The sequence below is a fragment of the Amia ocellicauda genome, chromosome 4 (assembly GCF_036373705.1).
Source record: "Amia ocellicauda isolate fAmiCal2 chromosome 4, fAmiCal2.hap1, whole genome shotgun sequence".
Classification (NCBI taxonomy): Eukaryota; Metazoa; Chordata; class Actinopteri; order Amiiformes; family Amiidae; genus Amia; species Amia ocellicauda.
In genome coordinates this window covers 13,851,797-13,973,692 of record NC_089853.1, presented here as the reverse complement: position 1 = coordinate 13,973,692, position 121,896 = coordinate 13,851,797, and the positions used below count along the sequence as shown (strand labels likewise).

Here is a 121,896-nt window from a genome sequence, read left to right as displayed (position 1 = left end):
CTCTTTGGCAAATACAAACCCATTCTTTGTATGCATGCAGACCTGTGAAATATACACTCACCTAAAGGATTATTAGGAACACCATACTAATACTGTGTTTGACCCCCTTTTGCCTTCAGAACTGCCTTAATTCTACGTGGCATTGATTCAACAAGGTGCTGAAAGCATTCTTTAGAAATGTTGGCCCATATTGATAGGATAGCATCTTGCAGTTGATGGAGATTTGTGGGATGCACATCCAGGGCATGAAGCTCCCGTTCCACCACATCCCAAAGATGCTCTATTGGGTTGAGATCTGGTGACTGTGGGGGCCAGTTAAGTACAGTGAATTCATTGTCATGTTCAAGAAACCAATTTGAAATGATTCGACCTTTGTGACATGGTGCATTATCCTGCTGGAAGTAGCCATCAGAGGATGGGTACATGGTGGTCCTAAAGGGATGGACATGGTCAGAAACAATGCTCAGGTAGGCCGTGGCATTTAAACAATGTCCAATTGGCACTAAGGGGCCTAAAGTGTGCCAAGAAAACATCCCCCACACCATTACACCACCACCACCAGCCTGCACAGTGGTAACAAGGCATGATGGATCCATGTTCTCATTCTGTTTACGCCAAATTCTGACTCAACCATCTGAATGTCTCAACAGAAATCGAGACTCATCAGACCAGGCAACATTTTTCCAGTCTTCAACTGTCCAATTTTGGTGAGCTTGTGCAAATTGTAGCCTCTTTTTCCTATTTGTAGTGGAGATGAGTGGTACCCGGTGGGGTCTTCTGCTGTTGTAGCCCATCCGCCTCAAGGTTGTACGTGTTGTGGCTTCACAAATGCTTTGCTGCATACCTCGGTTGTAACGAGTGGTTATTTCAGTCAAAGTTGCTCTTCTATCAGCTTGAATCAGTCGGCCCATTCTCCTCTGACCTCTAGCATCAACAAGGCATTTTCGCCCACAGGACTGCCGCATACTGGATGTTTTTCCCTTTTCACACCATTCTTTGTAAACCCTAGAAATGGTTGTGCGTGAAAATCCCAGTAACTGAGCAGATTGTGAAATACTCAGACCGGCCCGTCTGGCACCAACAACCATGCCATGCTCAAAATTGCTTAAATCACCTTTCTTTCCCATTCAGACATTCAGTTTGGAGTTCAGGAGATTGTCTTGACCAGGACCACACCCCTAAATGCATTGAAGCAACTGCCATGTGATTGGTTGGTTAGATAATTGCATTAATGAGAAATTGAACAGGTGTTCCTAATAATCCTTTAGGTGAGTGTATACTGTGCCATGAAAGAGAATACCACACATTTTACAGCAAAAGCACATAAAGCTACATTTGTAAATAATAAAATAACAATATAAAATCATGATAAATGACTATATTCTTGCTGCAAATATTTGTTTTTATTTAAAAGAATATTCAACAGAATATTTTTATGGCACATTCAATAAAAGATTATTTTGTAAAATAGTCATGCACTGAAAAACTATCAATATTGTCTAGTTCACAAAATGTGAAAATGCACACACTGAAAATATTGCTTCTGTCACGGTAGATTTGGCACAAGATGAAAAGTAGAAAAATCAAAACAAAGTTTAATGATGGACTCGATTTACAATATTAATAATTTCTGCTCCAGGCTGCATAGTTAAGGGCTATGACTATGACCATGGTGAAAAAAACAAATGTATAATAATAATACAGGTATTTATCACATATCTACCAAGATTACTTGCAATAATAATAATAATAATAATAATAATAATAATAATAATAATAATAATAATAATAATAATAATATCATTATCAACTATAGTTTTCTACTTTTCAAATTGAAGTTATTATGAACAAAACATTAATAAACAAATAAAACAGTTAAATGTCCTGAATGAATAGTATTATGTTTATCATAATAAATGAGTGTCAGCTTTCAATGTATAAGTGACTCCAGGCAGTTAATTACCCCTTTAATTGCTTTACTCTTAACTGTTTTCTATTACACTGTACTCAAACTAAAAAAACATTTCAGTTTCAATTTAAACATTTAAACTGCTGCACTTTTGTCTGTAAAGTACTGTCTCCATGACTTTGCTAATAAGGATCTCAGAGGTAATAAACATAATTAAATCAGTAGGCCTCTGCTTGTCTTTAAGGATGTGGTTTAAAAACATAATTTAAAACATATTTTTGCAAACTATTGTACCTCTCGAGTAGGCTATAGGCTAGTATTCCTTTGAAACAGTATTTTTTGAGACCATTTGATTCTAGTAATGCACAGTTTGAAATGCATCACTTTATATCTATATTTAAAGGAAATATAATTGGGTACCACTCGAGATTCATGGACACTTGGAAATCCTCATTCTGTTTAAAAGCAATTTTGTGCAGAGTGCTTACACATCATTAGCGATAACACAAAGTGTATTTTACAGCCTGGATTTGGAAAATAAACCAATACAAATGTTTAGGTTTATTATTACTCCTCAATCTTAAAAGGTTTTTAAGTCTAATACATACAAGGTCCTGTTAAATAAACATCCTGTATAAAACTATTATACCTTCCACATGTTCTGTGTAATTATTATACCATAATATATACAGCTAGTTCCAAAAGATAATAAAAGTGTAGATATTTGAAGTTTTTTGAAAAAATATTTTTGCTTTTCTCAATACCCAAAACAAAGTTTCATTGTTAGACTTTTAGGCACCATGCAAAAATATTTATACGTTTAGTGAAATCGAACAGGAGTTAATTTCTTCGCAGTGGGTGCCACATTGAAACTGGCTTCCTTAAGGTCGCTAGCATTTGATTCCAATGTGTAATTCCCATTCCACTGGCTTCTGGCCCAATTATCACATGTCCAATGTTTTCGCCCCGGCCATCTTCACAGCACTCAGCCACCGTGACTCTGAGAGACAGGTCCTGCAGAAACAGTAAACAAGAAACTGTCTCAAAGAAGTTCTCTGATTCAGACCAATGTCAACACTGTAACTTTAATAACTATGACTGAGTGTATATTATGAGACGACAACATGAGGAAAACACAAACATAAAGACAGCAAAAAAAGTGTTTCTGAAAAAAGTGTCAAATAAGTCTGGAAGTAAGTGCAAAAGCTGTCACAGGTGAAATCATACTTACTGCAATTGTGAATCATTTACTCTTTACTTTGTTTAAAAAGTAATTTGATGTCAATACATACTTGTAAATGTGAAATGCATTAAATACATATTTCTTCACAAAATGTTACTCTTTCGTGATTTTAAAATATATTACACAAAAATATTTTAATCCAGCATTAAAACATGCTATTTAGTATTTTGTACAATGTTTAAAATATCAACTAGCATTTAGTAAAACTGTACTGAATTAGCATTAGTAAGGCTTTAGAAAGAGAGTTTTAATTTGGAGACCTTTATTGAAACTTTGTCAATTTTCGCTCAGAGAAGGTTAAGGCCTAAACCAAATCTACCTGCAAGCTGTAAACTTAAAAACCTCTACCCAGTTGTGTTTTGATTGATAAGCAGTAGAATTATTATTACAAGTTTGTAATTTGTGATTCACAAATCACATTTTATTCTTTGTTTTAATCAATTTAAATGATTTTAGTATGAGCAGGTTATAAGACTATATGGCTTAGACTGTGTAACTGTCAGAAGTATGATAGGTGAATGTTTTTATGCTCACCTGCCATACTATTGACTAGCATTTCTCAGCGTAAAACAGTCTTAGACGTGGTCAGGAGGTATTACACCTGTGACCAATACAACCAAAAAGAAGTTATTGAATGTTCGATAAAGATCAAATGTATAATTTATAACATAGCAGCAAATGTTTTAAATGCATAGTACAGAAGAACAGTTTTTATGAAGGATTGAATGCATTATTAATGCATCTCAGACAAATGTGAAAAATTGCAACAAAGTTTACTACTGTACAAGAGCTAAAAGGGCACAGTCTGTACTTGAAGTAGTCAGGAGTGGTTTTTGTGCACCCCTGAGGGTTTTTTAACAAGAATAATGAGCAAAATGTCTTGTCTTGCTTTCTGTCTAAGGAGCTCAATTGAAACATCAAATTTAGCTAACTTTAGAGCTACTTGAAGTCAGTTTTGTAATTTTCTCTATGATGTGATAAACAGGAACGTTGGTTTTTGTAATTGTTTGTGGTTTCTCACGTTGTGAGGCAAGTGTTTCAAATACATTTTACTGTCTTTCTTATAAGTTTAAACACAATGCATATTAAATTATAATAGGTTACTATATGACAGTACAATACATACTCAAAAACTAAGCAGTTGCTGGAATTTAACATTTTAAATTAACTTTTTGAACTAAGGGCAGGATTAAAATCACAAATGTTCACGCTGTGAGTCGCTGGCAGAAGCATTAGCGCATGTCTGCAAATGTAAATCGCGCTGCTAAACTATCGCGATATTAAATCTGACCCGATTTGCGCCGCAAAACGACCTTCTCGCAGCTCCTTTCTGGCACAATGCGAGAGAGTAAATCACAGTTTTCACAGCCACTACTACACAACAACACCACTGTACTCAGTCTCGCTTTCATGTTTAGTTAGATGCAATTTTCTTAATTATTTAATGTTTACCCCATGATGTACAGTTGTGTAGTTTGCTATTAGCGGCTGGTTAAAGTTGTAGTTAATCCCGCCCAACAATACAGTGGGAGTGGTTACATTTTCTCTGTATGAAATCAATAAAATAACTGCAAGAAACAACCTGAAAATGCTCTCGCAGGTCCTCTAGTTTTAGACAACTCCGAAGTTGTTTAAAGCCTCTCGTGGTTATGCCACAATGTAAAGAAAGCCCATTCAGCATAGGTTTGCATAGGCGCTGCTCCATGGGTTTATTCACACTCTGTGTGTTCAATGGAAATACCTGCTTATTGCTACAGTAACCTCAATACAGGTGTACGGTGCGCATCACAAATTAGATGTTAAGCCCAACATCCACACAAATGAAATATTGCCTATTGTTCTTGCACAGAGAGAAAATATGTTGATATGGAATATCATTTTATATTATGTTTTGTTCAGCAATGTGTCAGTGTTCGTTTCAGTTATATTGTTTTACAAATTTGTTCATTACTTTGTTTAATTCACTCGTTAGTTTATTCTGCTCTTGTTTTCGTTCAATGTTCTCAAAACTCTTTTGTCTTAAAAAATGTTTCTTTCTGATAACAGATCTTTCATGGGAGTAGCAGCCTACTATTGAGTAAATATTAAACCTCACTCACTACAATGTGATGTATATTCATCCATGATACATTTGGCATTAGTTTATAAAGTTATAAAGTTCCTTTCAATTTTAAAATGAGAAAATGCACTCACCAGTTGACAAACATCTTATTCCAGATGGGGTATATCCAACAGAAGGGCAAATGTAATGCCGGCCAGTATCCGTTTATATAGGTTAGCATACATATTCTTGTTAAAATATATCAGGATAACAGCAGTTGAGTTAAGCATTCACTGTTGTTACATCCAGATACCGCCTAGAAATCTGTTTAAGCATACTGTCTTACAGTGTATCTATACCCTAGAACCACATAAAGTAATGCACTAACCATAGATTGAATGTGTATTTGAATGTATGCATTTTGTAATCGAAGTTCGGACATATCAGTACAGATTTTCAATAATTCATGCATCTCTCTATATATATATATGGGATTGAAGGCGACTTTTAAGAGACAAACACTGCATCGAGTGACACTGCTGTCAAAGCAGCTGTACTGTAAACATACAGTATAATTGCTATTATGAATATTTACACGAATAGGTAAAGCATATGGAGACTATATATATATATATATATATATATATATATATATATATATATAATGTTACAGACATGGTTGCCTAACTTGCGAGCCAGTACACATCCAGTGTATGACATTTGTCCACTGCACCATTGGGTGGATAAAACAAACAAACAAATGAGAAAAAACATCTGCTAAAGGCAAAATTGCACAACGTATATTTAGGATTGGAAGAAAGTATAATCTTAGACAAATATGAACTATCTATACAGTTAGTTATCTAGTAGTGGGTGGTCAACGTTTTGCCTTTATCCCAGGCACAGTATACAAAGTGGAAGTGATAACTATACATGTAACATTGACACACACACACAATACACATTTAGACAATGGTACAAGTGTAAATATAGCTGAGTAACACAATCATACATTTAACATGTATGTGTAAACATTGAACACTGGTTTGTGCATTACATATTTTGTCAGTGTGGACATTACAAAGTACACACATTCTTTGGAGAAAATATAGGATAAGTACTGCCATTTGTGACACTGTACAAATAGGTTGAACTTTATTGCCTCTTACAGTAGATGGCATCAAGCGATATTAAAATTGTGTACTTTGTACTGATGTACACATCACTGTTTAGTTTCAAGCGATGATAATAAAAACTGCAATAGGTGTTTATATCACAACACTATGTCCTAGGCTGGGATTAAACACTTCAACACACGCAATAGAAATTTACACAACTGTACACAGTTGCAGTTTAATTTCTGGTCGCTAGTTTCTTCTAATTATAAATGTAAGCACTATATGTGCAGTTGTATGGACACATCAGCATTGATCCACCCACTAATAGATAATGCCTGAATAAGGGCATCTGCCAATAAATAATAATAATAATAATAACTACACAGCTGTCATCAATGGCATCTTCGGTTTTTATATTAAATGTTTTTCTTCTCATATTTGTAACAGCTAAAACGTACAGGCTTATAGTTTTGTATCAGTGGGGAAATTACTGATTTACAACACGGAGCACCAGGTTTCTGTGTTTATATCCCTTTATGCGCCTCACTGTCTCTAGCCGGACAAGTTGCGGCTTCTGCCCTCAGGTTTCTCTTCAATAACAGACACTGTGATTGGCTCGCAGTGACTCTCGTGCTCTCGGAAACATCTTGAAAGCCACGCCGGCAAAACATGTTTCCTTCCCGTTTGCAAGTCCTCATATTTTAGATTTAATTCAGCAAGAAGCTGTGCTGCGAGATTCCCTCCTGCGACTCTTCTGCATAATTTCATGTTCACACCTTGCGAACATTTTTGATTTAATCCTGCCCCTAAGTCACATGCACATATGCACTGTACATTTTCCATTTCCACTTTACAGAGAAATATAGATTAGCCTACATTCCACAAAATCCCCTACCAAAGATTATACACAAACAAAAAGATTGTGTTCTTTTGGGATTTCCAGAGTGCTTTTTTTCTTACCTGCAATACGATGGCGGGTACAGAAAAAATCATGGCCTCGTTGAAGATTGGATTTGTATCGTCTCTCTTCACAGCTGTCTTCTTCTTGCTAATTTTCCTACCATCTTGAAGGAGGTAAACTTTGACAAACGGATCTGTAAATGTTACAAAAAATAAGTGAAAAGGTCATGTCATTTTAATGAAAATAAATAACTATAATTGAAAGCAAACATCTGAGATGTGTATGCATAGGGAATATTGTTTAAAAATATGTATTTTAGAATTGAAACGGGGTGACAATTGTACTGAAGCACTGCCGTATTGTGCTACTGTACTGTGCTATAGTTCAACCTTGATACCCAGATGAACAGGGTCTGATAAGAACCACTTTACCAAAAATGTAAGCCCCCTAATATAAAACATTACACATACCTATTTTGTTAGTGATCAATATTGTTAGGTTATAGAAATTAATATTTGGATGAATGACATTGTTTTGTGGTAAGAGAAAGTTCTAGACTGTTCTTTATTTCTTTTCTCTATGGATTGTATCCTATTACTTTCTATAACAGAAGCTATCAGACTTCAAACATAATCAACAAGTGGGTTTGGCTTTAGCTCAATTGACTTGTATAAGGAAAAAGCAAGAATTCTCTTTATACATATATATATTGGACAGCTTAGTTGAGGAGAGATTCTTCAAGCTTGGTCAAAACCTATAAGAATAAAGTTCAGTCCTGTGTAGAGAACTGATGTTGACTGATGTCCCCCTGCAGCAGCTGTGCCCCCCTGCCTGATGTGCCCGCGGTGCGTGCCGCTACAGCTGCTTGATCATGTGAATGACAGGGAAGAGTGGCAGAGTGACGTCCTCGGGCTCCCTCCCCCTCTTCTGAGTCATCATTAGCCCCCTCCCCGCCACACTGTCGGCGACTGAGGTCCGGCTCCACGGACAGCACGATTAGGCCATTCATGCTTTGTACAGCAGGCAACACATGCAGCGCAACAGGTGCTGCCCCCCCCCACATCATGACGCTCCACCGCTGGCCCACACCCAGGGTGCAGCAGAAGCAGGCCTGGTGGACTTCCTGTGGGTCAACTCCACCATCGCCGCCGCGCTCATCTCCCTACCTCCACTGTCTGCAGAGCCACATGACGTAGCCTACCCCAACAGGCATTGTCACGTCACGGAGACGCTGCTCCAAAGAGCGTCCCCATCCATGCTCAAAGTGTATCTGGCGGTGTATCTCCGCATGTCATGTCCGGATTGATGGCGAGCCCCCTGGGTCTCATTTCCTGGCTGTGCAGTTTTTAAAGGGAGCTCGACGGCTGCGGCCTCCTTGCACCCCTTCACTGCCCGCATGGTGTCTTGATGTAGTGCTGCTAGTAGTAGACTTTCCCAAGCCCCATTTGAGCCACTGAACTCAGCTGAGGTGAAGCTAGTGTTACTTAAGACAATCACCTCTGTAAAACCCGTAAGCGAGTTAGATGCCCTGCCCATACACCCAGCGTGTGTCCGTTTTGCGGGAGATGGCTCCAGGGTCATGCTACGGCTTAACCCTGCGTTCCTCCCAAAAGTGCTGTCTCCTTTCCATGTCAACAGGCCTATTGAGTTGATGGCTTTTTCATCCTCCTCCCTTCGCTTCGGAGGAAGAGAATCGGCTTCACCTGCCCTCGGACCAATTGTTTGTGTTGCATGGAGCGTGGACACACCGCCAGGCACTTTCAAGGCAGCGCCTCTCGCATTGGATTGTGGACACCATTACCATGGCCTACGAGTCCACTGGGACCCCGGTGCCTGATCACCTGGTGGCTCACTCAACTCGAGGCGTTGCCAGCTGCAGCTTGGGCTTCGCCGCTTACACTTGCCCATTTCTACAGGTGGGACATGACAGGACCGGTCCCTTCCATTGGGAACCTGGTGTTGGCTGCAGTTGAGCTCTGGTACCCCATGGGCTCTGGCTCCTGATTTCCTCTCCCAGTCTGCCCCTAAGCGCATCCTGATGGAGCTATTGAACCGTGTCTTCCTTTCCACTGGACTATGCGTTCCAGTCGAGCACCCACATGAGCTGCTCCTGGACTTGCTGACAGCCCTGTCGATGTGTTCCCAGGGTCTGTGATGCGGCCTATACAGTGAGGGAAAAAAGTATTTGATCCCCTGCTGATTTTGTAAGTTTGCCCACTGACAAAGAAATGATCAGTCTATAATTTTAATGGTAGGTGTATTTTAACAGTGAGAGATAGAATAACAACAAAAAAATCCAGAAAAACGCATTTCAAAAGTTATAAATTGATTTGCATGTTAATGAGGGAAATAAGCATTTGATCCCCTATCAATCAGCAAGATTTCTGGCTCCCAGGTGTCTTTTATACAAGTAATGATTTGAGATTAGGAGCACTCTCTTAAAGGGAGTGCTCCTAATCTCAGCTCGTTACCTGTATAAAAGACACCTGTCCACAGAAGCAATCAATCAATCACATTCCAAACTCTCCACCATGGCCAAGACCAAAGAGCTGTCCAAGGATGTCAGGGAAAAGATTGTAGACCTACACAAGGCTGGAATGGGCTACAAGACCATCACCAAGCAGCTTGGTGAAAAGGTGACAACAGTTGGTGCAATTATTCGCAAATGGAAGAAACACAAAATAACTGTCAGTCTCCCTTGGTCTGGGGCTCCATGCAAGATCTCAACTCGTGGAGTTTCAATGATCATGAGAACGGTGAGGAATCAGCCCAGAACTACACAGGAGGATCTTGTTAATGATCTCAAGGCAGCTGGGACCATAGTCACCAAGAAAACAATTGGTAACACACTATGCTGTGAAGGACTGAAATCCTGCAGCGCCCGCAAGGTCCCCCTGATCAAGAAAGCACATGTACAGGCCCGTCTGAAGTTTGCCAATGAACATCTGAATGATTCAGAGGAGAACTGGGTGAAAGTGTTGTGGTCAGATGAGACCAAAATCGAGCTCTTTGGCATCAACTCAACTCGCCGTGTTTGGAGGAGGAGGAATGACCCGAAGAACACCATCCCCACCGTCAAACATGGAGGTGGAAACATTATGCTTTGGGGGTGTTTTTCTGCTAAGGGGACAGGACAACTGCACCGCATCAAAGGGACGATGGACGGGGCCATGTACCGTCAAATCTTGGGTGAGAACCTCCTTCCCTCAGCCAGGGCATTGAAAATGGGTCGTGGATGGGTATTCCAGCATGACAATGTACCAAAACACACAGCCAAGGCAACAAAGGAGTGGCTCAAGAAGAAGCACATTAAGGTCCTGGAGTGGCCTAGCCAGTCTCCAGACCTTAATCCCATAGAAAATCTGTGGAGGGAGCTGAAGGTTCGAGTTGCCAAACGTCAGCCTCGAAACTTTAATGACTTGGAGAGGATCTGCAAAGAGGAGTGGGACAAAATCCCTCCTGAGATGTGTGCAAACCTGGTGGCCAACTACAAGAAACGTCTGACCTCTGTGATTGCCAACAAGGGTTTTGCCACCAAGTACTAAGTCGAAGGGGTCAAATACTTATTTCCCTCATTTACATGCAAATCAATTTATAACTTTTTTGAAAAGGTTTTTCTGGATTTTTTTGTTGTTATTCTGTCTCTCACTGTTAAAATACACCTACCATTAAAATTATAGACTGATCATTTCTTTGTCAGTGGGCAAACGTACAAAATCAGGAGGGGATCAAATACTTTTTTCCCTCACTGTAGGTACATTGCCTTACGAGGCTGCCCTGTATATAGTTCCTTCATTATTGTACTGTGTTGCAGTCCTTCGGTGCTGTGTAAACAGCAGGACTGTGGCTCTGCTCTAGCTTGTGTAGACTGGAGCTCAATGCCACTGTTCCCAGCTGATGGCGCTCAAGTTGTTCTCGCTGCCTTGCTGTTTATATAGTTCCTTGGTCAGCAGGTCTGTGGCCGCTCTGGCTGTGTGCCATAGAGCAAGAGAGCCCTGCTGCTGTCCTCAGTGGTAAGCACTTCAACAGGCTCTCGTGTTCTGCTGTGTATATAGTTAATTTGTCAGCACAGTAGAGGTAATGTTGCCCTGCGTTAGCTGGTCTAATCAGCAGGCATCAACTGCTCCTGTGTTCCACGGGTGGCGCATGAGTTGGTTCCTGCGCCCCGTGGTGTATATAGTTTGTTTGTACGACATTTTAAGTTGTTAGCACAGTGGAGCTCTCTGCTCCATACTGTTTAGTTGAATAGGATGCTCCTGTGCTGTGCGGAGGCAGCATGAATGTTCCTGCTGCCATGCTATACATATTGTTGGTTTTCAGCTCGGCCACTCTGTTGACTAGCCGGCTGTGTATTGTGTTGTGTTTCAGTGGGTCTGTGGCCCCTCTCCTGTTGGATCAGGGGTCCACTGCCATGATAATGCACGGAGGCCACACAAGTTGCTTGATTGCCTGTGCCAGATATTGTGCAAGTAGATTACGGCCTTGATATTGTAAGCGGAAGGTGTAAGAGTTTACCTGTGTAGCCCCACTTGTATATGCTGATTCTAGACAGTTCACGGTAAGAGCGTGACTGCAGTCCTCGCTCCAAAGCGGCCCAGGTGTGGCCCTAAGGGGCCCCTGGGATTACTGTCTGGAGTTGTGTTGCCGAGGACCCCTAGCGGTACACCTCGGGGCAGGCTCCCTTATCAGCTCACTGCCTCCTCCCTTGCGACATTTTTGTTATACAGTAACCTGTCCCCCTTGGGCAGTGCTTCCAACTTGAAAGACAACAATAGGTTGCGGATGAAACCCTGGTTATCTGAAAAAGGAAGCACTGCCCAAGGGTTGCAAGGTCGCGTGGGAGTCCTAGCTCACGGCAAAAGCAGATGAACCTGCGCTGACGTCACATTTTATAGAACAGGAAGTGGGAAGGGACCTGTTCTGAGTGACGAGCGCAAGGCCAATGGCAGCTTTGATAGAGTGACGTTTTCGATCGTGTTCCTACGGAAGTGCACAGAAGACCCTCCCCCTTGAGCAGTGCTTCCCATTTCAGATAACCAGGGTTGCATTCGTAACCTATCGTTTTGAGAAGCCATCTAATGATAACCGCCCCCTCCAAATAAAATACCCAACAACCTACAGCTAGGAATTGTTCACAGTCCTCTCTCCATCACGACCCACGATGGAGTCTGAAACACATCAGCTAACAGCTAGCCATCAAATATCCTAGTGAACATTCAGAAATGAAGTATTATATCGGAAAAGTAGGGTATTTGTATATTTATGTTAAGTGTTTAAAGTTTTAGGTTACACAATAGAAAAAATAAAACACTGTGTGAACAAGGTCACTGTCTCACTGTGCTACGGTACTGTGCTATAGTTCAACCCTGATATGTAGAAGAACAGGGTCTGATAAGAACCAGTTTTCACCATCAATTTGGGCTTCATACAGTGAGGGAAAAAAGTATTTGATCCCCTGCTGATTTTGTATGTTTGTCCACTGACAAAGAAATGATCAGTCTATAATTTTAATGGTAGGTGTATTTTAACAGTGAGAGACAGAGTAACAACAAAAAAATCCAGAAAAACGCATTTCAAAAAAGTTATAAATTGATTTGCATGTTAATGAGGGAAATAAGTATTTGACCCCTTCGACTTAGTACTTGGTGGCAAAACCCTTGTTGGCAATCACAGAGGTCAGACGTTTCTTGTAGTTGGCCACCAGGTTTGCACACATCTCAGGAGGCATTTTGTCCCACTCCTCTTTGCAGATCCTCTCCAAGTCATTTATATATATATATATATATATATATATATATATATATATATATATATATACACTCACCTAAAGGATTATTAGGAACACCTGTTCAATTTCTCATTAATGCAATTATCTAACCAACCAATCACATGGCAGTTGCTTCAATGCATTTAGGGGTGTGGTCCTGGTCAAGACAATCTCCTGAACTCCAAACTGAATGTCTGAATGGGAAAGAAAGGTGATTTAAGCAATTTTGAGCGTGGCATGGTTGTTGGTGCCAGACGGGCCGGTCTGAGTATTTCACAATCTGCTCAGTTACTGGGATTTTCACGCACAACCATTTCTAGGGTTTACAAAGAATGGTGTGAAAAGGGAAAAACATCCAGTATGCGGCAGTCCTGTGGGCGAAAATGCCTTGTTGATGCTAGAGGTCAGAGGAGAATGGGCCGACTGATTCAAGCTGATAGAAGAGCAACTTTGACTGAAATAACCACTCGTTACAACCGAGGTATGCAGCAAAGCATTTGTGAAGCCACAACACGTACAACCTTGAGGCGGATGGGCTACAACAGCAGAAGACCCCACCGGGTACCACTCATCTCCACTACAAATAGGAAAAAGAGGCTACAATTTGCTCAAGCTCACCAAAATTGGACAGTTGAAGACTGGAAAAATGTTGCCTGGTCTGATGAGTCTCGATTTCTGTTGAGACATTTAGATGGTAGAGTCAGAATTTGGCGTAAACAGAATGAGAACATGGATCCATCATGCCTTGTTACCACTGTGCAGGCTGGTGGTGGTGGTGTAATGGTGTGGGGGATGTTTTCTTGGCACACTTTAGGCCCCTTAGTGCCAATTGGGCATCGTTTAAATGCCACGGCCTACCTGAGCATTGTTTCGGACCATGTCCATTCCTTTATGACCAACATGTACCCATCCTCTGATGGCTACTTCCAGCAGGATAATGCACCATGTCACAAAGGTCGAATCATTTCAAATTGGTTTCTTGAACATGACAATGAGTTCACTGTACTAAACTGGCCCCCACAGTCACCAGATCTCAACCCAATAGAGCATCTTTGGGATGTGGTGGAACGGGAGCTTCGTGCCCTGGATGTGCATCCCACAAATCTCCATCAACTGCAAGATGCTATCCTATCAATATGGGCCAACATTTCTAAAGAATGCTTTCAGCACCTTGTTGAATCAATGCCACGTAGAATTAAGGCAGTTCTGAAGGCGAAAGGGGGTCAAACACAGTATTAGTATGGTGTTCCTAATAATCCTTTAGGTGAGTGTATATATATTGTTTATAACACTGATTAGAGGATAGATCAACTTGGGGCTTTATATGGACAGGAAGACATGCTGGAATGATAACAAGTTTTATTTTAAGAACATATAAGCCAGGATAAGCAGTTTTGAAGATGGATGGATGGATAATATTATAACCAAGATGTGTATAATTTGGATGTGGATCTCATAAACAGAAGAGATTCATCCTCTAAATCTCAATAATTCAAGTCCTACTTTACTGCTTCTTCAAGCAAGGCTTTCTTTTAAATTACACTGCAAAGAATCTAGACGGCACCTTTTATGTTTATTCCATCATGCAGACTCGTTTTGTCATTTTGCATTTCAAGATAAGAGAGTCTGCAAAATAAAAATGGCTTTGAAGTTGCAGTAATTCTGTACACACTTTTGAGTTATAACAGATTCAGTCAAGTAAACACTCCGATTGAATTTAAAAGATTTAAGTGCTTCAGAATTTGTAAAACAAAATGTAAAGTATGCTTTCTGTGTCCAAACGAAAATTAATTTTGATGAGGGCACTTCCTGCTAATTAATCTTGTCTGTAAAAAGGGTGACCTACAAAGGCAAAAAGTCCCTGTGGGTCACAGCTGAAAGATTACAATGAGGAATTCATGTGGTGCTATTACTCCTACTATTACTTTAACGCATTCCAATTTAACACACTGTCAAGATGAGAAGTGGTATGGAAAAAAATGAAATATTTTGAATAGTGTGTAGAACAAAGAAGCTATCAAAATGTCCTGATGAACATTTGAGTACTTCATTCAGGCCAGCTGAGTTCACTATATACCTCAATCACAGAATCAAACTGAATCTTTTAAGATCCCAGGATATTGCATTAAAATGTTGTCTTGGCAATGTATTCTATGTTAAAATGATTACAGCTACAGCTAAAATGACTGCCATTGTGTGTTTGTTTTTTTCTTAGCTGTAATATATATATATATATATATATATATATATATATATATATATATATATATATATATATATATATATATATATATATAGATAGATAGATAGATAGATAGATTACATATTGATCTATTAAATTATATATAGATTTTATTGATCTATTGCAATGTTTTTCTTCCCAGACTCTCAACATCACATTCAGGAACCCAAAAAAGGAGTTTAGATTCCAAAATGTTGGTGTTGCTTTAAGAACCTTAGGAACGAGTCCCCCAATAGTTGTGAAACACTTTGGATTTCAAATCTCCCTACTGGTAAATTAACTGCCCTTAAAAGTTGGATTTTTGCCAGTTTTACCATGTTTAGGCCCAAATGTGAGGGAGCTCAGAAAAGCAATCACAGATATGTGGATATATATATCCACTGCAATACCCGTGCTGGGTGAATGACAACAGATGCTATGGATGTTGAGAGTTGCGTGCCTGATGTTGAAAGATAGTCGGGTTTTTCAGGTGACAACAATGCAGGAGCTTCAAACTCGAAAATTGGTCTTTATATTTTTACCTACTGTAAATGGTGAAAAGTGAAAACCAACTGGCCCGGCTACCAAACTGTAATATTGAAGCTGCAAAGACATTTAAAACATTCTCAAATGCAACAAAAACAACATGTGAAAAACCATAACGATTTAATTTAATTTATATTTGTTAGGCTATAGTATCGTTTAGGTAGTCATTGAACCCTGATAATATGGAGTATTCCAGCATGCACTGAAACAGTACATTTATATAATAATTATGTATAAATATATCGATCTATATATAACATTGTTAACATAAATATTAGCTTTTAACGGGAGAGTCTACGCTTAATGTAGAAAATGCTTAACGTGGCTGTACATAAAATGTAACCATTATATTCAATCCACAAATTACAAGACAAGCAAATTACAAGCTGATGTTGTTTACTATATTGGGCTTAACGTGAAGTTTATATTGATTGTTCAGTCAAATTGGTTATTGACAATAATTATTATCTTGTAAGTACTACTCGGTCGTAAACAACTTTTTCTAAGCTTAGTTATTTCAAAAGCTGTGTTGCAACATGCAAACGTTTGGATATATCCTTGGTACTTAATCCATAATTAAAAACCTATCAGAGCTTACTGTTATTAATAAATAAATGTTTACATCGTGAGAGGTGATAGAACGAGTTTAAAAAAAGTAATCGGATGTTGGAGTTTAAATACCTAATTTACAGATGATCAGGGCTATTGCTCAAAACGGTAACAAATGTATGTATTTAAACTCATTTTGTAGATCAATCCTACAATTATTTTACCAGTATATAAATAGCAGTAGTAGATTGATAAGTATTTGTGGTGTATTTATTAATGTATTAAATATTTGTAATGTACCTAGTAATCGGGTAGGCTGACGTTACATGAAGATGTTAAACTCCTCCCCCGGCACAGCTTGGCCCGGGGCCAGCCCTAGGAGCAGGGCCAAAAAATCACGGCCTGGTTCCGGGTCAGCTCGACAAAAGTGCTAGTGGGTAACGAGCCAAGCCGCGCCACCCTGGTTCCAGGCACAGCTCGTATATGCCACTGGAAAAGGGGTAAAAGTGACATAGTATGCTGCCAGTATGGTATGCTTCTACCAACATATATAAAACAATTATATTACAAACTGTGATAATTGTCATTTAATAACTGGTAATAACTAATTAAAAAAAAAAAAAAATGTATTTCACTTAAAGTCTGAAAACCTGAATTAAAATTAAGCTGAAATTGAAACAAAACCAGTGTATTTATTAATGTAAGGTGTAGTGTAGTCACTGTACACTTGCATCATTGCAATACATATTTTCAGTTGAAATACAATTTTTCAAAGCTTCTTTGGTTTTTGTTCAATATAGGCTATGAATCAAACTAAATTCCCACATTAACATTTGCTTTTACTTTCTTGTGATTGTGTAATTTTTCTGACAAAGCTAAAATGAAAATGCTTAATAGAATAAACAAATTGAAAATATGCTAGGATAGCAACTGCACAATAAAACATGGAGTTTTACAGAATGTGCAATTGCTTGCAGTACAGCATACTTTACACATGGATACATATAAAAGTTAATTCATGCATACAAGATGTATACTTCTCTTATTTTGATATTATTCTGGAAAGCTCTAAAATATTAAATTAAATAGCTTTGTTAACATTTATTTATTTATTTATTTATTTATTTATATATAACATAGAGAAAAGTTATAAACAGATATGGTTAATTTAGTTTTAATCAGTGGTTTTTAAGCCTGATGCTGAAGTAACCTTTTATCTTCAGGTTTTTGCTTAAATTCAGCTCTGAATTATGTGAATACTGATATTGTTTAATTGGCTTATTCTTTTAAATTATCAACTGTTCAGCATCTGAAAGTTTAAAGTTTTAATAAGGTCTAGCCATAAGTTTAATTTTCAAAGAGATCTAGCCTCAGCTTGACACAAAAGGAATGTAGAATGCGAGCTTATGTAAATGAGATTTGACCAAACAGATGCAGTACATTCATTTAAGTTACATTTATGTTTTCTTGCTGGTATTTACAACTGTTTGGTTTATGGAATTTCACTTTATAATGCAATTGATACATTAGGGACACTTTTCATTTAACAAAATCGAATTTCTGCGTTAATTAAATTTCACATGGAGTGTGCCATAAGATCAAACAAGAACCACCATTTGCGACAGCATCAGGTATCCCTAGACATAGTCCATTTTCAACAAAAAAGACTGTCAGTTTTCAATCAAACAATTTGTGCCCATCTACACCATAATGATGTCGAAGGTACTGTATTGGCAGACTGCTTCCCACAGCACATCAAGCACTTCATCGAGGAAGGTGGCTACAATACAAGGCAAGCTTTCAGTGTAAATGAGACTGCATATAAGACTACATATCTAAAGAGGAGAGGGTTGCTTTGGGATTTGTGCCACACAACACAATATCCTTGATCACCTATGGATCAGGATGTAATAACGTTCAAGGCATATTATGTGTGGTGTTGCAGGGGTCAGATCATCTCTGAGACTTCCTTCAATGTTAGATTACCTACTGAAGTTAATTTTTGCTTTCCTTTTCAGTAATTGTGTTTGAGTTTTGCCAGCGCATATGAGTCAACATGTTTGTTGCATTCCCAGAGTATTTCATTGTTATTCTGCAGAGCTTGTATAATATTTCAGTTAAGGATTTAATAAAGTAACTGAGAACTTGGCTGGAACAAAAGCCTGAAGACACAGCAAAACTCCAGGGTCAGGGTTGAGCATCACTGCTGTAAAATAGTCATATACTAGTAATCATCTGTAATGAGGAAATACTAACCTCAACTTATACACAGCTTTATAATATGAAACAGATTTTTTGTTCTAACTGATCCATCACACAATGCCATCATACCCTTGCTATGGTCTAGCTGCAATGAACGGCTCATGCCAATTTGAGTCTTTTCAAACAATGAGCAGGGAAATTATAATCAACCTGTCTGAGCGTAAATTAAATACAAATCCTTCTTATATTAAAATCCTCAATGCTTAATAAAGACTTACAAATAGGCCTATTGGTAATATAGAACAATCGAGCAAGTATTTGATTCAGAGAAGCAATTAATTAAGCCAGAAGACTCCAAAGCCCTCCAGCAACAGGAGTGAAAGTAGCCCTTTATACTAATCTATGATAGAAGCTGTTCCTGCCAACAAGAGTGTAATTGACCTGGTATGGAGAATAATGCTTCTAAACTTTGGTACCAGAGTTTTAGTGGACATTGTGGCAGGGTAATACATAAGAACATAAGACAGTTTACAAACGAGAGGAGGCCATTCGACCCATCGTGCTCGTTTGGTGTCCATTAATAACTAATAAATAAATTAATAAAGTGATTCAAGGATCCTATCCAGTCTATTTTTAAATGTTCCCAAATTTTCAGCTTCAACCACATCACTGGGGAGTTTGTTCCAGATTGTGGCAAGACTATGTGTGAAGAAGTGTCTCCTGTTTTCTGTCTTGAACAGAAACAGCTCCACAGAGACAGTATGAAGGCGAACACGATTTAGTTAACGTGCACATTTACAAGTTAAATTAATGAATAGGCTACATACATACAGCAAATCTGAGTTTCCCTGTAAAAAAGGACTGGTTTAATAACTGCTTCCATAAACACCATGACAGAAACGTGCACACTTTAGTTAAATTATAACCCGCTATATTGTAGCTGCTGCTACTGTATGATTAATCGTGAAATGTGTGTATTCTGTTTCAACTGTAAGTTGTAAGTCTGTTAAGTAAATTAAAAATAATACGGCAAAAAGTTACAAATCTGTAGTAAGTGTAATAAGTTAAGGGAGTCAAGTTGTGCAATTTAAAAGGCATATCTACTAGCACATATCTTGATGATGATGATGATGATGATAATAATAATAATACCAAATAGCAAATATTGATTTTTAATGTTGCACATGGGAAAGTTTTCTTACGGTAATGTAATGCTTGTCTGAATAAAATGTCTATACACGTTTAGCTCTTCGTAATACTTAACAGATATGTGTATTTATTACGCTGTTTACAATCATGTAAAGCAGAATGAATAAAATAGCCACAAAAGTCTACATCAGGCTCTATCGCTCGTAGTGTTGTTCTCTGTCTTTGTTTTTAAAACGAAACACTGTCCCACAATCGCTCTGCCTCCTCCCACAACAGGGGATGTGCTTCACAATGGCCTGGTTTTACAAAAAGTTCTGGAACATGTCTTTGGACATGTCCGGACGTGTCCAGCCCCTCATGGACACTTAAGCCAGTGGAAACGAAGCATAAGTGTCATTTGGAATATTTGAGTTAGCAGTCTATAAATAATTTCCCTCATTTTTTTAAGTACTGTTGGAAATATACCATCTGGCCAAGGTGACTTGTTTGTTTTAAATGTCCTACATTTGAATATGAATGTGTATCAGGGCTCATGGTGTACTCGTGTTGTACATCACTCCCAGGTTTGTTACCGGTTTGGTGCTATGTGAATCAGGTGCTTGGAGGTGTGCCTGAGATGGAAATTTATATCCAGCTGGATTCCGACAGCATGTTACACTTACTGTCAGTAAACTTGGTACCGCTTCAAGGATGCAAAAAGCAATAACCTACTGCTTTTGCCAGGTGGTGCAGTTCTTTTCCTACTGCACTAATGAACTGCAGGGTCAGTGATCAGAGTAAAATCCCTGGCCCAGGCAGCAATTCCCACTGCAGCTTTACTATAGGCTACTGTCTTATTTTACACACATTTTTAAACAACTTTATCTCCTTACTCCCCCTAGCAATTAAACATCTAATGTAAAATACTTCTGAAAAACAAGGCCTTGGTGCAGAAAAAACATTAAATGAAACATCTAATTTAGAAAATGGGTCAATTAAGGACTCATTAAGCATCTGTAATTAAAAGCTCAGTTGGAATGGAAACCAGGAGACACCAGGGTTCAAAGTTAGAATCCCTGAAATACATCATTAGTGAAAAAAAGTTTCTTGTATAAAGTCTATCATTGTTACTTGTAAACCACCCACACTTATTTTTTTTCAGATTTTACCTCATTCATCTTTCTTGTAAGATCCATGCATTTCAACATTATTCTTTCCCAGTTTGTTTTTATAATGCTTTTTATCATCAGTTGACAAGGGGACATAGTTATCCAAATGTAATTCTGTAACAACAACAACAATGACAGTGACATAATACAGTGTTTCCCAGTCTTCTGTCCCTGCTTATTTTGAACCTTTCATTTATCTATTTTCCTAATGAGCCGTTTTTATTGAAAGGGATAAATTAGCCAAAGTAATACAAATCTTAGATAGAACCAGAAGACTCATTGGGCCCAGAGGACCATGATTTTGAGACATTAATATAAATGACTGATTTTCATCTGATTCTGTCATGCAAGAAACAAAATTCTGACCTGCTGTTATCTTGCCGTTCGTCCAAACTAGATTCTTGGCTTTGGCAACAACTACAGTGAGCCGCTCAGCAGTGGGCAAGTAGCTGAGAGAGAGGAGAACCTCACCCACTGAGTCTACTGCCTTCAGGAAACCAAGAAAAAGCAAATAAGTTTTTGAGGAGACAATAATAAAGCATATATAAATTAAAGGTTATATGTTGACATAAAAATAAATACATATAGATACATACACATACATATATACATATAAGATGCTGCCAATACTTTACAATGAGCATGCCTACAATTTTCCAACTTTGCAACATAGCAGTAGATTCCTTCTGCACTTATTTTTTAGACCAAGCTACAGATAAAAAAAGATTTGACAAATTTTGTTCTCAGTTTTGTTGACCAAGTCACCTTCCCAAAGTTATCCTTTCACAGTCTACCTGTGTCTCTGAAGAAAGCTTATAGTGAAAACAAACAAAACATTGATAAGAACACAACATGACAAATTTAGTAACTAAGGATAAGCATAAGCATACTGTGTTTGTTCTCATATATAATGCACATTACAGTTCAAGAGCTAAAGGGATTTGCAGCACTGTATACTGGCATGTATAATGTTTACAATTGTGAACTGTTAATGAAGATTAGAATATTTATGATGATTAAAATAGTTGTGTACTGATTTAATGCTTTCAATTAAACTTGAATTAGAGAACAAAAATGATAGTTCTAATAATTGGAATGTCCATTTTTAGATTTATTTCAATTCCAACTTACTAAGAATTTTCAAATTAACATGGCGGACACTGTCCTTATTTCTGACCCAGTGTGTTTATTTTAATTATTCTCATTGTTATGTTAAGAGCATGACACCAATCCAGCACTGTCAAAATATAAATTTTGTTAGATCAATCCTTTTCACAGTAAAAGACAGCTAGGATGTTAACTGTTGGCTAAACAGCAAATTCAGGACTTCTTTCCTTTTAAGTATAAATTGACAATCTTGTAACGGCTCCTTTATCTTCTATCATTAGGAGAAGAGTTTTTCTTTGACAAGCTGCCAAATCCTCAGACATGTTTCTGGATCTAGGGCATCCTTAAGATAAGGTAACATTAAAACACATTCAGCCAAAGTAGCAGAGAGTGGAATTACTTTAAAGCAAAATCAGATTGGAGAGAAAGCTAGCAGAATTTGTTGTTGTTGCTGCACTTTCTGTACGTTCTTCATATTTTAATTTTCTTTGGATTCCTTCTGTTCTGTTTTCCCACATAACTTCCCACATAACGCTTTTGAACAAACCTTTCCCAATAAACTAGACATTGTATATGGCTAATGGATCTGCTGAAACCTAACACACAGTCCTCTTAATTGAGACAAGTTTCATTCCATTAATTGTCTCAATCAGTGGAACCCAGAAAACAACTGGTATTATAACAGAGTTATATGTTATGTTAAAAATAACAGAAATTAACAACAACAGCTTGCCAAGAACAATGGAAGGAAAGTAGGAATGTGTGGAAAACAAATTAACTCTGAAGATCCTCTGGTATTATATTTGTATTTTATGATAATATGTGTATTATGGATCCTCTCTCTTTATTTAGGTCCAGGCAAAGCTAGCTAATGCAGTTGAAATATTAAAAAGGCTGCAGATGCAACATACTAAAAAATGAAAAACTACTGACATTTTTTCAAATAATTGTTGTGAAAGCACTTCCAAATAAATAGCTTCAGTATTTATGCATTATTTACCTTGTTAACATCCTGCAAATACAACCAGGCATTGAAAGGCCTGATGGAAAGGTCCAGGTCTGAGAGTTTCAGCTCCGCGACCCCAGTGCTGATGTTTCTCTCGTCTTCGTCCACGCCAAACACTGAGAACCTCAGGCTATTCTCGTCTAGGGCAGAAGGGTCCAGGGGAATTGAAAACTTCTCATCAAACAAAACCGAAAAGGCGTTTCTTTGTATCTGTGGATGAAAAAATTAAACCATGTCATAGAAACTGCCAAAAGCACCACAGTGAAAGGCTGTATTTTCAACCACGAAATTCAATAACATGACTAACATTTTGAGTGTCTGAAAAGCATTGATTTAAAATTACATTCCAGGTTTGTTTCACTCAAATATACAAATATTTCTACTCTGTTATTGTGAAATAATAGTTAATAAACCCAGCTTACACCTTTGACCCTTGTACTAACATGTAGGAATGGAGACATGGTCATCCTAGCTAACCACCCACCCCCAGTTTTGTGCTTCCACATTCCTCCTTTCCTCCATCTATGACAAATTAGTTGAGGCATTTGGGAGCCTATGAAATATTATAATAACAGTGCAGTGTTGGTATGCATCAAACAGTATTGGAAAGATGCAGAGAATATGAGCTTCCTCTGTGCCTGGACTTTATTGACTACGAGAAAGCATCTGATTCAATATACAAACTCAGTCTTAAGAGCTCTAAGAATTCAAAAGAATATCAACCCATTCTGTTTGCTTTTGCTGTCAAAGTGCTGTCAATTCCAGCTCCCAGTGCCCTTGTAGAACGGGTATTCAGTCATGGGGGCATTATTATGCAACCTCACCAAGCAAGTCTCGTCTTACAACTTATATTTTTGAAGTGTAATAAGAAAGCCATCGGGGGTTAATTGAAGAAAAATTATTATTTATTTATGATTTGGCTGAAGTCTTTATCCAAGGCACTAGAATACAAATTCAAACACTAAAATACAATGTGATATATATTACACAACACTACAGGGCAACTACAAAAAAAATGATTCCCTTTTTAATGTATATAATTAGAAACAAATTACAGTGGAAATGGTCTCTTACAGAGTTATTATTATTTCATGTTGATAATGTTCAGTTAAGAAACATATGAGGAATTAAACAATAAAAATAAATGGGAAAACAGACCAACTAAGCTTTAATCTTTGTAACCTAGGCTTTCTCTGAATCACAGATTGTACATAAGTTAAATTAAACTTTAGATTTGATTCTTGATCAGAATCTGATCATTGTGACTCGTTCTCAGACTATGGTGACTACAAGTCTGATATATACATACAGTACATACATAGTTACTTTATACTGTGTGGTCTTATAGATAAATCAGACTGCTAATTCCTTAACATCCTTGTGATTTATTCCTTTGAATAATATATGAAACCCCAAGTTATATTTTCGTAAATTGGATACTATGAAATATTTAACCTAAATACTTAATAGATTTGTAAATATATTTTACAGTCTACATTTAAAATGTATTATAAATTATATTTTAATTGATATACGATACATAATAATCTAAAATATTGTTTATTATAATTACAAATATAATTTACCATTGATATTTATAATGTATTATGGAATATACATAATCTGCTGCGCAGTTTCTTGTATAATTAAAAAAAAAACTACAATCTTTGTTTCTTTGCTCATTCTATTTAATCCATCTCACATAGTTTTAGGCCTGCTGCTGTTTGGATTGTATAGTCTATCGTTATTTATCTCTCCTGCTCTCTGCTACTTTGAGCTGATGAGTCATACTCAATCTATCTTTCATTAGAGAAGAAATGTAGTATAATTTCTCCTGCTCTCATGTTCAGAAAAACAGCTACACGTAGTAACTAATACAATAGATTATAATAAAACTGAAACTCCACAACAATGCTTGATTAATATAAAATTACCTTGAAATGTATATGACAGAACAAATAAGATAAGCTCTTTAATGTCTGTGACAACATGGTTTGTAAAATAATGTGTACATAAACAGCAATCATCAAGTTCAACACACATTTTTCTAGATTGAAAGCTTTGAATGACTGTGTACATAAACCATGCTGAATGCTAAAATTGAAAAAAGGAAAGAACCAACATTAAACTCACCCTGGAGATACCGACTATCTGTTCATCAGGCAACAGGCTGATGCGGACAAAGCAGGACTCGAAGTTGACTTCCTCTTTCTCCAGCAGGTCTTTCCCCTGCACCAGTGTGACGTACAAAGTGTTGGAGTGGAGGTCATACTCCATGAGCACCTCCACCTGGCCCACTGTGAAATCCTGACCAAAGTTGTTGCCAATGGAGGAGATGGAGCAGAGTGAGTCAGTGGAGACAGACCGGTTCAGTGGTCCATAAGATGTCACCTCTACGTCTCGATTCATCAGCTCCAGGGTTCCCAGCTCGTTGATGCTCTCATATGTGTCCTCTATCTTCAGGCTAGACTTGCGGCTTGATGAGACCTTATCCATGGTTTTCTTGTGGTTTGAAGCTGCTACCCTCTAGAAAATGAAAACAAATGGAAGACCTGATTTTTTTTAAATTGCTAATACATAATCTTCTTTTGTTTCTGTTTATTCATATGGTGGTATATACTGTATCAAAATGTTGAGGGACTCCTAGACAATCTTTATCTGTCACACTGGGATCACATGGAAAATATAATTGAATTTGGAAATATTGATTCGGATGAACATTTCAGAACTTTCTCAGAAGAAAACAACAAAGAAGTGAAAAATTGGTGGCATTATTTAAACAAACCTTTCTTCAAACATTCTCCTGAACACACTATATGAACTTGAAGATTGTATTATGGGTTTAAAATGTCTTCAGTATCATACAAGCAAAATAATCTCAAAGCTTCATATTCACATTCTTCAGTTTTAATATTGCCATGTTACAAGATTTTGACAATTTCCTCTACAAAAATATTTATTCTTTCAGTTGAAAATGTTTGATATTGTTTAATGAGTCCATAATATGCTTATTCAATGCTCTTTTGGCTTCCATAGCTGAGTTCCTATCCCAGGATACTTTGATGTGTTCCTCAACTCAACAGTAGTTTTCAAGCTGCAGCCCTCCCCATCACAAAATCTTCTTAAATATGTCTTTGTACTGTTTTCTTTGATAAAGAATCCTGATGTGGAACTAAAATCTGAAGAAATGTGAATGCTTGTTTGGAAAGGATGAGCATTTTTCTAGATACTGTTTTTGTTAGCCTAGCTGCAAGTTTTTGTGCAATTGTAATTCTGAAACTGATTGTGTTTTGACCTTCAATGTTTCAAAACTTTTTATTCTTTTAATTTCCGTCATATAATATCCTTCTGCGTGACTTGCAAATATGAATGCAAATATCATGGTAATTTATTACCTTGGAGCCATGGCAGCTCATTAATTCCTGTAAAGGATATTACTTTAAAGGGCTGCTGATAACAACATTTACTGTTATACATTCTTTGCAAATCTGTGTAAGATTTCCAGATGACTCCATAATTATAACCAATTCATTTGAAGGTAATCTTTGTTCAAAGTATATAAACAAATCAAATGTGGTCTAAGGGAACAGGGCCACTATTTAATAGAACAGCAATCATCTTAAAACAGCCAGCTGGGGATCTGGATAGATTCTTTAGAAATAAATGCTGCTGAATTTACTTTGTGTTGACTGACTTCTAAAAGTTGTCCTTTTGGCCTCAGGAAAACTAAATATTTCCTATCAAGTACCTTGTTTGATATCAATCTACTTAATGCACACAGAGTGTGCCTTTGTATAAAGTTAACATTATGGCAGCACTTTCCTTATGAAGGCTTTTGATTAAGTACAAAAAACAACAATGTAGTCCCTGTAGAGTGATTTCGAAGAGCAATGTTTTCTTCAATGCAGTGATCATTTTCACTGGTGTTTTGAATTATTAATATAAGGGTTAGTTTCTCAAACAGTTTCATATTTTTATATGCAATACAGATTTTATAGTTTTTTCAACTGAAATCATTAATTTAGCTGCTGGTATATTAAATGAAAAATTACACAGCATCATTTTCTTCCATAACAATAAATGTAGCAGTCATCTCAATAGTTTTCTTACACTCCTTGGAATTGTAAAAATGTTTTATAGTCATAATATATAATACATACAAAATACTAATACAAATATTGTGCAATGTATGTTATACATTTTAGAAATCTAATTTTGCATATTTGTTTTTTAATGTACCTTTTGTCTGACTTCTGAGAATGATGTGCCATACTTCTGCTGGAGGTACCGGTAGTCATAGTTGGGGAAAGGCGAGGGTGTTGGGTAATTTCCAGATTTCCACAGTTTCCAAAGGTTGATCACAACCACTCCAAGCAGCGTGAAGAATCCAGCTACATAAACGCCCACTTCCCACGCAGGTGGGTTTCGAACCACTAAAAGACAAAGTAAGGACATAAAACTAAAACTAAATGTATGATGCATGTTTCAGGAACAACTAAATAATTTCTAAAAAGTGGTACAAATATTATCTCCCCTATTTACATGGTGGAACATGCATGCATAATTCACATCCCTTGTTAGTAACTGAGATGATAGTCTCAAAATATGAAACAAGTAATCCTTAACAGAATAGCATCCAGAGTTAAATAGGGATTGTATTTAGGTCTAGAAACACGTCTGTAATGAAAGTCTTATGAAGCTTTTACTTTTGATTTGCTGGCAAGTGTCTCAGTGTTGAAGGGCATGCCACTTATACTGTGTTACGTTTTGTATGAACCAAAATCAAGATCTATAGTAATATACACTTTTGTTTCCTCTTTTTTTTACCAGTGTGAATGCAAATTCACTAGTGCATTTATGACAAGGAATGCAAATAATATTGGGGAGATTATGGATGTTTGAATGTTGTATTATGAAAAATTGTGTTTCAGACTAGTCACTATTCCCTATTCACTTTTAGAAAACATAATACATATTTAAGACATATTTCCTACCAAAATAGTACTTTGCACATAAAAGGAAACTACTCTTTTCAAAGCACTTACATATTATAAATATTGCATTTACAAAATTACAAACACCAATATAAATAATACAAGCACTATGAAAGTTAGTACTATTATTTATTTTTTTCCTCCCATTTCATAGACTCCCATTTCTATTGAATTCTTATAAATTCAGAAAGGCCAATACAATTTATAACCCCCAGAGCTATAAGCCTGTACCAGGACAGGGAATAATTAGCTAGAAACAAAATGGTTAACAAATATCGATTAAAATAGAAGTGATCTCAGTTTTGCAATGACCTCTTTGTTTTCATTTTATTGCAATGTATGCTTTGGTTTTAAAATCTTTAAGATCTTCCTATGATCCACTCTTGGAGGTATTTTCAAACATAGGTCCTCATTACTAATATTAAAGATGTTCTGATTAAATATACAGTTAGGTTCATAAATATTTGGAAAGTGACACAATTGTCATCATTTTGGCTCTGTACACCACCATAATGGATTTGAAAGGAAACAATCAAGATGTGCTTTAAGTGTAGACGTTCATCTTTAATTTGAGGGTAGTTACATCCAAATTAGGAATTACACCCATTTTTATATTTGGTCCCCCCAATTTTAGGGGCTCAAAAGTAATTGGACAGACTAACATAATCATGAATTACATTGTGAGTTTCAATACTTGGTTGCAAATCCTTTTGTTACGTGTGTGCGTACGTTCTGGCCACTGGCGTGTGCTCTGTGTTCTGTTGTCCTCCTATCCCTATTGTACACAGGTGTCCCACTGTGATTGGTTCTCATCCCCGTCACTCAACTCCGCTGTTCCATGCTGTTCCTGTCCAATCAGATGTCTCCAACTACTGCTTAAATACCCCGTCATTCCTCCATTTTGGGAGACTACCGATTGCAACGCCATTTCGTGTTGCTACCTTGTCTGTTTGTGTAAAATACCTTTGTCAATGACTGCCTGAAGTCTGGAACCCACAGACATAACCAGATGCTGGGTTTCTTCCCTGGTGATGCTCTGCCAGGCCTGTACTACAGCGGTCTTTAGTTCCTGCTTGTTCTTGGGACATTTTGCCTTCAGTTTTGCCTTCAGCAAGTGAAATGCTGCTCAATTGGATTCAGGTCAGGTGATTGACTTGGCCATTGCAGAACATTCCACTTCTTCAACTTAAAAAAAGTCTTGTGTTGCTCTCGCAGTATGCTTTGTGTCACTGTCCATCTGCACTGTGAAGCGCCATCCAATGAGGTTTGAAGGATTTGTCTGAATCTGAGCAGATAATATAGCCCTAAACACCTCAGAATTCATCCTGCTGCTTTTGTCAGCAGTGATATCATCAATAAATACAAGGGAACCAGTTCCCTTGGCAGACATACATGCCCATGCCTTTATAGTTATAATGATAATAGTCACCCAGAAAACCATTTAACACTATCAACATTGTAACAATAAGACTTGGCAAGAAAAGTTTGTAGATTGCAGGGGCAGTTGTCAAAATCTTAAAATAATGTTATTAAATTACCTTTACATACAGACAATAGAAAGTGTTAAATGAAAAATAAAATCGAAAACAAATATACTGCATATATGCTTGTAAAAAAGCAGAATGACTTTTTATATGTATTGAGATTCCATAGATGTACAGTTACTGTGCCACAATCAGAGAACAATGAATTATAACATTCAGGGAACCGATTCAGTGACGGTGTGTTCAGGGTAATGTTTCCACAACATTTTTCTTGCGTCATATGTGTCAAAACCAAATTACAACCTTCCACAACGCTGCCAGAACAAAATGTTTTAGCTCAGCATGTCTTCTGTTCTCACGCAATCCAGTGTAACATACACAGCAGGTGGAAGGTAATGCCCAGTATGGAAACAGAACAGAATACTTTCTAATAAAGGCCAGTAAAATAAACCTGCTCTCTCCATGTCACTGTTATTTAGCCACAAGGCATATCTTTCAGATATTGGTAAAGTGTGGCACATTCTAACAGACCTGAATTATTTCAAAGTTTTGAAAAATATAACAATGCCTATTCATTATCTTTAATGCAACCAAAGATGAGACTGAATAAAAAAAAAAATATATATATATATATATATATATATATATATACACTCACCTAAAGGATTATTAGGAACACCTGTTCAATTTCTCATTAATGCAATTATCTAACCAACCAATCACATGGCAGTTGCTTCAATGCATTTAGGGGTGTGGTCCTGGTCAAGGCAATCTCCTGAACTCCAAACTGAATGTCTGAATGGGAAAGAAAGGTGATTTAAGCAATTTTGAGCGAGGCATTGTTGTTGGTGCCAGACGGGCCGGTCTGAGTATTTCACAATCTGCTCAGTTACTGGGATTTTCACGCACAACCATTTCTAGGGTTTACAAAGAATGGTGTGAAAAGGGAAAAACATCCAGTATGCGGCAGTCCTGTGGGGGCGAAAATGCCTTGTTGATGCTAGAGGTCAGAGGAGAATGGGCCGACTGATTCAAGCTGATAGAAGAGCAACTTTGACTGAAATAACCACTCTTTACAACCGAGGTATGGAGCAAAGCATTTGTGAAGCCACAACACGTACAACCTTGAGGCGGATGGGCTACAACAGCAGAAGACCCCACCGGGTACCACTCATCTCCACTACAAATAGGAAAAAGAGGCTACAATTTGCACAAACTCACTAAAATTGGACAGTTGAAGACTGGAAAAATGTTACCTGGTCTGATGAGTCTCGATTTCTGTTGAGACATTCAGATGGTAGAGTCAGAATTTGGCGTAAACAGAATGAGAACATGGATCCATCATGCCTTGTTACCACTGTGCAGGCTGGTGGTGGTGGTGTAATGGTGTGGGGGATGTTTTCTTGGCACACTTTAGGCCCCTTAGTGCCAATTGGGCATCGTTTAAATGCCACGGCCTACCTGAGCATTGTTTCGGACCATGTCCATCCCTTTATGACCACCATGTACCGATCCTCTGATGGCTACTTCCAGCAGGATAATGCACCATGTCACAAAGGTCGAATCATTTCAAATTGGTTTCTTGAACATGACAATGAGTTCACTGTACTAAACTGGCCCCCACAGTCACCAGATCTCAACCCAATAGAGCATCTTTGGGATGTGGTGGAACGGGAGCTTCGTGCCCTGGATGTGCATCCCACAAATCTCCATCAACTGCAAGATGCTATCCTATCAATATGGGCCAACATTTCTAAAGAATGCTTTCAGCACCTTGTTGAATCAATGCCACGTAGAATTAAGGCAGTTCTGAAGGCGAAAGGGGGTCAAACACAGTATTAGTATGGTGTTCCTAATAATCCTTTAGGTGAGTGTATATAAAACTTTTTGTCCATTTGAATGGACATCGGTACAAACAGTTTTAAAATACCAATAACAACATCATATGATAGCATCAAATATAGCACTATGGTACATTGTGAAATCATTACACTGCAATATAGTTACTCAACAGTGTGAGGTCATTAGACTGCAATATATTTACTTTACAGTGTTGATCTATTGTGAGGTCATTAGACTGCACTATAGTTACGGTAGTGTGAGGTAATTTGACAGCACTCTAGTTATGGTACAGTGTGAGGTCATTACACTGCACTCTAGTTATGGTACAGTGTGAGATCATTTGACAGCACTATCGTTACGGAACAGTGTGAGATCATTACACTGCACTATAGTTACTGTACAGTTTAAGGTCAATAGAGTGCATTATAGTTTCACTATAGTGTGAGTTTTTTTTTTCATATTATTGTACAGTGAGGGAAAAAAGTATTTGATCCCCTGCTGATTTTGTATGTTTGCCCACTGACAAAGAAATGATCAGTGTATAATTTTAATGGTAGGTGTATTTTAACAGTGAGAGACAGAACATTAGAGTGCACTATAGTTACAGTACAGTGTGAGGTAATTAGACTGCTCTATAGATATGGTACAGTGTGAGGTCATTAGACTGCACTATGGTTACTGTACAGTGTGAGGTAATTTGACAGCACTACAGTTACGATACAGTGTGAAGTCATTAGACTGCACTACAGTTATGGTACAGTGTGAGGTCATTTGACAGCACTATAGTTACTATACAGTGTGAGGTCATTTGAATGCATAATAGTTACTGCACAGTGTGAGATCATTAGACTGCACTATAGTTATTATACTGTGTGAGGTCATTTGACAGCACTATAGTTATGGTACAGTGTCAGATCATTAGACTGCACTATAGTTACAGTACAGTTTGAGGTCATTAGACAGCACTATAGTTATGGTACAGTGTGAGGTCATTGGTCTGCACTATAGTTACTATACAGTGTGAGATCATTAGACTGCACTATAGTTACAGTACAGTGTGAGATCATTAAACTGCAGAATAGTTACTCAACAGTGTGAGGTCATTAGACTGCACTATAGTTATGGTACAATGTGAGGTCAATAGAATGCATAATAGTTACTGTACAGTGCGAGCTCATTCGACTGCACTATAGTTACTGTACATTGTGAGGTCATTTGACTGCACTATAGTAACAGTAGTGTGAGGTAATTTGACAACACTCTAGTTATGGTACAGTGTGAGGTCATTAGACTGCACTATAGTTATTATACTGTGTGAGGTCATTTGACAGCACTATAGTTATGGAACAGTGTCAGATCATTAGACTGCACTATAGTTACAGTACAGTTTGAGGTCATTTGACAGCACTATAGTTATGGTACAGTGTGAGATCATTAGACTGTAGAACAGTTACAGTGCAGTGTGAGGTCATTTGACAGCACTGTAGTTACGGTACAGTGTGAGGTCATTAGACTGTAGAACAGTTACAGTGCAGTGTGAGGTCATTTGACAGCACTGTAGTTACGGTACAGTGTGAGGTCATTAGACAGCACTATAGTTATGGTACAATGTGAGGTCAATAGAATGCATAATAGTTACTGTACAGTGTGAGATCATTTGACTGCACTATAGTTACAGTAGTGTGAGGTAATTTGACAACACTCTAGTTATGGTACAGTGTGAGGTCATTAGACTGCACTATAGTTATTATACTGTGTGAGGTCATTTGACAGCACTATCGTTATGGTACAGTGTGAGATCATTACACTGCACTATAGTTACTGTACAGTCTGAGGTCAATAGACTGCACTATAGTTTCACTATAGTGTGAGGTTTTTTTTTCATATTATTGTACAGTGAGGGAAAAAAGTATTTGATCCCCTGCTGATTTTGTATGTTTGCCCACTGACAAAGAAATGATCAGTGTATAATTTTAATGGTAGGTGTATTTTAACAGTGAGAGACAGAATAACAACAAAAAAATCCAGAAAAACGCATTTCAAAAAAGTTATTAATTGATTTGCATGTTAATGAGGGAAATAAGTATTTGACCCCTTCGACTTAGTACTTGGTGGCAAAACCCTTGTTGGCAATCACAGAGGTCAGACGTTTCTTGTAGTTGGCCACCAGGTTTGCACACATCTCAGGAGGGATTTTGTCCCACTGCTCTTTGCAGATCCTCTCCAAGTCAGTAAGGTTTCGAGGCTGACGTTTGGCAACTCGAACCTTCAGCTCCCTCCACAGATTTTCTATGGGATTAAGGTCTGGAGACTGGCTAGGCCACTCCAGGACCTTAATGTGCTTCTTCTTGAGCCACTCCTTTGTTGCCTTGGCTGTGTGTTTTGGGTCATTGTCATGCTGGAATACCCATCCACGACCCATTTTCAATGCCCTGGCTGAGGGAAGGAGGTTCTCAGCCAAGATTTGACAGTACACAGCCCCGTCCATCGTCCCTTTGATGCAGTGCAGTTGTCCTGTCCCCTTAGCAGAAAAACACCCCCAAAGCATAATGTTTCCACCTCCATGTTTGACTGTGGGGATGGTGTTCTTGGGGTCATTCCTCCTCCTCCAACCACGGCGAGTTGAGTTGATGCCAAAGAGATCGATTTTGGTCTCATCTGACCACAACACTTTCACCCTGTTCTCCTCTGAATCATTCAGATGTACAGGCCCGTCTGAAGTTTGCCAATGAACATGTGCTTTCTTGAGCAGGGGGACCTTGTGGGGGCGCTGCAGGATTTCAGTCCTTCACGGCATAGTGTGTTACCAATTGTTTTCTTGGTGACTATGGTCCCAGCTGCCTTGAGATCATTAACAAGATCCTCCCGTGTAGTTCTGGGCTGATTCCTCACCGTTCTCATGATCATTGAAACTCCACGAGGTGAGATCTTGCATGGAGCCCCAGACTGAGGGAGACTGACAGTTATTTTGTGTTTCTTCCATTTGTGAATAATCGCACCAGCTGTTGTCACCTTCTCAACAAGCTGCTTGGCGATGGTCTTGTAGCCCATTCCAGCCTTGTGTAGGTCTACAGTCTTGTCCCTGACATCCTTGGACAGCTCTTTGGTCTTGGCCATGGTGGAGAGTTTGGAATCTGATTGATTGATTGTTTCTGTGGACAGGTGTCTTTTATACAGGTAACGAGCTGAGATATAGCTGTATAAAAGACACCTGGGAGCCAGAAATCTTGCTGATTGATAGGGGATCAATACTTATTTCACTCATTAACATGCAAATCAATTTATAACTTTTTTGAAATGCGTTTTTCTGGATTTTTTTGTTGTTATTCTGTCTCTCACTGTTAAAATACACCTTCCATTAAAATTATAGACTGATCATTTATTTGTCAGTAGGCAAACGCACAAAATCAGCAGGGGATCAAATACTTTTTTCCCTCACTGTAGTATTGTAGTAGGTTTCTGACCTACTGTCCTGATATGAACAAAAGTCAATGTTGTTTGAATGACAGGTGTATCCAAGAAGTAGATAACGTGAGTAAAACTCAGGAGTATATTTATTTATCTATCAGCTGAACAAGGTGCAGCTCATCTTCCAACTTTCCAGCTCCCCTATGAGCGTCTTTCATGAAGATAGACAAAACATATGCTGTCAAAACGTGTTTCAGAGTTTGTTTTATGACTTGTAAGAATAGTAGCTAAGGCAGTCATAATCAATTTGAAAGGATTCCTGAAAAAACTATTTTTCAGGAATCGGTTGTTGTAATACAGATGTTTATTTCCTGATCATGGCTCAAATTCTTGAAAAAAGTCGACTGACGCCTGCAGGAATTATTTTATTGTTTATTTTCTTAAATGTTCCTCTGTATGTAAGCAATAATAATATTACTGCTACTGAATATGTACAAGTTAGTATGTTTATGTGTTTAATTTGAACTACCCCATTTTTCTTGTCTTTTAAGATTAATCTTCAGTGTGTTTTATGGTATATTAATACATTCCTGCAGCAGACCTCCATTTGCAGTTTTAAGCCCTGTACAGCAGAGACACGGCAAGCATTTGTTTCCAATTTATCATGTGATTTCCCTACCTCTGAACCACTTAAACTTGCAACATTTTTTATGAGAGGGTGTGGATATCAGTGAGACTTTTACTTTATGCAGGCAAAACATAACTTATCCAAGCACCTCTGGCAACTTGCTGAATAGAATGAAGAAAAAAGTAAATACATTTTAGTTTAATTGATTTAATGGATATCTGGAACCTTGCCATTCTAACCATTTCCCCTTTACAAATACGAATGCTCATCAAAAACTGTAATGTCTTGTAAAGTGATATCTTTATCTTAAGTACCTAATTGGTTTTAAGTTCTATTACAGTTTATATTCAAACAGATGTTGTTAACATATACACTCACCTAAAGGATTATTAGGAACACCATACTAATACTGTGTTTGACCCCCTTTCGCCTTCAGAACTGCCTTAATTCTACGTGGCATTGATTCAACAAGGTTCTGAAAGCATTCTTTAGAAATGTTGGCCCATATTGATAGGATAGCATCTTGCAGTTGATGGAGATTTGTGGGATGCACATCCAGGGCACGAAGCTCCCGTTCCACCACATCCCAAAGATGCTCTATTGGGTTGAGATCTGGTGACTGTGGGGGCCAGTTTAGTACAGTGAACTCATTGTCATGTTCAAGAAACCAATTTGAAATGATTCGACCTTTGTGACATGGTGCATTATCCTGCTGGAAGTAGCCATCAGAGGATCGGTACATGGTGGTCATAAAGGGATGGACATGGTCAGAAACAATGCTCAGGTAGGCCGTGGCATTTAAACGATGCCCAATTGGCACTAAGGGGCCTAAAGTGTGCCAAGAAAACATCCCCCACACCATTACACCACCACCACCAGCCTGCACAGTGGTAACAAGGCATGATGGATCCATGTTCTCATTCTGTTTACGCCAAATTCTGACTCTACCATCTGAATGTCTCAACAGAAATCGAGACTCATCAGAGCAGGCAACATTTTTCCAGTCTTCAACTGTCCAATTTTGGTGAGCTTGTGCAAATTGTAGCCTCTTTTTCCTATTTGTAGTGGAGATGAGTGGTACCCGGTGGGGTCTTCTGCTGTTGTAGCCCATCCGCCTCAAGGTTGTACGTGTTGTGGCTTCATAAATGCTTTGCTGCATACCTCGGTTGTAACGAGTGGTTATTTCAGTCAAAGTTGCTCTTCTATCAGCTTGAATCAGTCATCCCATTCTCCTCTGACCTCTAGCATCAACAAGGCATTTTCGCCCACAGGACTGCCGCATACTGGATGTTTTTCCCTTTTCACACCATTCTTTGTAAACCCTAGAAATGGTTGTGCGTGAAAATCCCAGTAACTGTGAAATACTCAGACCGGCCCGTCTGGCACCAACAACCATGCCACGCTCAAAATTGCTTAAATCACCTTTCTTTCCCATTCAGACATTCAGTTTGGGGTTCAGGAGATTGTCTTGACCAGGACCACACCCCTAAATGCATTGGAGCAACTGCCATGTGATTGGTTGGTTAGATAATTGCATTAATGAGAAATTGAACAGGTGTTCCTAATAATCCTTTAGGTGAGTGTAGGTCTATTACAGAGGAACTTGTTATAAAACGTCATAAAAACAAAATAATAATAATAAAAACAAAAGTATGTCTTTCCATATTGACAGTTATCATGGTAGTTTTTTATGCAAGCATGGATAGCTGTACTTTGTTATTTATGAACTAGTTTCACAAGGCTGATAAATGTCTGGCAAATAATTACATTCTCAATTATTTGTGGCTGGATTTATATTATATTGTTTATTAAATGCAAGTATATACAAATTCTGTGGTACACACACTTAATGTGCGTTTTCAAACATTACTAAAACTGTAAGAATTGTAAACAAATGTAAAATTATATGAATGCATGCACACTATAGTATGTAGGTTGTTTATTTATGTATTTGCACTCTATGGCACCTATGTACTGTAGTTAAATAATACAGTTTGACAAAGTGTCAAAAGACTTCCATGGAATCCAGTTTATAGTACTGATGTGTTACATATCATTGGCACATCTCACATAATTTTAGTCATGCCTTTTAGATGTACTGTGTTTCTGTACGGCTTTGATTTTGCTAGAGAAACCGATTGTGCTAATGCAAATTACTTCAAATTACTTAATTCATAGTAATATTCCAAAAAGAATATGTAAACACATGTGTTTGCCAACTAATTCAAGAAAGGATGGCTCTTTGGACAGCTTCATGCATTGCTATGAAGATTTTCAACAAGAGAAAATAATGTACTAGTAGTCACACATTTTAGAAATGATCATGCATTAGGCTACTTGTTTGTTTCTTGCTACCCTATCAGTCACATTTTGAAACACACACACGTATATATGAGGTCTATAAATGTATAAGCAAATGATGTGTAAAACTGTTTTTTTTTGTGCTGGAAGAAGAGTTATGCTTAAAAATTAGATTTTTACCAACAGTGATACAATCCAGCTTGCTTTTATACTCTGTTGTGTTTCTGTCTGCCTGTTTTACAGGGTCAGCATTTACTGCTGGTATACAGAACCTGTACAATATCTTATGTTTAAATTGTAATTCACAATAAGAGTTGTTTAGGCAAGCACTTCCTTTCCCAGTTCTATATTGCTATAATGCCAAGAAAATGCAATGCTTGTGGCTTTTAGAAAAAATGCACTGTTTATATATATTTGTATGGGGAAAGGTTAAACTTGCATTTAACAATAAAACAGGGCTTATATGTGTATCTATAGGTTACATCTGGGGGGCAGCATGGTGGCACAGTGGTTAGTGTTGCTGCCTCACAGCTCCGGTGTCCCAGGTTTGAGCCTTGGCTCGGGGGGCCTGTCTGTGTGGAGTTTGCATGTTCTCAACATGTCCATGTGGGTTTTCTCTGGGCACTCCAGTTTCTTCCCTCCATTCAAAGACATGTGGGTTAGGTGGTTTGATCTCACTAAATTGCCATCTGTGTGTGTTGCCCAGCAATGGTATCCAGTCCTGGGTATATTCCTGCCCTGCACCCTATACCTGCCAGGATCAGGATTCCCTGTGACCCTCACCAGGATAAGCAGTTTTGAAGATGGACAGTTGCATCTTGGGTTAGGTTAGGTTCTTACAGGTAAGAAATTAAACCTGCTTTCTATTCTCTTTTTTGTCTTGTCGAGTAATGTGAAATTATGCCAGGTAAACAATATCTTGCGTGACCCAAATATGATTCTTGCGAAGGGTAGCATGGCTTTTTAAGTAATTACATGATACACAACCCTTTGTACAGTACCTATAATGTAAATAGATTTGTAGTGCCTTACAAAAGTATTCAGACCCTCTCACGTGTTTGCATGCTTTAAAGCAACAAAAGCTGAGCCATGACCCTTTGAAATAGGAATTAATATGTATTATATAGACAAGCTACTCCACACATCCAACGCAAAAAGAAAGAAGTAAATAGATAATTCATATGAATTAAAAATGGAAAATGTGTTATTGTATAAGTATTCAAACCTTTTGCACTGGCAAACCTAAATTAAAGTAGGTGCACAAAATGAGCTTAACATGCCATTTAGCCGTCTGTGTGCAGCAAGCAAATACTCAAACACAGACTTGAAAAATCACAGGTCAGGAGAAAACAAATATTGAAGTCTCTGAATATCCTCATGAGCACAGTCTACATCATGCAATGGAAGGTGCATTGAACCACCCAGACACGTGGTACAATGATCAGGCAGTCCTTCAAAACTGAGTAGCTGGGCAAGGAGGAAGCTGGTGAGGGATGCCACAGTGGGGCCAATGACAATTTTGAGGGAGCTTCAGCTGAGATGGGAGAAAATGTGCATCAGTCAACAATATCTAGAACACTTCACAAAACTAGCCTGTATGTCAGGGTGGCAAGAAGGAAGCTAAAATACTAAATACTAAAAATAAGCCATGTCAAGTACTGCACAGAGTTTGCAACAAAACACTTGAGTGATCCTGCAAAAATAACAAGACCAACTTGGAACTTTTTGATCTAAATGCCAGTCATTACATCTCGTGCAGACCCAACAAAGCACATCTCCCAGTCAACATCACCCCTACAGGCAAGCCTGGTGGTGGCAGCATCATACTATAGGAATGCTTCTCCTCAGCAGGGACTGGAAAGCTTGTTAGGATTGAACTAAACAAAATATGGAGCCAAGTACAGGCAAATACTAGAGGAAAACATGTTTCAGTGAGCTAAATTTTGGGGTGGACAATGATCCAAAGCACAAGTCTAGAGCTACACTGGACTGGCTAAAGAATAAGAAAAATAATATCCTTAAGTGGCCCAGGATAAGTGCCGAATTGAATCCTATGGTGAATCTGTGTAAAGACTTGAAAACTGCTGTCCTTAAGTGATCGCCAAGCAATTTGAGAGAGCTTGAGCAAATCTGACAAAAATAATGGGAAGAAATGGCACCAAGCCAGTGTGCAAAGTTGGTAGACTTGCCCCTGAAGACTTACAGCTGTAATTGCTACTAAAGGTGCTTACAACAAATAGTGTTGAGGGGCCTGAATACTTATGCAATCATCATAGTTCTTTTTTTTTCCTCTGTTAATAGTTTTTAATAGTTTTTACTGTAACTTATTTTACCCTTAAAATTCTTCAGTTTGAGCATTCAAATTTTGAAAAGGTGAATGCATCATTTTGTAATTTCACAAAATGGGACACCATAGGAAGGGTTTGAATACTTTTGCAAGGAACGTACTGTACGTTTTAAAATCTTTTATCACTAGTGATTCTTTGTGGAAGAGTTCTTGATGCAAGTAAGCTGTATTTTCAGATGTCTCAACTATAGAAAAAAGCAAAATAGACATCAACTAACACATTTCAGACATATTATCAGACACCTTTTGTTTAAAGCACTTGTGGGGTTATCACAGTACACAAGAACTACTGTAACTGACAGAGAACACAAACAAGGTAAGTGTATTATGGAAAGGTGTTTGAATGGCAGTATATAAATCTGTGAATGCTGTATTGTAGGATTGCCACCTGGCCCCATAATTCCAGGATGCTTGGAAACAAGACAGGTTTTGGTTTTGTTACTTCACCCCTTAACTGAAAGAAATAAACTGTAAAATTAAAGGTTACACTTGTACCAAATTGATTTAGATTCTATATTACCCGACTCTTAATGTGTTTTATGCAATTGTAAAATACAGTTTGATTATATTGGTTTAATAATATTGGTTCCATTTTTTTAATGGAAAAGCTTATTCAACATAATTTATACATTTTCATGATCTTATAGGGAAATAAGACAGACTGTACTCAGTATGGTTTATGTACAAACATAAATTTGTGGCCAAATTAGCGGTAAAAAAGATTCCCTCTAAGTCTGTTTATTACTGTATGGTATGTGCACACTAGATATGTCTATACAAAACAGTAACAGTGGGCATTATTTTACAAGATTAATACATTGTTTGACTAATGCTTTGTTTGTAAAAAATAATTAATAGAAAGAGGTGGAAATAACAATAAGGATAAATATAGCTGCAAGCAGCAATGTAGGGGGGCAAGCGTATGTATAGTGATATGGCACTTTAGGGTTTCAGCCTTGATGAGACTCAAACTCAGGTCTCAACACTGCAACTGCAACACTAAATGGCCCATGCTTTATAGTATGCCTTCAGAACTGTTACGATATGATAATGCTAGGCGAGACTCAAACCCAGGTCTCTAGTGCCATAGTGCAGTGACTTTAGCATCCATGCCATATTCAACTTAGTTAATATGTCACCAAACTATCCTATGTCTGTGAGAAGGGATTAATTAGAGCATAACTTCATTGTTTGTAATATGAGTCACCATTTATAATATGAGTGTAATATGTTATTCATATATATCACAAGATATATTTTTACCCTGCAATATGCTACATTAACTAAAGTATTTTTTATTCTTACAATGACTGCATAGACAATATAAAATTGTAAACTATCTCAATATTTGTAAAGATTACTGTTAGTTAAATGTGTATTGGTAGTATAGCTCCCTCTCTTTTTTCAGGTCCACATGAATGTATAACATGTATCACTTCATAAATGTACTCTATTATAAATACAAGCCTTAATATCAAGCTCCCCAGCAGTGCAGTGGGTAAAGGCATTGTCACGGTCTCCCGTTTCTACCTAAGGTCTCCCTCTCCTGAATACTAGTTTAGTGCTTCTCCTTTCCTTTATCCAGTCAAACCAGTCTTTCCACATTCTTCCCTACCAGGTGTACCTGTTCTGTCCTCCTCTCCTATCATTGGTCAATCCTTCATTCACCTTGTTCAATCCCTCTCTCCTTCACAGTACTAAAACCCCTGTTTCCTAGATTCATTGCGAAGTCTTGCATTCTCTCCTGGATCATTTCTAAGCCTTGTTTCTTGATTGCCTTCCTGTGTATTTTTGACCTCTTGCTTCCTTCTCTCGTTTACCCCTTTTGGATCTCCCTACTAGCCTGTTCGCTTGATCGTTTGACCTGGACTGTCCCTGTTTATGCTCTCTCGTTTTGCCCTTATTGGATTATCTGCTTCAACTCTAAAAGCCTGCACTTAGATCCTTTCCTTTGGTCCTAGAGGACGTCACAGAAGACTTCGCCTTTAACATGGATCCAGCTGCTTTACCTGACATTGCTGCAGCTTTGACGGCTCAGGGGGCATTATTGGGAGAACACGACGCGATGCTACGTCAGATCAACACCACTTTGGAACAGCTAATGAGGCGATTACCTGCTTTATCTCTCGAGCCCACTAGACAGACAACGCATGAAGCAACCCCAGGCTCGTCAGCTTCTCCAGTTCCAGATAGACCTGTACATATGGCCATCCCAGACAAATATGACGGCTCACCAGACCGCTGCGAGGGTTTTGTATTACAGTGCTCCCTTTATTTCACCCATTTACCAACTTCCTTCCCTTCTGATGATGCTAAAATCGCCTTTATTATTACTCTACTTACCGGAAAGGCACTTCAGTGGGCATCAGCTGTATGGGCTCATAAGGGTGAAGTAACAAGATCTCTCTCAGCTTTCCTTGAACATTTCAAGCAGGTTTTCCATCATCCGACCGCTGGAAAGGACGCTGGTGAACAACTGTTCCCTCTCCGTCAGGGTACCTCTTCTGCCGCTGACTATGCTCTAGAGTTCCGGACCTTGGCCGAGATAAGTGGATGGGGTTAGCCTTCTTTAATCACTCTTTTTCGTCGTGGCTTATGTGATGATTTACAAGCAGAATTAGCTTGCAAGGGAGACACACTTGATCTGGAACAGTTAATTCAACTTGCCATTAGACTCGACAACCTTATGAGATCCCGAGGCAAACGGTCATTGTCTGCTACATCCCGGTTATCCACCAGATCTTCTTTCAAGCCTAGCCCTGTTACAGAACCAGAAGCCATGCAGATAGGAAGGACTCGACTACCTGCTGAGGAAAGACAGAGGAGGATATAACAGCGCCTCTGTCTGTATTGTGGTCAATCTGGTCATTTCTGAGACGCCTGTCCTAATCTTCCTGGATCTTCTTCGACCACTCCACAGAAATCGGTGAGTACTCGTCCCCTGATAACACCTGCTCAGTGTATGCTCTCAGTACGCATCCAGCTCCACACCCAACACGTCTTTTTGTCTGCTTTAATAGAATGGGGAACTTCATAGACAGAAGAACCGCTGAGCGTTTGAACCTTCCTCTCTCACCGTTCTTGCCACCACTTAATGTCAGAGCTATCAACAACCAACCCATCGGTTCCAGTCCAGTTTTCATCCAGTCCATCGGAAAATGACATTCTGAAAAACTGCCTTTTTTAGTGATGGATTCCCCTGGAGCTGACATAATACTTGGACATCCCTGGCTCGTACATCATAATCCCATCATTTCTTGGATCAAGGGGACTATTATTTCTTGGGGAGAACATTGCCTTTCTAATTGGTTTTTCTTCACCTTGCAGAGCCACCCACATCGAGAGTCCGTTTCTATCCACACCGTTTCCATCAGAATACAAGGATCTGGCTGCTGTGTTTAGCAAATCCCAAGCCTCCTCTCTGCCTTCACATCGTCCTTGGGATTGCGCAATTGATCTTCTCCCTGCCTCTACTCCACCTCGGGGCAGAATCTTTCCTCTCTCTCTTCCAGAGTTGCAGGCCATGGAAGAATACATCAAGGAGGCTTTAGCACAAGTCATAATTCGGCCATCCACTTCTCCTGCTGCGGCAAGCTTCTTCTTCGTGGCAAAGAAAGACGGTGGTTTAAGACCCTGTATTGACTATAGGGGTCTTAATTCGCTTACGGTCAAGTATAGATATCCTTTACCTTTAGTTCTGGCTGCCCTGGAACAGGTAAGAGGAGCTTGGTACTTTACAAAACTTGATCTACGTAGTGCATACAATCTAATCCGGATACGAAAAGGAGATGAGTGGAAGACGGCATTTATTACTAACTCAGGACACTATGAATATTTAGTCATGCCTTTTGGTCTGGTCAACGCACCTTCAGTCTTTCAAGCTTTCGTAAATGAGGTATTATGACCTTATCTTCATCGCTTTGTGATAGCCTACATTGATGATATTCTGGTCTACTCCTCTACTCTCTCTGAACACATCTCTCAGGTTCGTCAGGTGCTTCAATGTCTACTACAAAATGGACTCTACGTCAAGGCAGAGAAATGTGAATTTCACCAACAGCGCGTGGCTTTTCTTGGATACATCATTGATGCCAGTGGAGTTCATATGGATCCTGAGAAGGTGAAAGCAGTTACTGAGTGGCCTCAACCTCAAACTACTAAAGAGTTGCAACGTTTTCTGGGTTTTGCTAACTTTTACCGTCGCTTCATCCGAAACTTCAGTTCGGTCGCCTCTCCTTTAACCTCTCTATTAAAGGGCTCTGCTTGTCGTTTATTATGGACGGATTCTGCTGAAGTCGCCTTCGACAAACTCAAGTCCCTGTTCACCACTGCTCCAGTCCTCAAGCACCCAGACCCTAATCTCCCTTTTGTTGTGGAAGTAGATGCTTCTGAAAATGGCATTGGGGCAGTGCTTTCTCAACGACACGGTCAACCACCTAAGCTTCATCCCTGTGCATTCTTTTCTAGGAAATTATCACCCACAGAGAGGAATTATGACATCGGTAACCGGGAACTCTTGGCAGTGAAATTGGCCTTTGAGGAGTGGAGGCATTGGCTGGAGGGATCAAAACACCCTTTTCTGGTACTCACAGATCATCGAAATTTGGAATATATTCAAGCAGCAAAACGCCTTAACCCCCGTCAAGTGCGCTGGGCTTTGTTTTTCACTCGGTTTCAATTCACCCTGACTTATCGCCCAGGATCCAAGAACATCAAAGCAGATGCTCTCTCCCGTCAATTTGACTCTGTTCATGAACCTGTGTCTGATGATCCCATTCTACCTTCTACCTGTATTGTTGCTCCTATCAAATGGAATTTCTTGGATCAACTTCAAAGGGAACTTTCCTCTAATCCTGCCCCTTCCACATGTCCTTCTAATAAGATCTATGTACCTTCATCCAAGCGTCACACACTCCTTCAATGGATTCATTCTAACCCTACTTCTGGACATCCAGGGATTCATCGTACCATTACCTTGATAAGACAGAACTTCTGGTGGCCCACTCTGGTACAAGATGCTATCCAGTTTGTCAACGCTTGCTCCATCTGTGCCCAGTCTAAGTCTTCACGACATCCCCTCTCTGGTCTCTTGGAACCTCTTCCAATTCCGCGGCGCCCCTGGTCACACATTTCTATTGATTTCGTTACAGACCTTCCTAGCTCTCGGGGTTATACTACCATTTTAGTGGCAATAGATCGTTTTTCTAAATCATGTCAGCTTGTACCCTTACAGAAGCTTCCCACTGCTCTTGAAACTGCAGAGGTCCTGTTCCGTCATGTGTTTCGCATTTATGGGATTCCCCAAGACATTGTGTCTGACCGAGGTCCCCAATTCACATCCCGCGTCTGGTCTGCATTCTTCAAGGCTCTAAATATTAAGGTCAGTTTCACCTCCGGTTATCATCCACAATCTAATGGACAAACAGAACGTCTAAACCAGGAGATCATACGCTTTCTTCGATCCTACTGCAATACTTCCCAAGATGATTGGAGTCGTTTTTTGCCATGGGCAGAGTACGCCCAGAATTCCCTAACCAGTGCTTCTACAGGCCTCACCCCCTTTCAGTGTGTCTTAGGATACCAACCGCCTCGGTTTCCTTGGAATGAGGAATCCACCGAAATCCCAGCAGTTGATGATTGGTTCCATCGCAGTGCAGATGTCTGGAATGCAACACATGTCCGTCTCCATAGAGCTATCCACCGTCAAAAGACCTTGGCAGACCATCATCGACAACCTTCTCCGCAATATCATCCAGGACAGTTGGTTTGGTTATCAACTAGAGATATTAAACTTAAACTCCCATCCAAGAAATTGAGTCCTCACTTCATCGGTCCCTTTCCTATCCTCCGACAAATTAATCCAGTCACCCATCATCTCCAGTTACCTCCTCACTACAAAATAGCATCATCATTTCATGTTTCTCGGTTAAAACCTGTTCGCCCCGATTCCCTCCTCTCCTTCTGATTCTCCTCAGGTCTCTTCTTCTATTCCGCCTCCTCCTCCCTTGGATCTCGACGACGGTCCGGCATATGCAGTCAGGACCCTGTTACGGTCTCGTCGCCACAGAGGACGCCTGCAGTGCTTGGTCGACTGGGAGGGGTATGGTCCTGAAGAACGCTCTTGGGTTTTTGCCTCAGATATCCTGGATCCGTCTCTCATTGCGGACTTTCACAGGGCTTATCCCACTGCTCCTGCTCCTCGGCCTCGTGGCCGTCCTCGCCACCGTCTTCACCGCCCTGGACCGGCCGAGGCCGATTCTGGGGAGGGGGGTACTGTCACGGTCTCCCCTGTTTCTACCTTAGTTCACCACCAGAGGTCTCCCTCTCCCGAATACTAGTTTAGTGCTTCTCCTTTCCTTTATCCAGTCAAACCAGTCTTTCCACATTCTTCCCTACCAGGTGCACCTGTTCTGTCCTCCTCTCCTATCATTGGTCAATCCTTCATTCACCTTGTTCAATCCCTCTCTCCTTCACAGTACTAAAACCCCTGTTTCCTAGATTCATCGTGAAGTCTTGCATTCTCTCCTGGATCATTTCTAAGCCTTGTTTCTTGATTGCCTTCCTGTGTATTTTTGACCTCTTGCTTCCTTCTCTCGTTTACCCCTTTTGGATCTCCCTACTAGCCTGTTCGCTTGATCGTTTGACCTGGACTGTCCCCGTTTATGCTCTCTCGTTTTGCCCTTATTGGATTATCTGCTTCAACTCTAAAAGTCTGCACTTGGATCCTTTCCTTTGGTCCTAGAGGACGTCACAGGCATGACATACAAGATTAAGAGATGTTCTTGTATCTTGTATATGTCACCACCTGCATGTGTCTGAGTTCCTATGATTGAATCCTCCTGCAAGCTTGGCATGATGGTTGAGTTTCAAAGTATGTGGTCTGTACCTGCAAGTGGTGGCATTGTCTGTGATTAACAGAGCATGTGCTTTGTCTCAAGAGCAGCTGTACATTCAGTGTGGTAGGATAAAATTGGATTAGATAAAGTTTGTAAAAATACATTTAGTTTTATAAATCTTTTTTATGAATTTACATTTACAAATCTGAATATAGGTCATAACATGAAGTGTCATGCACCAAGTTCCATATCTGTCCCATTAGCGGTTTGGAAAGAGAAGAGGTTTGAATATGGTCTTATAATTGCCACTTAATCCAATATTGGCACCACACCATATGATGTATAACCTCCAAATGTCTTGTGGGACAACCTGCTATAGGTATCTAGCAACATACCAATTTTGGCAAGTTTCTGTTATGATGTTTTAATTTCATGGTCGTTTGAAATATATGGACAAAAAATAAAAAATTGATTTGGTCATAGCAAACATGTTTAATTAATCAACGTATTTTTAACAAATCTGATAGAGGACCAAGCCAAGGTCATGTGTGCACAATTTTACTTCAGTCCACCTAATAGTTTCAGAGAAAAAGATGATTGAATATTTTTGACCAATCCAATATGGCTGCCAAACCATGTCACAGATTGACTTGTCAAATCTTAATATAGGTCATAACATAAATATATGCACCAAGTTTCAAATCTTTCTCATTAGCGGTTTTGGAGAAGATGATTGAATATTGTGTAATAATTGTCATTAATCCAATATTGGCACCAAACAATGTGACTGATAACCTCCAAATTTCAACAATTTCATATAGGCATCTACCAACATACCACATTTGGTGAGTTTCTGTCCAGTAGTTTTCATTTTATGCCCATTTGAAATATATGACGGAATAAAAAATAAAATAAATAAATATTATTATTAATAATAATCCAAACAATTACAAAAGGTAGTCCAGGCACTTCATTGCTTGGCCCCCTAATTGATCTTTACCTTGTCTCTATAGAAATAAGCGTCCCATTGTGGTACAGGTACAAATAGCCCCTCCAACGCCTGACTGGCCTGAATGCTACCCATCCACGACAGCTCAAGCAGAACTCAGCTGCACGTCTGATGTTCTCAGCCTCGATTCAAACATACTACACCCCTGCTCTACTCATTTCACTGGCAACTGATCTCAGCTCACATCCAGTTCAAGACTGTTTCTTGTCTATCCCTGTTTCGACCATATTGCACCTAGTTACCTACAGACTCTCATCTCTCCTTACACTCCTTCCAGACCAGTCCTCCTGCCCCAGAAGACTCGCCGTATCCACTCCCATTCACCCACTCTTTTTCCACCCTCACCCATAAGTGGTGGAACAACCTACCCACTGTGTTGTACAGATGTTGGTTTGTATCAATGGCTCGAATTCTTGTAAAACAATTATAGTATAATGTAGTATAGGAATTATAGTAGTGTTCTGCTTATGAGCAAAAGTAATACAACTGCAATCTGAATATGCACCAATTTAAATGTTTTTACTTAATCTGAACATTTTAGTTGCTCTTTAATACCAGTCAACCAATGTCCACTTTGTACTCACCACTCATATGATAATCTGCTATGTCCCGTGCTGAAGACATTGTATTCAAATGTTCCTGAAAAAAACAAACAATTGTAAGCTTACTTTCTTAAAACATAACAAGCTTCAAATGGTAAATGAGAGTCAAGATGAAAATGCCTCTCTGGAATAAAACTGTTATCCATTGCTGAATGGGTTAGCCTTGCTAAAGGCAGTTTACATGTTTGATTTATATCTAAACTGCTCCCATGAACCTCCCACTGTTGGGTCACGGAGGTCTTGCTTCCATCTATAAATCTAACTCAGCACAAGCTTGCTGCTGTGAAATACAGGCAGCAATGGAAAAAAATGGAATTGAGATATTTTATTCAGGCAGTCAGGGAAAGCTATGATGAATATGTTAAGATTCACTGTCACGAGAACAAGGCTCCACCATGCCTGTTTGGATAGTTGCAGTGTATCAATCCATGAATCTCATTCAAACATTTTCTTGAAGGACCACAGGGAATCAGCTTCAACAACATTACTGGGGAGCTTATTCACAAAAGCCCCGATTCTTTGTTTAAAGGGACTCCTTACTTTATTATTACTGCACATCAATCATATTCTATGTCCTTTAGAACTTCAGATTGACTTTTTAATAATGTGTACCCTATTTATAAACTTATAATGCCATGCTATAACTTTAAGAATTTGGTTTTGAACTATATATTTACTAGTTCAAATAGCTGAGGACAATAACTAGTTTCAGCTCCTTTGCAATATTAATTCTTTAATGATTTGTCTGAAACCTTTGTTAAAGGTGATTCATATGCATTTGGTAACAGTAAAATGATACATATTGTAGGGACATTTAATAAAATATGTTAGGGTATGTACAGCATAACTGAAAGACATAATGGAGTACATTACACTTCAACATACAGATATTCAAGCAACCTTCATTTGAAACAAGGTTATCTGGTGATTCATTTTAGTAAATATTGTTTATTAAACTTCATTTATCAATTATACCTTTTCAGAATTTGCTGAATACTGATTCAGTTTAAAGAAAACTATAATGATTTGTGCTGATTTAACACTGGGTTAAGAAAGGAAAACAAGTTAAGAAAAGCATGTAGAACCTGTAGTTATAAGGCTGCATAGCAGAGATATGGAGGTGAAGTGTGAAAGTCAGTCCAGTGGAGAACACCAGATCTTTCTACCACCTGGGGCAAGGGAAGAGAATGATCAGGCTCTGAAGGAGTAAAGTAAGGGGAAGGTACCAGTGAAGATACCAAAACAATGGTGTGGCATGGAATAAATGGTTCAGAGGAAATACCAGGTGAACAGCAGAGTTAATTTATTAATTATTTGCTGATGCCTTTATCCCAGGTGACTCACAAGGTTTTGGATGAGTTGGCTGGTTGCTAATGCAGGGAGATACGTGTATGTAGTGTGTGTAGTGAGAGCCCGCTCTGGTTCGAGCCACCATCTCAGGCACACCTCAAAACGCCTGATCCACAAAGCTTCAAACAAGCAACAAACCCCCTATGCCCAAAGCCTGCTCCATGACATGCAAGGTTTCAACTCTCGACCAAGTAAAGGGGAGTGACATCACCATAACAGAGTCATGTACAAACTGTAGTGTAGGCATTGGTCAAGGGAAACACCCTTTTTGGCAGAGAGAAGGAATATCAGAAAAGGGTACTAAAAATGGAAATAGAGTTTGGGGGGATGCGAGTACATACGTAATTTCTAGATGCATCTGCTTAATATATAATATGCATAATTTAAGACAAGTTGCGTTCTGAAGAAATCTCCTGAGCAGGTTACCAGAATCTTTGCATGATATTGGTCTCATAAAAAAAAAAAATGCAAATTATAAAACAGTTCTCCACCTTGAGTTCTCCACTGATTCTCAAAAATGTTTCCTAATTTTTCTCAGGTCACATAGCCACATACCAATCATGTCTGAAATTTAATTATATTATAACATTTTCCAATTTTCCCCCATCACAGCCATCTACAGCTCCGAAATGGTTCAGAGAATTGGACTATATGACATGAATGGAAATTGGAGAAGTATTGTATTTGCACAAAGAGGCGTATAGAACAAACTGACACTGTAGGTTCTTTCAGAAAAATGGTTTAATGAGTGTCTTGGATCAATAAGCTTGTAGCAACTATGGGGGGCAGCATGATGAGATCTCTTGAGAGTATCTTCAGGATCATTAAACTGTATTTGGATCAGAAAGCCTAACTACAATTACAACTAGGCTTTAAAACTGGGAACAGGGATACTTTAATTCAAAAGATAGCAAAATTATATTACTAAATTCTGATAAAATAACACAACCAGATGCCGCACTGCAGTATTGCTTGGATGTCATTGGCAGAACCCGCAGCCTTGAAAAGCCATCCTGAAAGCTGACATAAAAGTGCGTGGGCGTAATCTGCCCTTTTTATACACTGTGCTGTTATCTTTTCATCAGAATAAGAGCCACTTCTCTGGGGACCACATACTACTGAACCTGAGATCAATTAGACTCTCCACCTACTTTGAAAGAAACCATTTTTTTCCTGAAAAGCTTTTGCAAAAGAACATACGCATCACTGCAGTATGTATCCGATACAGAGATTACATGAAAGTACAAAAGGTCAAATCAAATTAAACTTGAATTAATTCACAGCTTTTAATTATTTTTTTACTCCAGCTGGATCAAAGTTTTCAATTACAAAACTCAAAATAGAATTCTGCTCAAATGATTGCGTTAATTGCACAGTGAGCAAAACAAATTGATTTCAGAACCAAGTTATAACTCTGGTGAGTTTCTATATTACAAAATTGATACAATTGTGAAACTAAGGACCCAATTAAATCAAAACTTTGACCCACCTGCTAATAGAAAAGTATAAAACTGTATTCAGTTGCAGCTTCATTTTAAGTAAGATGCCACTTTCTGCTAATCATGAATGTAATCGCTATGATGTACAGGTTTGTAGTTTTCTATTAGAGGGTGGGTCAAAGTTTTGTTTTAATCCAGCCCTAAGATTACCATTTAAATATTATTAAAATTGATATGTATACAGTGATGGAAAAGAACAGAATACAAGTATCATATTCAGACTACAAAATCTTAATATCTATATTCCATTACAGTTAGACTACTTGGGTCAGACAAGTGTTCAGGTTACTGATACTTTCAAAACATTTAAGAAAATTACAAGAGTTAGGAAACTGGCAAGGTTTAAGGAATGAGTATTTGGGAACCCACTGGTCCAGACAGCACTGGTTTGACTCCTTACTATTTCATAGCAGACTAAGACCAGGGGCCAGATTAAATCAAAACTTTGACCCACCCACTAATAGCAAACTACAAACCTGTATATCATAGCGGTTACATTTCTGATTAGAAGAGTCACAAATGAGTACAGTTCTGTAGTATATTAGCGGGTGGATCAAAGTTTTGATTAAATCCAGCCCCATGTATCCCTATGTGGCAGTACACAGCTGAATATGCCTTGCTATGGTTCGTTGCAACTGCAACTCCTCTGGCTCCCCTGTTGCCTGTGAGTCTGCAGTGTTATGCAGTGAGAGCCACATTAGCCCTCCTTACAATGTTAAAGCTCTGCCGTTTATGCAGTGGACTTGCAGTTTGAAATTAAATGGATGGCTTAGCAGTGCACATTTGAGAGGATGTGTGTTGGCTGCCTACATCTCCCCTGAGTTACTATAGTTGTAGCAGGGATTCAAGTGGATTACAATTGTACAATTCCAAATAGACACAGCGAAGAAGTTCAATTATAATGTGTGATTCCAAATTAAATTAAAATGGTTTATTATAAAACATTATATGCACAGGAAATGTTGTATCAACCAAGTAAATGACACATACACACCACCCAGTACTACCTTCTATCAGTAGGTTAATTCTAGCAGGATTAGAGATTAGTTGAAAAAAAATGTATATCTATGGGAGAACATTTGCAAGACCTGGTAAAATGCACATTAAATCTATACATTTTAAAATGTTCTTATTGGTCCAGTAAAAAAGTTCAATATCTTCGTCTTATTTTTTATAGATCCTATTTTCTGTAACAATTAAGAAATGTCATTTTTTTGTCTACCAAAAACAGCAATCACCACTAAAGAAACTACTGTATGCATTTATTCCTTTACATTTAGGAGTAATCGTTAATTTATTTTTCTCAGATATGGTAGATATGTGGTGTCCTTTTTTCTAATCCACATTCAGTACTGAAATTATAACAAAAACATCGGATTGATCTGGTTATGAGGTCAAGTGTTGTGGATAGGTCGACGTGGCTCAATTACTCCCTCCTCCTACACCACCCCCTCTTAAATTATTCAACCTTTTCATCATAAACTCAGATGATGAATGGCTTCAAAACAGAGTGTCCACAAGGATTCATGGTTTTGTCAATAAATAATCAATACATTGAAATACAGTTGCACTGAATGTTAATTTACTTGCCTTACTGCAATCTATAAAAATTAAACTCAGTGCTTAGATCCCCTTTAATAAAAATATTGGTCGCTCCATAACAACTGGTAGAAGCATATCATACCTGATTAGCACAAAAACACCCATTTGAGACTATATCAGGCCAAGAGGTCAAAAGTCCTAGATCTAGGTCAAAATATAGTTCATTAGCAACATCACCAACCCCCTATTTGGACATACTCAAAATATTACATTATTCCAAAAATAGTAGAAAACATCTGGAAAACAATCAGAACAGTAAAGTCCCAGACTTGTATGAGTAAAGGTAAAAATTTTCTGGAAACCTTAAGCTCTCAGTTAAAATTATATCGAAATGGCAGTGTGCTAACATTGAACATTTTTGCAACAAACATAACATCTTTTAGATTTATCAAAAAGAACGGAATACAGCTTTTAGATACCTTGGACCTGAAAAATGTAGCCTCTTGAGGAAGGTGAATTAAGACTAGGCCACTCAGCACTGTAAGACATTTTGCCATGGTTACCCAGCATGCTATTCTTTAGTTCCCAACTGGGTGCATGAATCGTACGTGTCTGGATTCCTCAGAGACGGTTTCAACTGTTTGAAACACAAAAAATTCCTCTCTTGAATTAAACTATTTTCTCTCAGCTTCTGAACCATCCTGTAAGATGTTTATGATGCACTGATGCAGAGAGAATAGAACTGAAGATGAGTCTGAGAAATCTAGCTGAATACAGTTGTATATTGTTTATTTATTTTTTAAACACCATTACATTTCTATCTCTCTATATCCATTCATATACATACAGTTGATTGTATAAGTATTCACCCCTCAAGGTGAAGGTCATCCACAGAAACTGAGCAACTGGGCAAGAAGGTTGGTGGTCAGAGAAGCCACCAAGAGACCAATGGAAACTCTGAAGGAGCTACAGAGTTCCATGGCCAAGATAGGAGATACTGTCCAAAGCTGGGATATTTGGAAGAGTGGCGTGGAAAAAGCCATTGCTGAAAATCCATCACATCAAATTCAATTTTGCCATAAGACATGTGGAAGACACAGCAAAGATGTGGCAAAAGGTTCTCTGGTCGGATGAGACTAAAATTGAACTTCGTTAGCCTAAATGTCAAACGCTATGTGTGTGCTCCCTGTGAACACAAACCCCACGGTAAAGCATGGTGGTGGCAGTATAACGTGATGGAGATGTTTTTCATTGGCAGGGACTGGGAAACTTGTTAGGATTAAGGGCAAGATGGATGGTGAAAAATACAGGAATATCCTAGAGGAACCCTGCTTCAGTCTGTAAGAGACTTGGGGCTTAGGTTCACCTTTCAACAAGACAATGATCCTAAACACTCAGCAAAGGCTACATTGGAGTGGTAAAAACAAGAAGCTGAATGTCCTAGAATGGCCCAGTCAAATCACAGACCTTTGACCTTTAAGAAAATGCTTTGTTTGGGATTACTTTATCAAGCAGCTAAAAGTATTTTAATTTAAATATTGTCTGTATCCCTTTATTGACAAATTAAATTTGAGATGCACATTGGAAGCCTTGGTTTTAAATTTATTGGGTTTTGGATAGCTAAGGAATTGAAATGAAAAAGCAGTTTTCATTTGGGGTGAAGAATAAAACATTCATGGAGATTATGATTATATTTTTCACAGTGATGACAGTGTGGCAATTTCAATTTTCTAGAATTGTTATTTATAATTTTAATATAACATTCTGAATAAAATTAAAAACAGCCCAATACATTTTCATTCATAGGAATGCTTAATTTAAGATGAAGAATGGCATCCAGTGTGAATGGCTCTTTAATCTGTCCAAGGTGCTGAAGTTAAGAACTCTATTGAAATAACAATATTGATTAAATGTTCAATACTGTTAAACCTTCTTCTTTAAACACTGTAAATATACATGGTTATGATCACTGATGCCCGCTGAATGCATTTCACATGTACCCAGCAGGATTGGTTATAAATAAATTTAGTACTTTCTTTCGACCACAAACACTGCTGTGCAACTCTAGTTCACTCCTGGGAGAGAGACTGTGTGAAAAGGGATTTTGTGAAAACCTGCTAAGGTTATTAAAGAAATTACATTAATAGAGCCAATCTGTTTGGATATTTCACAAATTAATCCCACTAACTGAATTAATTACAACTATGCATTAACAATAAGACTCAAGCACAAATAAAGGTCAATCGTCTGTGACCCAGAATTCTTTGGTTCGGAAACATCCATGGTTCCAAATTGCTCAGAGGTTTTAGGTAATCCAGATAAATGTCCCTGGCCTGGAAATAATTTTCCAAGGTGCTGCTTGGTGTTTGTGGGTTACCGATGTCCCGCGCACCATGTGCCATTGTTTACATTGGTAAGCCATGTCATACACAGTGTTACGTGCATTTCTCTCAAAAATGTACAGATAATTGATCCATAACTATGACTGCAATGAAATGTACATGCAGCCCAAATTGGAGCTGCTAAGTATAAGCACGTTTCGTTTACCATGGAAGAGAAGGTGATAGTGTTAAAAAACTTGGTCTAGGTTCCGTCCATGGGTTGTGTGCGATATATATGACTACATGATGTTTGTACAACTGCCGTGTATGACAAAGAATCAGAAAGGAAAGTTTTATACTGACAGGGAAAGTAAAAATAATTATTATTCTGTGAATTAGACTAAGGATGGCAAAAATAGTGAATGGGACAGTGCGTTAATTTAGTGTTTCTGGTATCATTGGAGTGATGGTGTTCATACATACACAGTATAGTCTACATGTTGTGTGTGTGGGGAAAAAATGCTACTGATTTCTGAAAAATGTAATGTAAATGACTTCTGTAAATGTTTCTGCAAAACAAGTGTATAATATCAATGCACCCTCTACTGATGGAGTATGCCAAGAAAAACAGACACAAAGGATGAAGGGATACCCGTTGTAATTGAAAGAGTCCAAAGAGCAAACTGATAACAATTGGCAAAAGCATGCATCTAAGGAAATTCAAACATAGAGGGACTTGCCCAGTCTAACCCTACTCAATCAAGTGCACATGTAGATCAGCTGACAAATTTCAAAAGGAATACAATCTATGGAATGATATAACGGGCTCTTGTTGGTGCTTGTAAAAATATAACTGCTTGTACTCTGAATAATGGATGGCACAATTTGTAACCTATAATGATGTTTGAGGACAGTCCTGATGTTGATCATGAAATGGAATTGCACGAAAAATAAATTATCTGTGAGATACAGGAATTGTCATAAGAGAGTAGCGTGACCAGTGGTTAATGTGGTTGGAATGAAGAAAGTTTTGGAAGACTGTGGTAGAAATTGCATCTTAGCCATTTATTGTAAACCGTGAAACACTCCTAACAGGTTGGTCACAACAATGTTTTTTAATAATAATATTGTGGAAAAATTTATATTTACAAAAATAAAGTCCATCAAAGTTGTGATATTTAGTAACTCTGTATCAATATACCAAAAAATACCATCATAACATAATACAACTGTCTGTGCATGAATGCTACATGTAATTTATATGGATGTTGGGCGCTGCATCTCATTTGTTACACACAGGTACACCTTTACTGCAGTTACTGTAAGCACTCAATATGTTAACTGTACATACAAGGAACCACAGAGGTGTGTGGATATGCCTATGTTACACTTGTATTTTATACTTGCCAAACACACTTTGTTTACATTTAGGCATAACCACTAGTATTGTCTTGATTTAATACCTCTAGAATGTGACCACTGCCATGACATTGTTGTGCAAAACAAGATCTGCGAGAACGTCGTTTGGCAGCACATTGTCTCATTTAAGATTTGATACCACGAACGTTTAGCGGGGCAAAATCCCTTTGCAGTAATGCTGCTAATGCCTCTGCAAGCAATTCACAGCGCAAACATTTCCGATTGATTTGGGCCCTTAGTCTAGAGACAAATTTGAGTCCCACCAGTAATGAAAACTAACCTGACTACATATGATCTGAGCAAATGATGGTAAAAGTCAATAATGGAACCTTGCAGGATTTGAACCAATTTAAAGCAGTGCCTAATATGTCTACAAAGTTCTCAAGGCTGTTCCAAAGAGTATTGTGAATAATACTATCAAAACCAGGGCTAAGGTCCAAAATACCCAGAGTAGACAAAATCTGAATAAGCAGGCATCGGTAGATTATTTACAACCTTGCACAGAGCTGTTCCAGTGTAACTGAATGCTCTAAAGCCTGAAAAGGTTTATAGGTTTCATTAAGAAGGACCCCTTTGAAATACACTGATAAATGCAAAGAATATTAGGATTCAAGCTGCCCTTGTACCAGGGGAGTGAGACCTGTCTTATTAAAGGGGGGAATATGAATCATTAATAATGTCAGAGGCAAATTAACAAAGACATGAAAAAAGTAGCCACTGGGTCTAAAGACAAACTCAAGATTTCTTCTTAGTAACAAGCTCAGACAGGCTTGAGGAATTAACCTCCATTGCGAGGGGAAGGCCAATTCACCCAGGGGTAGCATGTAACAAGTAGTTGTAGGCGTGGGTAGAAGCTGAAATCTAATAAATATGATTTTCATATGAAAGAAGTCTGAATGTCTAGCTTTAACTTCCTTTTTTATCAAGAGCTTTCTTCTAGGTCAGAAAACAAGCAGTTAGACCAGTATGCAGGATAGCCATGGTCTCAAATGTCCAGTGTAAGGAGATATCCATAAACAAATCAATGCAAGTATTCACAAGACTGACATTATATCATTGATAATGAATAGGAACATACATTTGTAAACCTAAAGCAAATCAAGAAGAGACCTAAACCAAGTTATTATTTATAGATGAAAACTAACAAATCTCTAAATTATTAAGCTGTAACAGGGTTAGGTTTTACAAGGGATCTTTTTAGATTACCTCATAGAAACAAATATATGTATTTTAAGCAAACGGCGATTGTCTACAACATGCAAACAAATGTGAACTTTAATTGAATTTAGAAGATATAGTGGTATAATAAAATGTGCCCTATATGTAGTGCTTAATTTGTTGGAAAAATACACTATTGTAAACCTAGAGTTGCTGCAAAAATATTACAGTAATGACCCGAGCCCTCAAACATTCACTGCTGTTCTTTAATCGAATTATACCCCATTCGCACTGAAACAATTGCCGGCTATCTGGTGGCATTTTGTTGCCGGCAAGGTCTGTGTGAATGCGTTATCTTCCGGCAAGATCCTAGTCTAATTGCTGGCAATGTTCCCGCAACGGACTGAGTGCATGGAGCAGGAAAACCACTGCGGCCAAATCCCGCATCACCTGCTTGCGTGTGGACGCAGTGCGTCAGCTAACTGACGTAACCAATCAGAATAGAGGCGCGTTTTTGCGACCACAGCTCGACAAGGTTCAGCCGCCTTTGAACAAGAACTTGTGACCGCGACGAGAAACACAGCCATTCCGAGTGTCATTGATGAACCAACAGGTTGGTGACGTATGTAATGCTAACTATTGTCACACATATGTCAGAAGTTATATACCAATAAATCATGAAAAATATCTCTATACAGGCAAACGTGTTATACTGCATTACAGTGACACTGACGGTAGTTTGTTTCGAATTATTTAATTTGATTTTTAAGGCAGTAAACACACTTAAAAATGTTGTTTTGAGCAATCAATAATTGCATATCTGCACAGCCAGACTTTTGGTAGATATACACACAATGTAATGTAATGTTTTTTTTCCTAATGTATTCGATTTGTCCAAACCCCACATAATGCCCGTCGTTACACATGAACCGAGAGCCGGTCTCATACTGGGTTCACTGGTTCAAATGCTCTGTGACCGCTGGGTCCAGTGACCACACCGCACAACACCCAACCACAGCCGGGTGAGCAGCTCAGCGCAAATACACCTCAGACTGGCGTATCGTTTGCGTTTCTCTTGACGGTTTCATTTGTTTTGTTCTTGGTGGTGATTCTGGTTAGAACCAGCAGCCCAGTAAACACAATGTGAGGAAATGATCTAACTTTTACAACATCCAGCATATCGGTCCAGGTCTCCTCTCTCGAACTCGCATACAGCGCTCTTGCAGGTAATCTCTGTTTTCTGTGTAAATGTGTCATCCTTACATTTTCCGGCATTCAAAACCGTGTGAATGGGGGTGGAACAGGAAAAAAGCAGGCAAATGTTGCCTTTATACAGCCGCATTTCAGTGAGAATGGGCTTTTAGTATCCACACCAGAGCTGGGCGGCCCAATACGCTCACTACGCAAGTTGCGTAGGGCCCCGCAAATTACGCAAGGGCCCAGGACCGGTGTTGTGACAAACTGAGCTACTTTGTCCGAATGAGCTGCCTAGCGAAAGTACGCGTGCGCAGTGAACACGCACATAAATCTGTTGGTAATAATTATGTACATTTAAAATGATTTTGACCGTGTTATTTCATAGTGACCAATTTGCTATTTACGGATAAATGACAGGATGAGCTACATAGTGTTTGAAAGCATCTATACAGTAATAGTGTTGAAAACCAGAGGGAAGCCCATTCAGACGGGTCCCTTCTGTCCGACAGGATGAGCTGCCTCGGATTTGAAGCATTCAAATACAGTAATAGTGCCGAGAAACAGCTGGTATCCCATTCAGACAGGTCCTTTATGTGTAAAAGGATGAGCTGCTTAATATTTTAAGTCGGGGCAGCCCATCCTGATAGCGAAGCGGAGTTTGTCAGAACACCCGGCCCTACGTACAGGCGAACTAGGCGGTCGTTTAGGGCCCCATTATATCAAAGGGACCCACATATGACACAAATAATGTATCAGCTACGAGCGGCGTGACAGACATGTAGCGTGAGCGCGCCTAGAGACGTGCACTAGTGCGCAGGCGCGGGCACAGCGGGGCTCTGAGGAGAGACAGAGAGTCTAAAAATAGACTGGATAGGACCCTTGGATCACAAACGAGCACGATGGGTGAATGGCCTCCTCTCGTTTGTAAGATGTCTTATGTTCTTATGTCCTACTGCATAAGACACTCCTCTGCCCTCTGCATGGCTGCGGGTAAACAGATCCTCTAGTGCAATAAACTGACCATGTAAACCCGAGAACCAGAGAGAGGGGCTTCATCTGTGACTGAGCACCGTGTCTCCAGTGAGGTCACAACACGCGTGTGCTAAATGTCATGTACATATGATGGATGTGTATGTTGCTGAGGAGTTTATGACGAGAATGTCACCGGAACTTTAAAAAGCGTTTTGTATACTCCAAGTAGTGGGATTATAAAACTTTGTGAGCAATGAACTATTATATATAAAACAATAATCCAGCTCAATCAGATTAAGTACTAATCTAATTTTTGAAAATGTTGGTGATGTGATCACTTTGATAGATAGCTAATGATTAGTAGTTGTTAACTACTACAGTAGTTTGCCAGTTGTCAGCTAATGATTTTTGATAGTATTTTTCTAAATACATTTTGTGTTTTAATGTGTAATATAGTATTTTTTGTACTGAGTACTTATGGCATGGGTGTTTTTTTTACCTAAACTCTTTATTTCAATGTACCCAGTGTACTATTTAAATGTGTATGTATTCCTAAATCTATTTCAGTGTATGATAAAATGCAATACATGTTCCGTGATGTGCACTATTTGTGTCTTAGTTTAACCTAAACATTTTCTCTTCCCCATAAAGATGGGCACCACTAAAATGTTTTGTGTCAAGGTAGGGGCCCCTCCACAATGAAATCTCACCTATGGCCCTTAAAAGGCTAGGGCTGGCTCTGATCCATACTTTGTTTTCTTATAAGAAACTGCTATAAAATGGCAGTATTGCAAACTTTTGATACATATGGAATCTATACCAAGATAAAGATATACTTATTTTATAACCTCTAGTCTAAATGGAAGCTAAAGTAAATACAGATAACACAAATGTGTATAGTAATTCTGTTAACAAGTTTTACAGTTGTAAACCTCTGCTCATCCAATACCAACACATACTGTATATTATTCATATATGGTAGAAATGTGTGATTCTTATTTTATAAACTGAAATATGGGGAGGGTAATTTCTACAATATATTTTCAACATAATGTATCAAATAAATATATGGAATTCAGATTAAAATATTTAAAATATATCCCACACATTTTAAATATCCAAAAAGGAGCCAACTGTGGCATATGAAAAATATCACACATTTCTACCACACAATACAAATGTATATTTCTGCCATATGTGGTATTTCCATTTAAATGTTTACAACAATGTGTTATATAGAAAATGTTTGTGTTGACTATTTTGTAAGACAATACCACAGCTGTGATGGTGATGTTGCTCTTGCTCTTTCCTGGATTGAGCGTCTTGCCTCCTTTTCAGATTAGAATTTGTCATTTTCATAAACTGTAGGGCAGCTTTTATTAAACTGTAGAGGTTTGCCAGCGGGAAGTGAGCCACTGAATTACATGTTGAAAACATTACTTCTAGTTTTGTCGAAGCCTTTTTCATTACTACTTATAACTATGTGTTCTGAGGAAAGCTATGCAATGGTTCTAAAAAAATCCTGCTGCTACTCTCTTGAGTCATACCCCTGCTGATACGGATTCTTTTCATGTATTTCCTCTGCTGATGTACAGTGTGTACGAACTAAATCTCACGGGTATGCAGAATATTTTACACTTACTTGTACAGCATGTTGTTACAAAATATATTTATGAAGCATTTAGTTAGTGTTTAAAAATAAAAGCACAAATTAGTTGGAAGCACTCACATTTTGCGATTGTCCTAAAGAAAATGGTAAAGCATTTAAATCTAACCTTGCCGTTATAATTGGGATGGACGGAGGATGGAAAGACCCATTACTCATCCAAGACTGCACTGCTTTGTTTAGGGAACCAATAAACAAGAGCCACAATCAGAGGGTAAGTAAAAGCCAAGCACTCAACTTAATTAAATGCTGAAATGGCATAGCTCTGAAATCTAAATCCAAAACCTTCAAGAAAAGCTATTTAGAATATAACAACAACCAGGCACAAATCATTCGTGTATGTATACAGTGGCTATAGGAAGTATTATACACCCAATGTACAAAACATTAGGAACACCTTCCTTCCCGCACCCCCTTTTTCCCTCAATTTGTCAGGGCATGTACTCTACAAGGTATCAAGGTGTCGAAAGCGTTCCACAGGGATGCTGGCCCATGTTGACTCCAATGCTTCCCACAGTTTTATTAAGTTGGCTGGTAGTGGATCTCTACTCTGAATAGCTTGTCCCATCGCATCCCACAGATGCTCAACTAGATTGACTGGGCAGGCCACTGCAGTAAGAATAATGAAAACATCCATTAGCAGATGGATACACTGCTGCCATGAAGGGAAGCACCTGATTAGCAATGATGTTCAGATATCCTGTGGCATTAAAACGTTGCTGCACTTTGTCAAGGGGCCCAGTGTGTGGCATGAAAACTCACCCCAAACCATCACGCCACCACCACCAGCCTGCACTGCTGACATGTGGCATGATGGATGCATGTTCTCATGATACACACGAGATACTGTTGAGCATGAAAAACCCATGAAAATCCCAGCAGCACTGCAGTCCATAACAGACTCGGTGCACCTGGCACCTACTACCATACCCTGATCAAAGGCACTTAGTCTATATATAAAGGCTACACTTCTGATTAACATAAATGATCAGATTTCAATTCTACCAGTACTACATTATTTTTTACATGAGATTAAATTAGTGTTGACAGAAGAGAAAACACTGTCCAGTTTTCACATGTGTTCCTACAGAGAAATGTAGAAACATGAGAGACTAATTATGAGAAAATGATTGTCGAGTTGTAAAGATATAAGTCTGACAAACAGACAGCAGCAGGTTCAGAATAAGTTAACTGCATAAACCAGCACACTTGCAGCTATGAGCTCAGAAAATACAGCATCACATCAAATCATAGGCTGCAGACATGTAGAACATGTAGAGAGATAAGAGGTAGTGGTAAATTTACAGCATTACAAAATCAGTGGGCAGCAGCATTAGATCAAACAGGTACATGTTGAACATACAAAACAAAGAACACTTGATAAAAACAAACATATTTACTAGCAGGGAAACAGCCTTCAAAATTCACCAGAGCCCTCAAAATAACTGGAAGCATGCAGCAAGTGATGTCATTCCAGTCCCTGAATGAATCATAGGGACTACTGGTCTTTAATCACCTATTGCAACTGCAGTTTGTTGTTATTCTTCTCAATAGGCCTAATTGCTTCTTGTTTTGGGAAAGTTTAGCTATTGTGGTGTAGATCTAATGAAATAAAATGACAATTTATTTGGGTAATAATGTTTTGTGCTTTAAGTTACCTTAACAATTGTTTGTTGTGTGGAACAAGAAACCCTTTGTTCTATGAATAAATAAGACATCAAATTTACTTCAAAAAGCAAACTTAAAGCAAACACAAATATTTACATTATGTGTTTGTAGTATATTCAAATTACATGATCGGTTGTACTCACCAATAATACATAAAACATATAGTGTTGCTCCAGAAAGAGCTAAAAAACACTTCATAATAGGGTGTGATTAATAAATTATTGGTAAGAAGTTTATAAAACAGTGAAGAACCATTCATAATTTCAAGTGTTACCCTAAAATCTATAACATTTGAAACATAAAGAGTAGGTGGTGTCTGCAACAGTCTGCCCAGCTGTCAAATGTACTACCTGTGCTGCTTCTGAAATAGCTTAATGTCTGCAGGTTAATGAACCAAAGGAGCACGGTGCACTTAACAATGGCATCTTTTTGCAAGAACCTTTATAGTGCAACGTATTCTTAACGTGTTACAAATATAATTTTCTCAATGTATTCGGATGGGGAATTAATGTCAGCATTGTTTAGCAAATAGATGGAGGGAACGCAGCTACACTGCCCTCTTGTGGACTGAAGGCTATAGTACAGGAAAAAAGACAGCTAGGCAGACACACGGCAATTTTGGAGCAGCATTGCCATGAAAATGGATCTGTTTATGTAAATATTTAATACAAAAGTACAAGTTCACACGGAACATAATTAAGAAACCATATGAGTATTTAATAATAAAGATTAAGAGTTTATTGTTCGAATTCTTCCGATACCGTTCAAGAAAAAATCGACTGCAGTGAAAATAACATGCACTTAGTAACTGATAGAAACGGCATGATTTAAGCAAATAACACATTTCTAAAGTGGCATAAATGTAACGTTATGGACTAATTTTACATTAGGAATAATCTGGATTAATACTGATTTTCTGTCTCAAATGTATTAAATGAATATGTTCTAATGACACCAATTTTTCAAGATGAAATCGTCATGTTCTTGAAATCCCACCGTGTACTGAAGTATAATACAAATGTTTTCCTGAAAATGTCCTATTTTTCTCCAGGTATTCCAATATATTGTATACTATACAAACTGGGATTTGACGTTATAAATACACACAAGTCCAGCATACAGTTTTTATTTAGACGTTTATCCGTTTCGAAATGTTTTTCTTATTCTTTTGCAAGTACTTTATCTTACAGATTTGCATTGTAAAAACCACACACGAGGGATCTGCTGTACCTGCTGTGTAGTGAAGCGACAGCCCAGTATCGCTCCTGTGCGCTGGGAATCAAGGCAGGCTGGTTTTGGTGTAGTATTTTGCACGCCAATCGGGTATTTGTTTAAATAATGAAAGAACATATTATTGCAACTGTAACCTAACGGTTTTGCTTCCCATTTACTAACACACAGCAAAACAGCATCCATGTGCCTGTAAGTGTAGCAATCGGTGTGGTCAAAAGCAATTGCCACGGCTGTGCTGTATGGACGAGACTGCATCGCCGGGAGACGCCAAACAAGCCGATGCAACATCAGCAAAAGTCCCGCTACCAACCAAACTGGCCCGGTATTGGGATACGAACCGAAAAAAGGAAAATGACTTAAAATCACCGACTGTGGTTGACTACACTTACCTACTGGAGTTGTCGTCTGGTCCCAAAGGATGGGGGAAATTCCCACAGTCTTCCTTTATTTCTCACCTGATGGACAGGACCTCTCCATGAGATTATACTGGTGGCGTGGAGCAATGCAGGGAGAAAAAAAAATCCTTTTCCTTTTAAAAAAGTGCCATCTAAAAAAACTAAAAACAACCAATGCAACAATAACACAATGAAAAGTAGAAATGGTGCTGTTCCTGAGGCAGGGGGCTCGGTGATGAACTGCACAGTATTTATCTCACAGCTCTCCTGCCGACTGCAGAGTCCCACCCCTGCAATGCAACTTCCAGCACTTAACTAGCAGGATCCAAAACAGCAGGATAGATCACAATGAGGAATATGGTATTGTCCCCAAATCCTGTGGGATGATGCCAATAATAGTCACCAGGACGGCAAGCATTCAGTTGCTCAGTGTATGGCTCCAATATTCAAATCCTACCAATAATCTTAATATATGCAATTGGTTTTATTAATTTTCAGAACATGTCATTATATTCGTACTGCGTGCGTCCTGTCTACCAATTTGCGATTTCATTTGCTTAAAGCGACCACATGGATTGAGATGGGGGATTGAGCACCGGGGATTGGGCATCACAAACTGGAGCCGTTTGTGGGGAGCATGGATTGGAAACTTGATTTCCCACGACATACGTGTTTTGTATCATAGTTGTTGAAATAATCATTATGAATACCGAGTAATTGAAGGGTCGTTTACTAACGTGTCTTTTCTTTATTCCTAAGAGGGGGCAGATGGAAATAACACTGACTGCAGAGTACGTGCGATTCGGTCGTAATTACTGTAGTATGAGCCCAACACAAAAAGGTTTTCATGCTTTCAACAAGCTAAGTAAAAAAAAAAAAAAGTCTCCTGTTCAATGATATCCGTTTAAAAAAACATTGACATGAATTAGTCTGATTATCACTACTTGCAAGGAATATGTAGCGCCAACAAAATTTGTACAACGTTAACTACCTTCTATATTACCCCACATAACTCATAAGTCTCATGTTAGAGTACATGCTCTGTGTCAACAGATACATGAAATCATGCAGAGAAATCGAGTCTGTCTCAAGTAATAAGTACTGGTATATAAGAACATAAGAAAGTTTACAAACGAGAGGAGGCCATTCACCCATTGTGCTCGTTTGGTTTCCATTAATAATCAAGTGATCCAAGGATCCTATCCAGTCTATTTTTAAATGTTCCCAAATTTTCAGCTTCAACCACATCACTGGGGAGTTTGTTCCAGATTGTGACAACTCTCTGTGTGAAGAAGTGTCTCCTGTTTTCTGTCTTGAATGCCTTGAAGCCATTTGTGTCCCTGGGTGCGTGTGTCCCTGCAGATATAGCCATATCATGACATTTACTTGCCTGTTACTTGTTCTATGCAGTGTGAACTTACATCAGGCAGTGTTTTGAATTCCCCCTTGCACAATCAATTATTAATTAGATTTACCTTTATTAAACAAAATTCTATAGATTAACAAAGCAAAGTGGTCACTAGGTTAGTTTTACCTGAAGTACACCCTAGAAAAAGACTTCACTTTTAAAAGTAGGCATACTCTACATGCCTAGGCATGGTACTAACAGCTTAAGCCTAAATTAATGAAGTTACATGAAAAAAGATATGTGATAGTGGGCTTTACTCCATATGCAACAAAGTAGGTTATAATATAATGTCACTCCATATGTTTGTTCCTTGTTCTGTGTTATAATGTATTGCCATAAATAATCAACATGACTGGCATTTCCATTTTAACTGTGAAAGGTTTTCCATAATAAATTGTGGTGTTTAGTGATTTATTTATTTCAAGGCCAAATAAGCAACTGTTGTACCACTATTTAACTTTTGTGTGATGTTTCTCTAAATATACTTTCTTTATTGTCTGTATAATACCATAGATTTTTAAAAGCCATATACATTACTTAATGACATAAAAAAGACTCTTATAAAATCACGCAATTAGATTATGTTGTGTGTATAGTTTCATAATTGCTTTTGGTTGTAGCTTTTAGGTTGCATTTTAAATATATTTGCAAAACAAGTGTTAATATGTGACACTGTCACTTACAAAAACAAATACATAAAAGGTGTTATCTTTCGAGTCAGAAGCACTGCCCAAGGGTGAGGGGTTTAGTACATATATTAAGCAAATAACAAATTTCTAAAGTGGCATAAATGTAACGTTATGGACTAATTTTACATTAGGAATAATAATGCAGGTGCAGTAAATCTGAGACCCAGGTGCCCAGCCTGAGCCTCGGTCTGTCGTAAGAGATCTCGCCCACTGAGGGGCTCCTCCGCTGGTTTTCGCCTGCACTACAGCCCGTGACTACGGCTGTAGGAGGTCTCGCTCTCCCAACTTGCTGGGATCGAGCTCTGCTGCACTACCTGTTCACTTCGGCTGGTCTTTTACCCTTGGGCCCTTGTCCCCAGTACCCCCAGTACACATGGTATGAATAGGCCTGTAAGGCCCACACAGCACTTGTCCACTCGCATTTGTTTGGCGTACCTCGGCGGTGCTTGACATCGGTGCAGCGTTCCCTGGTTCGACTCAGTGTGGTTGGTGTGCTGTCGGCCCCCTTGCTGGTTCAGAGTAGCGTTGCTGTGTGGAGACACGCTTACTGCTAGGTGCTGCCCTTTCGTAAGGGCGCCCCAGCTGCTGGTGTGCCTCCCATGCTGATCGGTGCCGCCACTGCACACTCACCTGTTCCAGCCTTGCGCTCAGCGAGCATAGAGCGGTCTCGATCCTCCTCCTCTCACCCCCGCCCATGAGCTGCTTGTGGCCACTGCACGTTGCCCTCCTGGAGTGGACACGTCCCCTGCCTTGTGTGTCTGGGACCCGACCTCAGGGGCAGTGCGATTGAGGACCCCCTACAAGCTGCAGTGAGCGCAGGTTCCTAGACCCTACTGACACGTCTCCAGGCTGTCCACCTTCCTGGGCGATGGCAGTGGAACAGGACTTTCACCTCTCCCTGAGCCCCTCTGCCTCCTCCACCAGGCCTGCTACTTCCAAAGCTGCTGGGCCTGCTGTCCCCATTCCAACCTTGGAGCACAGAGGAAGGCATACAGAGTGGAGCCCCTGGGCCCCCTCCTGCTCCACCGAGATGCCAGCAAAGGGGCCCCAGCTCAGAAGACGGACCATGCAATGCTGCCCTTCTGGCCCTCAATACCAGAATGGACCAGTGCCCGTATGCATAAAATAATCACGCTAAAAGTTAGTTTAGGAGTAAGATTACTCCTCGCTCAGAGTAAGAGGTAGAAGTTAGTTATAAAGTTTCTTACTCTAACTTAGCTGGGAGTAGGATCCAATCGTAGGGAAAACATTTAGCAATTTTTCATGACAGTTTAGGTTAGGAAAAAAAAGGCATAAAACATCTTAAATTTAACACTATTTATCCTTCTGTTGTACATAGGAAATTGTCCACAGGTTTAAACACTGGGGTACATTCATGAAGGGTTTTGCACCAATTCACTATTAAAGTTAACATGCTTCTGTTACCGCGCATACAGTTTATTATGAATATGCTTTGTATGAGTGGATAATTTTGTATTCATTTTGTGGCAATTTTTAAACTTTTATTCTTGTTAAAAAATAGTTGGATGTAGAATTGGTGTAATGTAAAACCCTTAATGAATATAGGCTAGCATTGATTATGAACTAATTAGGATAGCATTGATTATAGAGGCATAATCATTGATTATGAATGTGGCTTGTTTTGTGCATATTTGTCACGCGGTAGTGGAGAAATCAGTAAACTGTCGAACGATCTCGGGTGTTGTTAATGCCATTATGGTTTGATGGGACATTCTGCTTACTGAAGGCTGTGATGATGGTCCCAAATCATCACTGCTACATTGTTGCATTTTCCCTGTGGCCAGACACTGCAATATTGTCACCAACTTTATCTATGCTGTCTGTGGTGGAAGAAAATACATTTCTGCACAGTAACCAAGAATATTCAATTTCTGTCGAATATATCGTCGCAATAACTCTTCATCATCACACCACTGTAACACCTTTCCTTTCATGGAAGGTGTGCTGTCACTGTCTTCTTATTGCTGCTGTCTGCCAACTCCTAACTAGTTAGGGGACCTTGTGAGGTCTCCTAAATATTGATCAAGTTAGGAGTACTTTTAATTCTAAAGAATCTTTATGAATAGCTTTTACTCCTAAGAGTAAAAGTAGGACCAAATTGACATCACTCTCAGATATTTCAGGCACTGGGGACCGATTTCTCACTCTCAGACGCTTTATGAATATGGACACAAGTCTGCACAATCTTAAGTGCTCAGATGCCCACATCGCCCTCCTCCGCTCCCTCCTCCCCCACCCTCTGTGACTCCACCACCTGCGCACGCCGCACAGCTGGAGACCGAGGGGAGCCTGTCTGGCCAGTCTCCAGACAGGGGCAGTCAGCAGGTGTCCTGCCTTCACTCTGGAGTTGGAAGCAGACCTGACGAGAGGGATGTGATTATGCCCCCCCCACCTCAGCCAACTCCACACTCCCCCTGCTCCTATGGGATGACAGGCGGAATTCTGGGAGGTTGTTCTGAATAAAGGACACAAATTTCGAGATTCTAAGAAATAGATTGACTGTGACTTTAAAGCAAGAGAGACAAAAATTGCTAACACTGAACTAAGTTTAACATCTATTTCGACAGAGGGGTGGCTTGAAAGAGCATTGAAATGTGTAATTTTGGAAATTTTCCTTTTGTCTGCAAAATGTATTTTAACCTGGACAAGTAATAGTGACATTTGTTGTTCTTCTATTTCCATTAGCATTTTTAGCACATCCCTTCTCTTCTTCCTGTATCACCCCCTCACGTGGCTCAGATGGTTTGACTTTCCAGGAAACAGTTACTCAGCAAGAAGTGAGTGGGCATCCCAGTACAAACAAGATTACCAGCTTAATTATTCACTTTCTCTTTTTCTTTCACTATTTAAAGAACATTTTCTTTATGATCTTGTTTCTTCAACCTCAATAAAGAAGCAGACGTAGGCTGTTCTAGTGACTGCTAGAGATTGAACACGGACTCAGAGACAGACAGACAGAATGACACTGTTTTTTGCTAAAGTTAAAGGAGAAAATGAATGTCAAAAATTTGAGAAGTCCTCCAAGAAACACCTTGTGGAACTGACTGGTTCTAAGGAAACAAAAGCCAAGGAAGCAAAGGAGGCAGCTCTGGAGATTCTGCAAGATGCTCTGGATAAGAAGTTATTTGGCTCTCCTGTCCAATTCTATTCTGACTGTACTGAAGACCCTGACCATTACAGGTACTGCTCTATCATAACCAATGAAATGCTTCTCAATTTGATTGAAAAATTACAGCAGGTGCAATTTAAAGAAGACCAGGATCCAGAAGAAAATTATACATTTGCTTACGTCTCCCCCAAGGATGAAAGCTGTACAGTTTACCTGTGTAATGAATTCTGGAGTGCTCCAGAACATCTTACAATGGATTCCAAACCAGGCACCCTCATTCATGAAGTCTCACACTTCTTAGGAACAGAAGACATCACATATGACTATGTGTGTATAGAACTCCATAAGAAATGTGGTGACTTCTTCGGAACAGCTGTGGCTATTAAAGAGAAGAACAGATTCCTTTTGGGAGGACACGACATAAGCACAATGAATGCAAACAGCATTGAGTATGAGTATGAAACAATTCTAAACCATCAGATGCCTTACTCAGCTACTGACAAGAAGTACCCATGCTGTGATGAGACCAAGGTAAACTCTGTTTGCATGAAAAGAGACATAGGCCACTACATCTTCAACCGGAAATAGATTTAACTATTTTAAGGTTTAAATGCTATTTTAATAACAGAAAGGAACATTCCAGAAGTTTTTGTTTGTTTGTTTTTTTAAGTAAAAATGCAAAGGCTATTTTGTTCAGTTATATGTCTTTTCTTTCTCAATGCATTTTCCCTTTGTTACTGCTTTCTTTAAAGTTTTGGGGAAATAATAGATCTGATTAACAACAGATGATCTTTTAACACCTTTAATGTTCACAATGAAGCAATATGTATGTTATATTGTGTGTATTTGAATTCAAACTAAACGTTTCTCTGTTCTGGGTTCAAATATTTTGATTAATCGCTTCATTATGACATTTGTTCAACATTACACCAATGTAATCAGAATACCTGTAATTAATTTGACTTTTCATGTTTAACACATGGAGGGTCATAATAATAAAACTTCAGCTTGTCTGTCTCTGCTTTCTGGTTTCTGTCTGTTTGACTTCTGTATGACCTCTGTCTGCACTAGCAACAGCAAGTTTCCTGTGTCTATAAAGAGGAACATATATATGGCCCTATAAGAAAAATGTATGTATCTTAAATTAAACTTAAACTTTGTTTTGGGTAGAATTGACTGTATGTATGATGTCATATCGGCTATATAATCCTTTGTAAAATCTGAACTCATTGACACCTTCTGTGTGATTTCCTCTCAAAGAGTGTCTCCCATGCATGCTTTAATTAAAGAATCAACTTTCAGCACAAACAACTTGTCCTGAATTCCTTAACTGACTCTTCAGCACAACTGCCAGGGTATGTATGAGATAGAAGAACAGAAGTAAGTTTCGATACTAATGAGGAACATTAAATCGTTTATATATGACCAGACTAGAGCTTATCTTCTGTTTTCTTTTCCTTATTTTTTCTTTACTTGATGTAGAAGTGCATAGTGGTTCCATTTTAGAGATATATAGGGAGTATTGATCTTTTACAAGGGTTAACTTTCAAGGATAGCTAAAAGAAAGCTATGAAACCAAAACAGGGGAATGGCAACCAGCTTAGACTGGGTCTGAGTCCGTTTGAGGATCTAAAAACTAGAGATGTTTCTTAACACGATTACATGACTAACAATGTTAACTGCACCAGGATTGTATATGTATCTTGTTTGAACCAATAATCTTTGAGTTTTTGGTGGCAACTATTAACCCCACAACAACAACAACAACAACAACAACAATAATAATAGTAATGATAATCTTCATTATTTTTATAGTATTGTTCATGCCCACACATCCCAAAGTGCTTCACAATAATTAAAACTTCGCATACAAACTAATACAACCACAGACATACAATAAAATAGTAAATATAAACATCAGCAAATAAGAAAATCGGGCAGCAAAAGCCAAAACATTTGAATAAGTGTTCAAATTACATTTAAAAACTGTTTCTAAAGCTCTTTGGATCTGGGGACAACAGCCACAAAAGCTTGATCACCAAATAATTTGAATCTTATGGAGTTAATTAAATTAGGCCTGGGAATGCAGAAAACATGCTTATACATGTATCTATCTATATACATTGTGGCATTTTGTGAGGAGCTTGATCAAGGTGGCATGTATGAAAATGGTGTGAAAGTGTAGGGTTATGGTGAAGGAAAATAGTGCAGAGTTATTATTACAGTGCTTAGTGATTCAAAAGAAACAGACACAACAATCCAAACCCTTACTCTTCTTTGAGCCTAACTACATAAACCTGGTCCTTCTCTAAACATGAAACTAATAAATGACAAACACACCAAGCAAACAGTCCAAAGGCTGAGTGAATGTCACGTGCTCCCTAGAAGTGAATAATCCCCTGAGGCTTCGGGGGGATGTAGTGCCATTCAGATCGGCCATTTCATGCCCTGCCAAGCACTGTGCCACACTGTATGTATAAATTCACATATAATATGTAATACATTAGGCACATATAGTACAGTTTGCACTCATATTGTGAGGAGAGTCAGGTATAGGGAGGATTAGGCAGATAGACTTTGGCTACAGCAGCTCTTCTATTGCAAGTGCAGCTTTGACATTATTACAGATTGTCGTTGGTGGATACAGTAAAAAGAGTCAAGTTTCCTTAAAAAGTCAGAATAGCACACATTTGTGCCAAATACATGGTCTGGACTGAGATCCAATGCATTAATCAGAGCCCTGAAGATGAATACAAGGCTTGGGTTTGCTGCTGTGGGCTGGGCCAAGGCAGGGTAGTGCTCTGCATTTTCCTGAAATTAAGAAATGAGCTATAGATTGATAGTGTATAACTGAAAAACCTAAGCAGCTGATTCTGTGGTTGAGTGTGAAATTAAATTATCTGAGTTGAAATGTGCGAATATCTGTGGTTGTTCAGGCTATGACTTACTTCCTGATTCCTGTTTCACAGTTTGTCATCATCATATTTAGCACAGATACAACCTAACTTGAAGTTAACTGACTCATAACCACACATGTAGTATCAAACATTAAATCACCTTTAAATGTATTGACTATATGTTTATTATAATAAAGCAATAATTATTAATTGGACATAAGTCAGCTATAGCCTTGCTCTTTGTATGCACCTCTGTACTGTACATATCAGTCTCTACTGTATAGAACACTAATTAATAGGGTTACTCATAATGTTACATAATTATTGTATTTTTACTATTATAGTATTTTTGCTAAACATTTAGTATAGCACACAATCACAGCATGCCCATCCTCCCATAGATTTCCATACACCACCTTACAAGCAAAACAAAAATGATTTCGAAGTGGGGAGGCTCCACTGTTAAAAAAGGAATACATTACAGGAAAGCTAGGACCAGGCTCATAAAACATCCTACATTTTCTGGCATTAATTACAACAGAAATCATTATATTAGAGTAATTCTGATGCACAGTCTCACACAGGAGCCCATTGACAAGCTTATTTTCAAGCTGCGGTGGTTATCGAGACAGAGCTACACTAGAACTAAGGATCACAATCCAGCCACACAGAGATGAAAACTAAGCAACAACAACCAAAATGACAGCATCACTGAAATCACAACACACAAATGTGGAACATAGTTACAGACAGCATTTTAATACCATGGCAGAGAGTAGGAGAGTCCAGCTACAATTCTGTGGTTTGGTGGTTGCAGACATACGTTGTTTGCAATCTTTTTATGGTGTTAGTGATTTGATTCTGTAAGACCTAATGGAGCAAATGTTACAGTAATAGTAGCCTAATGATATAATAAATCAAAACAATTTTTCTACATAATATAATGACATTTCCAATAGTTGTAAATACTTAAGAGTCGAATGGTAATTGAATTGACTTAAAACATGGCTGTTTTCATACTTATTTCTTATTGGATGTGAAGCAATATAGTTGTTTATACTGCTGTTCAATTTTACATTGTCCTAACATAATTTCCCAACACTTTCACAACATAAACCAGTTCAGTCAGTTAAATATAGTTAAGTAAATTAATGATTGCAGAAATGTTGTGAGTATGTTGGAACATTTTTACTTTTGTTCTCACAATATACTGTTGTACTGTCTGAGAATGTACAATGTATGTTTCCAAAAGTAATTTCACATGAACAGAATGTATTGACTACACAATAATGTTAACTGGGTGAAGAAGGCTGAATAAAAGGGGAACGAAAAGTGTTTAAAAGTGTTTCTAGGAAAAGAGGAAGTATCAAAGAGAAATGCCTTGTATGGAGTTGTTTTCCTAAATGTGTATGTGTGCTATGAGCTCTGCAGCTAAGTAGGAACTGAAAGATTGTATACGCCATAATTATCTATATGTGTCTTGTGTATTGCCAACGTGAGTCAAGTCTGCCCAAACTGTCTACACTCCAGCAACAGAGGTGGAGCAGACCCTCAGAACATCTAAAACTGCCATCTGTGCCTTTTCAGGAGTGGACAGAAGTCTGTCGCGTCACAAGCATTTATGTATAACTATGACTGACTTTGGAATGAAACTTTTGAGAAACTACACTGAGTCAAGCCGGCTTGTGTTTGAATAAACTTCTCTGATCAACACACTCTACCTCTCCAGTCTGAGTTATTGAAGGGAAACTCCCAGCTGTGCGATTGCTGTCATTTCTTCACTGGGTATACACAATAAAACGTTTAGTTTAATTGTAATTTGTAGCAATTATTTTCTATTTTGGTAATTGCTCTTGATCTTTCATACAGTTCGACTGAAAACATTAAGCAACAGGTAACTTAGCAATCAGGTTCCCTTTGTATGGAATTATCTTCCTAAATGAATCAGAGAATCTGGAAATATTTATTGTGTTCAAATCCCAGCTTTATATGCTGGCATTTATCATTAGATTTTGTAATGTGCCTTGAATTCAATTTTGAATACAGGTGTTACATCAATCTGTATTTTATACTATTGTATTTCTAAGGTCTGTACTGCAGGACAGATATGTCAGTCTCATATGTCTCATATGTAAGATCTCTGTTCAATGTCATTGCACATTTTAACTCTCTTAGCGTCTCTAACTAACACCTGCATTAATCTACAGTAATTGTTTAAATGCTCACAGGCTAAATAATATCCCTGTGAAAAACTCATGGGAGATTGAGAATTTTGGAAATAAACAATGGCTCGAGTCAGAAAAGTAATATAATTTAATAAACTTTTGCAGCAAGTGTTTATATTGTGTTTGACACAGGGCTTATATTGTAAAACATCTTAATTTGTTAAGTGTTTGGAAACATTTTCTATCATCAGATAAGAGGCTTTGCCAGGCTGATCTTAGGTAGGATATAAGAACAGTGTGAGGTAATACTCTGTGGAAGGTGTTTTGGTTGATTATGAGGATAAAATAAAATTCCAGCATTTAAACAAGTAAAACAAATGTGTTTTTTTCTGAACCACAGATTGCCACAATATAAAAGAACTCGGGGTGTAGATTTAGTTTCATTTAGTTTCAGGGCATACATTATTGAGGGGGGGAATGAAACGTTCTCTCAACGTTGGGGGGGAACACGCCCCCCCCCGTCCCCCTCTAAACCTACACCTATGAAAATAACATAAAAGTACTTGTCTTTAACTCAGGTTCCAATTAGTTTTATTTGATGAAAGTACCATTTTAAAAATACAACTTGTCCTTTATTCATGAGATATGCTCTACTAAATTGATAAACCTGTGGAAAGGAATGGATTGAAAAAGGGTCCAATTTCAAAGGGTTTAAGAAGATGTTATGATGCAAAAATCATGGTTGTCAGAGACGATGAAGCATCAAACAGTTGACTAAAAATCTCAAAAACAACTGCTCAGTCTCAGAGCATCTGATTTTTGTGACATTACCACCTTAGAATACAAACCTGGATTTTTTTTTTATTGCAAGCAACTATCAGAGCTTTGCTGGATTAAAAAATGTACCATGGACTCCCTCTTATGGTTTATAAAGGAATATTGATTTTTCTCCATTAATTGCTGAAGTTGTCTTATCTGTTTGAGATGACAGGGTACAAATGTCTCTTTGAAAGTTAAGGTCATCTTAACTTCGAGGTCATCTTATATTTGGGTCAATACTGGAGCTTGCAACATAACTTGTATGGGTCAATGATTCAAGCACATTGGTCATAATAATGTTTTCCTACTGCTTTTAAATGGTACATTCATGGTAAAGGTGGCTATATTCACAAGTAAACAAAACTAAACATGTTTTCTGACGTATAACAAAATGAAGTATCTGCATGAAAAATGCTATTTACAGACTAAAGCCTTGAAATTCAACCTATTTATAGTCAGACGATGCATTTTGTCCTTACATTTCTTTTTCAAGTATACAAATATTGCAAATATTTTGTTGACAAAATCCCACATCATTTTTTTGATATGCTGTATAATCCATTTGATTTATGTGTAACTTATTAAAGATATGTATGAAAGGAGATACAACTGTCTGGGTTTGTTTTCTTCATTTTTATTGGAGTACTTATTTTCATTCAATGAATAGGACTTTGGCATCACAATTAACGGATGCTGTAAGGGTTGAAGTAGTAACCTAAGTAACTTCAACACTTAATTTGTTCATTTGGTACTTTCTGGATTGAAGCTACAGGACTAATATGTGAGTGTTTTTGCTCTTATTCTTATTCTTATTCACTAAGACCTATTAAAACAGCATGAAGATAATATAGGGAGAGAGAGAAAGAGAGAGAGAGAGAGAGATAGAGAGAGAGAGAGAGAGAGAGAGAGAGAGAGAGAGAGAGAGAGATAAAATAAACAATGATACACAGAAAGCCAATACAAAGAATTAAGAATTAAACATTGGGACATGTGATCTGATATTTATAATGGGAACTAAAACTGTAACCTAAATAGTAGGTTGTATGAGTGATAAAACATGCAAATACAAATAAATAAATACATACATAAAAAGTCCAAATATATATTTTTGTCTTTAGCTAAGAAATTGTTGCCTTGTGTACAACACTTTACAAGTAAAAGATCGAGAACAGGGGTGTCAAGTGAAAATATAAATCTAGACAGACTGGTTGCATTTCATTGGCCAGTATATCAGATATTCATAGACATAGGTTTGGGGGGGGGGGGGGGGGTGGTGTTGAGGGAACGTTACATTGTCCCCCCAATAATATAAGCCCGTCTCCATGGGGGGGTGACGTATCAGTATTAATACTCCCCCCCAGTACTCTGCCATAGCAACCGACCATGACGCGTCCGTTTCCATGGCAATCAAAATAGCAACACTGATCGCACAGACCAGATCAAGATACCGCAAACTGCCTGTTACACTTCGGCTACATCTTAGTTTGATGTGTTAGGTTAGTAGTAGGTGTTGGCTCGATTTCTATATTGTTTTAATTATTAGGTTAAATAGCTTCGTGGTAACAACCTGAGTAAGTTGCTGTGTTGAACTGTCGGTGTTGTGTGAAAAAATGTAGGCTATTTTATGATTGAATGATTAAATATATTAATGTCTAGTGGAAGTAACATTTTTGTATTGTCAAAATTAAGGAAATGATTTCCATTGAGTTGTTTTATTTCTCTATATTAAGAATTGAGTTTGATATAGGACACAATAGGCCTAGCGTGTTATTGTTTTCTACGGCTTTGGAATTTAATGACATCATAATGGAGAGCTGATTCACTATCAGCCTTTGTCCTGTGTTTAAAGGGGAATGGGTTTGGGGTGTGGGGTGTGGGGTGTGGGGGAAGGCAGTGTGGCCGGGGACAGCACGATTCTGTGCGGAGAAGGTACTGTCACCGCAAGCAGATGCGAGTCTGAGGCAGAGGACGCCACGGTGCGTGGACGGGAGCGGCGGAAGAGTGTGTGCACGACGGACAGTGCCGCTGACCAAGGGGATGGGTGTGGGGGGGTGGTAGCCCTCTCCAAAGGCCCGCTGTGGACGGACTAGGATACGCTGGTTCTGGACCCAGATCTCAGTAAGGTAGACAGTCCTGTACTGTGCAGGGCGCACTGCAGCGTGTGCCGGGACTGAACTGAAAAGCAATGGGCCATTAAATGCACTTGGTATTTTATGCCTTCGTTGCTGTGTGATATGAAAATTATTATATACCTCCCTTGCTCTGTTAGTATTATGGGTGTTGATTACGGGAGTGTGTGTATATAGAGAGTATGAATACAATGATATTTTGTTATACCTTGAGTCCACGAGGGTGAAGTCTGTCTTGACCCTGTGTCCACTGGGTTAGGCCCCATTGTACTGGTTAAAGCGGTTATTGAAAATTATTAAAATACTTATATACTTAATGATATGATGTGATTGTTACTTCTCCCTGTGTAAATTGCAATTTTTTAATTATTATTGATATAGATAGGATTGGCTTAGCAGGTGAGTTTTAGGAAAGAACTTAAATTATACATTGATATTGTATTAATTAAAAGCAAATGATCACAAATGTAAGCCACTTATGTATAGTGAAAGGGACAGACCAAAGCAACAGTACTGTATTATTGCACTTTGCTCTAATATTTTGTAAATAGCCCTGGATAAGGGTGTCTGCTAAGAAATAAATAATGATAATAATAATAACAATTACACAACAATACTGAATGGCCTGAGAGTAATCAATTGCATTTTTTCAATTGCTTTCAACATCAAAATAAACAGTAATTACAATAATGCCTTTGAATAGAGTATTTTCCTTTATGTTGGAGGTAGTCATACATGGATAACTTATGGTCTTGGATATACAATTTCAGATTTCATTTCTAACAGGAGATGAATGAAATCCATCCCACCTATTCAAATGGGGTTGGTTACTAATAAGATGCAAGTGGCTCCAATCTTCATAAGCTACCCAACAGAAACAAGGTAAACAATAGTAATCCGATAATTTATTGGAGACATCACAGGAATGATTTATTCCTGACTTAATATTTCTTTTCTGGAAATTCTATTTAATAACACTGATTTAACCACTGATGGGTAAATGAAAGTAACACCATTTCTGGATGTTTTTCTTTTGGTGGCATCATCAAAACAATGACAGTTGTTCAGTTATAAACCAGTAATTTATCCAGTCGGTCTATTAATCTATTACTTGCAATTACAATTTTATACAAATAACAATACAATTCAACAATACATTCATTATACCTGTAGGATGAGCATTCGCAGCAAAAACATTTTTAATTGTAATCCAGCCCCTGAGTCACTTTAAGGGTGTTACAATACTGTGCAGTTCACTCTTTTTATGGAGTAAATAACTGTTTAGCAGTTTTATGGAAATCATTTAGCAAAATAAATAAATAAATAGATGAATAAATAAATAAATACATACATACATACATACATACATACATACATACATACATACATACATAAAAGGAGAGCACAAGACGGAAACAATTAGATCATTGGTCAGGACAGAATTGAAACAATGAAGATAAACTGTGAAAAAAGAGGACCAACCAAGGAGACAGTCAAACTGAAGATTTCAACTAGGCACAGTGGTCACATTTCTTTTCAGGTGGGGTAAATGCTCAATGTAATTTCATTTAAAACTAACCATTGTTGCCTTTTTCATGTAATCTTATTTCACCAAAGTTTCACATTTCTTTTTCATTTCATTAGAATGTTGTAGGGTCCCATCACAATACTAATCTGGGAAAAGAACTTATTATTATTTGTATTGTTACTTTTGTTATAATTTTATGTTTAATTCAAGTTAATTTGCTCTGCCCAAACGACACATATGAAGTGTGCATAATTAAAGTTTAAATTCTCATTTCATTTTTCAAACAAAAGAAAAGAAGAATTCAATAAACTATAGAAAGCAGAAGAAATAAAAGACAAAACTGAAAACACTCGTATATGTATTTTGACACCGAACGGGACATGCAATGTGTATGTTTGGGGATCAGGTTTAAAAGTCTCAGACGTGACGAGGTGTGAGTATGGTGGCTTCAAAGTACAAAATACAAATACAAACAGAAAAACACAGACCAAAAGTAAAAAGACAAACACAACATAACTTTTGTTTTTTGGGTTTTCCATTTTGGTTTTCATTTTGCATTTGTGTATTTCTTGTTGCCTTTGTGTTTTGCATGTCAGGTCCACATGGATAACAAATGGAAAAAGCTACAACAGCTTTCCATGAAAAGTAGATTGCAACCCATGAAGAAAGTTACAAGTCACACGCTCCTAAACATGACAGGCTCATCTCCGTGTAGTATTTTCACAGCACAATCAACCCCACATCAACTGGTACAGAAGGCCATGAAAGGTGTGTGTTCAGTTTCAACTTCCATCGTTGCTTTATTGCGTTTCCAGAAAACATCTGACTGCTTCTCTAACTTGCAGGACCGTCAAGTGGGTTTAATGGAAACTGAGGATAAAAACCCAGGAAGCTGAAGCGCAGTGAAAAAAAGCTTCAAAGGAACAAGCAAGAAGTATAAAGCTTTTTCTGACTACTGCTTGCACAGTAATACACAATCTACACGAAGAAAGAACAAGGACAAGGGGAGAATCTACTAATTATTTCAGAAAAGGTTATTCACTTTCTAATGCTGTTTCAAGTACCGTTTTTCTAGCAAGCGTGCATATTTAGTGTATAAAATCTCATTTCATTTTTCAAACAGGAGAAGACAAGAATTTAATGAACAATAGAAAGCAGAAGAAATAAGAAGAGAAAACTGAAAACACTCGTATATGTATTTTGACACCGAACAGGACGTGCAATGTGTATGTTTGGGGATCAGGTTTAAAAGTCTCAGACGTCACGAGGTGTGTGTACGGTGGCTTCAAAGTACAAAACACAAGCGCAATCAGAAAAACACAGACCAAACGTAAAAAGACAAACACAAAACAACCGTTTTATATTTGTTTTGGGGTCTTACGATTTGTTATTCAGTTTCTTGTTGCCTATGTGTTTTGGAAATCAGCGCGACAGGGATATCAAATGGAAATAGCTACAACAGTTTTCCATAAAAAGTAGATTGCAACCCATGAAGAAAGTTACAAGTCAAACGTTCATAAACATGACAGGCTCATCTCCATGCAGTATTTTCACAGCACAATCAACCCCACATCAACTGGTACAGAAGGCCATGAAAGGTGTGTGTTCAGTTTCAACTTCCATCATTGCTTTATTGCGTTTCCAGAAAATATCTGACTGCTTCTCTAACTTGCAGGACCGTCAAGTGGGTTTAATGGAAACTGAGGATAAAAACCAAGGAAGCTGAAGCGCAGTGAAAAAAAGCTTCAAAGGAACAAGCAAGAAATATAAAGCTTTTTCTGACTACTGCTTGCACAGTAATACACAATCTACACGAAGAAAGAACAAGGACAAGGGGAGAATCTAATAATTATTTCAGAAAAGGTTAATCACTTTCTATTGCTGTTTCAAGTACAGATGTTCTTGAAAGCGTGCATATTTAGTGTATAAAATCTCATTTCATGTTTCAAACAGACGATGAGAAGAATTCAATGAACAATGGAAAGCAGAAGAAATAAGAAGAGAAAACTGAAAACACTCATATATATTTTGACACCGAACAGGACGTGCGATGTGTATGTTTGGGGATCAGGTTTAAAAGTCTCAGACGTGACGAGGGATGAGTACGGTGGCTTCAAAGTACAAAACACAAACGTAATCAGAAAAACACAGACCAAACGTAAAAAGACAAACACAAAACAACCGTTTTGTATTTGTTTTGGGGTCTTACGATTTGGTTTTCATTTTGCATTTGTGTATTTCTTGTTGCCTTTGTGTTTTGCAAGTCAGTGCCATAGGGAAAACAAATGGAAATAGCTACAACAGCTTTCCATAAAAAGTAGATTGCAACCCATGAAGAAAGTTACAAGTCACACTTTCCTAAACATGACAGGCTCATCTCTGTGTAGTATTTTCACAGCACAATCAACCCCACATCATCTGGTACAGAAGGCCATGAAAGGTGTGTGTTCAGTTTCAACTTCCATCATTGCTGTATTGCCTTGTCTAGAAAACATCTGACTGCATCTCTAACTTGCAGGACCGTCAAGTGGGATTAATGGAACTGAGGATAAAAACCCAGGAAGGTGAAGCGCAGTGAAAAAAAGCTTCAAAGGAACAAGCAAGAAATAAAAAGCTTTTTCTGACTTGTGCTTGCACACTAATACACAAACGACACGAAGAAAGAACAAGGACAAGGGGAGAAGCTACTAATTATTTCAGAAAAGGTTATTCACTTTCTTTTGCTGTTTCAAGTACAGTTTTTCTATTATGCGTGCATATGTAATGTATACATTCTCATGTCATTTTTCAAACAGGAGATGACAAGAATTTAATGAACAATAGAAAGCAGAAGATATAAGAAGAGAGCTGAAAACACTCGTATATGTATTTTGACACTGAACGGGACGTGCGATGTGTATGTTTGGGGATCAGGTTCAAAAGTCTCAGACGTGACGAGGTGTGAGTATGGTGGCTTCAAAGTAAAAAACACAAACGCAATCAGAAAAACACAGACCAAACGTAAAAAGACAAACACAAAACAACCGTTTTGTTTTTGGGTTTTACGTTTTGGTTTTCATTTTGCATTTGTGTATTTCATGTTGCCTTTGTGTTTTGCAAGTGAGCGCCATAGGGAAAACAAATTTAAATAGCTACAACAGCTTTCCATAAAAAGTAGATTGCAACCCATGAAGAAAGTTACAAGTCACACGTTCCTAAACATGACAGGCTCATCTCCGTGTAGTATTTTCACAGCACAATCAACCCCACATCAACTGGTACAGAAGGCCATGAAAGGTGTGTATTCTGTTTCAACTTCCAATAGTTTTCTCACCTTGTCCAGAAAATATCTGACTGCTTCTCTAACTTGCAGGACCGTCAAGTGGGTTTAATGGAAACTGAGGATAAAAACACAGGACGGTGAAGTGCAGTGAAGAAAAGCTTGAAATGCAACAAGCAAGAAATATTAAGCTTTTTCTGACTTGTGCTTGCACAGTAATACACAAACTACACGAAGAAAGAACAAGGACATGGAGAGAAGCTACTAATTATTTCAGAAAAGGTTATTCACTTTCTAATGCTGTTTCAAGTACAGTTTTTCTAGTAAGCGTGCATATTTAGTGAATTAATTCTCATTTCATTTCTCAAACAGGTGATGAGAAGAATTCAATGAACAATGGAAAGCAGAAGAAATAAGAAGAGAAAACTGAAAACACTCGTATATATTTTGACACCGAACAGGACGTGCGATGTGTATGTTTGGAGATCAGGTTTAAAAGTCTCAGACGTGACGAGGTATGAGTACGGTGGCTTCAAAGTACAAAACACAAACGCAATCAGAAAAACACAGACCAAACGTAAAAAGACAAACACAAAACAACCGTTTTGTATTTGTTTTGGGGTCTTACGATTTGTTTTTCAGTTTCTTGTTGCATATTTGTTTTGGAAGTCAGCGCCACAGGGATAAGAAATGGAAATAGCTACAACAGTTTTCCATAAAAAGTAGATTGAAACCCATGAAGAAAGTTACAAGTCACACGTTCCTAAACATGACAGGCTCATCTCCGTGTAGTATTTTCACAGCACAATCAACCCCACATCAACTGGTACAGAAGGCCATGAAAGGTGTGTATTCTGTTTCAACTTCCAATAGTTTTCTCACCTTGTCCAGAAAACATCTGACTGCTTCTCTAACTTGCAGGACCGTCAAGTGGGTTTAATGGAAACTGAGGATAAAAACACAGGAAGGTGAAGCGCAGTGAAGAAAAGCTTCAAATGCAACAAGCAAGAAATATGAAGCTTTTTCTGACTACTGCTTGCACAGTAATACACAATCTACACGAAGAAAGAACAAGGACAAGGGGAGAATCTAATAATTATTTCGGAAAAGGTTAATCACTTTCTATTGCTGTTTCAAGTACAGATGTTCTTGAAAGCGTGCATATTTAGTGTATAAAATCTCATTTCATTTTTCAAACAGACGATGAGAAAAATTCAATGAACAATGGAAAGCAGAAGAAATAAGAAGAGAAAACTGAAAACACTCATATATATTTTGACACCGAACAGGACGTGCGATGTGTATGTTTGGGGATCAGGTTTAAAAGTCTCAGACGTGACGAGGTATGAGTACGGTGGCTTCAAAGTACAAAACAGAAACGTAATCAGAAAAACACAGACCAAACGTAAAAAGACAAACAAAAAACAAATGTTTTGTTTTTAGGTTTTATGTTTTGGTTTTCATTTTGCATTTGTGTATTTCTTGTTGCCTTTGTGTTTTGCAAGTCAGCACCATAGGGAAAACAAATGGAAATAGCTACAACAGCTTTCGATAAAAACTGGATTGCAACCCATGAAGAAAGTTACAAGTCACACTTTCCTAAACATGACAGGCTCATCTCCGTGTAGTATTTTCACAGCACAATCAACCCCACATCATCTGGTACAGAAGGCCATGAAAGGTGTGTATTCTGTTTCAACTTCCAATAGTTTTCTCACCTTGTCCAGAAAACATCTGACTGCTTCTCTAACTTGCAGGACCGTCAAGTGGGTTTAATGGAAACTGAGGATAAAAACAAAGGAAGGTGAAGCGCAGTGAAGAAAAGCTTCAAATGCAACAAGCAAGAAATATTAAGCTTTTTCTGACTTGTGCTTGCACAGTAATACACAAACTACACGAAGAAAGAACAAGGACATGGAGAGAAGCTACTAATTATTTCAGAAAAGGTTATTCACTTTCTAATGCTGTTTCAAGTACAGTTTTTCTAGTAAGCGTGCATATTTAGTGAATCAATTCTCATTTCATTTCTCAAACAGGTGATGAGAAGAATTCAAAGAACAATGGAAAGCAGAACAAATAAGAAGAGACAACTGAAAACACTCGTATATGTATTTTGACACTGAACGGGACGTGCAATGTGTATGTTTGGGGATCAGGTTTGAAAGTCTCAGACGTGACGAGGTGTGAGTACGGTGGCTTCAAAGTACAAAACACAAACGCAATCAGAAAAACACAGACCAAACGTAAAAAGACAAACACAAACCAACCGTTTTGTTTTTGGGTTTTACGTTTTGGTTTTCATTTTGCATTTGTGTATTTCATGTTGCCTTTGTGTTTTGCAAGTGAGCGCCATAGGGAAAACAAATGGAAATAGCTACAACAGCTTTACATAAAAACTAGATTGCAACCCATGAAGAAAGTTACAAGTCACACATTCCTAAACATGACAGGCTCATCTCCGTGTAGTATTTTCATAGCACAATCAACCCCACATCAACTGGTACAGAAGGCCATGAAAGGTGTGTGTTCAGTTTCAACTTCCATCGTTGCTTTATTGCGTTTCCAGAAAATATCTGACTGCTTCTCTAACTTGCAGGACCGTCAAGTGGGTTTAATGGAAACTGAGGATAAAAACCCAGGAAGCTGAAGCGCAGTGAAAAAAAGCTTCAAAGGAACAAGCAAGAAGTATAAAGCTTTTTCTGACTACTGCTTGCACAGTAATACACAATCTACACGAAGAAAGAACAAGGACAAGGGGAGAATCTACTAATTATTTCAGAAAAGGTTATTCACTTTCTAATGCTGTTTCAAGTACCGTTTTTCTAGCAAGCGTGCATATTTAGTGTATAAAATCTCATTTCATTTTTCAAACAGGAGAAGACAAGAATTTAATGAACAATAGAAAGCAGAAGAAATAAGAAGAGAAAACTGAAAACACTCGTATATGTATTTTGACACCGAACAGGACGTGCAATGTGTATGTTTGGGGATCAGGTTTAAAAGTCTCAGACGTCACGAGGTGTGTGTACGGTGGCTTCAAAGTACAAAACACAAGCGCAATCAGAAAAACACAGACCAAACGTAAAAAGACAAACACAAAACAACCGTTTTATATTTGTTTTGGGGTCTTACGATTTGTTATTCAGTTTCTTGTTGCCTATGTGTTTCGGAAATCAGCGCGACAGGGATATCAAATGGAAATAGCTACAACAGTTTTCCATAAAAAGTAGATTGCAACCCATGAAGAAAGTTACAAGTCAAACGTTCATAAACATGACAGGCTCATCTCCATGCAGTATTTTCACAGCACAATCAACCCCACATCAACTGGTACAGAAGGCCATGAAAGGTGTGTGTTCAGTTTCAACTTCCATCATTGCTTTATTGCGTTTCCAGAAAATATCTGACTGCTTCTCTAACTTGCAGGACCGTCAAGTGGGTTTAATGGAAACTGAGGATAAAAACCAAGGAAGCTGAAGCGCAGTGAAAAAAAGCTTCAAAGGAACAAGCAAGAAATATAAAGCTTTTTCTGACTACTGCTTGCACAGTAATACACAATCTACACGAAGAAAGAACAAGGACAAGGGGAGAATCTAATAATTATTTCAGAAAAGGTTAATCACTTTCTATTGCTGTTTCAAGTACAGATGTTCTTGAAAGCGTGCATATTTAGTGTATAAAATCTCATTTCATGTTTCAAACAGACGATGAGAAGAATTCAATGAACAATGGAAAGCAGAAGAAATAAGAAGAGAAAACTGAAAACACTCATATATATTTTGACACCGAACAGGACGTGCGATGTGTATGTTTGGGGATCAGGTTTAAAAGTCTCAGACGTGACGAGGGATGAGTACGGTGGCTTCAAAGTACAAAACACAAACGTAATCAGAAAAACACAGACCAAACGTAAAAAGACAAACACAAAACAACCGTTTTGTATTTGTTTTGGGGTCTTACGATTTGGTTTTCATTTTGCATTTGTGTATTTCTTGTTGCCTTTGTGTTTTGCAAGTCAGTGCCATAGGGAAAACAAATGGAAATAGCTACAACAGCTATCCATAAAAAGTAGATTGCAACCCATGAAGAAAGTTACAAGTCACACTTTCCTAAACATGACAGGCTCATCTCCGTGTAGTATTTTCACAGCACAATCAACCCCACATCATCTGGTACAGAAGGCCATGAAAGGTGTGTGTTCAGTTTCAACTTCCATCATTGCTGTATTGCCTTGTCTAGAAAACATCTGACTGCATCTCTAACTTGCAGGACCGTCAAGTGGGATTAATGGAACTGAGGATAAAAACCCAGGAAGGTGAAGCGCAGTGAAAAAAAGCTTCAAAGGAACAAGCAAGAAATAAAAAGCTTTTTCTGACTTGTGCTTGCACACTAATACACAAACGACACGAAGAAAGAACAAGGACAAGGGGAGAAGCTACTAATTATTTCAGAAAAGGTTATTCACTTTCTTTTGCTGTTTCAAGTACAGTTTTTCTATTATGCGTGCATATGTAATGTATACATTCTCATGTCATTTTTCAAACAGGAGATGACAAGAATTTAATGAACAATAGAAAGCAGAAGATATAAGAAGAGAGCTGAAAACACTCGTATATGTATTTTGACACTGAACGGGACGTGCGATGTGTATGTTTGGGGATCAGGTTCAAAAGTCTCAGACGTGACGAGGTGTGAGTATGGTGGCTTCAAAGTAAAAAACACAAACGCAATCAGAAAAACACAGACCAAACGTAAAAAGACAAACACAAAACAACCGTTTTGTTTTTGGGTTTTACGTTTTGGTTTTCATTTTGCATTTGTGTATTTCATGTTGCCTTTGTGTTTTGCAAGTGAGCGCCATAGGGAAAACAAATTTAAATAGCTACAACAGCTTTCCATAAAAAGTAGATTGCAACCCATGAAGAAAGTTACAAGTCACACGTTCCTAAACATGACAGGCTCATCTCCGTGTAGTATTTTCACAGCACAATCAACCCCACATCAACTGGTACAGAAGGCCATGAAAGGTGTGTATTCTGTTTCAACTTCCAATAGTTTTCTCACCTTGTCCAGAAAATATCTGACTGCTTCTCTAACTTGCAGGACCGTCAAGTGGGTTTAATGGAAACTGAGGATAAAAACACAGGACGGTGAAGTGCAGTGAAGAAAAGCTTGAAATGCAACAAGCAAGAAATATTAAGCTTTTTCTGACTTGTGCTTGCACAGTAATACACAAACTACACGAAGAAAGAACAAGGACATGGAGAGAAGCTACTAATTATTTCAGAAAAGGTTATTCACTTTCTAATGCTGTTTCAAGTACAGTTTTTCTAGTAAGCGTGCATATTTAGTGAATTAATTCTCATTTCATTTCTCAAACAGGTGATGAGAAGAATTCAATGAACAATGGAAAGCAGAAGAAATAAGAAGAGAAAACTGAAAACACTCGTATATATTTTGACACCGAACAGGACGTGCGATGTGTATGTTTGGAGATCAGGTTTAAAAGTCTCAGACGTGACGAGGTATGAGTACGGTGGCTTCAAAGTACAAAACACAAACGCAATCAGAAAAACACAGACCAAACGTAAAAAGACAAACACAAAACAACCGTTTTGTATTTGTTTTGGGGTCTTACGATTTGTTTTTCAGTTTCTTGTTGCATATTTGTTTTGGAAGTCAGCGCCACAGGGATAAGAAATGGAAATAGCTACAACAGTTTTCCATAAAAAGTAGATTGAAACCCATGAAGAAAGTTACAAGTCACACGTTCCTAAACATGACAGGCTCATCTCCGTGTAGTATTTTCACAGCACAATCAACCCCACATCAACTGGTACAGAAGGCCATGAAAGGTGTGTATTCTGTTTCAACTTCCAATAGTTTTCTCACCTTGTCCAGAAAACATCTGACTGCTTCTCTAACTTGCAGGACCGTCAAGTGGGTTTAATGGAAACTGAGGATAAAAACACAGGAAGGTGAAGCGCAGTGAAGAAAAGCTTCAAATGCAACAAGCAAGAAATATGAAGCTTTTTCTGACTACTGCTTGCACAGTAATACACAATCTACACGAAGAAAGAACAAGGACAAGGGGAGAATCTAATAATTATTTCGGAAAAGGTTAATCACTTTCTATTGCTGTTTCAAGTACAGATGTTCTTGAAAGCGTGCATATTTAGTGTATAAAATCTCATTTCATTTTTCAAACAGACGATGAGAAGAATTCAATGAACAATGGAAAGCAGAAGAAATAAGAAGAGAAAACTGAAAACACTCATATATATTTTGACACCGAACAGGACGTGCGATGTGTATGTTTGGGGATCAGGTTTAAAAGTCTCAGACGTGACGAGGTATGAGTACGGTGGCTTCAAAGTACAAAACAGAAACGTAATCAGAAAAACACAGACCAAACGTAAAAAGACAAACAAAAAACAAATGTTTTGTTTTTAGGTTTTATGTTTTGGTTTTCATTTTGCATTTGTGTATTTCTTGTTGCCTTTGTGTTTTGCAAGTCAGCACCATAGGGAAAACAAATGGAAATAGCTACAACAGCTTTCGATAAAAACTGGATTGCAACCCATGAAGAAAGTTACAAGTCACACTTTCCTAAACATGACAGGCTCATCTCCGTGTAGTATTTTCACAGCACAATCAACCCCACATCATCTGGTACAGAAGGCCATGAAAGGTTTGTATTCTGTTTCAACTTCCAATAGTTTTCTCACCTTGTCCAGAAAACATCTGACTGCTTCTCTAACTTGCAGGACCGTCAAGTGGGTTTAATGGAAACTGAGGATAAAAACAAAGGAAGGTGAAGCGCAGTGAAGAAAAGCTTCAAATGCAACAAGCAAGAAATATTAAGCTTTTTCTGACTTGTGCTTGCACAGTAATACACAAACTACACGAAGAAAGAACAAGGACATGGAGAGAAGCTACTAATTATTTCAGAAAAGGTTATTCACTTTCTAATGCTGTTTCAAGTACAGTTTTTCTAGTAAGCGTGCATATTTAGTGAATCAATTCTCATTTCATTTCTCAAACAGGTGATGAGAAGAATTCAAAGAACAATGGAAAGCAGAACAAATAAGAAGAGACAACTGAAAACACTCGTATATGTATTTTGACACTGAACGGGACGTGCAATGTGTATGTTTGGGGATCAGGTTTGAAAGTCTCAGACGTGACGAGGTGTGAGTACGGTGGCTTCAAAGTACAAAACACAAACGCAATCAGAAAAACACAGACCAAACGTAAAAAGACAAACACAAACCAACCGTTTTGTTTTTGGGTTTTACGTTTTGGTTTTCATTTTGCATTTGTGTATTTCATGTTGCCTTTGTGTTTTGCAAGTGAGCGCCATAGGGAAAACAAATGGAAATAGCTACAACAGCTTTACATAAAAACTAGATTGCAACCCATGAAGAAAGTTACAAGTCACACATTCCTAAACATGACAGGCTCATCTCCGTGTAGTATTTTCATAGCACAATCAACCCCACATCAACTGGTACAGAAGGCCATGAAAGGTGTGTGTTCAGTTTCAACTTCCATCGTTGCTTTATTGCGTTTCCAGAAAATATCTGACTGCTTCTCTAACTTGCAGGACCGTCAAGTGGGTTTAATGGAAACTGAGGATAAAAACCCAGGAAGCTGAAGCGCAGTGAAATTAAGCTTCAAAGGAACAAGCAAGAAATATAAAGCTTTTTCTGACTTGTGCTTGCACACTAATACACAAACGACACGAAGAAAGAACAAGGACAAGGGGAGAAGCTACAAATTATTTCAGAAAAGGTTATTCACTTTCTATTGCTGTTTCAAGTACAGTTTTTCTATTATGCGTGCATATGTAATGTATACATTCTGATGTCATTTTTCAAACAGGAGATGACAAGAATTCAATGAACAATGGAAAGCAGAAGAAATAAGAAGAGAAAACTGAAAACACTCGTATATATTTTGACACCGAACAGGACGTGCGATGTGTATGTTTGGGGATCAGGTTTAAAAGTCTCAGACGTGATGAGGTGTGTGTACGGTGGCTTCAAAGTACAAAACACAAACGCAATCAGAAAAACACAGACCAAACGTAAAAAGACAAACACAAAACAACCGTTTTGTATTTGTTTTGGGGTCTTACGATTTGTTTTTCAGTTTCTTGTTGCATATGTGTTTTGGAAGTCAGCGCCACAGGGATAAGAAATGGAAATAGCTACAACAGTTTTCCATAAAAAGTAGATTGAAACCCATGAAGAAAGTTACAAGTCAAACGTTCATATAAACATGACAGGCTCATCTCCGTGTAGTATTTTCACAGCACAATCAACCCCACATCAACTGGTACAGAAGGCCATGAAAGGTGTGTATTCTGTTTCAACTTCCAATAGTTTTCTCACCTTGTCCAGAAAATATCTGACTACTTCTCTAACTTGCAGGACCGTCAAATGGGTTTAATGGAAACTGAGGATAAAAACCCAGGAAGCTGAAGCGCAGTGAAAAAAGCTTCAAAGGAACAAGCAAGAAATATAAAGCTTTTTCTGACTACTGCTTGCACAGTAATACACAATCTACACGAAGAAAGAACAAGGACAAGGGGAGAATCTACTAATTATTTCAGTAAAGGTTATTCACTTTCTATTGCTGTTTCAAGTACAGTTTTTCTATTATGCGTGCATATGTAATGTATACATTCTCATGTCATTTTTCAAACTGGAGATGAGAAGAATTCAATTAACAATGGAAAGCAGAAGAAACAAGAAGAGAAAACTGAAAACACTCGTATATGTATTTTGACACTGAACGGGACGTGCGATGTGTATGTTTGGGGATCAGGTTTAAAAGTCTCAGACGTGACAAGGTGTGAGTACGGTGGCTTCAAAGTACAAAACACAAACGCAATCAGAAAAACACAGACCAAACGTAAAAAGACAAACACAAAACAACCGTTTTGTATTTGTTTTGGGGTCTTACGATTTGTTGTTCAGTTTCTTGTTACATATGTGTTTTGGAAGTCAGCGCCACAGGGAAAAGAAATGGAAATAGCTACAACAGCTTTCCGTTAAAACTAGATTGCAACCCATGAAGAAAGTTACAAGTCACACGCTCCTAAACATGACAGGCTCATCTCCGTGTAGTATTTTCACAGCACAATCAACCCCACATCAACTGGTACAGAAGGCCATGAAAGGTGTGTGTTCAGTTTCAACTTCCATCGTTGCTTTATTGCGTTTCCAGAAAATATCTGACTGCTTCTCTAACTTGCAGGACCGTCAAGTGGGTTTAATGGAAACTGAGGATAAAAACACAGGAAGGTGAAGCGCAGTGAAGAAAAGCTTCAAATGCAACAAGCAAGAAATATTAAGCTTTTTCTGACTTGTGCTTGCACAGTAATACACAACTACACGAAGAAAGAACAAGAACAAGGGGAGAAGCTACTAATTAATTCAGAAAAGGTTATTCACTTTCTAATGCTGTTTCAAGTACAGTTTTTCTAGTAAGCGTGCATATTTAGTGAATCAATTCTCATTTAATTTCTCAAACAGGCGATGAGAAGAATTCAATGAACAATGGAAAGCAGAAGAAATAAGAAGAGAAAACTGAAAAAACACTCGTATATGTATTTTGACAGTGAACGAGACGTGCAATGTGTATGTTTGGGGATCAGGTTTGAAAGTCTCAGACGTGACGAGGTGTGAGTACGGTGGCTTCAAAGTACAAAACACAAACGCAATCAGAAAAACACAGACCAAACGTAAAAAGACAAACACAAAACAACCGTTTTGTATTTGTTTTGGGGTCTTACGATTTGTTTTTCAGTTTCTTGTTGCATATTTGTTTTGGAAGTCAGCGCCACAGGGATAAGAAATGGAAATAGCTACAACAGTTTTCCATAAAAAGTAGATTGAAACCCATGAAGAAAGTTACAAGTCACACGTTCCTAAACATGACAGGCTCATCTCCGTGTAGTATTTTCACAGCACAATCAACCCCACATCAACTGGTACAGAAGGCCATGAAAGGTGTGTATTCTGTTTCAACTTCCAATAGTTTTCTCACCTTGTCCAGAAAACATCTGACTGCTTCTCTAACTTGCAGGACCGTCAAGTGGGTTTAATGGAAACTGAGGATAAAAACACAGGAAGGTGAAGCGCAGTGAAGAAAAGCTTCAAATGCAACAAGCAAGAAATATGAAGCTTTTTCTGACTACTGCTTGCACAGTAATACACAATCTACACGAAGAAAGAACAAGGACAAGGGGAGAATCTAATAATTATTTCGGAAAAGGTTAATCACTTTCTATTGCTGTTTCAAGTACAGATGTTCTTGAAAGCGTGCATATTTAGTGTATAAAATCTCATTTCATTTTTCAAACAGACGATGAGAAGAATTCAATGAACAATGGAAAGCAGAAGAAATAAGAAGAGAAAACTGAAAACACTCATATATATTTTGACACCGAACAGGACGTGCGATGTGTATGTTTGGGGATCAGGTTTAAAAGTCTCAGACGTGACGAGGTATGAGTACGGTGGCTTCAAAGTACAAAACAGAAACGTAATCAGAAAAACACAGACCAAACGTAAAAAGACAAACAAAAAACAAATGTTTTGTTTTTAGGTTTTATGTTTTGGTTTTCATTTTGCATTTGTGTATTTCTTGTTGCCTTTGTGTTTTGCAAGTCAGCACCATAGGGAAAACAAATGGAAATAGCTACAACAGCTTTCGATAAAAACTGGATTGCAACCCATGAAGAAAGTTACAAGTCACACTTTCCTAAACATGACAGGCTCATCTCCGTGTAGTATTTTCACAGCACAATCAACCCCACATCATCTGGTACAGAAGGCCATGAAAGGTGTGTATTCTGTTTCAACTTCCAATAGTTTTCTCACCTTGTCCAGAAAACATCTGACTGCTTCTCTAACTTGCAGGACCGTCAAGTGGGTTTAATGGAAACTGAGGATAAAAACAAAGGAAGGTGAAGCGCAGTGAAGAAAAGCTTCAAATGCAACAAGCAAGAAATATTAAGCTTTTTCTGACTTGTGCTTGCACAGTAATACACAAACTACACGAAGAAAGAACAAGGACATGGAGAGAAGCTACTAATTATTTCAGAAAAGGTTATTCACTTTCTAATGCTGTTTCAAGTACAGTTTTTCTAGTAAGCGTGCATATTTAGTGAATCAATTCTCATTTCATTTCTCAAACAGGTGATGAGAAGAATTCAAAGAACAATGGAAAGCAGAACAAATAAGAAGAGACAACTGAAAACACTCGTATATGTATTTTGACACTGAACGGGACGTGCAATGTGTATGTTTGGGGATCAGGTTTGAAAGTCTCAGACGTGACGAGGTGTGAGTACGGTGGCTTCAAAGTACAAAACACAAACGCAATCAGAAAAACACAGACCAAACGTAAAAAGACAAACACAAACCAACCGTTTTGTTTTTGGGTTTTACGTTTTGGTTTTCATTTTGCATTTGTGTATTTCATGTTGCCTTTGTGTTTTGCAAGTGAGCGCCATAGGGAAAACAAATGGAAATAGCTACAACAGCTTTACATAAAAACTAGATTGCAACCCATGAAGAAAGTTACAAGTCACACATTCCTAAACATGACAGGCTCATCTCCGTGTAGTATTTTCATAGCACAATCAACCCCACATCAACTGGTACAGAAGGCCATGAAAGGTGTGTGTTCAGTTTCAACTTCCATCGTTGCTTTATTGCGTTTCCAGAAAATATCTGACTGCTTCTCTAACTTGCAGGACCGTCAAGTGGGTTTAATGGAAACTGAGGATAAAAACCCAGGAAGCTGAAGCGCAGTGAAATTAAGCTTCAAAGGAACAAGCAAGAAATATAAAGCTTTTTCTGACTTGTGCTTGCACACTAATACACAAACGACACGAAGAAAGAACAAGGACAAGGGGAGAAGCTACAAATTATTTCAGAAAAGGTTATTCACTTTCTATTGCTGTTTCAAGTACAGTTTTTCTATTATGCGTGCATATGTAATGTATACATTCTGATGTCATTTTTCAAACAGGAGATGACAAGAATTCAATGAACAATGGAAAGCAGAAGAAATAAGAAGAGAAAACTGAAAACACTCGTATATATTTTGACACCGAACAGGACGTGCGATGTGTATGTTTGGGGATCAGGTTTAAAAGTCTCAGACGTGATGAGGTGTGTGTACGGTGGCTTCAAAGTACAAAACACAAACGCAATCAGAAAAACACAGACCAAACGTAAAAAGACAAACACAAAACAACCGTTTTGTATTTGTTTTGGGGTCTCACGATTTGTTTTTCAGTTTCTTGTTGCATATGTGTTTTGGAAGTCAGCGCCACAGGGATAAGAAATGGAAATAGCTACAACAGTTTTCCATAAAAAGTAGATTGAAACCCATGAAGAAAGTTACAAGTCAAACGTTCATATAAACATGACAGGCTCATCTCCGTGTAGTATTTTCACAGCACAATCAACCCCACATCAACTGGTACAGAAGGCCATGAAAGGTGTGTATTCTGTTTCAACTTCCAATAGTTTTCTCACCTTGTCCAGAAAATATCTGACTACTTCTCTAACTTGCAGGACCGTCAAATGGGTTTAATGGAAACTGAGGATAAAAACCCAGGAAGCTGAAGCGCAGTGAAAAAAGCTTCAAAGGAACAAGCAAGAAATATAAAGCTTTTTCTGACTACTGCTTGCACAGTAATACACAATCTACACGAAGAAAGAACAAGGACAAGGGGAGAATCTACTAATTATTTCAGTAAAGGTTATTCACTTTCTATTGCTGTTTCAAGTACAGTTTTTCTATTATGCGTGCATATGTAATGTATACATTCTCATGTCATTTTTCAAACTGGAGATGAGAAGAATTCAATTAACAATGGAAAGCAGAAGAAACAAGAAGAGAAAACTGAAAACACTCGTATATGTATTTTGACACTGAACGGGACGTGCGATGTGTATGTTTGGGGATCAGGTTTAAAAGTCTCAGACGTGACAAGGTGTGAGTACGGTGGCTTCAAAGTACAAAACACAAACGCAATCAGAAAAACACAGACCAAACGTAAAAAGACAAACACAAAACAACCGTTTTGTATTTGTTTTGGGGTCTTACGATTTGTTTTTCAGTTTCTTGTTACATATGTGTTTTGGAAGTCAGCGCCACAGGGAAAAGAAATGGAAATAGCTACAACAGCTTTCCATTAAAACTAGATTGCAACCCATGAAGGAAGTTACAAGTCACACGCTCCTAAACATGACAGGCTCATCTCCGTGTAGTATTTTCACAGCACAATCAACCCCACATCAACTGGTACAGAAGGCCATGAAAGGTGTGTGTTCAGTTTCAACTTCCATCGTTGCTTTATTGCGTTTCCAGAAAATATCTGACTGCTTCTCTAACTTGCAGGACCGTCAAGTGGGTTTAATGGAAACTGAGGATAAAAACACAGGAAGGTGAAGCGCAGTGAAGAAAAGCTTCAAATGCAACAAGCAAGAAATATTAAGCTTTTTCTGACTTGTGCTTGCACAGTAATACACAACTACACGAAGAAAGAACAAGAACAAGGGGAGAAGCTACTAATTAATTCAGAAAAGGTTATTCACTTTCTAATGCTGTTTCAAGTACAGTTTTTCTAGTAAGCGTGCATATTTAGTGAATCAATTCTCATTTAATTTCTCAAACAGGCGATGAGAAGAATTCAATGAACAATGGAAAGCAGAAGAAATAAGAAGAGAAAACTGAAAAAACACTCGTATATGTATTTTGACAGTGAACGAGACGTGCAATGTGTATGTTTGGGGATCAGGTTTGAAAGTCTCAGACGTGACGAGGTGTGAGTACGGTGGCTTCAAAGTACAAAACACAAACGCAATCAGAAAAACACAGACCAAACGTAAAAAGACAAAGAGAAAACAACCGTTTTGTTTTTGGGTTTTATGTTTTGGTTTATATTTTGCATTTGTGTACTTCTTGTTGCCTTTGTGTTTTGCAAGTCAGCGCCATAGGGAAAACAAATGGAAATAGCTACAACAGCTTTCCATTAAAACTAGATTGCAACCCATGAAGAAAGTTACAAGTCACACGCTCCTAAACATGACAGGCTCATCTCCGTGTAGTATTTTCACAGCACAATCAACCCCACATCAACTGGTACAGAAGGCCATGAAAGGTGTGTGTTCAGTTTCAACTTCCATCGTTGCTTTATTGCGTTTCCAGAAAATATCTGACTGCTTCTCTAACTTGCAGGACCGTCAAGTGGGTTTAATGGAAACTGAGGATAAAAACACAGGAAGGTGAAGCGCAGTGAAGAAAAGCTTCAAATGCAACAAGCAAGAAATATTAAGCTTTTTCTGACTTGTGCTTGCACAGTAATACACAACTACACGAAGAAAGAACAAGAACAAGGGGAGAAGCTACTAATTAATTCAGAAAAGGTTATTCACTTTCTAATGCTGTTTCAAGTACAGTTTTTCTAGTAAGCGTGCATATTTAGTGAATCAATTCTCATTTAATTTCTCAAACAGGCGATGAGAAGAATTCAATGAACAATGGAAAGCAGAAGAAATAAGAAGAGAAAACTGAAAAAACACTCGTATATGTATTTTGACAGTGAACGAGACGTGCAATGTGTATGTTTGGGGATCAGGTTTGAAAGTCTCAGACGTGACGAGGTGTGAGTACGGTGGCTTCAAAGTACAAAACACAAACGCAATCAGAAAAACACAGACCAAACGTTAAAAGACAAACACAAAACAACCGTTTTATATTTGTTTTGGGGTCTTACGATTTGTTTTTCAGTTTCTTGTTGCCTATGTGTTTTGGAAGTCAGCGCCACAGGGATAACAAATAAAAATAGCTACAACAGTTTTCCATAAAAAGTAGATTGCAACCCATGAAGAAAGTTACAAGTCAAACGTTCATAAACATGACAGGCTCATCTCCGTGTAGTATTTTCACAGCACAATCAACCCCACATCAAATGGTACAGAAGGCCATGAAAGGTGTGTTTTCAGTTTCAACTTCCAATAGTTTTCACACCTTGTCCAGAAAACATCTGACTGCTTTTCTAACTTGCAGGACCGTCAAGTGGGTTTAATGGAAACTGAGGATAAAAACACAGGAAGGTGAAACGCAGTGAAAAAAAAGCTTCAAAGGAACAAGCAAGAAATATTAAGCTTTTTCTGACTTGTGCTTGCACAGTAATACACAAACTACACGAAGAAAGAACAAGGACAAGGGGAGAAGCTACTAATCATTTCAGAAAAGGTTATTCACTTTCTAATGCTGTTTCAAGTACAGTTTTTCTAGTAAGCGTGCATATTTAGTGAATCAATTCTCATTTCATTTCTCAAACAGGCGATGAGAAGAATTCAATGAACAATGGAAAGCAGAAGAAATAAGAAGAGAAAACTGAAAACACTCGTATATGTATTTTGACACCAAACAGGACGTGCGATGTGTATGTTTGGGGATCAGGTTTAAAAGTTTCAGACGTGACGAGGTGTGAGTACGGTGGCTTCAAAGTACAAAACACAAACGCAATCAGAAAAACACAGACCAAACATAAAAAGACAAACACAAAACAACCGTTTTGTTTTTGGGTTTTACGTTTTGGTTTTCATTTTGCATTTGTGTATTTCTTGTTGCCTATGTGTTTTGCAAGTCAGCGCCATAGGGAAAACAAATGGAAATAGCTACAACAGCTTTCCATAAAAACTAGATTGCAACCCATGAAGAAAGTTACAAGTCACACGTTCCTAAACATGACAGGCTCATCTCTGTGTAGTATTTTCACAGCACAATCAACCCCACATCAACTGGTACAGATGGCCATGAAAGGTGTGTGTTCTGTTTCAACTTCCATCATTGCTGTATTGCCTTGTCTAGAAAACATCTGACTGCTTCTCTAACTTGCAGGACCGTCAAGTGGGATTAATGGAACTGAGGATAAAAACCCAGGAAGGTGAAGAGCAGTGAAAAAAAGCTTCAAAGGAACAAGCAAGAAATAAGAAGCTTTTTCTGACTTGTGCTTGCACACTAATACACAAACGACACGAAGAAAGAACAAGGACAAGGGGAGAATCTACTAATTATTTCAGAAAAGGTTATTCACTTTCTTTTGCTGTTTCAAGTACAGTTTTTCTATTATGCGTGCATATGTAATGTATACATTCTCATGTCATTTTTCAAACAGGAGATGAGAAGAATTCAATGAACAATAGAAAGCAGAAGATATAAGAAGAGAGCTGAAAACACTCATATATGTATTTTGACACTGAACGGGACGTGCGATGTGTATGTTTGGGGATCAGGTTCAAAAGTCTCAGACGTAACGAGGTGTGAGTATGGTGGCTTCAAAGTACAAAACACAAACGCAATCAGTAAAACACAGACCAAACGTAAAAAGACAAACACAAAACAACCGTTTTGTATTTGTTTTGGGGTCTTACGATTTGTTTTTCAGTTTCTTGTTGCCTATGTGTTTTGGAAGTCAGCGCCATAGGGAAAACAAATGGAAATAGCTACAACAGCTTTCCATAAAAAGTAGATTACAACCCATGAAGAAAGTTACAAGTCACACTTTCCTAAACATGACAGGCTCATCTCCGTGTAGTATTTTCACAGCACAATCAACCCCACATCAACTGGTACAGAAGGCCATGAAAGGTGTGTATTCTGTTTCAACTTCCAATAGTTTTCTCACCTTGTCCAGAAAACATCTGACTGCTTCTCTAACTTGCAGGACCGTCAAGTGGGTTTAATGGAAACTGAGGATAAAAACAAAGGAAGGTGAAGCGCAGTGAAGAAAAGCTTCAAATGCAACAAGCAAGAAATATTAAGCTTTTTCTGACTTGTGCTTGCACAGTAATACACAAACTACACGAAGAAAGAACAAGGACATGGAGAGAAGCTACTAATTATTTCAGAAAAGGTTATTCACTTTCTAATGCTGTTTCAAGTACAGTTTTTCTAGTAAGCGTGCATATTTAGTGAATCAATTCTCATTTCATTTCTCAAACAGGTGATGAGAAGAATTCAAAGAACAATGGAAAGCAGAACAAATAAGAAGAGAAAACTGAAAACACTCGTATATGTATTTTGACACTGAACGGGACGTGCAATGTGTATGTTTGGGGATCAGGTTTGAAAGTCTCAGACGTGACGAGGTGTGAGTACGGTGGCTTCAAAGTACAAAACACAAACGCAATCAGAAAAACACAGACCAAACATAAAAAGACAAACACAAAACAACCGTTTTGTTTTTGGGTTTTACGTTTTGGTTTTCATTTTGCATTTGTGTATTTCATGTTGCCTTTGTGTTTTGCAAGTGAGCGCCATAGGGAAAACAAATGGAAATAGCTACAACAGCTTTACATAAAAACTAGATTGCAACCCATGAAGAAAGTTACAAGTCACACATTCCTAAACATGACAGGCTCATCTTCGTGTAGTATTTTCATAGCACAATCAACCCCACATCAACTGGTACAGAAGGCCATGAAAGGTGTGTATTCTGTTTCAACTTCCAATAGTTTTCTCACCTTGTCCAGAAAACATCTGACTGCTTCTCTAACTTGCAGGACCGTCAAATGGGTTTAATGGAAACTGAGGATAAAAACCCAGGAAGCTGAAGCGCAGTGAAAAAAAGCTTCAAAGGAACAAGCAAGAAATATAAAGCTTTTTCTGACTACTGCTTGCACAGTAATACACAATCTACACGAAGAAAGAACAAGGACAAGGGGAGAATCTACTAATTATTTCAGTAAAGGTTATTCACTTTCTATTGCTGTTTCAAGTACAGTTTTTCTATTATGCGTGCATATGTAATGTATACATTCTCATGTCATTTTTCAAACTGGAGATGAGAAGAATTCAATTAACAATGGAAAGCAGAAGAAATAAGAAGAGAAAACTGAAAACACTCGTATATGTATTTTGACACTGAACGGGACGTGCGATGTGTATGTTTGGGGATCAGGTTTAAAAGTCTCAGACGTGATGAGGTGTGTGTACGGTGGCTTCAAAGTACAAAACACAAACGCAATCAGAAAAACACAGACCAAACGTAAAAAGACAAACACAAAACAACCGTTTTGTATTTGTTTTGGGGTCTTACGATTTGTTTTTCAGTTTCTTGTTACATATGTGTTTTGGAAGTCAGCGCCACAGGGAAAAGAAATGGAAATAGCTACAACAGCTTTCCATTAAAACTAGATTGCAACCCATGAAGAAAGTTACAAGTCACACGCTCCTAAATATGACAGGCTCATCTCCGTGTAGTATTTTCACAGCACAATCAACCCCACATCAACTGGTACAGAAGGCCATGAAAGGTGTGTGTTCAGTTTCAACTTCCATCGTTGCTTTATTGCGTTTCCAGAAAATATCTGACTGCTTCTCTAACTTGCAGGACCGTCAAGTGGGTTTAATGGAAACTGAGGATAAAAACACAGGAAGGTGAAGCGCAGTGAAGAAAAGCTTCAAATGCAACAAGCAAGAAATATTAAGCTTTTTCTGACTTGTGCTTGCACAGTAATACACAACTACACGAAGAAAGAACAAGAACAAGGGGAGAAGCTACTAATTAATTCAGAAAAGGTTATTCACTTTCTAATGCTGTTTCAAGTACAGTTTTTCTAGTAAGCGTGCATATTTAGTGAATCAATTCTCATTTAATTTCTCAAACAGGCGATGAGAAGAATTCAATGAACAATGGAAAGCAGAAGAAATAAGAAGAGAAAACTGAAAAAACACTCGTATATGTATTTTGACAGTGAACGAGACGTGCAATGTGTATGTTTGGGGATCAGGTTTGAAAGTCTCAGACGTGACGAGGTGTGAGTACGGTGGCTTCAAAGTACAAAACACAAACGCAATCAGAAAAACACAGACCAAACGTAAAAAGACAAAGAGAAAACAACCGTTTTGTTTTTGGGTTTTATGTTTTGGTTTATATTTTGCATTTGTGTACTTCTTGTTGCCTTTGTGTTTTGCAAGTCAGCGCCATAGGGAAAACAAATGGAAATAGCTACAGCAGCTTTCCATTAAAACTAGATTGCAACCCATGAAGAAAGTTACAAGTCACACGTTCATAAACATGACAGGCTCATCTCCGTGTAGTATTTTCACAGCACAATCAACCCCACATCAAATGGTACAGAAGGCCATGAAAGGTGTGTTTTCAGTTTCAACTTCCAATAGTTTTCACACCTTGTCCAGAAAACATCTTACTGCTTTTCTAACTTGCAGGACCGTCAAGTGGGTTTAATGGAAACTGAGGATAAAAACACAGGAAGGTGAAGCGCAGTGAAAAAAAAGCTTCAAAGGAACAAGCAAGAAATATTAAGCTTTTTCTGACTTGTGCTTGCACAGTAATACACAAACTACACGAAGAAAGAACAAGGACAAGGGGAGAAGCTACTAATCATTTCAGAAAAGGTTATTCACTTTCTAATGCTGTTTCAAGTACAGTTTTTCTAGTAAGCGTGCATATTTAGTGAATCAATTCTCATTTCATTTCTCAAACAGGCGATGAGAAGAATTCAATGAACAATGGAAAGCAGAAGAAATAAGAAGAGAAAACTGAAAACACTCGTATATGTATTTTGACACCAAACAGGACGTGCGATGTGTATGTTTGGGGATCAGGTTTAAAAGTCTCAGACGTGACGAGGTGTGAGTACGGTGGCTTCAAAGTACAAAACACAAACGCAATCAGAAAAACACAGACCAAACATAAAAAGACAAACACAAAACAACCGTTTTGTTTTTGGGTTTTACGTTTTGGTTTTCATTTTGCATTTGTGTATTTCTTGTTGCCTATGTGTTTTGCAAGTCAGCGCCATAGGGAAAACAAATGGAAATAGCTACAACAGCTTTCCATAAAAACTAGATTGCAACCCATGAAGAAAGTTACAAGTCACACATTCCTAAACATGACAGGCTCATCTTCGTGTAGTATTTTCACAGCACAATCAACCCCACATCATCTGGTACAGAAGGCCATGAAAGGTGTGTGTTCAGTTTCAACTTCCAATAGTTTTCTCACCTTGTCCAGAAAACATGTGACTGCTTCTCTAACTTGCAGGACCGTTAGTGGGTTTAATGGAAACTGAGGATATAAACACAGGAAGGTGAAGCGCAGTGAATAAAAGCTTCAAATGCAACAAGCAAGAAATATTAAGCTTTTTCTGACTTGTGCTTGCACACTAACACACAAACTACATGAAGAAGGGGGAGAATATACTAAATATTTCAGAAAAGGTTATTCACTTTCTATTGCTGTTTCAAGTACAGTTTTTCTAGTATGCGTACATATGTAATGTATACATTCTCATGTCATTTTTCAAACAGGAGATGAGAAGAATTCAATGAACAATGGAAAGCAGAAGAAATAAGAAGAGAAAACTGAAAACACTCATATATGTATTTTGACACTGAACGTGCGGTGTGTAAGTTTGGGGATCAGATTTAAAAGTCTCAGACTTGATGAGGTGTGAGTACGGTGGCTTGAAAGTACAAAACACAAACGCAATTAGAAAAACACAGACCATACGTAATACAAAATGAGAATGAACCCCTGCACCTTTTCAAACATTTCTGTTTAAAAGCAATGTTCGCCTTACAATTTATATATATATATACAGTATATTAGGTTGCGATCTACTCCAAGGACTTGGTGCACAACATCCAGAGTTTTCTCCATATAATGACATAATGTTAAGAGACCAGAATTAAAAGTTTCATGTTTTGATTTATTCTAGGTTATTCTTAATAATAAACAATACATGAAAAAGCAAACCAGTATTATAGTAATTATTCAGTTTAATATTGCAAGGTTATAATATGATTGCAAATAAATACAAAAACAAAAATCAAAAGTTATACGCCTATTTGGAATATTCATTGGTGAAGTGTCCCTGGGTACTCAGTCTCAAAAGTGGCATTGCCGCAGAGGCAAGTTCTTTATCTTGCGTGGCTTTTTTTGCTTTGAGTTCAGCAAATTCTGTGGCATACTGTGTTTCCACTGTGGTGGGTGTTGCTTTGCATAGCTCCACCACACCACTGAATTTATGGCATAGCTGTTTCCTGTAAGAATAACAAATATCGGGATGCCTTATATCGATAAAAAGCTGTGTTCTGGTGCTTTCAAATGGCGTTGAAAGCAGAGCGACTGACTATTGTCGAAACGCAGGCATACTCAACATATAAATGTAAGACTTGTTTCATTTTTTAATTAATGACATTTCCGAGTCTAATTAACAAAGCAGATTGGCTCAAAATATTTTAGGTATATGATAATATAAAACTCAAAATCCGGAAGCCCTACTTAAGTTATAGTAATCAATGTAATTGATACCTTTGCCAAAATACCGATGCCAAAAAGTAGTATTGAAAGTATCAATTACTTTGGTATTGATCCGCCTACCCCTAGTTCTCAAGTAGAGGGGCAAGATCTAATAAAAAAGGGCTGCGCCCATGGGCGAGCACAACTCTCATAAACTAAAAGGAAAACACAAGAAACACTCTAATATGTGTATCATGCATATCAACAGAGTGGTGAATGAAGGAGTATAGCCTCTTACAGCAGTATGGTGGAGTATAGTAGTCGAGAGCGCCCTGAAAGGGATAGAATCCGATTTAGTTGACTGGACATATTAGCTGAAGTGGAATGCAAATACAATGTCAATGAAGATTGCCTTGTCATGCTTGATTCTACATAAACTGGCGCCAATGAAGGTGATTTAATTTAATCAAACAAGATTGGTTTTCACCTGACATGCTATTGAGGATTCACAGGCAAAAAATAAATAAAACAAATCGTACTTGTTTTCAGCAAGTTCTGCTGTACAGCTATATTGCATTAGATCACAGCAGTCTAAATCTAAATTTTAACTCATGATTAAAATAACTGATAGTTTGGATTTCTAAAGGAAGTTAGAATAATAAATAGATTAGCAGGCAGTTTATTTAAAGCTTTAAACAAATATAGGTGGAAGACAGTCAAGTATGATGAAATTAAGCAAAGCGATGGTTCAGGCAGGAAACTCAATGAATTGTACTCTGCGGGCAATACCCTGAGAACATGAGTAGGAGCACATGGTACATAAACTCACCCAAAACAGCGTCCTGTCGTGTTTGTGCCCCTCCTGCTGCCCAGCCGCCACCTGCGTCCTGCCTCCCATGTCAAGGGGGAAGTTATACTTATATAAGGGGGGCAGTCCAACTTATAATACAAAAAATACACAGAAATCTTATCAATTGTATAATACACTGATTTAATTATAACAATACAAAATATGTTTTTACAAGTTTTAAGTGTATAGGTCATAGGATTTAACAATTTTGCCGTGCAAAATTATCAGCAAGGTTAAGGTTGAATCAGTGATCATTAGAATGAACACAATCATTAATCAGTGTCCCTTCCACCTGTGTCAGACAGTCATCATCAGAATGGAGGGATAATTCCTCTGGAATATCTTCACACTATTCACAATCCACACATTGACAAAGTGGAGAGCATGAAACCTTTGCCATTAGGCATGAACACCTCCCTTGCTGGCATTATTGTTATAGCAGTACTTGTGTTCTTTAAAAAGTAAAATATGTATTTCAAATTTGGAGTTTAATAAAATAATATGTATAAACTGTTTTACATTGTAAAATATAACGTGTCAATAGCCCTATTTTACCCCCCCCTCTCTCTCAAACACTTTCTGTTCCCTACCTGCGTTTTTTTTTTTTTTCATTTTAAGGTCATCAGGCAATACCCAAAGATACACAACTGTGCAATATGTCATTCCTTTGTTAAATATACCAGCAGACGACTAGTTAAAATATACACTCACCTAAAGGATTATTAGGAACACCATACTAATACTGTGTTTGACCCCCTTTCGCCTTCAGAGCTGCCTTAATTCTACGTGGCATTGATTCAACAAGGTGCTGAAAGCATTCTTTAGAAATGTTGGCCCATATTGATAGGATAGCATCTTGCAGTTGATGGAGATTTGTGGGATGCACATCCAGGGCACGAAGCTCCCGTTCCACCACATCCCAATGATGCTCTATTGGCTTGAGATCTGGTGACTGTGGGGGCCAGTTTAGTACAGTGAACTCATTGTCATGTTCAAGAAACCAATTTGAAATGATTCGACCTTTGTGACATGGTGCATTATCCTGCTGGAAGTAGCCATCAGAGGATGGGTACATGGTGGTCATAAAGGGATGGACATGGTCAGAAACAATGCTCAGGTAGGCCGTGGCATTTAAACGATGCCCAATTGGCACTAAGGGGCCTAAAGTGTGCCAAGAAAACATCCCCCACACCATTACCCCACCACCACCACCCACAGGACTGCCGCATACTGGATGTTTTTCCCTTTTCACACCATTCTTTGTAAACCCTAGAAATGGTTGTGCGTGAAAATCCCAGTAACTGAGCAGATTGTGAAATACTCAGACCTGGCACCAACAACCATGCCACGCTCAAAATTGCTTAAATCACCTTTCTTTCCCATTCAGACATTCAGTTTGGAGTTCAGGAGATTGTCTTGACCAGGACCACACCCCTAAATGCATAGAAGCAACTGCCATGTGATTGGTTGGTTAGATAATTGCATTAATGAGAAATTGAACAGGTGTTCCTAATAATCCTTTAGGTGAGTGTATGCATCAAGTTCAACAACACAACTGACATTGAGTGATGTTGACCTGGTGTACTGCACATTACGTTTACATGCTGGTTCAGATGTATTACTACCAATATGTATTACTGGAATATTAGATAATGTAAACAGTTTTCCTTCACACTGACTGTGGAAAGTCTGAGCCTTGAATAAAATGGTCATATTGTGTGGAGAATAGATTAGAGAACAGTGAACGCACCCCTGTAAACAAGCAGACAGAGCAATGCATCATAGTTATCGATAAAAAGCGGTGAAATTAAAGAGTTGAAAACCAGACTACATCTGCCGTGGGTAACTGTATGATTTAATAATAGAATATTTTTTAATGTCCTACACTTCCAAAATAGTCTATCTAAATCAAATAGGTGAAGAATATGTCAATTGGTGATGCATTTGTCCCTGGTGAGGAAAAGCTTGAGGTGAAAAGTGCGGATGAAGGTGATTTAATTTAATCAAATAAGATTGGTTTTCACCTGACATGCTATAGACGATTCACAGGCAAGAAAAATAAAACAAATTGTACCACAGGGGTCTATAACCCTTTGGGGGGGGCGGGGTGTTGGTGTTGGCTGATGGTGTGTCTTTCACGCTAACTGAAGAGATAGTAAACTTATGGGGTCATGAAAAACCGTGGAATATACATTTTTGACCAAAAGTATGAAGTTTGATGTTGTATTACTGAAATAATGGCAAGTTTCACGTGGAGGACTTGTATTTCCAGCTTAAGTACGTATATGAGACTAAGAATCAATTGAGAGAAAGTAGTCACCCATGTTGGTGGAACGGAACCATATTTCTAGCCACATTCTGAATTACAGCTTATGGCCTAAAAAGACAAATACAAACCAAACTCAAAAAGTAAAACACCAAATCAAGCCGTTTCACATTTTCATCTTTTAGTTGTTTTTCTTTTTGTATTTGTATTTCTCTTTTTGGGTTTGTGTCTCACAATACTCCACCCAAATGGTTAACAATGTTTGCTCAATGTTGGTGGAAAGGCTGTATTGTAAGTGCTGTGTTCATTATAGTTTTCTTGTTGACCTGTATGTTAATCTATTAGCTCTGATAACAAGTTAACATGGGAGAGTTTTTTTTTTTTTTATTGAAGACTTTTTAATTTTTATGATGTTAACTTCTGTGTTAGCTGTTCACTCTGAGAACATTTTTAATTGTCATGGGTTCAGCAATCAGGGTATTGTGCAGAGAGAAGTGTCCCCTTTGGGAGTTATGTCAAGTCTGTGGAACTGGACTATTCCCACTTTAATCTGTTGCACAGTGTTGAAGGTACTGACATGTAGTGTGACAGAAAGGAAGAAAAAGGCAAGCAGTTTAGTTTCCTCAATTATGTCTTCAGCTCATGAATATTTCTTGCGTCTTTTTGGCCTCAGTTTTCCACTCTATTCAAGTGTGGCCAGAGTGATGGTGTCCTAGGACTCTAGTAAATATTTTGGTCCAGCAGTGCAAGTCAACTGAGGAAGAGGAAGACCTTTTAAAATGGAAATAATCCTATCACAGAAACAAAGATGCATTTCCTCTTGTTCATTCTAACAATGTATAGTGCATAATAAAAGGCCCTTACAATCTAAATTACATTGAAAATTCAGTTAGTTGGCTTATTCAAACAACTGTTTTATTAAAATCTGTGCACTGTGCGATAATGGTATTTGGAACCGATACAAATGGGACCGTGGGAAAAATACCTTCTGACAAGCCTTCCCTCAGGTGTCCAACTACCTGGTGTCTGCTAAATAGTTTCATTCAGTAGCTTCATGCAGTTATATTCCTTGTCCTTCCACACATGCAAGCCATCACAGACATGCATGGTGTTCAGATGAAGCCTGCCTTTGGTCTGTACTGTAGGAATATGTGCCACCTGGTTCTATTTGTATGTCGGTAAAAATGTAATTGCTCCACAATCGTTTGCATTGTATAATTGTTTAAATAGGCAAAGTAAGTTCTCTTTCAGTTCAAAAAGCATTCATCAGTTTTTAAATTAAGTCTCCCACATGTGTGGCACATTTCCCATATGGAGGAATACTTTACTCTTTCGGAGAACCAGGGTTTGCATTGCATCCTAACATTTTTAAATTTGTAAAAATGTATTTATCACAGGTAATACTTCTATAAGTAAACAAAAGGGACAGGAGAATGTATATTGTTGAACACACAAACAAAACTGTCCTTACTGTAACAGATATGAAATGAAATTAATTATATTCTAACATGTTACCTTATTTTACATTTCACAAGGCATATTTTTTTGGACAAACATACAAATTATAATGCACCAAACTGTAGACATATCTCACTACAGATGTTTTTTGGAGTGGCTTTTATTGGGTGGACACAACCCACTCTATTCAAACCTGCAAAGTATATTTCTGGTATGCTTTAGGCCTTGAAATTCCACAGGAAAATTGTAGTGTTGTAATACACTAAATGGCCACATGATGGAACTATATACACATAGATATTCAACTTTACTGTTGCAGAATTAATGATTATCCAACATTTTTAATTAAAAGCGTATGAAGAGTGTGATGAATGCATTACTTGCTGAGTATGATAGGCTGACCGCAGTGGGTATTGAAGACATTTAGTTATACAGAGAGTAGATGTAAACACTTACAGTAATTTGAGTAATTTTAAAGGTCTCAATAGGAAATGATCCGACTCTTGAGTATAACTGCTCTTTAAGGCTGCCTTTCACTTTTAATTCACACTTGCTAAGGCATGCATGCTGTTAGCACCTTCGGGGAGATAACATGTCATGGAGTTTCTCCTTGTAAAATGTTGTACTACATAATAAAGTAATTATATATTAATTAAAAACTATACGCAGGAATCCACTAGTGTCTTTAACCATGATGATTATTATATATTTCTACAAAATAAGGTATGTTACCTTATGGAAAAGTACTATGCCATATTTATTTGCATGCAGTTAAACATTTATGATTATGCTTGGAATGTTAAAGCATTTCATTTTTGCCACCGTTTGCCTATGATTCATGTATCACAGGAGTGTGCTTCATAAGATACCATATTCTAAAAAGATGCTGTGCTTCATGATAACTTTAGGTCTTTGAACAAACTCAAAAAAGTAATCCATTTAATTTATGAGTTTTCTTGTAAAATAAATGAATCAGCCATGGTAGTTCTGAATCTGTGCTTCAAGAAAAATACACACAATTTTATTTTATTTCTTGAAAGAAGTGATAAATGCTTAGAGAAAGAATTTCTAAAAGGAATAATTTGTCTGTTGCTGATTGGCATCTCCTACAAGAATAGTGCCAGCTGTATCAGTGAGTGAAGAACACTCAACACAATCACTGGTGCAATCCTGGCCCCGTTTATATTTTTGTTTTCTGCAATACCAAGGCAAGGACCCACAGATCCAAACATACCTGTGATCTGTAACTGTTAGACTGGCTTAAGAAAATATATATATATATTTTTTTTTTAATTGAACACCTGGGGTGTTGAATTAGTTTATTTCTTTTTAGAATCTTTATTATTTTCCCTAATTTGTAAACCCCAGTTCAATCTTGCCTGAACTGGGATTCAAGACCAGCTTGCTCTTGCCTGTGGTGAACTAGTTTGGAGGCTAGTTATATGTTCTTAATGTCATTGTGTTTCTTAGCTAGTGTAGTTCTTAATTAGATGTCTCTGAAAACCTGTTTATATACAGAGGCATGTGCTATCTTGGATGTAGCATGCAAAACCAGAAACATAATAGGCCTGATAAGTTATGCTACAGATTTGAAAGTACATTGCTTTTGCCAATTAACATATTCTGTTTTGTATGTGGGAGCTTGAGCTTGAGCTTTTTTTTTAAAGCAGTAGTCTTCATTCCACACAGCGGAAACCCATTATCATATAGGCAGTAGTGTAGAGTAGTGGTTAGGGCTCAGGCCTCTGGTGTGGGTTCAATCCCAGGTGGGGGCCACGGCTGTTGTACCCTTGAGCAAGGCACTGTACCCAGATTGCTCCAGTAACTACCCAGCTGTAGTCACCCTGGATAAAGGTGTCTGCTAAGAAATTGAATAATAATCAAGTATAGTTTGTAATTTGTGGTGTGCTGAAGTATTGATTCAGTCATTGGCCTACTGAAGAAAATACACATTATTTAAATTGCTGAAATATTTGGCAGTATAGGAGGGCCTTAAAAGGCTTCCTTATGTCCCAAAAGACAAAACCAGGCTGCTACCTATGTTTGCATAACTCACAGTTACCCACCACTGGGGCATTTCAAATAAGGACATATTTGCCTGCTGACCACTGAGAAGTCACCATTCAATACAGCAGTCCAGTAAGAACACCCAAGGGGATTAATCTGTTCAAGGTGGTGGTTTTACATTTGCGGTAAATCCCTAAATGATCTGTGGAAATTAATCTTTTTTCAGAATATCCATGTATTTTTAGATGTTTTTGACATTTCCTCTTTTATTTCTAAAGGTTAAATTTCCTCCAGGGTATAATTTAGAACACTATATTTGCCATTGTCCCACTGCGAACAAATCATCATCTTTTACTTCACAGAGATTAATTTTTCCATCAAAACAGGAGCGAGGTGACAGAAAGGAGTACTAACAGCTGCAAGGCTTTATTTTATCCCCCTCCAACCCCCCCTCCCCCGTTGTTTCCTGCTGCTAATAATGACATTTTTGCAAACATTCACAAATGAAGTCAACACTGTCCCTTTCTAACCAGTTAAGCCAGAAACTTTGAGAAACCATAATATCAAGAAAATAGTTCCAGTTGAGAAAGGAGCAATAATAAATAGTTCTGCGATTTTATGTATTTGGTTTTCTTGTGATTAATTTCTAAGCCAGAGGTCACAAGCCATAACTAGACTGGGATTTATGGTGGTTATACAATGCAGTGCATTCTAGGTGTAAAATGAAGCATAGAGATCACTCTGGAAAACATATTTAAAAAAAGCAGTGCTTGGTGAAAGGGATGCGGAGGTACTCTCTCATTATTCATTTTGGGATGCATCTTTACACATCAGGTGTGAGAGACACCCCTGGAACACATTCGATTTTTAATTATTATTATTATTATTATTATTATTATTATTATTATTATTATTTGAATGCATTCAATGCATTAACATTCAGATTCCATTATTGACTGTTAAGTCTTTGAAGTCTGGTCCAGCATTTTTACTACTTAAAGTACTACTCACTATACAACTGTTCATCTCACAAACCTTATGTCAACCGATTTTAATATCACTTGCATATACAAGACAAGGCTTTGCTCCATGGATCAATTGGCTAGACTGGCAAATTTTCTTGCCAATAATTTCATAGACTCTGAATCTGCTGCATCTGAAAATGCTTTCATATACTTTGGCATTTAAGTTGTATGTTTTACAGATATCCTGTTGTGGATTGACTGAAAAAACTGCTGTTGGCATTTCATTACCAAAACAGAATTTCACTATTGTTCTACAGAGAGGAAAATTAGTGTTGAGCAACATTGTGGGAGAAAGCAGTCAGGCTGATAGTTTATTTTTTTATTTTATTTGTTTTATTAAAAACAGAAACAGTGAGCAGTGCAGGTGAAAGGGGGCAGTGAGTATTTAAAACAAACACTTAGTTGACACTATTTTCCTTCCATTTCCTCTACTCACTGCTCTTTAACATTGGCTCCGTGCATCCTCTCATCTGCACTGTTCAATACTAAGTGACGACACAGGGGCTTTAAACCCTTCTTAATTAAATTTAATTACCTAATTAATTGAACTGCTATGCACTGCACAGGGATTGGAGAGGTAGGACACAAAATAAATGGTGCAGAGTGAAATGTGGTCCTTAAAAAAAAAAGTGCACTAAATAGTGTGCTGAGACTGCTAAGATAGATATGATTTGAATTACCATATTTGACATATATGGCTAGGTTGCCCCACTGTTAATTGACTGGAGGGATAGAATGCTGTCTGTTGAATGGAAAATGCAGTTGAGAGTTACAATCATATGAGTTGGGCAATCAGCTGGTTAGACAGCTCAGGGACATCTAGGCCAAGAGCTACAAGTTGTGTGCTGTTTTTATACTAGTTTTAGTGTTCTCTTTTGTTTATATACTCTTTAGAGCAATTGTGCATGTGTGCAATGATTTTTAGAATTTTTGAATAGCTTTTAACTTAATTTTCTTCAGTCCCATTAAACAAATAATTACAGCAATGTTATTCATATTCACAACATCACCTTGGATGACTTACATCATGCAAAATATGCATCAGGCATTATTATATTCTGCCAAGTTTTTTCTAATCATTATAATTCCCAGTGAAAGGGTATCCAGCCTTGAAAACATGTTATACTTTTTAATTTATTTAAACAAGAAAGAATACATTGACAATGGTGTTTTATTTAAATCCGATTTTTCATCGTATTTGTATTCACAAGTTTAAGGTAATTTACATTTAAGGAAAAATGTAATTTCTAATGTTTTCTTTGAGGATAGAAATCCAAGGAGGAAAACCATTAAAAGAAAAGACAATATAAAATGTAGAATGCTGTGTTTTTGAATAAACAATTTCTCATTAAAATCTGAAAACTTTAGAGACTTTCATATCAATGTTAAATTAGTTATAATGAAAATACAAGCAAAAAAAGCAAACAAAACAAAAATATTCAAAAATAGTACCCATGTATTTATTAGCCTATGGAATATGAGCACAGTAAGAAAATTCTACACATTTAAGAAACATATACACAAGCAAATAATTGTGCATGTACAAGTATGGTATTCCTTTTTGGCTTTTATTTGCCTTTCACAAAATAAATAAATACATTGTAATGATATATACATTATTTTATAATACAGGCCTATAATCTGCAAATATCTTTTGAAAGCCCATGTGTAGTTTTTGCTTTTATTATGGATATAAACTATATGATACAGAAGTGTTTTACACCAACAGTACAAACATGTAATAGAGTCACAGTTTGGAAGACCTATAGGGTGTGCTATGTTTTTTTTTTTGTTTAAAGTAAGCACTCAGTTACACTATATATATAATTATGATCTTCATTAGTCAAGGTTTACCTTAAGCTGCTGAATAAAGACACATATAAACTTGATGCACTAGGGCACTCTAGAAACTTATAACAACAACAAATATTACAATTACAAATCAAGTATAAAAGAGTAGCTGCAGATGTTGAACTTAAGAATAACATTAACAACTTTTGATCAGTTAAAGTAGTCACTGATTACATTAAGGGAGCTCAAGTGCTTATGGGATAGTATATGTACTGGTACTTAAGCATTTGTTCCAGATCATCTCTAAATGACTCAATTTCCAATAACACCTGCTTAATTAGTCATAATTAAATGTCTTTATAAATATATGATGTAATGGTGGGCTTTGATCATAGTTAAATAAGGGTATTTTAATTTTATCTGTTATATAATATGTCATACATTATATTATTATGCCAACTTCAGGGTTGACTGAATGTGCTGCAGTGGACAATTATCCCAAACAATATTTTGTTAAATTCATGTTTACATAGTTATTATTATTTTATTTTTTTAAATTTAGATAAGCTTAAGATTAATATAGAAAATGTTTGTTCACCTCAAGTCCAGTCCAGTGCTGAGGTAAGAGTTACCAGGTCTGGCAGACAAGTGGTTTTGCCCAAATGTTATGAGAACTAAACCATAAGAAAGTTAGAACATAAGAAAGTTTACAAACGAGAGGAGGCCATTCGACCCATCGTGCTCGTTTGGTGTCCATTAATAACTGAGTGATCCAGGGATCCTATCCAGTCTATTTTTAGACACTGGGGAGTTTGTTCCAAATTGTGACAACTCTCTGTGTGAAGAAGTGTCTCCTGTTTTCCGTCTTGAATGCCTTGAAACCCAATTTCCATTTGTGTCCCCGGGTGCATGTGTCCCTGCTGATCTGGAAAAGCTCCTCTGGTTTGATGTGGTCAATGCCTTTTGTGATTTTGAAGACTTGAATCAAGTCCCCACCAGTGGTTGCATCCATCATTTTGACGGACAGGGTCGTAAATATTCCGTCATAATCTATTATTACCCGTCATTTTAATTTTCATATTTTAATGATATTAAGATATTTAATAGCTTTTGTTTTCATTCACATTTTCATTTTTAATCATGAACTTTTAGGACGAGCATATAGCAGATTATGCATTTATTTATTTATGAAGAGAGCAGATGAACAACAGAGACACCACACAAAGCAGATTAATGTTTTTTTCCCCGCAGTGACAGCGGAGGCCACTAAAACATGACATATGAATGCAATATTACAAAAAACAAATACGATTAAAATATGAACAAAACATGTAAAAAATGAACTGAACAAAACTCCATCGACAACTCAAACCTTCCTCCTGGTGTGTATTGACTTAAACTGTGCTCGCCTGTGTGTAATCAAACGCATCAATCAAGGGAGACTGATGCTGAGGCAATTGTCATTAGATTTTGCATCTTTGCCTCGGACAGACAACTTCTCGTGGCAGTTTTAATTTGGTTCTGGAGGCTGAACCCACGCTCTACTGCCACACTGGAGACTGGAATTAACAGCGCTACTTCAGACAAAGTTTTAAAGTGGGGAAACATTTCTCCCAGGGAAGCGATCAGACATTTGACTCTCTGAATGTGGGATTTCCCCTTCCTGCAAGCACTTGCTTCACCGGGAGGAAATCCCGCAGCATGTGCTCCTTCTGCACCAGTGGCGCAGCCACACCCCTCTGTGACCCGTAGTGACCTGTGATTTCTCTACATGCTTGACCATTGCCACGCTCTGGTTGACCACCCGTGAAGCTTCGATGTGGCTATGGCTACTTTTGTGATCATTCAAAGCTGATTTCTGCATCGTCGTGCACCCTCGGAGAAATCTGTTACTCATGTTAACTTTTATGCAGATGTCATAGAACATTTTGCCACCTTCCCTCCTCAGCCACGCGAACTCCTGCTCCCACTGAACCCGGTACTCCCTCCTGACCTCCTTGCTGCCACTTGCTTGCCCCGTAACATTAACTGCCGGTGAATGATAAACGTTGTCTGTTGTTTGTACTTCATCCTCCACCACATCTGCATCAGCCCCTCTTTTTTCACCTCTTTTATCAACAACACCAAAACTGTTTGACCGTTTGAAACTTTTCACACTCAGCTGCCATGACATTTTTACAATTGTATGTAGTGGTGACTAAAGCTACACAGGACAAAGACGTCATGCACTGAGATCAAAGACGAGACAATACTGGATAAAATCTAATTAATATGCGCACTCATCACCAACTGGACAGGGGTGGGAATTACAGTTACAAGTTACAATAGATCACCCTCCATGTAATCCATCAAAATGACGGACGACCTTCAGATTCTTCCGTCGCTGCTAAAAAAATTGGTCAATGACGGAAAATATTCGGTTAACACGACCTCTGGTTCCCACGTAGTCTTCTCTGTTCCAGGGTGAAAAGGTTCAGTTCCCTCAGTCTCTCCGAGTAGGACATTCCCTTCAGACCTGGAATAAGTCTGGTTGCTCTCCTCTGAACTGCCTCTAGAGCAGCGATATCTTTCTTGAAGTGTGGAGCCCAGAACTGTACACAGTATCCAGATGAGCTCTAACTAGTGCATTGTACAGTCTGAACATTACTGCCCTTGTTTTAAATTCTACACTTTTGACAAGTCCAGATCATAATATATATTAGAAACAGCAAAGGCCCTAGTACTGATCCCTGTGGAACTCCACTAACAACCTCACTCCAGTTAGAAGCAACTCCTCTAATCGACACCCTCTGTTTCCTATACATCAACCAGTTCATAATCCATCTACTTACATTACCCTGAATTCCTACAGCTTCCAATTTGAGGATCAGTCTTTGGTGTGGAACCTTATCAAAAGCTTTTTGAAAATCTAAGTATATCATATCATATGTTTCACATGATCTACAGCTGCAGTTGCATGTTCAAAACAAGACATGATCTGTCTCGTCTAAACCCATGTTGACTATCTCCAAGAATATGGTTTTCATTAAGATGCTCCACTATTTTCTGTCTAATCATTTTTCCAACATTTTACAGGTGATGCAGGTGAGACTGATTGGTCTGTAATTTCCTGGCTCAGTTTTGTCCCCTTTCTTGTGGATTGGTATGACATTTGCCATCTTCCAGTCAGTTGGCACTTCCCCTGTTCTAAGTGTCATTTGGAATATTTGATTTAGCGGCCTATAAATAATTTCCCTAATTTCTTTAAGTACTGTTGGAAATATACCATCTGGCACAGGTGATTTGTTGGTTTTTAATTCTGCTAGTCCCTTTAGTACCTCCTTCTCATTTATCCTGATGGACTGGTTGTTAACTTGTGGCATGTTTTGCACTTTTTCTTCTATAAAAACCTCTGTGAAATACTAATTTAGAACATTTGCCACATCTTGTTCATTTTCCAAGATACTTCCATTTTTGCCCTTTAGTTCACTTCCTCCCTCTTTGCTTTCTTGATCCCTTTCTTAAGATATTTTTGCAGTTCAACATATTCTTCATATTCTGTTTTGTCCCTATCCCTTTTGTATGTGCTATACAACATTTTCTTTCTCTTGACATTTTTTTGCATACTTCTATTAAACCATTTTTGCCAAAGTTTTTTGGTCCTCAATGTGCTAAGTTTTGGTACAAATTTCTCCTGAGCCTCAAGTAGTATATTCTTAAAATATAACCATCCATTTTCAACTGAATCTGTATCCAGTGTGCTCCAGTCTAACTCTTCTAAGTGTCGCCTCATACCTTCAAGGTTTGCTTTTCTAAAATTGTAGGCTATTGTTTTAGACTTGGTCCTTGTCTTTTGAAAGAATGCCTCAAAGCTAACCATATTGTGATCACAGTTTGCCATTGGTTCTCTAACTAGTGTCCCTTTGGCTATATTGTGCTCATTTGAAAATATCAAGTCAATGCATACACTCTCCCTGGTTGGTTCCCTGACAAATTGAGTTAGAAAGCAGTCATTTACCATCTCAACCATTTCTATTTCTGCTTCTGTAGTCCCAAGTGGGCTTTCCCAGTCTATGTTTGGGAATTTGAAATCCCCCATTATAACAGCCACATCCAGGGGCAGACTGGGACCAAAAAACGTCCCTGGAATTTTAACAAGGGTGGCAACTGTGGGTGAATTCTGGTTGCCAACGAAGTGCGTCCAGGGGGGTTGGGGGGGGCACCTGGCACTGTGCATTTCTGGTTACCAACAAAGTGCGGTCCAGGGCAGGGGGCAGGTTTTGGCGTTTTGGCCTAGTCTGCAAGGGGCGACCGGCCCACATAGAAATCGACTGGCTCACCTAACTAAAAAATAGACCGGCCCTTCTTGTATTTGCCAGAATTGCCTGATGGCCAGTCCGCCTATGGCCACATCCTTGCTACATGCAGTCCTGATTACACTGTACAATGCAACATCTTTCTGAATATCTGAGTTGGGTTGTCTGTAACACACTCCTACCACTAATCCTCTGGATCTTTTGTTCAACAGGTAACCCACAAATATTCTGTTTTGTTACTAGGATCTAATTTGAGTTCTTCTGCTTCAATGTCATTTCTGACATATAATGCTACCCCACCACCTCTTCGATTTTGCCTGTCTCTCCTAAACTGTGTGTATCCTTTCAACTTGTATTCATCCCCATCATAAGCCCATAAGCCATGTTTCTGTCACTCCTGCAACATCAGATTACACACACCAGCACTGTGGCTTCTAGGTCCAGCATCTTGTTCCTTATACTCCTGGCATTGAGGTACAAGCATTTCAGGACTTTCCTACTAACAGTTTCCATTTCTTTTCTTTCCTTAGTGGAACATCTCCCATTGTCAGAGCTCCCTGCCCCCCTGGTCCCTAGTTTAAAAGATTCTCAATTACTCTGCACATACGCTGGCCCAATGCATTAGCCCCCCTTCTGTTTAGATGTAGACCATCTGATTTGTACAGGTCCCATCTATCCCAGAAGAAACACCAATGCTCCATAAACCTAAAACCCTCTTCTCTACACCAAGATTTCAACCACGTGTTAAACTTTCTAATCTCTGCCTGTCTGCCTGGCCATGCACGTGGTACCGGAGGTATTTCGGAGAAAACTACCGTGGAGGTTCTGCTCTTTAGTTTCTTTCCTAACTCTTTACATTTGTCTTGCAGAACCTCTGCCCTGACTTTTCCTATGTCATTGGTTCCAATGTGGACCATGACCAGTGGATTCCCCCCGGCTTTGGCCAGTAGCCCATCTACTAGTTTAGGGAGATCTGCAACCTGAGCACCAGGCAGACAAGATACCATGCGGGTCTCCTAATCAGTAGAACACACTGTGTGATCTATGCCTCTAAGGATTAAATTTCCTACTATAAACCTCCCTCTTCTTGGGGGGAGTGGGCACTGTGGTGCTCTGGTGCTCACCTGCCCTCCCATCACCCTCTGAGCTGTCACTGTCCAACTTGGTGTCCAGCAGTTGGAACCTGTTGGGCATTTCTAGCTCTTGGGATGTCTGTAAGGGTTGTGCGCGCCCTTTTCTTTTTCATTACAACCTACTGTAACCCAGCAGTTTTCTACACCATCTCTCTCATGTAACAATTGTAAAAAAGGAATGTCCCAAGCACGCGTAACAGTGGAAAATGATGTAAAAGATAAGGGCAGTAACAAGATTTAAAAAGTTTCAAGAGACAAGCTTACTTTTTTCCAGCATATGCTATACTGAATTGCAACTGATACAGTATGCAGTCCCACAGTTCTTGTTCAGTAAAGTTATTTGGCAGCATTGAACTTATGATGTCACAGCCTCATATGTAATGGATATTTTAAAATACTTTGTGCAGACTAGGAGTCAGGGTGAGAGCAAGGACGCAACAATGTGTGGAGATATGTGTTGTTAAAGTTTAATGTTTATTAAAAACAGGAATTCTGTAGTGTTTTGCAGGCGCAATACTGGGGTCTCCGTGGCAACCACATTTTTGAGTACACAAAATTTATAATAAAACATTACATTACATTACCCAAGCAGGCATTTATATAACCCCAAAAAGTGTACAACCTGAAATAAACCCTTATTGGTCCACAGACACCAAGTGTAACACATTAATATTATAATATAAATTAAATGCTAAATAATATAGTTACTAGTGGTAGAACAACTACTAACTTGATATAGTCGATTAGTTAAGGGTAAAGTAGTCGAACTAGTCGACTAGTCTGGATTGTAGCACAAAAATATATAAAAAATAACACGCATCATTTCACCATTTTAGTTTGTATTTCTTTGATGCATGGAGATTAATAATGCTACATAAAATCTATTTACAAAAAAATATTACTCCCATTTTGATAATTAAAGTGAAAAAACTGAGTCATGCAGTTTTATAACAAATTCATTTCTGCTTCATATGAACAACGTGCTGAAATACAGCATGGACATAGTGAAAAGCAATAAATACAACTCAAAGAAAATCAAACACATTGCTGTTAAACCACGGTCTTTAGAATTATTTAACATATGATGATAATTATTTATTAATATTCACGTTACTGATTTACTTAAAAAAAAAAAAAGTTAAAAAAATACGCTCATGCCTTACAGAAAACAACTAATGTGTATGTGCAATTGCATAGCTCGCTATGGAAAATAACAAAATACATTAAGAAATACCAGCATAAGTTATCAGGTAACAGATAAAAGCCTTTCACAATAAACACAATATTACATTGCTGGCATTGTCATGAACCACACACAAAACATCAATGCCTCGGTGTGCAGTTACACTATTTAGCAACCAGCACTTTGGCGGTGCTTCTGCGGGATGAGAATGAGGGGAACAGCGCAGCCAGACCATTCCTATGGAATGGTTTATTTTTGTGTTTTTTTATCAATTAAAACAAATACTTTAAAAGGTTTAAAATCACAAACACAGACATACACAGAACCAGTGAGCATTACAGATGAGAGGAGGCAGTGAGGATTTCAAACAAACATATTTCTTTCTTTACAATTAAAGCTGTATTGCACTACACAGGGACTGGAGAAGGAAATTAAGTGAAAATGTGCAAAATGTGCATCTAATTAAACAAATTGGACAAATGTGCAGTGGGCTGAGACTGTTACACTAATATAAAGCATCAATTGTGACCCATGTCCAGAGATCATGTGTTTTAGTTTTTGCAGCTGGATTAAGATTGTCATACTGGCGTGGATTGTTTCCAGACAATAACGCTGGATGGAAGCGTGGAAGTTGGAAGTTTCTGAAATTGCTATGCATGAATTATTGAAACTGGACGCACATCTTTCACAACGAATGCTATTAGATTTTCTTTCATTGCCTGTTTACATAGCCTACTATTTTGATGTAGACATACCATCTGCCACTTTAGCAAATAGTGTGAATGGACATTTCCGGTTAGTCGAATACAAACACTGAGGTCGACAACACCTACAATTAGTCGACTATTCGACTAGTTGACTTTTTGGTGCTACCCCTAATAATTACTAGTATACAAATACATTTTCAAATATTATTTGTCTAAACTACAGGTGGTATTGTTTCTGCTACTGATGATTGTGTTGATCCCGAAATGTAGTCTGTCTCAGATTCTGAATCAAAAACATACACTTCCATAGGTAAAGGTATATGATGCTTGTTTAATTAAGAGTAAATACTAAACAGACATAATCAGAAAGAAACCATAAACGGATGATCAGGTCTGATCTGCCATGTTTATTTAATAGCTGCTCGCTAGGGTCACCAAAAGAAGGGGGACAGGAAAATGCTAAAAAAATAAATAATAATAAGTACGTGATACTTAAATTGTGCCCATTGCGTTTTTTTGGTAAACACTGATTTATATACTTATTTTATTAAGTTATTTTATTGATTAGTAAACTTAACTGATCAGTTTGCACAAGACATACATCACCACTTTCAAATGAAGGGTGTGAATGAATATTTTAGACCACAATTGCACATAGAGGAAGCATAGCAGCAATGTCAGAATTATATTTCGCACTGACAAAGATATATATAATTATTATTATTATTATTTTTAATATACACTGCTCAAAAAAATAAAGGGAACATGTAATCATCACAGTATAACACCAAGTCAATTCAACTTCAGGGATATCAATCTGTCCAGTTAGGAAGCCTAAGTGATTGTGAATCAATGTCACCTGTTTTGGTGCAAATAAAACAGGTGCACTGGAGAGGCAACAGCAAGACAACCCCCAAAAAGGGAATGGTTTTGCAGGTGGTGGCCACAGACAGTTGCTCTCTCCTTATCCTTCCTGAATGATTCTTCTCTAGTTTTGCATTTTGCTAGTGTCCTTGTCGTTACTGGTAGCATGAGGCGGTACCTGCAGCCCATTCAGGTTGCACAGGTA

General features: G+C 38.1%; 1 protein-coding gene and 4 long non-coding RNA genes across 6 annotated transcripts; 4 read left to right on the top strand and 1 right to left on the bottom strand.

The window, feature by feature from the left end:
• Window positions 1–1,381: 1,381 nt before the first annotated feature.
• Window positions 1,382–65,289, bottom strand: syt12 (synaptotagmin XII). The gene is made up of 8 exons (XM_066701033.1): window positions 64,773–65,289; window positions 48,341–48,395; window positions 27,147–27,340; window positions 25,041–25,433; window positions 22,902–23,117; window positions 21,161–21,281; window positions 7,272–7,405; window positions 1,382–2,923 (listed from the first exon to the last, which is right to left on the bottom strand). Exons 2-8 carry the CDS (start codon window positions 48,378–48,380, stop codon window positions 2,750–2,752), a joined length of 1,272 nt encoding a protein of 423 aa, XP_066557130.1. The 5' UTR covers window positions 48,381–48,395; window positions 64,773–65,289; the 3' UTR covers window positions 1,382–2,749.
• A 12,079-nt stretch (window positions 65,290–77,368) lies between these two features.
• Window positions 77,369–80,308, top strand: LOC136748865 (uncharacterized). Of its 2 annotated transcripts, none has more exons than XR_010816635.1 (3): window positions 77,369–77,457; window positions 78,802–78,897; window positions 80,140–80,308. It is a non-coding gene; the product is annotated as an uncharacterized LOC136748865 (long non-coding RNA). The 2 variants fall into 2 exon arrangements; XR_010816636.1 differs by having other exon boundaries at window positions 77,391–77,498.
• A 3,726-nt stretch (window positions 80,309–84,034) lies between these two features.
• On the top strand, window positions 84,035–85,919 carry LOC136748864 (uncharacterized). Its single transcript, XR_010816634.1, has 3 exons — window positions 84,035–84,748; window positions 84,839–85,586; window positions 85,677–85,919. It is a non-coding gene; the product is annotated as an uncharacterized LOC136748864 (long non-coding RNA).
• Window positions 85,920–87,566: 1,647 nt separating this feature from the next.
• On the top strand, window positions 87,567–89,468 carry LOC136748863 (uncharacterized). Its single transcript, XR_010816633.1, has 3 exons — window positions 87,567–88,094; window positions 88,185–88,922; window positions 89,013–89,468. It is a non-coding gene; the product is annotated as an uncharacterized LOC136748863 (long non-coding RNA).
• Window positions 89,469–92,572: 3,104 nt separating this feature from the next.
• Window positions 92,573–94,769, top strand: LOC136748860 (uncharacterized). The gene is made up of 3 exons (XR_010816632.1): window positions 92,573–93,086; window positions 93,177–93,922; window positions 94,013–94,769. It is a non-coding gene; the product is annotated as an uncharacterized LOC136748860 (long non-coding RNA).
• The last annotated feature ends 27,127 nt before the right edge of the window (window positions 94,770–121,896 follow it).

Bases quoted from the DNA above. Each gene is read 5' to 3' on its own strand.
- syt12 (XM_066701033.1), bottom strand. From the start codon at position 48,380: ATGTCTTCAGCACGGGACATAGCAGATTATCATATGAGTG. The intron at 25,434-27,146 runs GTACATTAAAAA...TTCATTTTCTAG, and splicing joins TCTCAGAAGTCAGACAAAAG to AGGGTAGCAGCTTCAAACCA. The intron at 21,282-22,901 runs GTAAATAATGCA...GGTTTCCTGAAG, and splicing joins ATTTGCAGGATGTTAACAAG to GCAGTAGACTCAGTGGGTGA.